We start from the raw sequence: 144179 nt of genomic DNA on the forward strand, positions 1-144179 counted from the left end.
AGTGCGATGCATACATTTAAGCGTGCCAATCGGTGCTTTTATAGCTGGAATTTCACTGGAATCGATCACTGGTTCCTGACTTTCGAAATCTGGATTTGATTCTGAAATGGGTCACCAGTTTTCTGTCGCAACACCAACATTCACATTAAACAACATAAAATATATATTCACCAACATGACAATGAAAAACATTTGCTTCAGTTGAACATTTTCTATAGAGTAGCAAGCATCTCGCCCTCCTGCATCTGGTCTGTCTCGTATACATTACTACTGCATCCCTGCATAATCTACTAACCATAAATATGTCTCCAAATTACTGGATCACAATTCTACTTGATCAATAAACTCAGAGCTGCAGACACTTCTTTCTGTAGAAAGACATTCAAGAGTGGTAGCCACGTTCCCTTCCAAACCCTTTCCACTTGAAGGATACACAGCTGGTGTTACTGTATGTTGCTGAATTTTGTGCACTATAAATAGCGACACATGGGTGTGTGCACTTTTACATTCAAGCTTATCAGTGCCTATTTTGTATTCGATATTAATTGCTTTATTTTCAACCTCCAACGAAAAAACTGAACACGTATGAAGCCCGAATAAGAAAATGTCTTGCCATACACCCGAGTTGTCTCACGTTTGACGGTGGCAGGAGATGGCGTCGGCTGACATAGGTTAGGGCACTGAGCCAGGGCTACTCAGATCCTGGGCATTGCATCCGGGGTTTCAGCCACTTTCAATTCTACTTGGGCATTGAGGTAGACGATCTGATGGAGTTGGTTGTTGTGGGTTTGACCACGAAAGTTGGCGCAAATATTAATTGTCTTAGCACTGAATGCTGCCCAGCACTGTCTGGGATAAAATGTGGGGGGCTGTGCATCAGATTGTTGACAGGTGGCATACATAATGTCATCTAAAGTTGACGATGCCAAGTTGCAAAAAAAACAACCTTCCACCATCAAGATTCACACAGCTCCCAAAGCTGTTAAGGACAACAGGCCAGACTGCCTTGCTATAAATATGAAATCTGCCTCCTTCACGCATCTATCACTCAACATTACAAAAACAAGTATTTTTAAACATCAAATCAGCCACACAGCCTTCTGAAAATGCATAATTACAACAGCATTGTTACAATACAAGCAAACTCTGGTCTGGTTTTGACGTAAGCAGAAAGAGGCTTGAACCAATTAAAGTAAAGTTCTAGTTGTTTATAGGCAAGGACCCTCTCTTAGATATGGATCCGAGTTTGACAGAAAACAATATAATACATAGGAAAATAATCAGTAGCTTTATTGACAATGTTGATCCATACCGATGATTAACAAGACATTATGATAACGTCAAGTGATAAAGCAGCTAGCAGTATACAGTGAGGGAAAAAGGTATTTGATCCCCTGCTGATTTTGTACGTTTGCCCACTGACAAAGAAATGATCAGTCTATAATTTTAATGGTAGGTGTATTTGAACAGTGAGAGACAGAATAACAACAACAAAATCCAGAAAAACGCATGTCAAAAATGTTATAAATTGATTTGCATTTTAATGAGGAAAATAAGTATTTGACCCCCTCTCAATCAGAAAGATTTCTGGCTCCCAGGTGTCTTTTATACAGGTAACGAGCTGACATTAGCATACTCTTAAAGGGAGTGCTCCTAATCTCAGCTTGTTACCTGTATAAAAGACACCTGTTCACAGAAGCAATCAATCAATCAGATTCCAAACTCTCCACCATGGCCAATACCAAAGAGCTCTTAAAGGATGTCAGGGACAAGATTGTAGACCTACACAAGGATGGAATGGGCTACAAGACCATCGCCAAGCAGCTTCGTGAGAAGGTGACACCAGTTGGTGCGATTATTCGCAAATGGAAGAAACACAAAAGAACTGTCAATCTCCCTCGGCGTGGGGCTCCAGGCAAGATCTCACCTTGTGGAGTTGCAATGATCATGAGAACGGTGAGGAATCAGCCCAGAACTACACGGGAGGATCTTGTCAATGATCTCAAGGCAGCTGGAACCATAGTCACCAAGAAAACAGTTGGTAACACACTACGCCGTGAAGGACTGAAATCCTGCAGCGCAAGGTCCCCCTGCTCAAGAAAGCACATACACATGCCCGTCTGAAGTTTGCCAATGAACATCTGAATGATTCAGAGGACAACTGGGTGAAAGTGTTGTGGTCAGATGAGACCAAAATGGAGCTCTTTGGCATCAACTCAACTCGCCGTGTTTGGAGGAGGAGGAATGCTGCCTATGACCCAAATAACACCACCCCCACCGTCAAACATAGAGGTGGACACATTATGCTTTGGGGGTGTTTTTCTGCTCAGGGGACAAGACAACTTCACCGCATCAAAGGGACGATGGACGGGGCCATGTACCGTCAAATCTTGGGTGAGAACCTCCTTCCCTCAGCTAGGGCATTGAAAATGGGTCGTGTATGGGTATTCCAGCATGACAATGATCCAAAACACACGGCCAAGGCAACAAAGGAGTGGCTCAAGAAGAAGCACATTAAGGTCCTGGAGTGGCCTAGCCAGTCTGCAGACCTTAATCCCATAGAAAATCTGTGGAGGGAGCTGAAGGTTCGAGTTGCCAAACGTCAGCCTCGAAACCTTAATGACTTGGAGAAGATCTGCAAAGAGGAGTGGGACAAAATCCCTCCTGAGATGTGTGCAAACCTAGTGGCCAACTACAAGAAACGTCTGACCTCTGTGATTGCCAACAAGGATTTTGCCACCAAGTACTAAGTCATGTTTTGCAGAGGGGTCAAATACTTATTTCCCTCATTAAAATGCAAATCAATTTATAACATTTTTGACATGCGTTTTTTCTGGATTTTGTTGTTACTCTGTCTCTCACTGTTCAAATAAACCTACCATTAAAATTATAGACTGATCATTTCTCTGTCAGTGGGAAAACGTACAAAATCAGCAGGGGATCAAATACTTTTTTCCTCACTGTAGATCGAAGCACTTTGCATAGTCATGACCCAAGGCAACAGGACATAAGATACTCGGTCTGGACCCGAGCCTGATTTTCAAGTCGCTGGTAGAGTGTGGATGCTGTATGAGATCTTGAAGAGCCTACAAAGGTCTGGTGCAAAGATATAGGCACACATATGAAGCACAATGACTGGAACCACAAACACTAGAGGAAATAGGTTTGTATTGTACGCGGTGTACATCATGCACTGTGACTCAGATGTTTCATCTGGCCGTTAGAATAAATCACGATTGGTGACGGTGTTTTATATTTATTATCAAGCGTAGAAATATTTGCAAATATGAGCCAAAGAGGTTTGTCTATTGTGGCATTAGTATGTTGGTACTATTGTCAAACTAACCATAATTACTGACGGGCAATGTAAACACCACTCAGTCTTCCTGATATCCTTGTTTAACTAACGATAGGAGCTGTATGAATCTTGACTTGAAGCTTTCGTGACTGCAGGAATTTATATTATTTGGGTTTTTCGGTAAAGTCACGTAGATAGGTTCAAAAATAATAATAAAAAAATAAACAAAAACCACGACGTTTCGATCGCAACACAAGTGAAGTATTGGAAATGACGGCAGGAACTCCTTGACGGGTAACACACTTTTTATTAAATCTTGACGTGTCACGATACAACGTGTGGTCTCTATTCTTCTGACTATACACTTCACTTAACTCGTGTAGACTCTATGCCTCTGGCTACACACACTTCACTTGACTCGTGTAGACCCTATGCCTCTGGCTACACACACTTCACTTGACTCGTGTAGACCCCATGCCTCTGGCTACACACACTTCACTTGACTCGTGTAGACCCTATGCCTCTGGCTACACACACTGCATTCCGCCTCTGGGTTACACAGAGTCCCGGTCCCTTTAGGACAGCGGGACTAGGTACCGCAGGGCCCTATCTCTTCCTCCCCGTCTTCAGTCTTCGCTGGTTACACACTGCCCGTGCGCCTGTGTGCATCCCCTTATATAGTCCCCGCTCACGGGAGACGGAGCGGATGCGGACCTCGACGTGAGCATCACTCCTTAGTTAACCAATGACGACGCGCTGTTCCTACGATCCGTTTTCCCCAGCGCGTGTTACCACTACCCAACCAATCACACCGCGCTGCCACCCGATCACTTCCTCTCAAGCGCGTCACCGGCACACAGCCAATCAGCACCACATAACCCACGACCCCTGATCCTTCACCGTCAGCGCGCGTCACCACCCACACAGCCAATCACTACGCGCTGGCACACGATCCCTACCCCAGCGCGTATCACCACTACATCACCCCCTCCCACATAGCTCGCAGCCGGCCCGGCTGCTAACCAACAACACAACACAACGTCAACACAACAAAACCCCACCCCCCAGTGTGCCCCGTAACGCAACAACAACAACACAACAGCAACACTTAAATAAGAAGCAATGTACAGCCCAGCGAACAACACAATAAAAGCGAACTCTAGAAAACGAACGCGCCAAGTGTCTCTGTGACTAAACGCAGTGACGAGGCGCTCCGGCTGCCTCGACTCCTCACGTGGTAGGTCATAAAAAGTAGCGCGACCTAGCGCGAGTCCGTCTGGCCGGTCCATCGTATGGGACGGGACGCTGACAACCGTCCGGTGGCTCCGACTGCTCTAGACGGCGCGGATCGGGCCTGGAAGGACCGGCCCCGCCGCGAAGATCCGGCCGCCGGTGGTCGGCAGCTGTCAGTTCCGTGACACCTGGGAGCGGATCAGGCGGAGACATGTGAGGATCAGGCAAAGACATTTCCCCCTTTGGGTCGTCGGTCACGTCACATGCTCGGCCCTCACGACACAAGGGGAGGCCATATGGAGGCGAGAACGGTTTCAGTCGGGAGGGGTGGACGTACCAACGGCGCTTTCCCCATTTTATCTGAACGCACTGGGGGCGTGCAACCCGCACGACCTCCACGGGTCCCCGCCATGGCTTCAACAATTTAGGCGACGTAGCCAAAGGTGCCTGAGGGCAATGCAGCCAGGCCCTGTCACCTGGTTTCCAGTTGTGCACGGACACCTTCCGTGCACACAACCGCTCGTTTGCAATTTGGCGAGCCCGCGAATTAAGCCGTGCGGCCTCCCGTGCCTCTGTCAGCTTATGAATATTACATTTAATATGCTCTGCCAATTTTGAATTAGTTTGTGGTGCGGACAGGTCCAGCTGCGTTTCCATGGGCGGGTCGGCTTCCCGACCGTACATCAGATAGAATGGGGAAAATCCCGTCGCTGCATGGGGGGCCATTCTATACGCGGCGAGGACCCCCGGGACCTGCAGGTCCCAATCAACATGTGCCTCACACACCTGCTGGCACAGCATAGAAGTCAAAGTCCTGTGGAGTCTCTCCACCATCCCGTCCGTCTGCGGGTGGTACGGGGAGGTACGCACCTTCTTAGTACCCAACAGATCGCACACCTCTTGCAGCAATTTACTTGAAAAAAATTTCCCTTGGTCGGTCAGCAAGCGTTCGGGAGCCCCCTTGTCCAGGACGTAGCCCTGGACAAAGGCGTCCATCACAGCCGCCGCCGACTGGTTGGCGAGTGGCCATCGGGTAAAATATTCGACCCCCACCAACAGGTACTTATTACCCCTAGGCGTGACTGGAAAAGGCCCCAGAATATCGAGCGCAACGAGCTCGTTAGTGCGCGAGACCTGAATAGATTGCAGCGGTGGATTAGCTGCCACGGGCGGTGGTTTCCGTCTGGCGCACTCAACACATCCCTTCAGAATATTCACCACGTCACTCCCCATCCCCAGCCAATAATAGTCACGCTGAAGCAGGGCAAGCGTTTTGTTTACTCCCAAATGCAAGAGGCGTTCGTGTGCGGCCAAGACAACTTTCCCCCTCACAGCGGAAGGCACCACAAGCGCGTGCCGCCGGGACAAACTGTCCCATCTCATTAACAGGCCTTGCTTAAGTACGTAGGAGCCGGTCCGCTCCTGGTCCTCTTCGGAACCCCCCACCCTGCGGCGCAATGCTAGCAGGGAGCTGTCCGCCATTTGGAGACGGCCCCACTCAATCAGCGACAGTGAGAGCAGCGAGTCCTGACCCCCTGGGGTAGCGGGAACATCCCCAATTGGTGCGCCCGCGGTCGCAACCAATGCCCCCATACCTTCCGTAACTGGCGGTTTACAGCGCGCCGATCCCGATAAGCACGCACATTTGTGACAAGGCAACAATCGCGACAGAGCATCGGCATTTGTGTGTCGCAACCCCTTACGGTATGTAGTCGTGAACTGATAGTCCTGGAGGACTTCCAACCACCGTGACAATTGGCCCGAGGGCTGGGCGACCCTCAAAGAATACTGGAGCGCCGCGTGGTCCGTCCGGACCGTAAAGTGACGACCATAGAGATACGGTCTGAATTGTTGTACAAAAAAAACAATGGCAAGCAGCTCGCGACGGGTGACGCAGTAGCGCTGCTCCGCCGGCGACAACACCCTGCTACCATAGGCGACCACCCTTTCGACTCCCCCAACGACTTGGGATAGCACCCCCCCAATGCCCGTGTTGCTAGCATCCGTGTCTAGCAAGAAGGGACTCGCAAAGTCAGGATAGCGCAAGGGTGGGGCACCCACCAAGGCGTCCCGGAGGGAGCAGAACGCGGCCTCCTCCTCCGGTCCCCATCGGAACTTCACTCCTTTCGCCGTTAGAGCGTGCAAGGGTTTTGCAATGGTGGCAAAGTGCTCAACGAATCGGCGGTAATAAGAAGCAAAACCGATGAAACTGCGCACGTCCAAAACTGACGTGGGCGTCGGCCATGAACTGACACAGTCCGTCTTCGCGGGATCGGTAGAAATCCCCGAAGAGTCGACAATGTGACCCAAGTATCTAACGGACTTTCGAAGAAGGTGGCATTTGGCCGGTTTAAACTTTAATTTAGCCGATCGCATTCGCAAGAACACCCCTCTCAATCGCTGGAGGTGTTCCTCAAACGTTTTACTGAAAACAATGACATCGTCAAGGTAAATCAAGCACGTATCCCATTGCAAGCCCGACAAAACCAACTCCATAAGGCGCTGAAACATCGCAGGAGAGGAGTGAAGTCCCATGGGTAACCGGTTAAACTGAAACAGGCCCCCTGGAGTCCGAAATGCTGTCTTAGGTTTAGACTCTTCGTCGAGTGGCAACTGCCAGAATCCCGATAATAAATCAAGAGTCGAAAAATATCGCGCACCAGACAATGCATCGAGGGACTCGTCCATCCTGGGGAGCGGATACGCGTCAGCCACAGAGATCTTATTCAGGCGACGGAAATCTACGCAAAATCGCAAGGACCCGTCCTGCTTTTTAACCAGCACAATAGGTGCTGAGGCAGCCACTATTCTGTGCCCCAACTCCAACCATTTAATGTCTCCCCGGTCCCGGCCGAACCCCCCTCGCCGAACCGAATCCCCGAACCCTAACCGGCTCTCCTCCGCCGCAACGCGACGGCCCATGCGTGTCGAGCATGCAGGCCGAGCATGTGAGGTGCCACGACTTGCCGGGGTTAGTAGGGATGACTTTGGGCCTTGGTCGTCGTCCAGCCGAGGTCCCATGGCGCGCTGACGTGGGGCGCGGCAACCGGACGCCACGTGGCCCCGGAGGCCGCAGTTATAACACGTGATGAGGGTCGTCGGAGATCTCGGTTGCTCCAGCTTGCGGGCCGATCGCAGAGGCGAACGACCCCCCGACCTCCAGTCCCCCGGTCGTCCCGCGGTGAACGCCTCCTCTCGTGGGCTGACGACTTGGGGTTCGGTGACTACCGGGCCCGGAGCTGAGGCCACGGCAGCGTTACAGACGACCCCCTGTTTACGTTGAAGGACCTCGTGCGCTTGTATACTTGTAGCGACCCGCAAGGAAGAAATATAAATCTCGTCGGCCGTATTGATTGGGACCCCCAGGTCCTGCGCCAACTTGAGCAGTTGCTCCAAAACCATCGCATCTTGGCCCTCCTGGTCCATACGAGGGAACACGGCGTCGGCGAGAGCCAGCAACGCCGTGCGATAGGCGAGCGCGGTCTCCGTGTCCGCCTTCCGCCTTGCATAAAAATGATGGCGACACGCCGAGGGAGGTCCGTAGACCTTGGCCATGAGACCCAGCGCAGCCTTAAGCGTGGAGCGGTCCGACCTCCGTGCGGACGTGAAGGCCGCGAGCGCGTTGTCGTCCAGCATGGCAGGCAGTGCCCGCAGCACCGTAGCGTCGGACCAGGCGGACATCTCCTGATGCGCCAAAAACCTGCGCTGAAATTGGCCCCAGTCCCCGCCTTCCGCCTTGAAGGCTGACAATGTGGGAAGGCGCTGTTGAAAGATGAAGTCGTCCTCCGCCTCGTGGTTCCTCTCCGCCGCCCCGTCGGAGTGTAAGATGGCGGCCCCAGTGGCGGGTGTCTGATGGCGGTCCACAGCGCGCGTTGGTGACGTAAGCGGGCGCGCTTGGAGAACCGCCGCCACGTGGTGGTGTCCGTTCCCGCCAAAAGTCGGCGCAGATGAAATGGCGAGAATCGCCAAGTCATTTTGGCGGGAATCTGCGGGGCGACCCTGTAGAATGTCCGCCGCCGTCCCCGCTTCTCCCGACGAGCTGATTTCCGCCAGGATGGACGCGGCGGCGAGCAGCAGCTCCGCCAGACGGGAGTGCGCCTCGCGGAGCACGGCATCGGTCCCCCGTCGCTCGCCCGGCGCCGTCGGCGGATCCTGCAGCGTGGGCAATTCTTCGTCCTCACCCCCCGATGCCAGCTGGCCCGAGTCGTCAAGGTTATCCTCACGGTCAATCCCGTGGGTCCGACGGGTCTTCCTTGTATCCATGCTTGGAAGACCGTTTCACTTCTGACGCCAGTTGAAGTATTGGAAATGACGGCAGGAACTCCTTGACGGGTAACACACTTTTTATTAAATCTTGACGTGTCACGATACAACGTGTGGTCTCTATTCTTCTGACTATACACTTCACTTAACTCGTGTAGACTCTATGCCTCTGGCTACACACACTTCACTTGACTCGTGTAGACCCTATGCCTCTGGCTACACACACTTCACTTGACTCGTGTAGACCCCATGCCTCTGGCTACACACACTTCACTTGACTCGTGTAGACCCTATGCCTCTGGCTACACACACTGCATTCCGCCTCTGGGTTACACAGAGTCCCGGTCCCTTTAGGACAGCGGGACTAGGTACCGCAGGGCCTTATCTCTTCCTTCGCTGGTTACACACTGCCCGTGCGCCTGTGTGCATCCCCTTATATAGTCCCCGCTCACGGGAGACGGAGCGGATGCGGACCTCGACGTGAGCATCACTCCTTAGTTAACCAATGACGACGCGCTGTTCCTACGATCCGTTTTCCCCAGCGCGTGTTACCACTACCCAACCAATCACACCGCGCTGCCACCCGATCACTCCCTCTCAAGCGCGTCACCGGCACACAGCCAATCAGCACCACATAACCCACGACCCCGCGCTGACCCCTGATCCTTCACCGTCAGCGCGCGTCACCACCCACACAGCCAATCACTACGCGCTGGCACACGATCCCTACCCCAGCGCGTATCACCACTACACAAGCGACCGTCATCAGGTGGTCGGTCGCTTGTGTTGCGATCGAAACGTGACTTTACCGAAAAACCCAAAGAATAGAAGCTTTATGACTTTTATCTTATTTTCTGCAATTACCATGAGACGATTTTTTGGGGATGACGAGCTCTACTTATCCCGCACCTCCAATTAGCACGGTTGGCTACATACGGTGCGAAAGGTCAACATACATACACACATACTTGCTAATTCGCAATGGGGATGCCATTTTATCGCAGTTAATAGGCGTTGTATTGCATCATATATCCATATTGAATCATCTGCAGTTGATTTGTGAACACAAAAAACATCCAAAGTTAGAATGTAGCGTCATTTTCCTCCGGATCGTTCACCAATGCGATTTTTAGAAGAATTCTGCCAGCAGAAGAATGCAAGCCTGAAGAACCCATGTCTTTCAGTGTGACCTCACTCTAGTGGATGTGGATGAAATGCAACGATGTCAAAATGGCATAATGTAACTCCCAGTGTCCACAGGTTTTTGACTGCTGCTCACACACAGCAGCCTTGCCATGGAGTATGGACGAACTCGAAATAAACGCGCATGTCGGATGCATGGAAGCGGCTATTATTATCTGCGTGCTTATGACATTCAGCCATGGCCCCTCACGTAGGGAGGGAGGACCCCGTTGGAGCACGGCAACGTGTGAGGGGGGTTCAAGAGGCCCGTGTGCTGAGCTGGGATGCACACAGGCGCCTGAACCTGCGAGCACGAGGCACGGCGCAGGAGCGGTTCGACTCATCCACACGCACCTGGACGCAAACGAGAGACGATGTTCCACTCAGCCGGTAGGGTCACGTCGCTCGATTCGGGCGCCCAACACAACATGGGTGGAATATTTGTAGAGTTATAAATAGCGCAAAATTTAGACCGTCTGTAACTTTCGGTGTGTCTGACTTTTCATCCATGGCATGCGACAGTGGAGTTGAATATGAACGTACAGTTCAAGATTGAGCAGTACTGCTCACCACCCCAATGCTAAATACTCCATAACGTGTCCTGAATTGCACTGCACTCTATACGTGGCGTGATGTGTTTACCTCCGCCAGAAAAAGAGGAGCTGCGTCACTGGACATATCACAGCAAGCTGCGAGCAAAGTAATTTGCGTTCACTTTTTTTATGAACGCTTCCGTTAAAATTCAGACGCAATATTTTCAGCTTAATTTAACGGAATGGTTTAAAACAATTGATTGTTAATCCCAGAGCAGTGTAAGACACGCCTGCGTTGTGATCATGGTGCGATATTTCAAGTTAATTACCCTACCAATCGGATGTTCTTATGTGGAACTCAAATGGCTAAATATGTATTCCCATACTTACAAACATCCACACTTATCATACGAGCTTTCATAAGATATGACAGTCATCAAGTTACAATCCCAATTCGCTCCTGGGACCCATTCGTACATCAAACGGTTCGTAAGTCGGAACACAATAATGCACTTTATTTAAATGCACATACGGTCAGTATCATGGCGTGTGTTACGGTTCTACAAAAAGGGAAGCATTGTTAAACTCATTAAAAATAAATATTGTACATTTGCATGTAAAACTGAAATTATATATACTGCATAGTAAATAAAACGTAAAATAAAGTAACATAAATAGAAAAAAGCTGTTTTATATTCACTTACCTTGAGTCCTGATGCGAGCTTGTCGTCGGAAGGGGGGTAATGAGCCACCACAATTGTTCACACACGGGAGCACGAACACAAAGACACACACACCCCAACTACAAAGATCCCCCGTGTAGCCTTAACATGCTCTTGAGGCAAGTGCTGTTAGCGAGCAACGCCTATGAAGGTCAGCACGGCACATGCCTGGCCGCCTTTGTCTCCCCAGTAGCGATGTTTACACACCGCACCAGATACTCATTTGAGGCTGAGTCGGCCTAGGGGAAGCCCAGGTCCCATTCAGACAATCGTCGCTGGTGTTGATAGTGAGCGGGAATTGAACTTTGGTCGCCAGGTTGGTAACACAAAGACCCCCGTGTAGCTCTAACAAACTGGATGAGCAAGTGCTGTTAGCGAGGAGCACTTATGAAGGCCGGGACGGCACATAAGGGTGTTGTGGGTGGCCAACATCACGCCCGGCCGCCTTTGTCTCCCCAATGGTGATGTTTACACCCCACATAATGGACTGGTGTTGGCCGTGAGCAAGAATCGAACTCGGGGTTGCCGCTTTCGTAGCGAAGCGTAGCACTAACCGCTACACTACTCCTTCACACAACAGACTTGTTCAATATTTTCATGAGCCAGAATAGAGGATTAATAACCCGCCGTTATGTTATTAAATTTCATCATTATGAGCTCCGTATGGGGGTGAAAGCAAAATTCGAATTTAATTTTAAAGTGGTTCAGACTCGCCAATTTTCACTGCGTCAGAAATACGTTGGGGATGGACAACAACAACAACTTGCTTAAAAAAAAAACATTTTGTTTGTTTTTAAATAAGGCTTAAAAGTTCATTTTTCCTCTGTCCGCCGATCCATCAGGAGAAGGAGCGGGGGCCCGTGAGCCCCACAAGGCCTTCCCAAAGGCCGAGTCGCAGAAGCTCGGGCAGCAAATGCGCGCCCGCGCCGAGCACATCTTCGCCTCGGCCTTCGGAGCAGAGGACACAAAGGAGGAGATCTCTATATTTGACGTCCCTGAGCACTGCCCGATCGGTCACCGCGAGGCCAAGGAGAGGCAGCTTCTGAAGGAGAGCGACCCCGATGCCGTGGGAAAGAGGTGCAAGCGCCGCATGAGGGGACGCGGCTTGCGTCCCATAGTTCACCTCCATTGCGAGACCTTTTAAAGCATCTGCTCTTCACATTCAGGCTTTTACAAAAATACATCCATTCCCTGTGTGCTATTTAAATAGGCAGTAAGTATTACACTCGGCAACCATGGAAATGTTTTGGCCTCAGCATTATGATATTGTTTTGACTATTTAACACGATATTGCTGAATTTTTGAGCCTCAAATTGCCTGTGGGTGATATTCGCGTCACTTGCAAGCAAAGGCGCATGCTTTGGTTTACAGAACAGTTTGTAAGGCTGAATTGTTCTCTGCTGCAGAAAGAAGAGACTTCTCCGGACCCACACCATCTCAGTGACCATTGTTGGCGCAGATGGCGTGGCCCGGCCTGTGTCGCCCAGCAACTTCCCCCACTCTCCGATCTCTCCCTTCCCTCACTCTCCCGTCTCTTCTGCCGCGCACTCCCCCGGCACGTCTCCGCACTCGCCTGCGAACGATGTGCCACAAATGCTGGCCATGCAACCAGCCTACTCTGACGTGCCCGACTTCCAACGCATGATTGTCATGGGGGACTACGCTGCAGGCGTGAGTTCTTTGCGTGGTCATGTGTTTCTTATTGGCTGCGTGTGGGGTTTTGTTTCTCTCAAGGGGCTCAAAATCCCTGCGTCAATCTTTGAGCCATCGCATTCACAGCATGGCTTTGAATCTACGCAGATACAATTATATATACAGTATGTGAGTGGCTGGCACTGATTGTAACAATTGCATTTACAGTAAATCCTCTTGAAGCCAGAGTCGAGAATTAGGAGGAACACATAGGGCAGTGGTGGGCAACCAAAATAACAACAAAATATTTTTTTTTCGAATTCGGTGAAGAAAAACCTGAATATTTCAAGAGCCGCAATGGACCTAAATACGCGACAGTGCTCCTTAATAAATAACGTGACAAAGCGATCATTAAAGAGCTGCATGCGGCTCCGGAGCCGCAGGTTCCCGGCCCCTGCCACAGTTCTAATTTCGTGGTTCTGCCAAGTTGCATGAAATTCACAATGGCTGATTTTTTTTGTTGCAGCCAGCAACACCTAGGCGCTAATAAGCCGAGTGGTGGGGGGCTAGGGGGCAGCGTTTTGGGAAACGAGGCAGGGGGAGACGGGAGAGAGGTGGGGGAGACGGGAGAGAGGGGGGAAGAGGGTCGGGGGGGTAGCAGGCGCACGGCGGAATTCTATTTTGGCATCCCGTGACGTGAGGACGAGGGGCCAGTGAGAGGTGACACCGCCGCCTGCCGTGCTGGGCGAGGGCTGTGGCAGCACAGTCGGGGGAGTGATGCCATGCATGGCACCAGCTGTTGTTGTTGGTGGTGTTGCAATGGCGGTGGCGATGCAGCCGCTATTTGAACCGATAACAACTCGTCACTTGCACACCACGCATCGAGAACCCACTTTATTGTCGCTATCGCACCTGCCAGGATATTTTGAGAATCTAGGACGTTCGTCCGGCGAGTCTGGACCTCTCTGGTATAGCGACACCCAATCGAGACCGATGGTCCCCAACTCTCACTGCCGTACCCCTTCATGTGAGCTCGGCTCCCAGTGAGCCATTGGAACCTCTTCTCTCTTCTCCTACCCCATTTGCTATTCATGGGCAGTTAGCCTTATCCAAAATTGCTAAGTCGGACTTATACAATACGCAGTTTTTAATTTACTTTTAGTGACTTGATTACCCTTGTCTCTATTCCGCACTCCAATCGTGGTGTTCTTGTTGCACTCTCTGCTGTTGTAACTCGCTGCACCACCCATACTGGACATCTGTGAAAAAGAGTTGCATTACCTCATCGGATTCCTCCTGCAGCCTAAATGCTGATTCTGATCTGTATGAGCTCGAGAGTTTTAGGACTGACGTCAAAGTTAATCTGCCTCCCTTCAAGTGGGGGATAGTGCAAGGGGCCTGTTCGTTTCGAGGATAATCGATGGTACTCTGGAGCTCGAGACACTGTCTCTTAGCGTCCCTTGTGCAAATAAACCCGGATGTGCCGTGCAATTAGTGCCTTCTCGCGGTGGAGGTTTCAGGGTCTACGCCAACTCTGGTGGTGGTTTCGCTTCGATATCTACGTCACTAAAATGTAGGAACCAGATGAGATCCAGGCATCTACTAAAGTTTTTTTTGGTGTGGCCAGACGTATACTCAATATGTGGGTGCTGCCAAGCTAATGCACATCAACTTTAACATTAATCATGACATGTTTACCCTTATAGAGCTCACGTGCTGGGACCTGCCCTCACCGCAGTCTTATCCCAGGCCCAATGGGACCTCTGTTCCATGTGCGATGCAGGTGACTCTGGAGGACCTGGCAGAGGCAGGCCAGGGCCTGTACCGCGCACTGCTCATCCGTGAGAAGTACATGCGCCTCTCCTTCCAGCGCTTCCCGTGCACCACATCGCGTTATTTGCGCACCATAGAAGGAGAAGCATGGCACGACAGTGACCAGGTTCTGCCCGGTGAGTTATTGTGGTGGCCCCTGTTGGTTCCTTTCTACCGGATTGGGAGAATCGTGGCTCTAGGCCCTGGCATATGGCACTGGGACTACACAGGCAGGGGCATCGTGACTCTGATACAGCCAGCGGATGTATGATTCCCACAACACCGCTCAAGCATCCCTTCTCACGTACAGAACGAGAGTTTGTATCATGGCTGCTAAGCACGTGACGAAATGCCCAAAAAATAATTTGCGGCCAATAACAAACAATACTACATTCATTACACTGAGCAAGGTTCTAAAAACGTAGGAAAATATACAATGGGAGGGAATTCTAAAGGGAAGCAAGGAGGAAAGAAGCAGTGCGGTGGTTGAGCATAGTGTAGAGGAGACAAACCAGGCAGTCTGGTTGATAAAGTCCTCGGCATATAAGAGAGATAGGGAGGTGACTGGTGTGCATCCGTGAGTGCTGCACCATCAATCACAAAGACTGCTTTACATTCAAATCCATTGTGTTCAGTGTGGTAGAAACTGGGTGCTCACCCCACATATGACGGCAGCGGGATTCCGATCTCGGCTGAGTTTGTGTGTTTTACTAGAATAATTATTGTTCAGTTTTAAAGAAGACGGCTTTGGCATTGAAAGGAAAACCAAGCTTCTTCAATGCCTCTTCAATGCCTCTTCAATGCCCCCTCAGATTAGTAACACAGCTGATTCATGGCAGCTAAAATTACATTGTTGTGCCAAGCAGATTCGTGGTTTTACTTCTCCATTCGAATGCAGCTCAACTTAAAAGCAGCCCTTTGACTTTGACTGTCACTCTGGAATTGCCCTTTACTCCTGGCTAATGCTGATGATTCAAATATCAAATCTCAACATGTTTCATCATGTAGTAGTGATGGAATATCCACAACCATAGTAGGTAACAAATCGGTACTGAACATTAACAAAATAGCGACTATTATTTGGCGGGAAATTTTTAATTGAAATGTATCTTTAAAAAAACCTCAGGCTCCAAACTTAGAGCTGCAAGCAGTACAACTTAAATTCGGTGTACTGCACAGTCGTGTGGGTCGATGGGATATGGATGCTGGAGCAATTGCATGGTAAAGTGTGGCCATGAGGACTGGCCTTGCAGAATCTCCACCCTTAGTCGAAGCCAAATCAGCCACCAACTTGTCCCACCCACAGTGTTCACTGCTCCGCCCAAGAAGGGAGAGGACCCCCTGTCGCTGGGGGGCATCCCGGAGGACCTGGGCTACAAGGTCACCTCGCGGGACGGCGTGGTGCACGTGTCCAGTGGCGGTGCTGGAGATAAAGAGGCACTGCACCCACTGCCCTACCCGGACATTGACACCTTCATCGACGACATGAACTTCCTGCTCACGCTCATCGCCGACGGGCCAACGTGCGTCCAGCTACCATCCCACTGTGTCGTATGGCAGCTGCCCCTCTCAAGAGAACCACATCTTTCAAGATAACTGAAATTATTTATCCATGATAAATTGGGTTTCATTTTTGGTTACATCGCGTAAATATTAATGTGTCGTTAAACCTGCCACCACCCGACACAGCCAATTTAGCAAGGTTTGTCACTTAAACAAAACGTGATAATTAGTTACTACTTCAGCACACCGATGTGTTTGAGAGTAAACCCATAACATTTACAATTCGAGTACGACGTGTTGCTGGTGATTACAACCAGCGTCATTGGGCGATAGCAAGAATTGTGAAGAAAGTCCAATTTTTAAGCAATAATAACCGAAAAAAACGTAATTATGGATAATATTTGTCGTGAAAGCCTATGTGTTAAACTGAAATTATATACAGTGAGGGAAAAAGTATTTGATCCCCTGCTGATTTTGTACGTTTGCCCACTGACAAAGAAATGATCAATTTATAATTTTAATGGTAGGTTTATTTGAACAGTGAGAGACAGAATAACAACAACAAAATCCAGAAAAACGCATGTCAAAAATGTTATCAATTGATTTGCATTTTAATGAGGGAAATAAGTATTTGACCCCCTCTCAATCAGAAAGATTTCTGGCTCCCACGTGTCTTTTATGCAGGTAACGAGCTGAGATTAGGAGTACACTCTTAAAGGGAGTGCTTTATTACCTGTATAAAAGACACCTGTTCACAGAAGCAATCAATCAATCAGATTCCAAATTCTCCACCATGGCCAAGACCAAAGAGCTCTCCAAGGATGTCAGGGACAAGATTGTAGATCTACACAAGGCTGGAATGGGCTACAAGACCATCACCAAGCAGCTTGGTGAGAAGGTGACAACAGTTGGTGCGATTATTCACAAATGGAAGAAACACAAAAGAACTGTCAATCTCTATCGGCTTGGGGCTCCATGCAAGATCTCACCTCGTGGAGTTGCAATGATCATTGCAACTCCAAGAAAACAGTTGGTAACACACTATGCCGTGAAGGACTGAAATCCTGCAGTGCCCGCAAGGTCCCCCTGCTCAAGAAAGCACATATACATGCCCGTCTGAAGTTTGCCAATGAACATCTGAATGATTCAGAGGACAACTGGGTGAAAGTGTTGTGGTCAGATGAGACCAAAATGGAGCTCTTTGGCATCAACTCAACTCCCCGTGTTTGGAGGAGGAGGAATGCTGCCTATGACCCCAAGAACACAATCCCCACCGTCAAACATGGAGGTGGATACATTATGCTTTGGGGGTGTTTTTCTGCTAAGGGGACAGGACAACTTCACCGCATCAAAGGGACGATGGACGGGGCCATGTACCGTCAAATCTTGGGTGAGAACCTCCTTCCCTCAGCCAGGGCATTGAAAATGGGTCGTGGATGGGTATTCTAGCATGACAATGACCCAAAACACACGGCCAAGGCAACAAAGGAGTGGCTCAAGAAGAAGCACATTAAGGTCCTGGAGTGGCCTAGCCAGTCTACAGACCTTAATCCCATAGAAAATCTGTGGAGGGAGCTGAAGGTTCGAGTTGCCAAACGTCAGCCTCGAAACCTTAATGATTTGAGAAGACACTATGAGATCTCCTTTACCAGTGGCAAAATATAGTAGTAGGTTTTTACCCTTTCAACTGGTACAAAATCATTATGTTTGCAATAACCTCAACACAAGAAGTCAAAATGCAAACAAAAAGAAACAACTCTGATGATGATAATGATATGCACTGTCCTTGAAGTTGGTTGGTCCACACCCGAGACAGCTTTCTTTAGAGCCTAGTCTCCATTGGTGTTGGACCAGATGACGCCAAAAGGCGTACAACTCAAAGAAAGCGCACTATCAGAGTATTGAGAGCTCAGGGTAAGCATTTACACGATGAGATCTCCTTTACCAGTGGCAAAATATAGTAATAGGTTTTAACCCTTTTAACTGGCACAAGGCATCATGTTTGCATTTTGACTTCTTGTGTTGAGGTTATTGCAAGTATGATGCCTTGTATAAAGGTGTCAGATTTTGTACCAGTGGAGGGAGCTGAAGGTTCGAGTTGCCAAACGTCAGCCTCGAAACCTTAATGACTTGGAGAAGATCTGCAAAGAGGAGTGGGACAAAATCCCTCCTGAGATGTGTGCAAACCTGGTGGCCAACTACAAGAAACGTCTGACCTCTGTGATTGCCAACAAGGGTTTTGCCACCAAGTACTAAGTCATGTTTTGCAAAGGGGTCAAATACTTATTTCCCTCGTTAAAATGCAAATCAATGTATAACATTTTTGACATGCATTTTTCTGGATTTTGTTGTTGTTATTCTCTCTCTCACTGTTCAAATACACCTACCATTAAAATTATAGACTGATCATGTCTTTGTCAGTGGGCAAACGTCCAAAATCAGCAGGGGATCAAATACTTTTTTCCCTCACTGTACATGCCAGTGTTACACTACGTGGAGTCATATACGTTGGTATTTTTGCCTATTTTTTGCACAATTGTTAGTTTCTGAATGCATCGCCCTAATTACAAACCTCTGTTCCTACGTTGACAACGCCCAACAGAAAGACCTTTTGCCACCGACGGCTCAACTTCCTGGGGTCAAAGTTCAACTTGCATGAGATGCTCAACGAGATGGCGGAGATGAAAGAGCTGAAGGAGGTGGCACACAGAGACTTCTACAACGTCAGAAAGGTGCATCGTCCATATCCACGGGCTCGGGAGGACCTGTACAGTCTGTTGTCCTGTAATGCCGCATGTTGTTTTCATAACGCGAATTGGATACAACGTTACCAATGTTTATGGAACACATTTTTTATGACGTGGATACGAATTGGATATAACACAATCGAGAAAATGGAACTACGTCGCACGCGTAGAAATAAGCAGTCGTACGGCCGCCTCTGTGTAGCATCATCACACAAGGCGTGATGCTGCTGGATGCTTCTCGACACTACTCACGCGCCTCAGTCTTTGTTCAGCCTGCATACGCATCTTACGTTTTATTGCAGACTGTTCTTTACCCTATATTATATTATTTATTATAACGCGATTTTTACACAATGCGGTGTTCTTCAGGAACGCAACTACCGCGATATAGAAGAACAGACTGTATAACTATGACAATTTGTTTCTGATAGAGCGCCCTCCTTTATCCTGGGGAATCTCAAGAGGTTTCGACGTGCCATAAAAGACTTTATTCTCTAACAAATTCGAAGAGCGCCCCCAGTGGCAACTGTCCCAAGTGGGCACAAGGTCACTCAACACCTGGCCTAATATACCAGTTACCTGGAGACTCAGGTGAAGGCACCGCGTGACGAAAGACACCTCGAGAGTGGAATACGAGGAGGAAACTCACGGTACAAAATCATCGGTGCCATAAAATGGGCAAAATATGGTGTGAATTTTTTTTATTTCGGAATAACAATGAGAAAAATAACTTTCATGCAAGACTCGGTAAAAGAGCATCACACGAATGATTACATACCAGGGAACATCCGAACTCGAACTTGCACAGCAGTTGCCTTGGCGTTGTTGCCGATGAACGGCCGCGCGCGCATATTTACGTATGTTGAACTTCTTCCGTATCGTACATAGCCGGCCGTGCTTAATTGGAGGTGCGGCTGCTGCGCACAGGTGGACACGCACATCCACGCCGCAGCCTGCATGAACCAGAAGCACCTGCTGCGTTTCATCAAGCACTCGTATCTGGTTGACCCAGAGCGTGTGGTGCGCGTCAAGGACGGCGTGCCCGTCACCCTGCGCCAGCTCTTCGAAAGCCTCAAGCTGCACCCTAACGATCTGACGGTCGACTCACTGGACGTGCACGCGGTAAAGCTCGCCTCTCGCCGCACTGACGCCTCTGCAACGTTCTCCCTCGGGCCCTCAAAGGCCTACCGTTGGGAGTGGCGGACAGATAAATCGAGCGATCTTCCTCCACCCCCCGTCCGTCTGTCGTGTTACTCTCTGTGTAGAGTTGTCTCACAATTGCCTTAGCGAGTGTGTGTCTACTCGTGTGCGCTTGGATGACTGGCTCGATGCGTCGTGCCCACGTTAGCGAATTCGGCTCCCGTTTTTTAGTGGCATTCCCCCAGCTACTGATTGGCTGCAGAGTTTCTTTGCGGAAGGGGGTCCATTCATTTTTCACGCCAAAGCGGGATAAATGTTTATATGTGGCTTAAGTGCGTGATTTTTTTTTATCGTTCCAGCACTAAATAATGAATCGCTAATAATAGTTATTTGGTATTCGTGCCATTCTTATAGCACAGGGCTATCACAAAGACGCCGTGTTTCACAGATGCATATACGCTACCAGTAGGGAGTAATGTTGCTAATTTGGAGTAATTTGCGGGTCACCCCGTGACGCCGGCAACACAATTTCCTACTCGTTGTGAATACAATCAGACGTTGTTTAATGTTCATTGTGCAGCAGGTGGTGCATACCTTATGGTCCGTAACCCACAGTGTGAACCAGGGCGGCCCGCTGGTTTCGAGCCAGGAATCTGTGCAACAAGCGGCAAATGCGACTACTCATGGACCACGTCACCCCTGCTAGGCAGACATTGTGCAAAAGCATCAACTAACGCCGAGTCGAAGCCATGGTGTCTTTGTAGTGGTGGTATTGACGTGCGCCGGCAGTGATGGATCACGGGGCGCGGGGTTGGGCACGCAGTGTGGGCGTGGCATGGACGCGCGCGCCGGTGGTGAGGCGCGCTCACACAAGCTGGGAAGAGAGGATCGTAGCGAGTGCGCAGTGATTGGTCAGATAAGTGGGTACTCTCAGCGACGTCCGCAGGAGGGGTATAAAGGGGGACGCGCGAGAGCACTCGTGGTCAGTGTTAACCAGTTGAAGACCGAAGACGGGGTGGAGGAGATAGGGGCCCTGTGTGGCTCGGAGCCGAGACTGGGGGGACCGTAGTCCGACGCCCGTGTGGGTCGGGACGGTGGTACCCAGAGCCGAGACGGGCACCCCGGCTGGGTGTGTCCCGGAAGGCAACGGGGCGTAAGAGCCCGTGTCAGTACAGCTGAGTGGGTGTTGGTCACCCGTGTAGCTGAGTGGGTGTTAGTCACCCGTGTAGCTGAGTGGGTGTTAGTCACCCGTGTAGCTGAGTGGGTGTTGGTCACCCGTGTAGCTGAGTGGGTGTTGGTCACCCGTGTAGCTAAGTGGGTGTTGGTCACCCGTGTAACGAAGTTGTAGCTGAGTGGGTGTCCGTCACCCGTGTAGCTAAGTGGGTGTTGGTCACCCGTGTAACGAAGTAGGGTGTTAGTCATCCGTGTAACTACAAGTTGGTGAAATAAAGAATGTGCTACCCGTGAAGTCGTCTCCCGCCGAGTTACTACATTACAACTGGCGTCAGAAGTAAACCTGTCTTCAAGGAGAATGGACACAAGGAAGACTTCTCGTTCCCACGTGCAAGACCGGGGAGACGACGACGTACCGGTGACACCACCCTCGGGAGGAGAGGACGAGGAGTTGCCGCCGATGCAGCACTTCGCGGAAATGGCCGATGCTCCGCCCGCCTCCGACACCAGCCTGCAGGACGCACACTCCCGCCTGGCGGAGTTGCTGCTCGCCGCCGCTGCGATCTTGGCGGAGATCTCCGTTCCAGCGGCCGGTGGAACGCCTGCGGGGTTGGAAGAGGCGGCGCGGCTGGAGGGTTCCCGCCATAAGGCGTTTCGCGCCAAAAGTTTGGGAGTTGGCGCCATTTTTGAGGGTCCGCCTCCGGTTGGCGGGAAACGCGGACACCACGTGGCCAGAGGTCTCCACACAGCGCAGCCCGCGTCATCGGCGAGCGCCGGAGCTCTCCATTTTGCGCCTGCAGAGGGAGCCGACATTTTCTACAACCACAGCGGCGCGCGGGAAAATCGTTCCAACGACGACGACGATCGAGTTCTCCAGCAACGATTGCCCGCGCTGTCGGTGTTCAAGGCGGACGGGGGCGACTGGGGAGCCTTCCAGCGACGGTTCATCGCGCATCAAGAAATGTCGGGGTGGTCCGACACCACTGCCCTGCGCGCGCTGCCAGCGATGCTCGACGACGACGCGCTTGCGGCCTTCACGTCTGCCCCGAGGTCGTCCCGCTCAACGCTCCAGGCCGCGCTGCACCTGTTGGCCAAGGTGTTCGGGCCGCCCTCGACCTGTCGCCACCAGTTCTACGATCGGCGGAAGGTGGTTGGAGAAACAACGCTCGCCTATCGCACGGCGCTGCTCGCCCTGGCAGATTCAGCTTTTCCCCGCATGGACAAGGAGGGGAAGGACGCCATGGTGACGGAGCAGCTGCTGGCGCTGGCTCACGGATTGGGAGTTCCCATTAATACGGCGGACGAGATGGACATCTGCTCCCTGGGGATTGCCACGAGTATCCACGCTTACGAGGTCCTACAGCGGAAGCCGACGGTCGTCTGCGCATCGGTGGAGAACGGGGCACCAGCCGCCACGATCATCGGACCTCAAACTGCTGTGCCTCGGGAGGAGGCCTTCGCTGGTTCGAGGCCGGGGGAGTGGAGAACGGGAGGTCGTTCGCCCACACGCTCCTCCCGCAAGCTGGAGCAACCGAAACCTACGACGTCCCTCGTCGTCTGCTACAACTGCGGCCTTCGGGGCCACGTCGCGTCGGGGTGCCGGGCCCCGCGTCAACGCACCGCGGGACCACGTCCGGACGACGACCAGGGACTCAAGACATCCCAACTGAACCCGGCAAGTCGCGGCACCTCACACGTTCGGTCCACACGCACGGCACGTTCGGGTCGCCGCTTAGCGGTGGGGGGACCGTGTATGGGCGCCGGGGGTTCGGTTCGGCGAGAGGGGTCCGCGTACGGCCCGAAGGCAGTCGAGTGGTCCGAATTAGCCCACAGGATTGTGGCTGCGTCGGCCGGGTCGTCCGTGGTAACGGGGTACATTGACGGGGTTGAGGTCCGGGTGCTCGTGGACACGGGTGCGTCGGCCACTATTATTTCGGACCTTATTTATAATATTCTTCCCGTACAATGTCGACCACTTCTGCCGGTGGACGTACCATTTTACGCGGCAAACGGGGGATCTTTGGGAATCATCGGCCAGATTCGGGCGAATATTTGTATTGGCGACATTAAATTGGCGGGTCCTATTTTTGTATCATCATCGTTGGCCGTTCCTTGTTTACTAGGCACGGACTTTCTGTCTAAAATGCCCATAAAAATTCTCATAGACCAGGCCTGCATTGAGCTTCCATCGGGTCGGCGGGTTGAGTTTTTGAAGAGTCCAAATAAGATACGCACGGCTTGTGCGACGGTGCAGGCGCTGGCAACCCGGACTGTACAGGTGCCCCCGGGATCGCAAATGTTGGTACCCCTTCGGTTGAGAAAACCCCTTGGGGCAGGATGCGGGGGCGCAGGGAGTTCTATTGGGGCCGTCTAACAGGGCTAAGGGGGACCTCGACTTAGCGGTGGCCCAGACCATGGTGAGGGGGGACAGTGAGCCGTTCGTTGTGGTCCTGAATACGGGGTCGCGGCCGGCCGTGATTACGCAGGGAACGGTGCTCGCTCACGCCGCGCCGCTACCCGTCGAGGAACAGCTCGTTGCTCACGCCGATTCGCGTGTCGATACGCATCCCCAAAGTGAGGAGGGGACGGAGTGGTTGGACTCGTTGTGTGCCGGGTCCAGTACCTTGTCCAGTGTGCAGTTGGGTGCATTGAGGGGCTTGCTGCTCGAGTTCGCTGACGTGTTTAGCAGGCACAAGTACGACATTGGCTGCACAGACCTGTTGCGCCACCACATAGAGACTGGGGACGCGGCCCCTATTCGACAGAATCCCTTCCGGCTCAGTCCAGCCGAGAAGGAGCATGTGCAGTCGGCAGTAAATGACATGTTGGCGGCCGACATCATTGCGCCCTCTTCCAGTCCGTGGGGTGCTCCTATCGTCTTGGTTAAAAAACAGGATGGATCCCTGCGGTTCTGTGTTGATTTCCGCCGCCTAAACAAAATATCAATGGCCGATGCGTATCCGCTCCCCAGGATGGATGAGTCGCTGGATGCCTTGGCAGGAGCACAGTTTTTTTCGACGCTCGATTTGCTTTCGGGATTTTGGCAATTGCCCCTCGATGACGAATCAAAACCTAAAACCGCTTTCCGGACACCGGGAGGCCTATTTGAGTTCAACCGATTGCCCATGGGTTTACATTCCGCTCCTGCCACGTTCCAGAGGCTCATGGAATTGGTTTTGTCAGGCCTTCAATGGGACACCTGTTTGATTTACCTCGATGATATCATCGTTTTCAGCCGAACTTTTGAGGAGCACCTCCAGCGACTGAGGGCAGTGTTTCTCAGGATGCGTTCCGCGAAGCTTAAATTTAAACCGGCTAAATGTTTTCTGCTTCGGGAATCGGTCAGGTATTTGGGCCATATCGTTAGCCGTTCGGGGATCTCGACGGACCCTGCTAAGACGCAATGCGTCGGCTCATGGCCAACACCGACCTCTGTTACTGAAGTCCGCAGCTTCATAGGATTTGCCTCCTATTACCGTCGTTTTGTCAAACAGTTTGCCACCATAGCCAGGCCCCTGCACGCCTTGACGGCTAAAGGGGTGCGGTTTCACTGGGGGCCGGAGGAGGAGGCCGCGTTCTGCTCCCTTCGTGACGCCTTGGTGCAGGCTCCCCCCTTGTGTTACCCCGATTTCACGCAACCGTTTGTGCTCGACACGGATGCCAGTAACACGGGTATCGGGGGAGTGCTCTCACAGGTGGTCGGGGGGGTCGAACGGGTGGTCGCCTACGGTAGCAGGGTTCTGTCCCCCGCGGAACAACGCTACTGCGTGACACGGCGTGAATTGCTGGCGATTGTGTTTTTTATACAGCAATTCAGGCCGTATCTGTATGGCCGTCACTTTACGGTTCGCACGGACCATGCGGCTCTCCAATACGCTATGCGGGTGGCGCAGCCATCCGGCCAATTGTCCCGATGGTTGGAGGTCCTTCAGGACTACCAATTCACGACGATTTACCGCAAGGGGTTGCGCCACTCGAATGCGGATGCATTGTCACGGTTGCCGACGCGTACGGAATGCGCATGTCAGTTGGGATCGGCGCGGTGTAAACCTTCTGTCGATGTTCCCGCGGAAGTGGTGCTAGCCGCCACGGATAATACGGGGGTCGACGCCCCCACGGGGAGGGACTCGCTGTTAGCATTGCCTCTCATCGAGTGGGGCCGTCTGCAAATGGCCGACAGCTCCCTACTCGCGCTACGTCGGAAGGTTAACGTTCCCGAGGGCGGGGAAACGCGGGTCGGTTCCTGGGTGTGCAGACAGGGCCTCTTGATGAAGTGGGACTCCATGTCCCGGCGTCACGTGCTTGTGGTGCCGGTTGCTGTACGGGGTAAAGTCGTCCTGGCTGCCCATGAACGACTCATGCATCTGGGGTTTCACAAAACGCTCGCCCTCATTCAGCGAGACTACTATTGGCCTGGGATGGGCAGTGACGTGGCGAACATTCTTAAGGGGTGTGTAGGGTGCGCTAAAAGAAAACCGCCACCAATAGCGGCTAATCCACCGCTTCAATCCATTCAAGTTTCGCGCACGAACGAATTGGTCGCGCTAGACATCTTGGGGCCCTTTCCCACTACACCTCGGGGAAATAAGTTCCTGCTGGTTGGCGTAGAGTACTTCACCCGCTGGCCCATGGCGTGGCCACTCGCCAACCAGTCGGCTGCGGCAGTGGCGGACGCCTTTGTCCAAGGTTACGTTTTGGACAAAGGCGCCCCCGAACGCTTGCTCACGGATCAAGGGAAAAACTTTTCGAGTGTTTTGTTGCGCGAGGTGTGCGACCTGTTGGGTACAAAGAAGGTACGTACCTCCCCGTACCACCCGCAGACTGACGGTATGGTTGAACGTCTGAACAGGACGATTACGTCTATGCTGTGCCAACAGGTATGCGACGACCAGGTGGATTGGGACTTACAGGTACCGGGGGTACTAGCGGCCTATCGGATGGCACCCCATGCGGCGACGGGGTTTTCTCCATTTTTTCTGATGTATGGGCGGGAGGCTGATCCGGCCATGGACGTCCAACTGGGGATTTCACAGCCACGTGCAAAATCTAAATTGGCAGACCACATTAAGTTTAACATCGCCAAATTGGCTGAGGCGCGAGAGGCTGCGAGATTGAATTCACGCTCTCGGCAGATCGCGAACGAGCGATTGCATGAACGGAAGGTGCATACGCACAATTGGGAACCGGGCGATAAGGCCTGGCTGCATTGTCCACACGCACCGTTGGCTACGTCCCCCAAACTGTTGAGACCATGGAGGGGACCGGTGGAAATTGTGCGGGTTGCACGACCCCAGAGTATACAGATTAAATGGGGAAAACGCCGTTGGTACGTGCACCCCTCCCGACTGAAACCCTACGCGGCGCCGCGTGACCCCGGGTTGTGCCGTGACGACCGAGCGTGTGATGTGACCGTCGACTCGGGGAGGGATGTGTCGCAGGCTGATCCTCACGTGTCTCCACCTGACCCACCCCCAGGTGTCTCGGACCTGACGGCTGTTGACCGTCGGGAACCGGAACCCCGCGGCTCGCACGGAGCCCCGATGCCTGGCCCATGCCTTCCTGAACTGCCGGCGCTGCCGGATGGCCAACTGCGTCCTGTGCCGTACGACGGTCCGGCAAGGCGGACTCGATCAAGGACGCAACACTTTTCATGAAAAAAAAAAAAAAATTCTTTTTTTGTTAAAGCCCGACTTCGTTGCCGGCTTCCCCCTCTGCCGGGGTAATGTCACGTTCTAGGGACGCTCGGACATTGGGACATTGCATGAGTCGGAGAGAAAAGAAGAGAAAATGATTAAAGAAATTTTTTTTATTGTTACTCTTTCCGCATACACAGTATCGTTGCCACTCGCCGGATTGTGCATGTTGTTCTTGTTGCGGGTGGGGCGGTTGCTGGGTTTTGCGGATTGCGGTGTTCATGTTGTGTTGTTAGGGGTTGTGTTATGTTACGGGGCACACATGGGAGTGAAGGGGTGTTGTATGGTTTATTAGCAGCCGGGTCGGCTGCGAGCTATGTGGTAGGGGGTGATGTAGTGGTGGTATTGACGTGCGCCGGCAGTGATGGATCACGGGGCGCGGGGTTGGGCACGCAGTGTGGGCGTGGCATGGACGCGCGCGCCGGTGGTGAGGCGCGCTCACACAAGCTGGGAAGAGAGGATCGTAGCGAGTGCGCAGTGATTGGTCAGATAAGTGGGTACTCTCAGCGACGTCCGCAGGAGGGGTATAAAGGGGGACGCGCGAGAGCACTCGTGGTCAGTGTTAACCAGTTGAAGACCGAAGACGGGGTGGAGGAGATAGGGGCCCTGTGTGGCTCGGAGCCGAGACTGGGGGGACCGTAGTCCGACGCCCGTGTGGGTCGGGACGGTGGTACCCAGAGCCGAGACGGGCACCCCGGCTGGGTGTGTCCCGGAAGGCAACGGGGCGTAAGAGCCCGTGTCAGTACAGCTGAGTGGGTGTTGGTCACCCGTGTAGCTGAGTGGGTGTTAGTCACCCGTGTAGCTGAGTGGGTGTTAGTCACCCGTGTAGCTGAGTGGGTGTTGGTCACCCGTGTAGCTGAGTGGGTGTTGGTCACCCGTGTAGCTAAGTGGGTGTTGGTCACCCGTGTAACGAAGTTGTAGCTGAGTGGGTGTCCGTCACCCGTGTAGCTAAGTGGGTGTTGGTCACCCGTGTAACGAAGTAGGGTGTTAGTCATCCGTGTAACTACAAGTTGGTGAAATAAAGAATGTGCTACCCGTGAAGTCGTCTCCCGCCGAGTTACTACATTACATCTTTATAAAATGGGAAATAGCGTTGTTGTCCATCTGTACTGATGGACCTGAGCGAAGCCCCTAGTAAACATTCCACCGCTTGACTCCTTGTATAGCGATGCTCATTCTCTTTATTCTGGACGAGGGTTGAAAGGTCAAGTCAGCCTCCAAAGCGCACCATCACTCGGTTCATATTACAGCTAATGAACATAAATAATAAATACTTGGTGCAAGAATTAATCCCGAGCGGCTGTTTGGAGTCGAAAGAAGAATGTTTGCAGTGCTGGCTTGGTTTCCTGAGCTACCGAGCCACCTGCTTTGTCATTAAATCAAACGAACATTGGATGATCATCTATTGCGACACATAAGCCGATCAGCATTAAGTTGTTTGAAATGCAATCTGATCCACAACTAAGAGTATGATCATCATGGTATGTTGTTCCACTTTTCACTCTCCGCCCACTCCAAGGGCCGTCAAACATTTCACCGTTTTGACAAGTTCAACTCCAAGTACAACCCAGTGGGGGCCAGCGAGCTGCGGGACCTCTACATCAAAACAGACAACCACATCAAGGGAGAGTACTTTGCCACCATCATCAAGGTGCCACCGTCGCGTCCCCCCCCCCCCGCACGTCTCTCCATGGCCACGTCTCAGTCGCTGCCTCTGCACAGCGCTTCATGGCAGCTGTTTTGCAGAAGCTACAAACTCCGACTTATAATTTCCTAGTTTAAGTGAAGACAGGATTTCTCCACAACTCTGGATATCACCTGATGTTGCTTATTGTAATTATCGGTGAAGCGTCATATTCGAATTGTAAATGTTGTGGGTTTACTTTCCAATACGCCGGAGTGTTGAACTTGTAACAAATTGGCATGCTTTGTTTACGTGACAAACCTTAATAATTGGCTGTGTCGGGATGGTGGCGAGTTTAACGACACATTTAACTCAAAAACATATTTTATGGATAATATTGGTTGCGAAGGCCTACGTGTTAAACTTAGGTGAATCGGTTCACTGGAATGTTACGGAAGCTGCTTCAGCAATACTTTCTCCATCACGGGGGGTGGGGGGGGGGAAGGAACGCGGTCCATGCACGTGCAGTTAGAATAGTAGGGGGGTTGCAAGAACGGGCCCTAGGTTCGATTCCCGACTCAGGCCCCTTTCTGTGTGGAGTTTGTATTGTCCTCCCCCTGTCCTCAGAATGTGTGCGTGAGCGTGTAGGTGCTCACGAACAGCACTTGCCCAACAAGTCTTTGTAGAGTTTGAATGTTGTCGCCAAGTTTGGCCTGGGTTTCCACCAGGTTCTCCAGTTTCCGTCCATAGCCAAACACACAATCACACACACAATTTATTGGCATTGGCCAAACATCCCAATGCTGAACAATTATTAGCAAATTACTCAATTAGGTGAAAATTGAGGAGGATCCTCCTGAAAGAGTCTAGAAACTCAGTAAGACCCTCCTGGGTGAATGAGTATAATAATAAAATCATCTGTTTTGAAATGAGACGTTCCCCTTGTGCTGCTGGCAGGAGGTGGCATCGGACCTGGAAGAAAGCCGGTACCAGCACGCAGAGCCGCGCCTCTCCGTGTACGGAAGCAAGAGGAACGAGTGGCACAAACTGGCCGACTGGTTCATCCAGCACCGCGTCTATTCGCCCAACCTCAAGTGGATGATTCAGATGCCACGTATTTAGTAAGTGTCACTTCGGCCTGGGATGGGTTTAGGAGGGCAGTGGTTGTGGTGAAGCTGTGCTTCCAAACCAAATTATGTTACCAGGAGAAGCCGTTTCGCTACAAGCCGTGCCCACTTCAATCTCGTTTTCCAAACAGCCTCATAGCCGAGTCTGTGTTAGTTGAAATAAATAGAAAGATCAGCTGGGCACTTTAAGCAGAATATGCTACCTGGTGATCCGTTATTGACTTATGGGTGGGGCCACAATTGTCTGACCACATCTGTGTCGTTAAATGTTGTGTCCGTGATCAGTGACATCTTCAGAGCGAAGAACCTCGTCTTAAACTTTGGCACCATGCTGGACAACATCTTCCTCCCGCTGTTCGAGGCAACGATCAACCCAAACCAGCACAAGCACCTGCACGTCTTCCTCAAACACGTACGGAGCTCGCCAATGAGCTCATACACACGCGTGGGGAAACAGGTTGAAATTACTATGATTCTGTCATCATTAAAACCAGGCTTGAGCATCTGTGGAAACACATCCAGACATCCAATACGTACACATGCAAGTGGAGTATGCATAAAATACAGAGATCCTCCGTATAGCCTTAGCAGACTGTTTGGGCAAGTGCTTTTAGCGAGCACCTAATGAAGGCCGGAATGGCACACGAGGGGGTAGGTGGCCAGCACCATGTCCTGCCCATTTTGACCTAGGGGATACCCAGGACCGGTTCAAATATATGCCACTGTTATTGGTCGTGAGCGGGAATCGAACTGAGATCGCTGGGTTCGGAGCACAGCGCGCTAACCACTACACTACCACTCCCTGCTGTACCGCCCCCCACTGTGCCTGGTGCGGTGTGTGAACATCGCCACTGGGGAGACAAAGGCGGCCGGGCGTGGTGTTAGCCACAGTTAGCCTCCATAGGTGCTGGTTCGTAGCGCAGCACCCTAACCACTACGCCACCGCTCCTCAAAAGTACGCATGCACACACATTGGAAAGTGCAGGCCCACGTTGTGTACGCAAGCTTGTGAGACAGGCTCAGGCACCACCTTCGGCTTGTGTGGAAAAGTGTGCACAAATGCATGGTCTTCCTCAGCTTCTTGTAATTATACATTTTTCATTCAAAGACATTCATATTCAATAACTTAGTTTTCTCATTACTTGTCTAACGAATCTTAACTTGCCTTTTCTCAATTTTTTTCTGGTTAATTTTATTCTTATACCCGCTATTCATAATACATTTACATTGCTCATCTTTGTCTGTCCATGAAATGTTTAACATCCTTCTTAAAATGCACATTTATGTTGCTTATATTGCTTCATAGGGTCTTTGTAATTGTCCGACTTTCACATCCATACAGCACAAAACGACCTGCATGTGAAACACTAAAGTATTGTTATTTTTCTTCTTGGTTCTTTCGGTAAAGTCACGTAGAAGGGAAATAATAAAATAATAAAAATACAACATAATAAAATAATTCTCAAGACGTTTCGGCCACAACGCACGCAGCCGTCCTCAGGTTAAGACCTGGTCTGTCGGGGAGACAGCGTCTGAATGAAACACCACCACGCTTGGAGCGTATATTTAAGCTGGGTTGGAAGGGGAAGAACGCCTTGACAAAATAATTTGCATATCAAGAGGAATTTAGAATATTTATGGGAAATGCAGATATGTGATTAGTACTACTTGTGAAATGCGTCGGAGGTGGGCGGGGGGTTTCAAAGTCATATTATGCCCGTGCATTATGCAGGATTAGCAGCATCAAAGGGAGGGGATAGGGGTAGCATTAATAAAAGGAAGGAATGTTAATAGTATGTAGCTGCAGTAACTAAACAACCACGTAAAAAACTAAAGTATAAACTACATAGTATCATCAGTATACTAAATATACTCTCCAATAAGCTGAGCTACTAACAGTAAGTAATACATTACAATTCTATGTCGCAAAAAATATAATATGCTTCCAGCTAAACTTTTTTCCCTTACAACACACGGGTCTACCCCGTACTATATACTGCCATAGACAAACCCAACATTAAATTATATACTGTATTACTATACACCACCCTATACCTTAGAATAATACATAGTGTAATATTACACTATGTATTATTCTATCCACCCTACTGTATGTCACACTGCTGTATATTCACTATACAATTACGATACTATATATTACCTCATACATTGTATTAAACATCACAATTTTATACTATTTATTATTATACAATCTGCTATACACTATACCATTGACCGTCACGTGAAGGATACTAAGAGGAAGCAACGAAATATGTCAATGGGAGAGTGGTAGTAGGAGACTTGCAGCAGAGCAAAAAATCCATTCCCTGCGGAGAATACAAGATATATAGTCAATGCCAGTGAGTGGACTGCGGTCTCAAAGTCACCGTAAACGTGAACACAATCAGTTAAGATCCGAAATGGTTTATTACGTCCTTCCAATGATTGCTGAGCCAGAATCCATCTTCTCGGTTGAAATTGTCTCTGTGTTTGTATATGTAGATCGCCTCATGAACGAATCTCTCATGGTAGCCAGATGGCTTGCAGAGAACCTCTGTCTTGGAGAAGTCAATGTCATGTGGGCCCACTGAATTGTAACAGTGATCTGCCACGGCTGAGGTGTTTGTCCTACCGTGTTTCAGGTCTGCTTTATGTTCACGGATGCGGTCCGAGACATGTCGTTTGGTTTCTCCAATGTAACTGCTACCACAGAGGCAACTTAGTTTGTAGACGCCAGGGTACTGTATGTCTGGAACCACATCTTTTACAGACGGGACCAGATCACGGATTTTATGTACTGTGTTGAATCGGACCTGGATCTTATGTTTTATCAGGATTTTGGAGATATTTTTTGTGACCCCAGCAATGTATGGTAAGGTAATGGTTTTGAAAGGCTCCTCAACAGGATCCTTCTTGATGGTTGGAGTGATGGCTTTGTGGATTGTGTAGTCGGAGTAACCATTACCCTTAAGAGCTTGGCGTACGTGTTTGAGTTCACTGGCAATGTGTTCCTGGTCGGAGATGCATTGGGCTCTATTGTTTTTAAATCCTTTATATTAAGTTCGCTTGCTTGCTTGCTTGCGTGCTTGCGTGCTTGCTTGCTTGCTTACGACCGTGCAAATCTTTCTGTCGTTTTTTAACACACTTCCCGTGATCCATTCGAGCTGACATTTTCCACACCGATTCGTTGTGTGTGACAATTAATTTTCGTGAAAAAAAAATTCCAAAATTTTACACTGTTTAGGGATTTTTTTTAAATATTTAATTACCAATTGCTTAATGCTGGCAGACAATCATCTGACCCATAGGTGGCAGCCATCTCAAGCCAGAGGACGAGAGGACTCTAGCCGCCACGCATATAAAGGATTTAGAGTGAAAAACTTTGTTTTTACGGGTTAATTTTTTAATGTATTATTTTTCAACATACATCCCATTTTCTGAAATATATATGTTGTCGGCGCTATTTTTCTATCTGTGACACACCTTCCACCTCCTGTGATCACACGACCTCGATGATTATAATTCTCCACCTACTTCACGTTGGTGTCATTTACTTTTACTTGAGATTCAGCTAAGATTTCTTCCTTTATATGACCATGCAGACACTGGTTTTACAGTTGATTGTTCATGCGTTCTTTTAGCCATCATATTTATAGTTTGACCACTAACTGCTACTCCATGCAACTCCTCTGTCTGATAATTATGTCACGATGCTGTGCATAGAAAACAAATGAGGTGCTCATAAACACCCTCATCTCACTCCTCTCCTGAAGCACGGACACTCACTCACCTCTCCGTCAACTCTAATGGCTGCCGTTTGCTCCCAATTTAGATGCATTATTACTCTAAGTCCTTTTCCATGTATATCAAAGTTCCCCAGCACTGTCATTCACGATGTATCACTTCATGGAAAGCTTTTGTTTAGTCAATATTATATAAAAATGTTTCGGAATTTATATCGCCAATTTGATGTCAATGTGGCCTTTTAGTCCCCTTGTCTTACACAACGCTCTTTGCTATTTCTAGATTTAATTTACTCCTTACTCTTTCCATTGACACTCTTAATATCATATAAGTAATGTGATTCACCTGATGTATTGTTCCATGTGATTAACATTTTGTTGTACCATGTTCTTTAGCAAGGGCAATGAACATTGACTTACCCAGATCTTCTGGTATACATTCCACGTAATAAATTGCATTTGGTAATTCTCCACATGCTTACATAGTTCACAAACACTAGCTTGTGAATACGCACGTTTGCACGCGCAAGCGTACAAATGTGTGGACATTCAATGTACGAGTGGAGGCGCACTTGGTGCACTCATGTGTGCGTAATTCCACGATATGCACTGCATAGTGACCATATAGTATACTACACAGGGGTATACTGTGATGACTAAAATGCAGCTCAATCCCTGGGTGGCAAAGCAATTATTCTACGTCAGGAATAAATATTTTCAGACACTGAAAATTATTTTAGTGGCATCCCAGAATACTTTGTGACCAAGTTTGAACTTGGCCTGTCATAGGTTTATCTTCAGCCCAGACACTGCATACTCCAGGGGTGAGAGTGTGCGATATACTTGGCCCATGGGTCAGCAACCTTTTAAAGAAGAGGAAGAGCCATTTTTCTAGTTTTTGGCTTTGACCAACATATTTCTAGAGCTACATCACACGCAGAGCAACTTGTACACAAACACAGCAGTGGGTATACTGCAGATGACAAATTTTGACGAACAAAATAGGTGGTGGAATGAACTGCGTCTATTTACTTTAATTCCCCCCCCCCCCCCTTAGTTATTCTGTAACAATACAGTTTGACTGTTGTACATTTTGTTGTTACCTAGAGGCCCATTCCCTGCCACATTTAATCAATTATTTTTGCGTAAAATTATGTTAAATATAAAACAAAAATATACGGCTGCCCGCAAGGGGGCCCGCAAGGGGGCAACCAAAGAGCCACATGCGGCTCCGGAGCCGCGGGTTGCCAACCCCTTAGCCTCTTAACACTCTGCTGGACGCTACAGACAGGACAATAATCACACAATCAAGCAAAGAAGCACATGTTGCTACCTCAATGTGAGGAGGCTGCATTTGCTTTTAATCATTAAACACGATATTGTAACTAGTGGGTTAATTACGGCAGCATTGTAAAATAATTTGACTTATGAGGGCATCCGAGTGCAGCAATGGTACTTTGCAGGCGGCAGGGTGGTGGAGTGTTAACACCGGTGCCTCACAGACAGAAGGGTCTGCGTTCAATGTCTGTCTCGTTGCGCCTTGCTGTGTGGATTTTGTATGTTGTCCCCCTGTTCGTCATGGGCTTTCCTCCGGGTTCTCCACTTTCCTGACATGATCAAATGTTTATATATATGTATTAACTACTCGCTGTTCGCAAACTGTGAGAGGGCGGATCGTAAACAAGGTTTTCCCGCTCAATCAAACGGTCAGGGTCAAAGGGGGTGAGGTAGGATCCAAACGCCAGATTGGGAAGGACCAATCGGAGGGTCCCACAAGGTGGCCGGGGATTGGACAACCCGGCCACGAACAGGTATAAAAGCCAGAGCGCTGAGAGCTCTTGGCCAGTTTTGCTACACGAAGACCCAAGTCGGCCGAATACATCTAGGACCCTGGACCAAGCCCTCCAGCCCTTATCAGGGCTAGGGCTCAGTGTAACCAGTGGTCGGGGAGAGATCCCCTAGGTCCAGCCAGAGGACGCTGGGATAGCAGGGAGATTAGACAGCCTGCAAGGTCCGGAGGCTGTCTCCTCAGGGTAACGGGTGAGGGGACCATATACCCCCTTTGTGTGATAGGGACTGTGAATTAAGATAATAAACAGTGTGTACCATAAAGAAGTTTAGAAGTCTGTCCTTTACAACACTACATATATATATACAATGTAACTGGCATTGGCCAAACATCCCAATGATTAAAAAAAAATACCTACAAATTATCCAACTAAAATTACACACGGCAAAAAACAATTGGCAGGACCCTCCTGAAATAAGTTATTGGGACTCAGTGAGGCTTTCTTGGGCAAATGAGCACAATAATAAAAATACATGATGAAAAAATCATAATAGGTTTTACCCTGTCTGGCAATAAAATAGGTGTTAAGATCTTCAAACACCAAAGAGATACCTTTTGCAAGGCATCAAGTTTGCATTAACCACACATACTTGTGGTGAACATGCAAACAAATATGCTCTGATAACACTATGTAATACACTTTTTGTCCCTGGGTAGTAAGTGTTATTTTTTTTATTGCTTATGCCTAAAAAGTATTTTAAAATGGCTATTATTCCCCCACATATTTTGCTTTTGTGACCAGGACAATGATATTTGAAAATGTACCTATTTTCAATGACAAAACGGGCGAATTTGTGTCTTTTCGTTCACATTAAGTCAGAAGAAAAAAACATATTAATCGAAATTAACATGTATTTATATTGAAGTAATACAAAAAATACTACAAAATATTTAGAAGTGAGTAGTTTTTAAAGATTTACGAATATATTGTAAATCACATTCACGAATCAGACCCCAAATGTAGTCTCTCATCATGTTCTCGTTATCCTGTCTTTGGTAGCGGTGTTCAAATTCCAGTATATCCTGGTGGAAGCGCTCGCCCTGGTCCTCCCAGTACGCTCTCATGTTCTCCTTGAATGTATCAAGATGAGCATCAAGGATATGGACTTTGAGGGACATCCTACATCCCATTGTGCCGTAGTTCTTCACCAGAGTCTCAACCAGCTCCACATAGTTTTCGACCTTGTAATTGCCCAGGAAGCCCCGAACCACTGCGGCAAAGCTGTTCCAAACCACTTTCTCCTTACTAGTGAGCTTTTTGGGGAATTAATTGCACTCCAGGTTCTTCTTTATCTGTGGTCCGACGAAGACACCGGCTTTGACCTTTGCCTCAGACAGCTTAGGGAAAAAGTCTTGAAGGTACTTGAAGGCTTCCGACTCCTTATCTACAGCTCTGACAAATTGTTTCATAAGGCCCAATTGTATGTGCAGTGGTGGCATCAGCACCTTCCAGGGGTCCACCAATGGCTCCCACTTGACGTTGTTCCTCCCCACAGAGAACTCTGTGGCCAGTCCCGCCTGTGGTAGTGCGCCTTGGTGTCCCGTGATAGCAGGCGAATTCTTGCCAGTCCGACGTTTGGATGGGTTCACCAAGCATAAGTAGCAATTGCTTTAGTGATCAGTGGGTTCCCGCCAAATTCTTGGGATGGCGAACTTCATTGCTCTCTTCTCCCCTGTGTACCATCCTACAAAAATAAATGTATTTCACCCATGATTAATGTGTAAGAGATTCTCGCAACATTTTTAATATATTATATATATTTTTTAATAACATTGAAAATTGTAAAACATTTTAAAATTAAAAACTTTTACAATTAATATGTTTTTAACAAATTTCATAACATAAAATTCCGAGCAACAATTGTGCATCTTACCTTCCAGAGTTTTTTTGCATTTCTCACAGGTGAAATGAGGTCCCTAGGGATTGTCTTGATCCCCAACAGGCATGCCGAAATATGCCTTGTAGGCCTCACACATCTTAGCAGATGCCTCCACAGAGTACTTTTTCGCTCTTGTCTTGATAAATTGGCCACAGACATAGCAAAATGCGTCTGCCGGATGTTTGCAGCCTCTTCATGCCATCTCAGAAAAATTCTGATATGTATCCACTTAGGCAGCTGGAACTAAACTGAATTGGTGGGCTTAAGGCCCCTGTATTTATACTGCTATTTATATTAGTGGAAAGTTTTAGAATGTTCTAGAAGTTACTCCAAGTTTACTCAGCACTGAATCTATCAGGAATTTTCATTGAAAATAGGTACATTTCTAAATACCACTGTCCTGGTCACAAAAGCAAAGTTTGTGGGGAATAATAGCCATTTTCTGTACTTTTGAGGTATAAGAAATTCGAAGATACCACTTACTACCCAGGGACAATTTTTGTTGTTACACAGTGTAATATATGCATTGTCTTTGAAACTGATTGGCCTACACCAAAGACAGCCTTATTTATAGCTTTGTCTCACCATGCTAAGACTGTCAGGTACCTGTGTGTGTGTGCTATGGGAAGTGGTGGTTTGTGCCATGGGGAGTGGCAAATATTTGAACCCGTCCTGGGCCTTCACTAGGTCGTCTAAGCCTTAAATGGGTAGCTGGTGCAATGGAGACAAAGGCAGCTGGGCGTGTGCTGGGTGTTGGTCACCCATCCCCCCGTCTGCTGTACTGACAAGAATAGATTCTCACTAACAGCACTTGCTCCAAGTCTGCAAAAGGCTATATGAGAGAGGTTTGTCTGCGTTGAGCACACGTGGGGAGCAGATGGAAGTGTAGTAGTTAGCGAGCACCTATGAAGGCCGGAATGGTACACGAAGGGGTGGGTGGGTGGCCAGCACCACGCCTGACCGTTTTTGTCTCTCTAGTGGCGACATTTACACACCAAACCAGGTACTCACTTGAGGCCGAGTCAACCTAGGGGAAGCCCAGGGTCGGTTGAGATGATCGTCACAGGTGTTGGTAGCCGTCAGCGGGAATTGAACCCAAGTCGCCGGGTTCAGTTGCGCAGCGCGCTGCCCGCTGCTCTACCGCTCCCCGCTATGGACGGCCCCGACTTCTGCATACGGGGTGGTTCTCGCCAGGCGGGGGTTATCATGCACACCAAAGGCAACCTTTACAAACTGTTGGGCCAAATGCTGTTTGCGAGTAGTACCTATCAACGCCGGCACGGCACACTACCACCACCCTCTCACCGCAGTGCTCCGGCCACACTTGCACTGCCGCTGCTCACCCCAACATTATGGCAGCCACTTTGACCACAGCGCTCCATCTCATTGCCTGCTCCATATCTGTCTCATCCCCCGCTCCATCTCCGTCTCGTTGCCCGCTCTGCATGGCCAATCACCCCGAGCGTTTCAGAGCTCGGCCAATCTCGACGTTCATTTAAGTGCCGAGTTTTCATCTGCGCAGCATCACCAAATAATGAATTTGGTCATATTTATACTCCATATTAACGATTTCAAATTAATTCATACAAATTTCTTCATAATTAAATCTGGTCCAGTGATTAATAATACGTGGAATATTCATTATAAATCACTCACGAATATAGGAGCCTGTGGTCGAATGGCAATGCAGCGGTGCTGGGGGATGTGGACCCGGGTCAGGGATTGAACCCAGCAGGGTAAAGTGCGCCGTGGGGTAAAGCGCGCTGCTCGCTAACAACATTGCGGCCTCCTCTGCGTCTCTGCCGTGCAGGTGACCGGCTTCGACAGCGTGGACGATGAGTCCAAGCACAGCGGACACATGTTCAGCAGCAAGAGCCCCAAGCCGCAGGAGTGGGACGTGCAGAATAACCCTTCGTACACCTACTACATGTACTACATGTACGCCAACGTTATGGTGCTCAACAACCTGCGCAGGTGGGCTGGGGGAGCACCACGGGCATCTCTCCACACTGCCCCTCTTCGCCTGGCTTGTCTTCGCACGATGGGACATTGATAATCGTTCTCGTTTCCCCCAGAGTTGTGGACCCGCTTGTGTGTCCGCACACACCAACAGTTATTCTTTAACAATAAAGTTAATACATTCTGTTTACGTTAAATTTTGTTTAAAGATTTAAGTTTTTTTACAACAGCTGCCCGCAAAGGGGGAAGTCAAAGCGCCACGTTCGGCTCTAGAGCCGCAGGTTGACGACCCCTGTTCTAGTCGAATGACTTTCCTCTTCTACTTCACGCATGCCTCGTTTTCCCCTCTATTCCGGAACCTACGCAATTGCATGGTTCCTTTAATCATCTTATCACTCTTACATTGCTACTGCCATGGCTACCGTTTGCGTAAACATCGCTCGTTCGATTCCTCTACCCATGTTGAAGACTCAAGTCTACCAGACACTCACTGGCTGTTTTATCTTATCCATACTGTGTTCAACCACCACTGCCGATCACAACAACATGCTCACCCACTCACTCACTCATCCACCCACTCACTCACTCACCCACTCATTCACGCAGCCACCCACTCACTAACCCACTAATACACCCACAAACCCACCCACCTACTCACCCACCCATCAACCCACCCACAAACCCACCCACAAACCCACCCACCTACTCACCCACCCATTAACCCACCCACAAAACCACCCACAAACCCACCAACCCACCTATCAACCCACCCACCAATTATCCTACTCATGCAGGTCACCACACTTCTATTTCTACTTCCTCCATCGCTCTGCTTTGGAATTTCCTCCCGTGGTCTCTTTTCTCATGTTCTTTTATCCTTGCTCTAGTCAAGAAATGTGTTCATTATTATTTATTAAAACTGTGAACGTGCTTTTTGATAATGGCCGCTTGACGTTTTCGGGTCTGTGCTCAGCAACGGTCTTAATAAATAGAACATACTCCCACGCATCTCATATGGCCCTGCATCACTCCTCCTTAAGCCCATCACTCTCGCCCTACCCAACGTTTCCTATATAGCGATATTGCGCTTCACCTTTCGTTCAGATTTAATTATAGGGTTTTCAAAAGTCTAAAATGCATCCTACAGCAGAACCCCATCTTATCTCCTCCTACTATTGCTCCCTCCCGTCATTGTGCACACGCAGGGAGCGTGGCATGAACACGTTCCTATTCCGGCCGCACTGTGGGGAGGCTGGCGCTGTCACCCACCTGCTGGCCGCCTTCATGCTCGCCGACAACATCTCACATGGGCTAAACCTCAAGAAGGTGGGGGGGGGGCGCCTTGGGCACGCGGCCGTCTCTTTCGCGGTCGCAGCGTGTCCCTGTACCCAACTGTGCCTTGGGCGGTGGTCACCCCATTGCCAGTTTTGAGCCAGTGGTGAACATTTCACATTGCTATCGTGGAGGTCAGTCTGAGGCACAGCCTATATTGCCTTCCCTGCAAGTGTTTATTTACCCGACAGAGATTATCATCAGCAGCAGCATCATTCCTCTTGAGAATAGGTTTTCCCCTTTTATCTGGCAACAAAACAGGTGTTAAGTTGTTAAAACACCAAACTGAAACCTTTTACAAGGAATCATGTCTGCATTAACCACAATACTTGTGGTCAAAATGCAGCACGGGGCTATCAGATTAATGAGACTTCGGGGGTGAGCATCCACATCATGGGACCTGCACTGCATGATGGACATTCAACAGTTGGTCATCTTGTGGCTAGATGAGTTTACATCGTAGGAATGTGGAATTTTCACTGATCTGATGGGAGATGGTCATGTCAGGAATGATCATGCTTAAGTTGGTTTTCGAGCTGAGTGGTTTTTATCCACATCTTCATAGATCCTATCTCTCGGTGCCAAAATCTAATCCCGATCACCTATCTCGTTGTGTGCCATGTCAGCCTTAATAGGCACTCGCTAACATCACTTGCCCCAACAGTTTGTTAAAGGTTGTATGGGGAACTTTACCTTTGTTTTTTTTTATTTCCAGAGCCCCGTGCTGCAGTACCTGTACTACCTGACCCAGCTCCCCATTGCGATGTCTCCACTCAGCAATAACAGCCTCTTCTTGGAATACGCCAAGAATCCACTACTGGAGTTCCTGCAAAAGGGCCTCTGCATCTCCCTGTCTACTGATGACCCGATGCAATTCCACTTCACTAAGGTGCAAAACACTCGTTAAAAATAGTCACTAGTTTTTATTTTACCAGGTAAGGCCCACTTGGGCGATATAGCTCTTTTTCAGAAGTGATCTGGCCACAAATGATAGCTCAACGAAGTGGCTTATCATGTGGAAGGGAATTACCGGAGGACCCAGAGAAAAATCCATGTGACCACGGAGAGAACATGCAAACTCCAAGTATTCTGGCATCAAGGTCAGGATCGAACCCACGACCTCTTGTATACCTCGGGAGGTAGTTAACATCTCACTACTGTGGCGCAATGGTGCCATCTAATTGCGCTACAACAAGCAGACTTCACAGGGGAAAACAAGCAGTGAAGCTACTTGCTAACGTATGTGTTTGTTGCAAAATAGCATAATCCACAAGTTCAATTCTGGCATGTAAAATTGCAAGCTCTCTATAACCAGCGAGTACGATTGTTTGTTTCAGTCAATCTAAAGTACAGATCCAATGGACAATCATCTGATCTGGTTGATTTATTTGTAAAATCAATCTATCAGAGCTGACAATACAATATTTAAACTTAACAAATGGCATTGATAGCAATGCTCTTATTGTTGTCCTTTTTTGCAATAGAAGTCCAATGCCTCTCAGACGCCACTAGATTACGCAGATTCTGATGCTTGTGGTGAAGCACCGATTCAATACCACTGACACCAGCGTTTTGAACTGAGGTTTCAGCCACATCGATCACTCAAGTTGATCATCCCAGTGGCACGGCGTGTCCTTTAAAACAATGTATATCTCCGGATGCCAGGGGGCACAGCAGTGAGGAGATACGTGGTGAGGACTGCTTGCTATCATTCATTTTAAGCAACATATTTATTGGCGAGCTTTGGATTTTGGCCTTCTCGCCTATTTGTTAAGATAATGAACACAAGGTATAACGCGAGGCTCGTGTTCCTCGCAATGGTTTGGCTCAAGCTCAGTTGAGCAGGGCTGGGACCACGCTCAGAGCCGGCTCACTTGAGTGGGAGCCAAGCCTGCGTCGAGCAGCGGTAAGAATACGGCCGTCAATGTTGGTGCGCCGTTCGGTTGTGCGCTGTGTGGTTGTGCGGTTGTGTGGGTGGTTCATGATGAACGTGGCTCTGCAGGAGCCGCTGATGGAGGAGTACGCCATTGCGGCACAGGTGTTCAAGTTGAGCACGTGCGACATGTGCGAGATCGCGCGCAACAGCGTGCTGCAGAGCGCGTATTCACACGAGGTGATGCACATGACGACATCGCGACATCGCTGCACGCTCACACGTCTGAGGGCTTCAACTAGTTTTCTTCTTTTGTCTGGCTTATATAGAGTAACTGTGAAGAGATGCCGTTGTAACTGATTGAGTCATTCAGTTGCTTTGTCTAAGAGTTTATGAATTGCAGATGCACACACCCACTGCCTTCACATATGTACTTTGGGCAGTGTGAAGTTACTTGGGTCATGGTTTTTGTATTTGTAGCCAGTCACACACGAGTCTTCGAATTTGCACTTGTGCTTTCGGTATCCATATCTTCTGTGGTTCTGCGGATCCGGTTAAGCACTGCCCATTGTTTACGTGAAAGGTGGGATCCGGGACTGTATGATGGTCGTGGTGGAAGTTGCTGATCACGTGTTTGTTGGGAACGTTACCAAAAGCTCACAAAATCTTGCCTTAAAGCTTTCGTGACTGCAGGAATTAATATTCTTTGGGTCTTTCAGTAAAGTCACGTAGATAGGTTAGAAGAAAATAACCAAAAACTACGACGTTTTGATCGCAACGCAAGCGGTCGTTATCAGGAAAAGGGGGTTCGCCTCTAAAGGCAAACTATTTATAAAGGATTAAAATGGGCGTAGCCCAAGTGTCAGCAGCATGGGTGGGGCAGCAAATGTTAATGTATCAGTAACTTGTAATAGTTTTCTGTCAAATAAGATGGTCCAAATAAGTGTAGTTAAATCTTTTTTTGCATGGTTCATCACATCTTTCCAATGATTAAAGGTACGGCTTGAGACTACGAATATCATCTTTTCAAAATGGTTCCATCGGCCATCAAAAGCCTGCATCGCTGCTGTACCACGGCTGCGATTGTGAAATCACACCGCCATTATCATCAGTACCGCACAATTCGACAAGGCCCGACTTCTCCCCACCCAGAAGCCGCGTGCTGGTGCTCATGTGTAATGCCTTGCTGCGTGCGTACGTGCTCGTGGGACGTCCCCCCGTACACCCTCTTTTACACATGCGCAGGAGAAGAAACATTTCTTGGGAAACAACTACCTGCAGGACGGCCCAGCGGGCAACAATATCCTGAAGACAAATGTGGCGCACATCCGCCTGGCGTACCGCTACGAGACCTGGTGCTACGAGCTCGACCTCATTATGGACGCCATGAAGGCCACCTCCGAGTGAAGCGCTCACACGGCACCTTCACACATCAGTATTCGTAGGATTAGCGCGATGGCTGGCTGTGTCAGTTTGGGTTAGGGTAAGAGAGGTAGCGATAGCTTAAAAAGGCTTTCATCCAGCATTGGATTAAATATGGCTGGTGATGATGAAGTGTTCAATAGTATTTCATTAGCATAATTCTACGTATGCTAAGATTGAAAACCTTTCGACAATATCAATAGATAATTGGTTCTTTACCCTTCTATCTGGCAACAAAACTGACACCTTTTTGCAAGGAGTCATGTTTGCATAGACCGCAATACCTGCAGTCATAATACAAACAAAAGAACATAACTCTGATAATGTGCACTGTCCCTGAAGTTGATTGGTCCACACCCGAGACAGCTTTCCTTCGAGCCTAGTCTCATATGGGTTGGACCAGATGACGCCAAAAGGCGCACAACTCAAGGACAATGCACCATCAGAGTATGAGAGCTCGGGGCAAGCATCTACACTATGGGGACCTCATTTGCCAGTAAAAATATGATAATTGGTTCTTTACCCTTCTATCTGGCAACAAAACTGACACCTTTTTGCAAGGAGTCATGTTTGCATAGACCGCAATACCTGCAGTCATAATACAAACAAAAGAACATAACTCTGATAATGTGCACTGTCCCTGAAGTTGATTGGTCCACACCCGAGACAGCTTTCCTTCGAGCCTAGTCTCATATGGGTTGGACCAGATGACGCCAAAAGGCGCACAACTCAAGGACAATGCACCATCAGAGTATGAGAGCTCGGGGCAAGCATCTACACTATGGGGACCTCATTTGCCAGTAAAAATATGATAATTGGTTCTTTACCCTTCTATCTGGCAACAAAACTGACACCTTTTTGCAAGGAGTCATGTTTACATAGACCGCAATACCTGCAGTCATAATACAAACAAAAGAACATAACTCTGATAATGTGCACTGTCCCTGAAGTTGATTGGTCCACACCCGAGACAGCTTTCCTTCGAGCCTAGTCTCATATGGGTTGGACCAGATGACGCCAAAAGGCGCACAACTCAAGGACAATGCACCATCAGAGTATGAGAGCTCGGGGCAAGCATCTACACTATGGGGACCTCATTTGCCAGGTATTGCAGTCTATGCAAACATGACTCCTTGCAAAAAGGTATCAGTTTTGTTGCCAGATAGAAGGGTAAAGAACCAATTATCATATTTTTACTGGCAAATGAGGTCCCCATAGTGTAGATGCTTGCCCCGAGCTCTCATACTCTGATGGTGCATTGTCCTTGAGTTGTGCGCCTTTTGGCGTCATCTGGTCCAACCCATATGAGACTAGGCTCGAAGGAAAGCTGTCTCGGGTGTGGACCAATCAACTTCAGGGACAGTGCACATTATCAGAGTTATGTTATTTTGTTTGTATTATGACTGCAGGTATTGCGGTCTATGCAAACATGACTCCTTGCAAAAAGGTGTCAGTTTTGTTGCCAGATAGAAGGGTAAAGAACCAATTATCATATTTTTACTGGCAAATGAGGTCCCCATAGAATATCAATAGAGTACAGCAGATCCAAGTGGTGAACCCTCACTGGTATACAGCCAACTGTTTTGGAGTAACTGCAGTGATTGCTTACAGTATTAGTATGTGCCTAAAGGCATACAGGCATCTTGATACGCAAATTCTTCACTAAGCAGTTTATAATTATTCATTTATCACGCAGTCAGCGACGGACCGTTGCACCAAATTTGCGACCTCTTGCGACAGCATTCATATAAACTGCTCTTGCTGCCATACAGCGATGTCTCGAGTGATTTATTTGATTCACGTATGACAGGGTACAATCGCGGGGGCTGTGTCATTTCTTTGAGGGTCGCAGTCCACTTCAATTATCAACCGCCAACTTAAGTGCACAATTTATTGGAGTTTGCGCATCAAGACAGGGCAGTGTCCAGAAAGTGATAGCCGACTCCCGCGAAAGGAGCTCCCAATCGCTAGTCGCAGATGCAACGGTGACATTTCTGATTAAATCAAACCATCGGATGCCAAGGCGTCTTTGGCATCACATTTGGAAAGACTGCAGCTGATCCACATCAGCTTGAAGCAACATCCAGGCCTCTGCACCATACGAGAAAACTGACACAGCACTGGTACTCTCAATTTGGTTCTCAGACTTAAACGTTTCTGGGACTAAATGCGGTTCAGGACCATTCATTATTCTTGAGGCCAGGTCGATTCGGCGCATGACATCAGGTCTGCATCGTCCATCAGTGGTCAGGTAGGGAAATGTATCCACTGCTTCGACAGCTTTGCCGCTGATTGCACAGGGTGCTTCTGGAGGTCCGGAGCCAAAGTTCTGGACTTGTTTTGTGCCATGAAAGTCCCATTTTTCTTGCATTGTTGTGGAAATGTTGGACAGGTGTGAATGTATTAGGCTTCTCAACATAAAAGGCTTTAATTATGGACTCATTTTTTAATTTGTCTGAAGCAATCAAAAATACACTGGAGTGCAACTCCGATGAATGGTAATCCAGGGACGTGCGGTCAGGGGAGACAGGGGATGCAGAGCCTCACCTGCCATACTCCAATGAAAATAGCTGTTACGAAAAAAAAAGAATCAAATAAAATAAATAAAGATTTTCCACTGATCTGTGTTATAAATGTCATTTCTGTACGATTCCAATCATTTGTATAGTCAAAATCACCAAATTTGCGGAGCTTCGCTGCAAATACAGGAAGAGACGAGAGGCGAGGCAGCGACGAGCTCAGCCTCCCCTCTGATTGCGCAACTCCTCAGTAACTGGATGGAGCGTGGGCAATAAGCGCGTGCCTGTTACTATCTCAGTATGTCACCAATGTAATGTTTGTAGACCCCTTTATTTCATGTCCTCGCCTTCCATACTCCAGGTAACTTATTTCACGTGTGTGTATAAACATATTTAGGCTCGCTGGTCTCGTCATGAAACTGCAATGAAAAAGCACCGGGGGAGGCAGCTATCACATCCGCCTCACAGAGGAGGACGAGTCTAACACGCCCCCCTCAGTGAGGCCACGCCCCCCTTAGTGTGTGAATCTGGCTCTGACACTAGCCAGTGCCTCCCCAGCCATTGACCTCACCGCACGTCACTGTGGTAATCATGTATGGTGGTGATGTGGATTCGCAGATAAAAGGAATTGAACTGCTCTTATCAACTAAAACAGGTAAAACTAAATCTGTACAGTGTGTCAGTAATAATATTCTGAAGCAATGCCTTAAATTAACACCAAAATAAAGCTACACAATTCCACACTTCCTGTTGTACTGGGTACATGTGAACTATACTGGCCAACACGAGACAAACAGTGCATGCAGTTCACACATCGACACACCAGCACGAGGATTTCTACATTGCCATCACAATGCCAGTGCTGTTGGTGAGCAAGTATAATACACAGCCCACCAAGGGGGCGACTGACCAGCACCATAGACGAGGACATCGGTGTCCCCGGTGATTATATTCATAACCGCACAAGAACAGGAGCGGGACTCACTGCTCCTATCTAGACACTGCCTGCTGTGTTATGTGGATGGGAATCGAATCCACGTCACTGGGATCGTATGGCAGTGAAGGAACTGCTACAGGGCTCTCGCATACCCCAAAGCATGCACACATATTTTTAGTTTGTCGTTAAAGTTACTAAAATAAGCAATTTCGGAATTTATTTTCCCATTTTAAAAAAACTCTAGGATTGTTCACCAACAACTGGTAAACCGGGAACCGTTTGAGAGCCGTTAACATTTGTGAAAGTCAGGAAGCGGTGATCGTATCCAGTGGAATGTTAATGAATGCACCGATTGGCACATGCGAACGTACAAACCACCTTGTGGAACAGGGAAAGGTACAAGCTTGATCCCTCCAATGCTGGCAGAAGAGCCTACACTAGATGGAGCACGAGGGGGTACTTGTCTACTCTCTCACGCTGACCAGATGTCTTTGAAAACGCGAAAGCACTCGCATATCACCCCACAACAAGAGACCAGCCAATAAACTCAACGACTTGCCCATTTACACAGCTGAAGGGATTGTAAAGTCCATTGTACTAACCAATATACCAGGGCAGATAACTTCTCATTTAATAGGTACATATTTTATCTGCTTGACACTTCTATGTATGTGGCAAACCACACGTATGCAATTATCAGAAAGTACACTGCAGTTCAGCAGGTGCATTTCTCATAAATATAAATCACAGCTCTTGTAAATATAGAGCCAGGGCTAGGGGTCTTGTGCCATGTCTATGCTAGGGTGCAACATCATACAAGCAGCACAGACCTCGCTCAAGGCTCCGTGCCACCAGTGCATGGTGAAGTGAGCAGGGAGCAAGGTGCAAGGTGGGGGCTGCTGGCTCTGTGAGGTGTTCCCCGGGGACCAGGGGCAGCTCAAGGCTGATGCGACGTCCCTGCCGCGTCGGCCAGCGTGAGGATGTAGTTTGCAACATCCTCATCTGTAGGGGCGTCTGGCAGGAGCCACGACTCCTCTGGTCCCTCCACCTTGAGTCGACAGATTGGGCAGTTCCTGTTCTGCCCACTCCTGTGGAGCCACAGAAAACCAAGCAGGGCAAGAAGTGTAGTGCTTGGTACTTACACAGTATCTACACATCACCGTTTGTGTCTTGTGCTCCATGCTTTTCCTAAGACAGGCATGGGCTCTTTCTACCCACTTTGATTACATCTCACCATCTGCACTACTAAAATAAAATGTTAACTTATAGAGTATCAGAATAAAACTGCTTCTCAAAATGCTGTAAATAATTTAACTATGAATGCTTCCAAGTCCATGACTTCCTGTTGGAGCTGAAAACTATGGAAGACACTCTTAAATTGACATATTGCAAGCATTTTAAATTGTGTACAATCTAAATCGCGGTTCTCCCCCAATGTTTTTCAGAGCACGGTGTTACATGCTTTTGAGGGCACATGCAGCACGCTGTTCCACGTTGTTAGGGTCAAATCGTCACCAGTGAGCAGTGTAGCAACATCCATTATACTGTTGTAGTGTGGTGAAATATGTGGAGCACACTGTTGGCCGAGGGCAACCGAGGACAAACGCGTGCGCGTGTGCAACATAACGTTGCACGGGCAAACCGCCACCTAAATTGGGAGAGCAGGTGCAGACCGGGTCGGCCCGGGGTTGCACGCTGACACCGGAGGTGTTGCCAGGGAGAAGTGCGATAAGGGGTGATTGATTTCCTGACAGGCACCAGCCTGTCTGGCCCTAAAGAGACACAAGTGAGGAGCTGGACAATTGGGAGGGGGATATAAGGACGTGTGTGAGAGCGGAGCAGGCGTTCGTGTTGCGGGGAGCAAGAGGGAGAAGACGTCTTGCCGCTGCCGGGAACGGACTTCAACCCTCACGAGTCGCCGGGCGGGTGATGGTTGCCCCCCCCCCCGCCCGGGTCGGAAGAGCGAGTGGGTCTGAGGGATCGTCGGCTGCGGGAGCGCTGCTGTGTGAAAGCCTCTGTGTGAGCGCTGCTGTGTGCAAGCCTCTGTGTGAGCGCTGTTGTGTGCAAAGCCTTGAGTGCAGAACTGCCAAGAGCGAGGGCTGCTGTGTGCAGGTTAGCAAGGTGTAGCGTAGATAAGAGAGGGAACTGGTTAACAGAAGTGACCGTAGCGACATTGATAGAGGTGCTTACAACTGGTGCAATAGGCTAATAAAGTGTAAGCAGGTGACCTGTTACAACGTGTCAGTACGAGTGATTTTATAAGACACTACACTGTTGTTGTATGCTCCAAAGTCTGCTTTCAACCCCCACTGACCAATATGGTTAAGTACTGTATAGTCAAATAACTCTGACAGCCCACAAGGCAAATGTATATCCGTGTGGTTGGGTGAGGGTGAGTATGTTAGTGGGTGTAAAAAGATGTGTGTATGTGGAGCGTGGTAGTGTAGTGGTTAGCACGCTGCGCTATGAACCCAGCGACCCGAGTTCAAATCCCGCTCATGGTCAACACCAGTGACGATTATTTGAACTGGTCCTGGGCCTCCCCTAGGTCGACTCAGTCTCAAATGAGTACCTGTTGTGGTGTAAACATCGCCACTGGGGAGACAAAGGCGGCCGGGTGTGGTGCTGGCCACCCACCCCCGTATGTTCCGTTCCTGCCTTCATAGTAACAGGACTTGCCCCTAAAGTCTGTTAGAGGCTATACGGGGGATCTTTGTATGTACACAGCGGGTGTGTAATTTGTGCTGGTGTTAGCTTATTGAAGATGGACATCACTGGAGGAATGCAGGCAAGGTTGATGAATCAAGGTGCCTTCCATGACCTGTCCCATCCTGTTGAGTGCTATCCCCATGAGTGACTTTAATGCCCGAGTGGGTCATGCAACTGGGGCTGACATCGTCCCCCGTCCTCCTGATGCCGAGGGGAAATGGGTGAGGTTCAGGACTGTGACTCATGCAGCTGAAATGGCTGCATTAGGTAAGCAGTCCAGACCCCCCAGAAACCCTGGCTGATGGAGGAAGTGTTCCGGCTAGACTCCCACCGTCTACAACATTCCATGTCGGTGAATTAAGAAAGAAAGGCACTTTCAGCGCTACATCAATTTCCAAACTCAAAGAAGAGAATGTGGTCCAATCTTCGACCCTCAGGAAGAGGTCTGCAGGCTTGCTGAGCATTTTGTGAAGTCTTGGAAGAGGGGAAACCCCTTAGCTCAGATAACACCATGGAGTATATTTCGGTTAACCGTGCTGGGGCTGCGATGCCTTAAATTTTCGTATTTTGTATTTGATGGTTGATGGTGAGGGAATTCAGACCAGATCCATTCCTAAGAAGCTCTGGAACAGGCTTCTGAGCCAAGATATTCCTCAACGTAAAAAGACCCAAATCTGGCGGGCCCCTTAAATCGGCCCAAGATCGCTACAACTGAAGCTCATCCAATTTAAATTCATGCACAGCACCTATTTAACCAATGAGAAGAGAGCTAAATTTACAGATGTCTTACCGGATTGCCCTTCGGGCACGGTCCAGATGCACCTCCACGCCTTCTGGTCATGCCCAGATAAAAATACCTTTTACTTGAATATTATGGACTCTCTTTAATAATATCTGAGGCACAAAACTCAGCCCCTCAATTGAAACAACTCTGTGGGGGTTGAAACCAGACACTGCATCAAATCACCAGCAAAATCTACTGTAAACCTTTAACATCATGGTCAGGAAGATCATTCTAGAAAAATGTAAGGACCATGAACTCCCCCCCCCCCCCCTCATGGAAACGGTGACAAAGTACCCTCCTCGCCCTCGCGGGAATAAGCTAGATGGTCCCCATTCCGACAGAGCCTGATGTGAGGCACGCACGCTGGGAGGTCGGGGAGAGGGGATGGGTGTAAGGGGTGGTGCCTCCCCTCCTCCAGGGATGGACAGGAGTGAAATACTGCTCTGCGGGACTTTGACTGGTGATAAGTTCACCGAGTGCATGTAAGTTACTCCTCCCCCCTTCCTGTTGAGGAACAGCGCAGGGCGACCCAGAGCCTGAGATGAGGTGAAGCACTCGGGAGAGACAACCTTTCAAGAAAACTACTGAGGGAGGGTGGCATTTGCATGCAGGCTGCCCTATCTGACATCATTACCATCGTCACGTCCACAGGGTGAGTTCTGCAGGATTAGGATGCTTTGGTGGTCTCCAATTTTAAGGGTGACCGCACATTGATTGCACCAACTACCAGGGCATCTCTCTCCTCAGTGTACCAAGGAAGGTCCTGGCAAGGATTATTCAACATAGCCCTGCACAGACACCATATTCTCTATACGTCTGCTACAGCAGAGGTGTGGGACATTTCAAAAGGGACCTACATCTCTGCTTTATTGACCTGGTCAATGGCTTATGATACCATCAACAGTTCAGGGCTCTTGGTTATTCTTCATGCCTTCGGGGTTCTTAACCCTCTGCTCACAATCATTAAGCACCTTGATGGTGGGCAGGCCCAGGAAAAGTTGTGTGGCCCAGCGTTGGTGCCATTTCCTGGTCACCTTGGGGTGTAACAGGCAAGTCCTCTGGTCCCTACACTATTTAACATCTTTAACCACGTAATTCGATGGATGTATCGGTGAAATTTCCATTTGGTATCAATACAATGGGAGTGACTAATGACTAATCCCATATCTGCATTTGTCATCAATATGCTAAATTCCTCTGTTGATATGTAAACTCCTTTGTCAAGGCACTCTCCTCCTCCCACCCAGCTTAAAATATGCTGCCAAGCTTAGCAGTGTTCATTAGGACGCTGTCTTTCCGACAGCTCTGTTTCTTCACCTGAGGACGACTGATTGTGTTGTGGCAGAAACGTCGTGAGAATTTAATTTTATTATGTTTTATTATTTCCCTTCTACGTGACTTTACCGAAAGAACCAAGAATATGGAGGAGGTTCGTGACGGACGCTACTGGGCAGTTGGGGGCGCTGCCTTTCAGCAACAATGGAGAGCAGAGGAGTGATGCTCACAACAATGAGCAGAGTGCCGGGTGTCTAAAACACAAGTTGGCACATTGGGGAGCACAGTGGGTACATCTGCCAGTCATCTCAGTCAGTCAAGCCACAGTACCTGGGTCTGTTCCATGACCTGCCAGCAAGCCTTCGACACTTCACGTGGCCTCAAAGTGCACCTGGCCTGGCACAGACGCCACAATGACGTCATCGCCACTTAGTGGCAAACGGCGGCTGTTATGTAATGTATGTGTAGTGACATAGAATCGGTCACTTAGCAGCATAGCGCTTGTTGCTGGCAGGGAAGGGGATCTGCAGTTACAGCAGCCCTGACTGACAGCAGGTCACGTGATAGACCAGAGAGAGGGATGTAGGGGAAACATTACGGAAGAGGCACATCCAGAACCTGCTAGTAGGTTCCAGAAGGGGGGCGTGGCCAGAGCGGAGCCAGGCCACGCTGACAGTATAAGAGGGGCCCCGGGAGGGGACCTCGGGGCTGTCGTTTGGAGTGGGATCCCGTCGTGCTGCTGGAATCTTCGTCGCCGTCACCGTCTTCACCATCTCGGCATCGCCAGTCAGGCAGTCTGCCAGCTGTCCTGATTGGGAACCGTAGTTACTAAGTGAGAACTGTTAAGGCTGTTAATAAACAAGAGTGCCTCCTACTCTTAGTGTCTCTGAGTAAGTCACTACATATGTACAAAGTAAGTGTATGTTTTTCTTCAGTGGGTGGGCGAGGGTGTGTGAAGTTGTATGTTCACACAGCGGTACCAGCGGTCAATGCAGCTGTGGCAGAAGCTGTGTGTGCAGGGCAGGATGACATCTGAGCGTCCGTCCATGCAGATGCAGCATTCCTCTTCATCCGTAAGCTGTTTGATCCTGATTGATGGTGCGAAGAGAGCTCATATTCAAAATAGAAAATAAACTGTATATCGCATCATAATAATGCTAAGAGACAATATTGTATTCTTTGGGTCTTTCGGTAAAGTCACGTAGATAGAACAATTAAAAAAAAGTGAATATTTTTATTATTTTGTATTCACTTTATTTTCCTTTTTATTTTTTATTTAATTGTTCTATCTACGTAACTTTACCGAAAGACCCAAAGAAAATGAATTCCTGCAGTCACGAAAATTTTTAAGTCAAGATTTGAGACAATATTGTGTTTAATATTACGATTATTATGCTTATTACCGAGAAAAATCTTACAGAGCCTCAAGACTTTTTTTAGGAGGGTTGTGACAATTTTTCTCAGTAGGGAGCGATGTTGCTGCTGTGTGATCCCAATTGAGCAATGTTTTTGCAATACCGCTTACATTGTATGATTTTTAGCTATGGGAAAAAACTAGAGAACCCTGAGGTAACTCATGCAGAACAGCGGGAGAACGTACAAACTCCCCCCAGAAAAGTGTCCCGAGTCGGGAATCAAACCCAGGCTCTTCCTGCTGTGAGGCATAAGTGTTACCGCTGCGGCATTCTGTCGCCAATACAATGTCAGCCAATACAATATCAGAGGTTTGCTTTGTTGGAATGCGTCTTTCTTCAAAGTGTACACCGATTCAGCATGAGCAGTAGGGCAAACCTTCCCATCCACAGAGAGGCGTGGCAGGCTCCCCCATCTTCCATCTCACAGTCCGCGATGCTCCCAGCCTCCTCCGCTTTTGATAAATCTTCTGCATCCTCCGTCTAGTGTTACACAGGATAACAGAAAATGAGGCAAACATTATTGTAGGTTGTAAATCCAGAAATTTGGAGCTCATATCACAAGTTGGAAATTATAACAATCATAATTTAAGTCTTGACTGCTCACCCCCGGTTAAACAGGTCAACCATATTAAACACAAAATGTAACTATTTTTATTTTACCAGGTAAGGCCCACTTGGGCGATATAGCTCTTTTTCAGAAGTGACCTGGCCACAAATTCTAGCTCAATGAAGTGGCTTATCACGTCAAATTATAGGAACCAAATACTTTAAACGCATGCCTCTAAATGTGTAGGAAAAAACCAGAGGACCCCGAGAAAAATCTACGTGACCACGGGGAGAGAGACATGTAAACTCCAAATATAAAGGTATCAGGGTCAGGATTGAACCCACGACCTTCTGTATATCAGGCGAGGGAGTTAACATCTCGCCACCATGGTGCCCCCCCCCCCCTCTGATGATTGCCTCTCTACCAAATAAATATTCCCACATTTTATGTACATTGGCTCAAGATGTCGTAAGGTTTAGATGCTAAATACATCTATATTGTATTGTATGATAACCTTCTCTCCAGCCAGGGATAAATGACACCCGATTCCCAGCCGCCGAAGAACTTAATGACGTTGTACCATGGGTTTCACTGCGTCTGCGATGCCCTGTTCCGGCGCGAGGTCACTTGTCAGATGGGGCAACCGTAGGGGAACCGGTTCTGCTGTGGCAGCAGCATCCATAGCAGCAGCACAGTGAGCCTGGCCCATCACCTCGTGGTAGAGTAGGGTGAACTGATGCAGGTTCATGATGCGCGACGCCTCGATGAGCCCCGTCGAGCGCGTCACCTGCACAAAGGAGCTCTCTGTCTCAGAGCAAAGAACAACCGAAAACTACAAGCGCACGACCGTAACTGAAAAGAAAGAACTAAATACATTTTCCACTCGGATACGAAAATCGTAAGACCAGACTTGAGTTCCTAGCATCAGAGTTGGATTTAAGAATTTTTACATCCAAGTCGATGCTCCCCAGCAGCGGTCGTGTCAGCCGTGACTGCTTCCTACATGCCACTCGACATGTGAAGACGAGCAGCATCTGAGGCACAGAAGAGTGCAAGTTCATGCTTATTTTGATGTTAGTTGCTTCCAAAATGATTTCGACTGGTTCCTACCGGATTGTTATACACGTGTTGCTTCCTTCGATGTTTAAAAATGTTCAGACATGCCAGTCATGAAGTGGCCCACTGTGGTGGGGGAGGGGTCATGATAATTACCTCACCCATATAGACGGTGGTTCAGATAGAGACAACATTCTCAGAGGAGGATATATCGCCGCAGCCGAGACCTCTCATTTGAACAGGGCAGAAAGCGAAAGTGATAACGTTTTGTCGTAACATTATACTTAAATCATGTATATAATACAGATGCTTAGACATATATATGTAACGTTATTTTTCTATTCAAAGCAGACATGGTTATTTACCTCAGTGTTAATAGCCTAGATCAATGTAAATATTTACACTGAGAGTGAAAGTGTTAGTATTCATTTTCATCAGCCCCATTCTGCAGCTGTGATGACAATCGTCTGATCCGTAACGAGATTAAACTAGCAGACTAATGATGGCGCTGCCACTACCAAGGCATTGTTTGTGATCGTGTGGAAGTTGAACACATGGGAACGAGCGTAATGGTTAGCGCATTGCACTACTTCCTGCTCAGAGCCAACACCAGTGACGATTATCTGAACCAGTCCTGGGCCTCCCCACTGGGGAAACAAAGGCGGCCGGGCGTAGTGCTAGCCACCCACTGCTTCATGTGCCACAGTGCCGGCCTTCATAGGTGCTACTCACTAACAGCACTTGCCCCAATAGTCTGTTAAGGATATACAGGAGATCTTTGTCTTTGTTGAACATGAGATCAAGTAAGGGTCAGGGTGTTGTCTACAGCGAGACACAAATGTGGACTCTTTGACACGCAAGTAACAGCACCGCGGTGCTAACAACGACACACACGCACACACACACCTGTATTTCGCGGAAATGTTGTTGAGACGTGTTTTGCTGTATGTCGCTTTGGTGCTAAGTAAATACTGCACTGAAAGCAGCCATCTCTTTTTGTGTCCAATCTGTCGCCGATACAATAAAATGAGGTGCTCTGCATCACCGCTGTCTCCCAGCGAATTAAATTTCCCTCATACGTGACAGTATCCAGATATCATGTATCATGGCGGTGACATGGCTCCAGCAGTAGCAACTCCGGCCACTTGTTACAGAGGCTCGTAGTTAAAAACGGGCAGGCTGCCCTGGTTATTACTGCGGGTATTTAAACCGTAACATACACGACAGTCGTTCAATGTCCATCGAAACAAGTAGGCTATCGTATGTCGGTGTCACGGTCCTATTTTGCCAAATGTGAAAAGTTACCCGCAAATGACTCAATTAGGATCACACAGTGATATCACACAGACTGTGAAACTAAAGTGTAACAACGCCTTTATTATAGCCTCGTGTTATAAAAATGGTGCAAACACCAAAACGCACTAAATTATTATTAATACTTTGCCTCACACACACGTGTACGCACACATACATGTACGCACACACACGTACGCACACATACATGCACAAATATGATGGCAACCCTCACCTTGGTGCACAGTACACGCACTGTGATTTTCCAAAGTGGTGTGGCATCAGAGCCAGGCTGCACCTCAAACAGCAGGTGCTTGTCTTGGCCCCCTGTTAACCTGCGTGCACTGCAAAGACAAATATCCCCCGTATAGCCTTAACACAATTTTGGAGCAAGTGCAGCACTGCACACACAAACACACATGGAAATACGAACATGCATGCGCAAGCCTAGATGAGCATAACAAGTCTTAAGAGAACCTTACAGCATATTAACTCTTTAAAATCCCAATAAAATGTAGAAATTAATGTACCAATTGCATCCTTCTTTTTAATACCATACAATATTACTTAATACTGGGCATCTTGATGCCAATCAAATACAAAATGTAGAGCTACCAGCCATATCTATACTTGGGTTTCCAGGGTTGTTGTAGCGTAACACATAGTAAACAAAGACAAAAATCCTCAGTATAGCCTCAATGGGCTGTTGGGGCAAGTGCTGTTCGCGAACACCTATGAAAGCCGGCACTGCACACGAGAGGGTGAGCGGCCAGCACCATGCCTGGCTGTCTTTGTCCCCTAGTGGCGATGTTTTACATACCGCAGCAAGTACTCATTTGAGGCCGAGTCGACCGAGGGGAGGCCCAGGACCGGTTCAGATATTCGTCACCAATGTTCGCCGTGACCAGGAATTGAACTCGAGTCGCCGGGTTTGTAGCACTGCGCACTAACCACTATGCTCCCGCTCCCCACAGTAAACAAAGAGGCATAAAAATAAATATCATGTGTATCCTTATAGAACCTCAGAGAAATGCTATGAGCTAGCACCTATAAAGGACACCACAGGACACAGCGGCTTATGTGGCCAGCAGGGCACACAGCCATCTGTGTCTCCATACACACCCACATATTACTGTCACTCATCCACGCACGTATCATTGATGTCACCGATGCGGCCGAGGAAGTCTTCATAGGGGAGGCTGGCGATCTCACGCAACAGCCACGCCTGCTTGAGCATCTTCTCGGACAGCCTGGCAGCCCCGCCCTGAGACACCTGCTGCCCCATGGACCCCGTCTGCTTTTCCTGCAATGGAGGCTTCACATGGCTGCCTCACCTACACATAGCAGCAGCAGGGCACAATGTCAATCCATATGAAGCACAGCACTACCCGTTATACACTCATAATAAAGGGTTTTTTGGGTTAGATCGTGTAAGTATAAATGTGTAATTAACCCGCCACCACCCGACACAGCCAATTATTAAGGTTTGTCACGTAAACAAACGTGCTAATTAGTTACTCGTTCAGCCCACCGGCGTGTTGGAGAGTAAATCCACATTTACAATTTAAGAACTGTGACGTTTCGCTGGTAATTACATCCAGCATCATCAGGAAATTTTGCCAGAATTGTGCACTTCTTAATTTGTATGGGTTATAAACTGAAAACCATAAATCGATGTCTTGGTTATAAATCCAGCTGCTGGCTAAAGAGGATGAGTGAATCCCACTTGTGCCCTTGGGGAACGCTTGTAGTGGACAAGAGTCCAAGATGCGTTCTGCTGATTGCTGCGCCACAGTCGCACGTGGGTGATACTTTCATTTTCCACTTGTGGAAAAGGTGATTTTACCTGCGATGGCCAATTTGGATATGATGTAAGGCAGTATACTGCTCGCAGGGCAACGAGCTGATACCCTCAATGAAGCCCTCATATATTGCTCATACAAAAGAAATAACGCTGTCGGAAATGTATCGCCATATATGTAATGGTATGACCCCTTTTAGTGCCGATTCAATGAGTGCTCTTTTCTCCAGGAACACTGTGAGACCTGTGAAAACGCAGTGCAAACACTTGATGGGGAATAAGTATAACCCGTAAAAACAAAGTTTTTCACTATAAATCCTTTATATGCGTGGCAGCGAACTTAATATAAAGGATTTAAAAATATATTCGCCTGTGGAGGACGCGGGGATCGATCCCGCGACCTTTGGCATGGGAAGCGAGGGCGCTACCAACTGCGCTACTCCGCCACGGCCTGTGGAGGGGTTACGCTCTGGGCTCTTATACTGTGACGTTCAGCCAAAGCGATGAATGAGTTCTATTTGAATATATGTAAAATAATTTTTTTTTGCCTAAAAAGTGTAACATTTTGGGAATTTTTTTTCACGAACATTAATTGTCTGGCACAACGAGTCTGTGTGGAAAATGTCAGCTCGATTGGATCACGGGAAGTGGGTTAAAAAACGACCGAAAGATTTGCACGGTTGTAAGCAAGCAAGCAAGCACGCAAGCACGCAAGCAAGCAAGCACGCAAGCAAGCAAGCAAGTATGCGAACTTAATATAAAGGCTTTAAAAAATACTATATTCTCCAAAAGATAAGTTTGGAGTATTTCTTGTCACGTGGTATGTGGCATGAAACCTGGTACCTCGACATGCAAGCTACAATTGCAATGTCTATGCCCTCAGTCTACCGAATAGACTTTAACCCATGCTTGAAGACAATGGTTTGCCAGTACTGTACAAGCTCATAATAATGTATATGTGGAGACAAGAGAAGGGAATTCTTCCTATATTGTATATGCTTTTACTGGGGCTGTAACAGTTTTGAGAGTGCAGCGTTGTACACCACGAGTAACACTGTGGTCCGTACCAGCTAAGGTCACAATTCTCACCATCTGTATTGCGTTCCTGTACATTTACTCACATCGTATATAACTGTACGCTGACTTTGTTACTCCAGGACCCAAAAGTCGGGGGTATATCTGTAGTGACTGGGAATGTCACTGTGTGGTGCCGGGCCTGCGAGGCCACGGCGGGATGTATACTTTTGTATGTACAACCCGGACACGGGGTGTAGTACCAGCCCTAGTGGGGGCTTAGGTGAGTTCTGGTTAAGTGCGGTGGCACCATGCACAGTGTGCGGCGCGGGCTCCCGTTGAGAGAGTGTCAGCCAGTTAGGGTTACGTTGGGGGCATGATACTCTCGCTGACCTGGGGACATGTGATTGGATGATACTGGAGGGGGGCCACCGGTGGAGGGGGCCAATGGGTGGTTACATGGCCCGGGAATAACTCTCGAGAGCCGGGCAAGGGCGAGAGAGATGAAAAGGTGGGCGGGGCGAGAGGCGGAGCCAGCCCCAGCCCGGCCTGATATAAGGGCCCCCCCCCCTGTGAGGGGCTCGGGGTTCTGACTGTTGGTGAAGCAGGAGATTCACATCAAGTTTGAAGAAGCCTCCAGCCATGCGGTCCGGGACCCAGCTTGTGGTCCGGACCAGGATAGTGGAACCATGTCTAGTTCCGTTAGTTGGGTGGTCACCACCCGAGAGTATGTTGTGTTAATAGCCTGGAGTATGTTGTGCTAAGAGTTTATTAAAACGTGTTGCTCCCAAGACGTCTGTGACTCAATTGGACTCACTACACATCTATTGATCTGGAAAATCCGTAGCAGGTAAATCCCTCGATTTCCCCCTCACTCCCGAGTCCCTCTTAGGGAGGTAACTGCAGCACTCATGACTTGTAAGAGCACCCACACTTTACCCTCTCACCAAAGCCATCCATAAGGGGGTGCGGGGCATGGGGAAAATCCCACTGTGTGGGCTTCCCTGATGCCTTCAAACTAAACCGATAGTATTACATCTGACACCGTGAGGTCGAAGTGCGGGGGGCCTCCCAAAGCGCGGGGTCTGGGGCAGTCGCCCCGATTCACCTTTCCCTAGGGACGGCTTTGCCCACCACAACGCTGGGGTGTAGCCCGTTACATGGGGGGTGGACACGGCGGGTAGACACGGGGGTGGCGGGATTGAAGAAGCGTACCCATTGCTTCAACTGCCGAGTCAAAAGATTGAGTCCAACTGGTGGTTTCTGGATTGCAAATGCGGTGCGCTAACTTCACGGTGGCAGCATCTCTCTTGCTACAAAGACTAAAAACATCTTAAACATTTACAACACAGGATAACTACTACCGTTCACCACTGCTACATTAATGCAAGACAATGAAACTGATATGTAGGCTTTCGCGACCAATATTATGCATTCAAAAAACATTATTTGGGTTATATCTCGTAAATATAAATGCGTCATAAACCCACCTTCACCTAACACAGCCAATTAATAAGGTTTGTCACGTCAACAAAACATGGGAATTAGTTACTTCATATTTCACCAACCACCACTGGTGTGCTGGACAGCAAAACCACAAAATTTACAATTTGATTTAAACGAAGTTTCGTTGGTGATTACAGCATCATCATGCGATTGTCAGAATTGTGAATAAAGTCTTCCTGTTTCCGGTATCGAGGAAGGCGATGTCATAACTGCGCCTAACAAGTTAGAGGAACCCAGGGGGTTAATGTATTCTTACACATTATATTACTCTGATAAACAGTTCATCCATTTTGCCTGTCTGTCTTTCTGTCTGTCTGCGCACGCCTATCCGTGCAACACTTTTAACTGACAACTGTTGGTTCTACGTTTAAACAAAGTACACAGATACAACCCACTATGCCCCCAGACAAAAACGTGCTATTTGTTTTTCTCCTTGGTCCAATGTAAACTAATAAAATCACACTTCATAACAAATTACGCTGATCATAATGATAACTTTGAGCGCATGCCAAATTACGCAACTGCGCATACGTAGAAACGCCAACTCGCGGTTGTCCCGAGCAACGCAAACGAGCTTGCTGAGCAGCGGGAGCGAGGGTCTCCTTCGTGGCAAAAATGCCAAAAAAATATCAAGCCACTCCAAGAGAAAAACAAACACAAAGCGAGTGGCGCTGTGGCACGTAAAACAAACAGTTGAGGAGCAGCGGCTTTCTCAACAGGTAACAAACAACGAAGGCACCTCAGCAGCACAGCCTGAGGAAACTGAAGAGCAGTGTGCATGGAGACAAGCCAGATACTGCAAAGTCACTGCAGCAGCCCAAGCTGAGCATAATCCTGAACAGCGTGTATGGAGACAAGCTACAGACTGTACAGTTACTTCTGCATATGCAGACACCGAGGTAAATCCTGAACAGCGTGCATGAAGACAAGCTACAGACTGTACAGTTACTTCTGCAGATACACACACGGAGGTAAATCCTAAACATCATGCATGGAGACAAGCTAGAGACTGCACAACCACTTCTGCAGCACGGGCTGAGGAAACACGAGAACGGCGGGCAACTCGAAAAGCCAGGGACCGCACAGCCGCTGCAGAGGCACGGGCTAAGGAAACTACTGAAAAACGTGCATCTCGACAAGCTAGGGACCGCACAGTCACTGCAGCAGCACGGGCTAAGGAACCACAACATCAAAAAATGGCACGCCAGAGGCAAGTCCGTCATGCTGCATAAAGAAGAAATAACCCGGACTGGAACACAGCAGCTTTAAATTACCAACCTGAGATTGATCATCAGTCCATGGTGATATTAGGCTCTATGTCAATTACTTGCAAAGAATGTGGTGCTAAAAAGTGGAAAGGAGAATCCAAGGAAATGTGCAGCAGTGATGGAAAAGTCAAACTTAGCTATGTGCAGACCCCCCCGAGCCACTGAAATCCTTGATATCTGGCCATACCCCTGAGTTAACACTTTCTGATCAACATCAGGAAGTAAATGTTTTACTTTCAAATGACTTATTTTGGTGCAACAAAGGAGATAGTGGAGCCAGGATGAATGCCCACCTTCAAAATTCAAGTATTTCATCGAATCGGATCCATTCAACCACTGCCAGGCAAAGAGCACAAGTTTATTCAGATATACTTCATGGGAGATGAAGGTCAGCAAGGCAACCAGCGATGCAGCAATGTTCCTAGTGCCAGACTAAAATTGTTCTCTCCCTCCAACGGATGTTCAACCAACACAATTTAATGATCATACGTTTTAAACATGTAGCACAAGTCACCTCCAACGAAAATTATCAGCAGTGCATCCAAGGCCCCAAGGGGGGAGCACGCATGCAGGTTCAATGCCCCAACTTGTGGCGAGGTTGCTGTTCTTATGGTGGGTGAAGGACATGGTAAGAGAGACATTGTGCTTCGATACCAAAGAAATACCATCAAACTAGTTCCTGAGACAGAGCATATGATGCCCTACAATACCCCATAATACTGTGGCAAGGGCAAGATGGTTACCACTTCCAGATGCCTCAAATTATCAAAGCAACGGGCCAAAATCATCCTCACAAAACCGTCTCCTCTAAGGACTTCTATTCCTTCATGATCATGGACAAAGAATGAGGAAACCACATTTAAGGTGCGCCAAACTCTTTCACTAGTATGTTGTGGATGAGTATGACAAAATTGAGAGTGAGCGCCTTCTTTACATTCAACTCAATAAAAAACGTCTGCGTGTAGAACAGTATGTTCATCTCAGGGACGCTATCAATGCTGACGGGGATGCAAACGCTCTGAATGTGCAGAGATTCGTTATTTTACCCTCATCCTTCACAGGTGGACCAAGATACATGCATGAGAGGACTCAAAATGCAATGACCTATATCAGGAAATATGGCAGGCCTGATCTCTTTATCATCTTCACTTGCAATCCAAAATGGAAGGAGATCCAGGTTGAGCTTTATCAAAACCAAAAGCCAACAGAGAGACATGACATCATTGCAAGGGTGTTTAAACTCAAAGTTGATCAACTCATGAGGCTTTGACAAAGGAAGGCGGCGTCATTGGGAAGACAATATGTAACTTGCACACCATTGAGTGGCAAAAACGTGGTCTTCCTCATGCCCACATATTGGTATGGTTAAGAGAAAAATTAATTCAAGTGACATTAACACATTTATCAGTACTGAGCTACCCGACCCCAAAAAAGACCCTGCCCTATTTGATGTGGTCTGCAAGAAAATGGTCCATGGCCCATGTGGGGAGCTCAATCCAAATTCACCATGTATGCAAGACCGCAAGTGCACCAAAAAGTATCCAACAAACTTCTTGAAAGAAACTCAGGCAGGGCAAGATGGCTATCCTCTCTATCGTTGCATAAAAACTGAAGATGGTGGATTTGAAACAACGCTCAGACCAGGCACTAACTCTGCCCTCTCTTATGCAAGATATTTGAGGCCCACATTAATGTGGTATACTGCAATTCTGTGAAAGCCATCAAATGTTTGCAAATGGCTGTTTGCCTCACAAAAAGAGGGGGAAAGTGTGGATGAAGTTAAACTTTTTTGTCAAAAGAAGTTACATCAGCAGCAATGAGGCCATTTGGAGAATTATTGGCTTCCCCATCCATGAGCATTCCCCCACAATGGTCCATTTGGCAGTTCACCTTGAAAATGATCAATGCATCTACTTCACCAAAGGAAATTCCCAAGAACAGGCCCTGGCTCCACAAGATACAACCTCTATGGCGTTTTTTTTGTGCCAAAGTGATCAATTTGCTGCCAACCTGCTCTATCATAAAGTTCCCTCCTACTATACCTGGTCTGCTAAAAAAAAATGGAAGTGTCGTGCTGGTGATGGTGAATCTTATGCCTTAGGAAGAGTCTACACAGTTCATCCCAACAATCAGGAGTGCTATTTTCTGTGAATGCTTCTCCATGTTGTCAAAGGGACAAAATATTTCTAAGACCTAAGAACAGTGGAAGGAGTCATCTGTCAAACATACAGGGAAGGTTGCAATCTTCATGGAATTCTTGAAGATGATCAGCATCTTGATAAAGCTATGACAGAAGCTTCTGTTACTCAGTCCCCTTCTCAACTGAGATTGCTCTTTTGCATAATTCTTTAAGTTTGCAGCCCATCTAACCCCATGGGACTTTGGGAAAAATACAAGGAAGGCAGGAGTGAGGACATCCTCCGCAGAGCTCAACGAGAAAATCCCAACCTCGAGGTGAACTTTTCTGATGCCATCTTTAACCAGGCCCTCATCCTCTTTGATGACAAACTTTATTCCATTGGTGGAAAAGACCTCGAGTCTATTGGACTACCAACACCCTCCAGAGACAACCAGCATGCTCTTGCCCAAGAGATCATACGTGAAATGTCCTATGATGGTTTAGAGCTTTTCAACTTTATTGAGGAAAATGAACCAAAGCTGGTGGATGCAGAGAGAAGCCTACATAAAAAATCTTGGAAGACATTGAGTCTAAAAATGGAGGTATATTGTTCCTTGATGCACCTGGTGGTACTGGGAAGACCTTTGTCCTCAACCTGCTCCTGGCTAAGTTTCACCAGAGGGAGAAAATTGCTCTGGCTGTGGCATCATCAGGGATTGCGGCAACTCTGATCCCTGGAGGAAGAACTGCCCATTCCACATTCAAGTTTCTATTGGATCCATCCCGACAAGAATCCCCTGTTTGCAATATTTTGCACAAGTCCTGGTTAATAGTGAATTCATAGTGTGCGATGAATGCACCATGCCCCACAAAGGAGCATTTGAGGCTGACAACACAACTTTGCAGGACCTTTGGCACAATTCCAGGATTATGTGTAGTGTAACTTTTATCAAGGCTGGTGACTTCTGACAGACCTTACCTGTAGTACTTCGAGGAAATAAAGCTGATGAGTTAAATACCTGCATCAAGTCATCATTCCTCTGGAGACACGTGATGAAATTGAAGCTATCTACAAACATGCGCGTAAATCTCCATGGAGTCCAAGAGGCAGGAAACTTTTCTTAATCTCTTCTTGATATTGGAAATTGCAGTAATCTTGCTGACGACACAGATGGACTTATCACCATGTCTAAAGGCATCCTTACCACTTAAGAAGAGGAAATGGAGGAAAAAGTGTACCCAAACATGCAAAAACATTTTCAAGATGTTATCTGGCTACGGGAGAGGGCTATTTTAGCTTCCAAAAATTATGCTGTTGACAGAATCGTCATCATTTCAGCTGACAAGGGCAATGCCATGGTCATCATGGACAAAACCCTGTAGCTACACAAAAATAAAAAAAAGATCCCACCAATAGCCTCGTTACTAAAACGAACAGTATCATTACTGATTCAGATTCATTAATTGAACAAACCAAACGGCTTTCCTTAAAACCTTCTGCTGCTAGACCACCCAGATTATATGGCTTACCAAAAATCCACAAAGAAGGTACACCCCTCCGTTACATCGTCTCCACCATTGGCTCACCCACCTACAAACTGGCCCGATATCTGTCTGAGACCTTGCAGCCATTCACTGGTAAGACCACCTCTTCTGTAATGAACTCAGTTCACCTGGTATCATCAATTAAAGACATCGCACAGCCCCCAGGTGATTTTCTCGTTAATTGCGATATAGTTTCTTTGTTCACCAAAGTTCCTGTGCCCGATACCATTGCAATCATTGAAAATTTGGTCCAACAAGGATTGAATGCTGATGGTGAGACACTGCCTCACAATACATACTTCACCTGGAATGGATCATTCTACGAACTGAAGGTACCCCAATGGGTTCTCCCTTATCTCCGGTTGTAGCCAACATTTTCATGGAAAAATTTGAGACGGACGCCATCCAGGCATCCACTCTACACCTGTCTTTGTGGAAGAGGTACGTGGATGACACGTTTGTCATCTGGCCACATAGTCGACCGGCTCTGAACCAATTCCTCAACCACATCAATTCCATACACCCAGCCACAACATTCACAATGAAGGTAAAAAAGGATGGCATGCTACCTTTCTTGGATGTCTTAATCAAAAAGAGACCAGATGGCTCAATGAGCCATTGTCTACAGGAAAATAACCCATACTGATGCCTACCTAAAACCTGAATCCCACCATCATCTATCCCAGAAGAATTCCCGAATCAAAACGCTACACCCATAGAGCCCAATGTATTTACGACCATGAACACCTAACCAGTGAACTCATACGCGTACACCAAGCTCTCAAGGCGAAAGGATATTCTGACTACACAGTCCGTAAAGCCATCACCGCTACCGTGAGGAAGGAACCATCTGAAGATCCAATCAAAACCATCACCTTGCCATACATAGCAGGGGTAACCAAAAAGATTTCCAAAATCATGAACAAACACAAGATCCAGGTCCAATTTAACACAGTACAAAAAAATTGTGATCTGATCCCATCTGTGAAGGACAAGATTCCTGACATACAATATCCCGGTGTCTACCAACTAAGCTGTATCTGGGGCAGCAGTTACATTGGGGAAACTAAGCGACATGTCTCGGACCGTGTTCGTGAACATAAGGCAGATTTGAAACACGGTAGGACCAATAGTTCTGCCATAGCTGATCATTATTTAATTGCAGCTGGCTTACACAAAATATATTTCTCTAAAACGATGGTACTTTGCAAGCCTACTGGCTATCAACAAAGATTCGTTCATGAAGCCATCCACATATATAGACACAGACACAATTTCAACCGAGAAGATGGTTATAAAACCCACTTTCGGTCATGAGTTGATTTGTAATTTCTTGTCAACCTTCGTCAGCAGTGTGGATGTGTGGAGCGAGGTGCAATACCCCCCATCTCTACCCCATCTCTCTCCCCCTAGTTCTGCTCCCTACTCTCTCCCCCTTTGTCTTCTCCTGCATTTCCTGCCCATACTGCTGACACACTTGGACTGCACAGCTCGACGCTCAGGGCTGCCTCCACGGCTCTTGTGCCCCGCCCACTCACAGCTTTGGCTCGTCCATTCATGCTGCCCCGCAGCACTTGTCCCCACTCCTTCTGACACTTGGGCTACGCCCATTTCAAGCCTTTATAAACAGTTGCTGTTGGGGGCTTGCCCCCCTTTTCTCTCTGCCTGATGACGACCGCTTGTGTTGCGATCGAAACGTCATGAGATTTTGGTTTTTTATTAACAGGACCCTGCGGGGTGGGCTGGTAGGAACGAATAACCAAAGAATATAAACATAATGTATTATTACACTTGTTTAGCCAGGAAAGCCCCACTGAGTCAAAAGGTTTTTGTAGGGTCCTGCCAAGTGTTTGCAGTAGGGGGCGATGTTGCTACACCTAATCGGACGATATGAAGGGAAAGATTGAGGCCTAGTTCTAGGCTTTAGGCCTAGCTGTAGGCTTTAGGGCGCTGTGAGTTAATTTTTAATTTAAATGTTTTAATTATTTATGTAAAAGCTTTAAATTTAAATGTTTCTATTTAAAAACATGAGGGAATGTAACATTGTTAAACATTAACTCCCTTTCACACACGCGGGGGTACGATACGAAGGGAGAGTTTCAGGCCTAGTTCTAGGCTTTAGGCCAAGCTGTAGGCTTTAGGCCGCCGTGAGTTAATTTTTAATTGAAATGTTTTAATTATTAATGTAAAAGCTTTAAATGTAAATGTTTCTATTTAAAAACATGAGGGAATGTAACATTGTTAAACATTAACTCCCTTTCACACACGCGGGGGTACGATACGAAGGGAGAGTTTCAGGCCTAGTTCTAGGCTTTAGGCCTAGCTGTAGGCTTTAGGGTGCTGTGCGTTTTTTATTTAATTTCAAAGTTTTAATCAAAAGCTATCTCAGGGAATTATAAGGGAATGTTACACGTGTTTAGCCAGGAAAGCCTCATTAATTTAAATGTTTTAATTAAAAGCTATCTGAGGGAATTATAAGGGAATGTTACACTTGTTTAGCCAGGAAAGCGTCACTGAGTCTAAAGGTTATTGTAGGGTCATGCCAAGTGTTTGCAGTAGGGGGCGATGTTGCTACACGGACGGACAGACGGACGGTCGGACGGACGGACGGACGGATGAAATAATCTATTGGTGGCTGGTCCACTTCGTTCCTACCAGTATTATTATTTTTGTTTTCTATCTATGTGACTTTACCGAAAGAAGGAAAGCATATGAATCCCTGCAGTCACAAAAAGTTTAAATAAAAATGTAGGGAGCTACTACTGTAGAGTCGGTAGATACTACTATAGCCTACGTGTTAAACAGATCCAACTATAGTCAGTAGATACCACTACAGTCAGTAGATACTATTATGGTCAGTAGATACTATGTCAGTAGATACTATTACAGTCAAAAGCACAACTGTAGTGTCAGTAGATACTACTGTAGGGTCAGTGGATACTACTGTAGTGACTTAAATGGTGTCATTATGATGTTAGTGTGGTGACTGAGTTGAGTCACTTTGGTGGATGGCACCACCTGCTGTGTGCAAGCTCCGGATTGCCATGGAAACGGACCCTGGGGGATGGTTCTGGTGAGGGTTGGAGGTGAGCAGGTGCGAACGTGCTGCCCGGTGTGAACCGGAGAGGGCACATGACCGGCACGGGGTAGCAAGGGGACCCGAAGGGGGACTCCGAGGGGTATGTAATACGAGCCGGGAGCCTTCTGGCAAGATCGAGAAGAGGGCAGGGCTGAGGGCAGGGCAAGGCCACACTGAACGGGATAAAGGGGAAGCCCCGACAGTGATCGGGGCTCGTCTGTGAAATCAACCCTGGGTGTTAAGTATTCCGTCTTCGCTCGGCATCGTGGGTCAGGCAGCATGTAGGCTGACTGACCCTTTCGTGTAGTTAACGCGCTGTCCACATAGATAACGGTCTAGCTAACACATAGCAATAGAACCAGTGTACGTTATAGTTCCCCTGTTGGGATGTTGAAATAAACGTATTGCCTCCAACTCCAGTGTGTGCCTCCGTGAAGAACACTACACTGATGAAGTGTGGTAAAATGCGTGGTGCGCACTGATGCCCTAGGGAAACCGAGGGCAGGCAGGTGCGCGTGTGCAACGTAAGGTTCCACGTGCAAACCGCCACCTCTTTAAGGGAAAATTCAGTTGCGGACGGGGTCGGTCCGGGGTCGTACGCTGGCACCAGAGGTATCACCTTGGAGATGTGCGATAAGGAGTGATTGATGGCCTGACAGGCGCTAGCCTGTCGGGCCCTAAAGAGACACAAGGGAGGAGCTGGATAATTGGGAGGATATAAGGGGGTGTGTGAGAGCGCAGCGGGAGTTCTGGTTCTGGGACCAAGGTGAAGACATCTCGCCGCTGCCGCTCAAGCCAGGGATGGACCTCAACCCTCACGAGTCGACGGGCGGGTGATGGTTGATCCCACCGCCCAGATCGGACGAGTGAGCGGGTCTGAGGGAACGTAGGCGAGGGCAGCGGCGCAGAGGGAGAGCAGCTGTGTGCAAACTATGTGCGAGCGAAGCCTCTGTGCGAGCGAAGCTTCTGTGCGAGTGAAGCCTCTGTGTGAGCGCTGCTGTGTGCACGCTCTGTGTGAGCTGCTGTGTGCGGAGCTGTGAGTGCGGAGCTGTTGAGAGGAACAGCTGCCGCAGGCAGGTCAGCGAGGTGTAAAGTAGATAGGGGAAGTTGGTTAACAAAATGACGGTATAGACAGAAATAGGATCGCCTACAACTGGTGCGAAAGAGTAATAAAGTGTAAGCAGGTGACTTGGAACAACGTATCCGACTGAGTGATTCTACACGACACTACTATAGAGTCACTAGATATGACTGACACTATTGTATGTAGGCTGTGTAGGTATATATGACGATAAAATTAAATTGTCTGGGGGGAGGGGGGGTAAAAATATTTTTTGAGGGTGGGGGGGTCGACAATTTTTGGAAACCTTTTAGATCAACTATTTACCCTCCACTTTCTATTAATTTTTGATTAAGGACGTCTGCAAGCCTCTTATAAGTTTGTTGACGGACAAATGGACAGACAAATGGAACGCCGGGCTGTCACAATAGATTAGTATTTGTGTATGTATATGTTATGTATTTTAAGAGAAGACAAGTTTTGAAATATATTTTTCCCCCGGGCACAGCCGGGTACTTCCTGCCAGTATGACATAAAAATACCTGCAATTAACTGTGTGTTGTGTGCAGGAACTGCAGCGTGCGTGTTGATGTGGTTTTGTGTTGTGTGCAGGGCACAAAACAAAGTTGATTATTGAGGTTTTTGGGTTAGATCACATATTTACGCGATCTAACTAAAAAAAACCTCTATTATGGATATTGGTCGTGAAAGCCTACGTGTTAAAGCTATAAATGTACATACAGATTACTCAGATGAGACTTCATACAGCAACGACATCGCTCCCTTCTGCGAATACTTAACAGGGTCCCACTGTACCAGCGCTGTACTCTCACTGTACCAGCGCTTCTTGGTTCTTTCGGTAAAGTCACGTCGTAGGGAAGTAATACAATAATACAAATAAAACAAAAATAAAATAATTCTCACAACGTTTCGGCCACAACGCAAGCAGCCGTCCTCAGGTGAAGAACAAGGCTGTCGATAAGACAGAGTCTAAATGACCGAAACGTCGTGAGAATCATTTTATTATGTTTTATTTTTATTATTTTATTACTTCCCTACTACGTGACTTTACCGAAAGAACCAAGAAGATGTACCAGCGCTGTTCTCTCACAGCACCAGCGCTGTTCTCTCACTGTACCAGCGCTGTTCTCTCACAGCACCAGCGCTGTTCTCTCACTGTACCAGCGCTGTTCTCTCACTGTACCAGCGCTGTTCTCTCACTGTACCAGCGCTGTTCTCTCACTGTACCAGCGCTGTTCTCTCACTGTACCAGCGCTGTTCTCTCACAGCACCAGCGCTGTTCTCTCACTGTACCAGCGCTGTTCTCTCACAGCACCAGCACTGTTCTCTCACAGCACCAGCGCTGTTCTCTCACTGTACCAGCGCTGTTCTCTCACTGTACCAGCGCTGTTCTCTCACTGTACCAGCGCTGTTCTCTCACTGTACCAGCGCTGTTCTCTCACTGTACCAGCGCTGTTCTCTCACAGCACCAGCGCTGTTCTCTCACTGTACCAGCGCTGTTCTCTCACAGCACCAGCACTGTTCTCTCACAGCACCAGCGCTGTTCTCTCACTGTACCAGCGCTGTTCTCTCACTGTACCAGCGCTGTTCTCTCACTGTACCAGCGCTGTTCTCTCACTGCACCAGCGCTGTTCTCTCACAGCACCAGCACTGTTCTCTCACTGCACCAGCGCTGTTCTCTCACTGCACCAGCGCTGTTCTCTCACTGCACCAGCGCTGTTCTCTCACTGCACCAGCGCTGTTCTCTCACTGTACCAGCGCTGTTCTCTCACTGCACCAGCGCTGTTCTCTCACTGCACCAGCGCCGTTCTCTCACTGTACCAGCGCTGTTCTCTCACTGCACCAGCGCTGTTCTCTCACTGCACCAGCGCCGTTCTCTCACTGTACCAGCGCTGTTCTCTCACTGCACCAGCGCCGTTCTCTCACTGCACCAGCGCTGTTCTCTCACTGCACCAGCGCCGTTCTCTCACTGTACCAGCGCTGTTCTCTCACTGTACCAGCGCTGTTCTCTCACAGCACCAGCGCCGTTCTCTCACTGTACCAGCGCTGTTCTCTCACAGCACCAGCGCTGTTCTCTCACTGTACCAGCGCTGTTCTCTCACAGCACCAGCGCCGTTCTCTCACTGTACCAGCGCTGTTCTCTCACAGCACCAGCGCCGTTCTCTCACTGTACCAGCGCTGTTCTCTCACTGCACCAGCGCTGTTCTCTCACTGTACCAGCGCTGTACTCTCACAGCACCAGCGCTGTTCTCTCACTGTACCAGCGCTGTTCTCTCACTGTACCAGCGCTGTTCTCTCACTGCACCAGCGCTGTTCTCTCACTGCACCAGCGCTGTTCTCTCACTGTACCAGCGCTGTTCTCTCACTGCACCAGCGCTGTTCTCTCACAGCACCAGCGCTGTTCTCTCACTGTACCAGCGCTGTTCTCTCACTGCACCAGCGCCGTTCTCTCACAGCACCAGCGCCGTTCTCTCACTGCACCAGCGCTGTTCTCTCACTGTACCAGCGCTGTTCTCTCACTGCACCAGCGCTGTTCTCTCACTGTACCAGCGCTGTTCTCTCACTGCACCAGCGCCGTTCTCTCACAGCACCAGCGCCGTTCTCTCACAGCACCAGCGCCGTTCTCTCACAGCACCAGCGCTGTACTCGCCTGGGGACGACATCCGTGTCGATGGAGCGGAACCCTCCCCACACTCTCCCCGCCTTGAGTCTCGCGGAGCCGTGGGCCGCAAAGCAATGACGTCAGGTAACCAGCGGCATGGGCAATGACGTCAGGTAACCAGCGGCATGAGCAATGACGTCAGGTAACCAGCGGCATGGGCAATGACGTCAGATAACCAGCGGCATGGGCAATGACGTCAGGTAACCAGCGGCATGGGCAATGACGTCAGGTAACCAGCGGCATGAGCAATGACGTCAGGTAACCAGCGGCATGGGCAATGACGTCAGGTAACCAGCGGCATGGGCAATGACGTCAGGTAACCAGCGGCATGAGCAATGACGTCAGGTAACCAGCGGCATGGGCAATGACGTCAGGTAACCAGCGGCATGAGCAATGACGTCAGGTAACCAGCGGCATGGGCAATGACGTCAGGTAACAGCGGCATGGGCAGTGCCATCTAACGAGCCGCGTGGAGCAAACGTCATATAACCAGCGGTGCAAACAGTGACATGACGTCATCGTACATTTTGTTTATATTTAAAATTAAATTAACTATTTTTATTTTAGCAGGTCAGGCTCTTGTTCAGAAGCGACCTGGCCACAAAATATAGCTCAACGAAGTGGTTTATCATCATGTGGAAATGTATAGCAGCCAAATACTCGAAACGCGTGATGTTGACTCTAAATGTGGACGGAAAAAACGGAGAAAAATCCACGCAGTTTTAGTTCAGTTTATTTTGAAGTACGGTAACCTGTGAGCTATGAAGCTCTTAAGTTGGGTTTCATCAATAAAAAAACACACCGTGTCTGTGACAGGCATAACAGAGAAAAATAAATGAATACAAATGAATATATAAAAAAGGGTAAGAAGTTATATAATTTAAAATATTAAATATTTCTTTTAAAAGTTTTGAGCAAACTAATACATTTAAAAAGTGCAAGATTGGTCGTAAAAAGTGCCAGGGGTAAAACACAAAATTTGCCAAAAACACTACATTAAATCTCCAATGAAATTTACAGATCTCTCTAAAATATAAATGTGCCATCACCAACAAACACATACACCGAGCAAAACACAGCAGCGTAAAACACGTTCCTTCGGAGTGGGCAGGTAGGAACTTGGTTGGACAGCACATTCGTGCACGACAGACAGACAAATAATCCCTGGTGGGCAGTGTGGAACCTGTTGTTCCTACCTGTGTACAAGATCACGTGACTTGAGGTAGCCAGGCAGACAGCCAGGTAGCCAGCCCCCTTAACTATCGGCCCCTCCCCCTTGCTTAGGCACCTCCCCTTACCCCCCCTCACTTAGGCCCCTCCCCTGGCCACCCCCCCATATCCTCAGGCCCCTCCCCTGACCCCCCTTCCCTTAGGCCCCTCCTCTGATCCCCCCCTCAGGCCCCTCTCCTGACTCCCCCCTTCCTTAGGCCCCTCCTCTGATCCCCCCCTCAGGCCCCTCTCCTGACTCCCCCCTTCCTTAGGCCCCTCCCCTGACCCTCCTCCCTTAGGCACCTCCCCTCTCCGTACCCGGCAGTAGGTCTCCACCAATCAAAGAGCTGTGTGTATTATATATTTATTTATGCACGACAGACAGAGAGGCAGACAGACAGACAGCTAAATAATCCCTGGTGGGCAGTGTGGAACATTGTTCCTCCCTGTAAAAGTAGTATTGCAAACAACGCGCAAGACAAGGAGGTTACTTGCAGGTGTAGTGGATTCAACCGAGTCGCAGACGTACTTCTTGGAGGCAACACATAATAATTAACACCAACACATAACACGAAGAGGTTACTGCCCCTTTACCAGATAACCTATGGTGAACTACCAGGATAACTACGCTAGTTACTGGGAGTAGCTACAACGGGCAGGACCCTAACTTGGGTCCTCGTCCACGTGTTGGTGACTTCTTCTTGGACGTAGAACGTAGATTGTATATCTTCAGATGAAGACAGCAAAGCTGAACCCCGGTCCCTGTGCGGACCCGGTTTTAATACGCCTGGGTCGTGGTTGGCCCCGCCCTTGGCCCACTACCACCGTCTAAAAACCTCCTGGCGTTTCTCGACCCTTCCTATAGGACCTCACCCTGACACGTGACCACCCCCTAGCCCCCACTTGGGGCCCCTGTGTAGATCTTACTGGTCACGTGCCTTCCAGGGTCAACCAGAGTGCCATGGCCTAGGGTAACCTCATCCCCTGGATGACACTCTCACACTCCCTCCTGTAGGAGTCAGCACTGCACGCCACGCGTGGTGCCACTGCGCTATTCCAGCGCTCACCGAGCCCCCTCTAGGGCTGGTACTACACCCACCTACAGGGTGTCCGTGATGACAATGCATCGCACGCCATGCCTCGCTAGAGCCGCCATTACCCATTGACATTCAGGATGTCGCTACATAAGTGATATCCGCGATGTGAGTACATCGCACTCCGTGCCCCGCTAGGGCCGGCACCACACAGTGACATCCGCGATGTCCACATATTGTCTAGTTATATAAAGTGGCAGCTAGGCAGGAATTCACTGGAAAGGAGTGATTCAAAGTGATTGGTTGATGGTAGGGAATGTAGATCTAATCTTGTGGCAATATGATTCCAGAGACGAGGAGCAGACACGCGACCATGGTGAAAACATGCAAACTCCAAAATATACAGCAAGCGTCAGGGTCGAGATTGAACCCACGACCTCCTGTATACCAAGCGAGGGAGTTAACATCCCACCACTGTGGCGCTGCCAGCCACATGGCTGTCAGCAGCATGGGTTCAGCACAAGTGAAGCATACGCATCACGGTTTCTCACAATATCGAGTGTCTCACGGCCGTGCGATGGATTATCTGCTGTTGTTGTTTATCTGTTGTACCTGTTGTAAACAACCCACTCGGCCCTATTTACAAAAACAAATATCCCGCGAATACCCTTACCAAACTTTTGGGGCAAGTGCTGTTAGCGAGTAGCACCTATGAAGACCGGTACATCACACAGGGGGGTGGGTGGCCAGCAGCATGCCCGACGCCTTTGTCTCCCTGAGTGGCGATGTTTACACACCGCACCATGTACTCATTTTAGTCTAAATCAAGTTTACAGGTGGAGGGATGGCTGATGAGAGTCTAAATCAAGTTTACAGATGAAGAGGCGGCTGATGAGAGTTTGAATCAAACTCTTTGGTTCTTTCGGTAAAGTCACATAGAATGAAAAAATAACTAATAAATCACGACGTTTCGATAGCAACACAAGCCATTGTCTTCAGGTGAAACAATACAGCAGGCGGACTGCTGAGGAGAAAATGTAGCGAGAGAGCTAATGCAACCAAAGGTTATAGACGTTTGTGGTGGGTACAACCCAAAGGTAAGTGGGCGGGACTAGGGATGAAATTGGCAAGTAAATGTAATCGCAGAGAGGGTAGGAGTGGGTGACCTCGGCTAATCCGAGGAGGGGGGAGCGGGGGCTGCCGCAACGGGCGAGAGGGTGGGGGTGAAATTTACAGAGGGAAAAAGGTGATAGAGAGGAAAAATAAAAATATATCAAACTTAGCAAACTTAGAAATGTAATGCAACTCAGACAGTCAGCCAACAGAACAGTTAAGAGTCTAAATCATGTTTACAGATTAAGGGGCGGCTGATGAGAGTCGAAATCAAGTTTATAGATGAAGGGGTGGCTGATGAGAGATTAAATCAAGTTTACATGTCAAGGGGCAGCTGATGAGAGTTTAAATCAATTATAGATTTGAAGCTTTCGTGACTGCAAGGATTCATATTCTTAGGTTTTTTTCGGTAAAGTCACGTAGGTAAAACATCAAAATTAATGAAAATAAAATAAAACAAAAATCACGACGTTTCGGAGGCAACACAAGTCTCCGTCATCAGGTGGGACCGTCACAGCCGAATTAGCTGCATCAAGTGAGGCAATGATTCAAGATGTAATCCCTTATAAGCAAGTTGAAGGGGGGAGGAGAGGGGGGGCTCATCAGAATGTGGTAGCCAATGAATGGAAACGTATCGGGAGGGAGGGGGGCGGGGCTCAAAGACAGCACGGAGTGCTCAACACATTGGGCAGAGAGGGGGAGGGGAGGCCTGATACACATGTGTAGTGACATAAGAAGGGAGGGGCTGCTGGGGGCTCTGGGATCCCAGGCGAGTCCAGACGCTTAAGCCTCTGGGCGCCAGGCGCTGGGTTCCCAGGGGGTCCAGACGCTTAAGCCTCTGGGCGCCAGGCGTTGAGTTCCCAGGCGCTTAATCCCCTGGGCGCCGCCAACGGTGGGGGGCTGTGTGTGCTCTGTGGGATGTCTGGTGGCGCACACGGCCCCACCCCTCGTTGGACCAGGCATAAAAGGAGAGCTCCCTGGACGATCGGGGCCGAGTTGTAACTCAAGACCCAAGACCCACGACCAGCCATCTGAAGACCCTGGGATGCTGTGAGGGCCAGCGCTGGGACTCTGGAACTCCCGACTCTACGACCTTGTGAGGGCGAGTTCCGGAGCGTAGCCAGAGTAGAGTATCTAGGCTGTGTAGCTAGGCTGTGTACCTAGGCTGTAACAGAGTATCAGGACTGTTGGAGTGTTGTATTGTAATAAAGAAGTTACATCTACAAGTGTCTCCGGAACCCGTTACACATGAAAGACAAAAGAACGAAAATGCCCATGTTTATACCAATGCTGGCTGAACAATGAAGAGAGTACTGTTAAAAAATAACTGGGAATGTTAACACTCAGTAAAGTAAAGTAAAATAGTGCCTGTCAGATAAGATGGTCCAAAAAAGTGTAATTAAGTCTTTTTTGCGTGGTTGATAACATCTTTCCAATGATTACTAAGTTTGCACCCATCATCACGGTTGAAATTATGTCTGTTTGTATATTTGTATGGCTTCGTGTACAAACCTTTGATGGTAGCCGGGAGGTTTGCAGAGAACCTTGGTCTCGGAAAAGACAATTTCATGAGAGCCCACCGAGTTGTAGCAATGATCGGCAACGGCAGAAGAATCAGTTCTGCCGTGTTTCGAGCACAAGTCAGTCATACATTGTCACCGGAACTGAGTATGTGTGCAAAATTACGGATTGATTGGACAACGGGAAGTGGACGAAATGTAGATTACAAGATTTTACCACGACACAGCTTTCAAGTTAAATAAAATCGTTGAAAATAAACTCCTATAAAAAAGTTTTTTTTAACAACGGTTTTTCTTAACTTCGTTTAACTCACGGTCGAGAAGTACGTCAATAGCGCCTGAGACACGCGGCGCCTGTTTTTTGTGCGAGCCGCTTCCACAGTTTAGGGACCGCGGCGTTTTTGACCTACACAAATATATATGTAAATAATGCTTCCACACAAAATATACATTGCATTAAAGTAGCGAATTAATTGATTAATTGATGCCGATTTTGATACAGGTATGCACTGTCACCGGAACTGAGTACGTGTGCAAAATGTGGAATTGATTGGACAACGGGAAGTGGACGAAATTTTAATTACAAGATTTGACCACGACAAACAGATGAATCAAGTTAAGTAAAACAGTTGGACAAAAGCTTTTTTTTTCTCAATAATTATTTATAGAGGGGAGGGGCGAGTGGGGAATAGAGGGGAGGAACGAGTGGAGATAGAGATGAGGGGAGGGGCAAGTGGAGGATGGAGGGGAGGGGCGAGTGGAGAGTGGGGGATAGAGTGGAAGAAAGTGGCGAGTGGGGGATAGACGCTAAAATATTCATCAATAACACTGGCATGAAGAGAAAACATAAATAGGCGATGTTTCGGGCAATGTCTGTTCTTTGTAGAAACGTCGCCTATTATATGTTTTATTTACGGTATTATTGACGAAAATATTGCGTTTACTGTCTCTATTAGTTGTGCTTGTGCACCACTGCCAACGTAGCATCAAGAGATACTTTTAATGTTTTTGCGGATAAGAGACACGGCGAGAAACACAAGCAAGTGGCGTTCTTTGGGATTACAGTCAAACCTCTTCATTTGTGGATTTTACTCCCGCGACCTTTGACTATTTGAAATTTTATACTTGTTTACCAGTTTAACGTTCGCGGCTTTCCCCTCGACTATTCGCGATTTGGCAACATCGCATAGATGGGAAGGGGTACTCTGCTTGTGCAGTACAGCAGCGGATTGGGGTCCGAGTGCCAGGTTCCTCATTGCTGAAAATTTTACTCTTCACTTGCTGTTTCCTTTCGTGATATTTCGGGTTTTTTTATTTCGATTTTGGAGTCTAAGTGTCAAGTGAATTGAGAAAGCGATAGCAAGAGTTAGAGTAGTTGGATAGACCTGGCCACCGTTACATGGTAAACGAGTCAACGGTGGGATATGTGTAATAACACGCTGGAGACGGCTTGTAGAATCGGTCCTTTTATTTCACTTTTTTCCAGTTCACAAACACTCCCCGTTGCTGGCAGGCAACGGGAAGCGGGCAGACAGCCACCAGAGACACACCACCACGTGGCACCCGGAGCGCCACTCGCGCGTGGCCTCTCTCTCTCTTTGTTCCGTGTCTGACCCCGTGTTTCTCCTCTCTCCCCTTATTTAATGCCTGGGTCACGTGGTACACTCCAGCCAATCTTCAACAGCCTGCACCCAATGTTCCAGATCACCCCATCAACTCCCGGGACCACGCCCCCGACTTGTCTTCCCATTGGCTGAGGCCAAGACCCACGAAACCAATCACCTAGCTGACATCCCGTGATCACGCCGGGGCCATGCTGCCAGGCTCCCCCCCCCCCCCCCCCCCCATTGGCTGTAAAGCGGGACCGGAAAAGCCGATCACCACGTGAATTTGACGTAGGCTCTTATTACATACTAGCGGAAGTACCCGGCTTCGCCCGGGTGAAAAATATATTTCTTAAAAACCTTACATATATATACACAGATACTAAGGTATTGTCAAAGCCCGGTGGGCTGTTTGTACATTTCTCCACCAACAAATATATAAGAGGTTTTCACAAGTCCAAAAAGATGTAGAAAGTGTGGGGTAAATAGTTGATGTCAAAAGGTTTCCGAAAATTGTGGTCTCCCCCCCCCCCTCAAAAATATCTTTACCCCTCGTAGGTAAATATACTAAAAACACCTTACATACAACAGAGGAAGTGGTATCTATTGATTCTGTAGTAGTATCTACTGACTGTACCGTAGTATCTACTGAGCCAGTAGTAGCTACTGACTGTGTAGTAGTATTTAGTAACTGTAATAACTACTGACCATAGTAGTATTTACTGGGCCTACAGTAGTATCTACCGACTATATACTCGTAACGACTAACTGTATAGTATCTGCTGACTCTATAGTTGTATCCACTGACTATAGTAGTAACTACAAAATCTATAGCAGTATCTACTCACTCTATAATAGTATCTACTGACTCTAGTAGCTACTCACCGTGGTAGTATGTACTGACTGTATAGTAGTATATACTGACTGTAGCAGTATTGACTGACTGGAGTGGTATATACTGACTGTTTTAGTATTTACTATAGCGGTATCTACCAACTCGATAGCAGTATCTACTATCACTACAGCAGTGTATACCGACTGAGGTGGTACCTGCTATCACTACAGCAGTGCATACTGACTGGTGGTACCTGCTATGATTACAGCAGTGCATACTGCTGTTGGTACCTGCTATTATTAAAGGAGTGCATACTGCTGTGGTGGTACCTGTTATGATGACAGCAGTGCATATTGTGGTGGAACCTGCAATGATTACAGCAGTGCATACTGCTGTGGTGGTATCTGCTATGATGAGAGGAGTACATATTGAGGTGGTGGTACCTGGTATGATAATAGCAGTACATACCGAGTGTGGTGGCACCTGCTATGACGACAGCAGTACATACTGTGGTGGTACCTGCTATGATGACAGCAGTACATACTGTGGTGGTGGTACCTGCTCTGATGAGAGCAGTACATACTGTGGTGGTGGTACCTGCTATGATTACAGCAGTGCATATTGACTGTACTCATCATTCACCCTCACCATTCACCACTCACAACTCACCCTCACCACTCATCCTCACCACTCACCACTCCCACTCACTATTCACCATTCACCCTCACAACTCACCACTCACCAATCTCCCTCACCAATCTCCCTCACCACTCACCCTCACCACTCACCCTCACCACTGACCCTCACCACTCACCCTCACCACTCACTCTCACCAATAACCCTCACCACTCTCCCTCACCACTCACTCTCACCATTCACCCTCACCATTCAGCCTCACCACTCACCCTCACCACTCACCCTCACCACTCACCATCACAACCATCACTCACCCTCACCACTCAACCTCACCCTCACTACTCACCATTCATCCTCACCAATCACCACTGACCAATCACCACTCTCCACTAACCCTCACCACTCAACCTCACCACTCACCCTCAAAACTAACCACTCTCTCACCACTCACCACTCAGCACTCACCCTAACCAATCACCACTCACCCTCACCACTCACCCTCACCACTCACGCTCACCACTCACCCCTCACTGCTCACCACTCACCCATCACCACTCACAACCGCCACTCACCCTCACCACTCACCCTCACCACTCACCCTCACAACAACCACTCACCCTCTCCGCTCACCACTCACCCTCACCACTCACCCTGACCACTCACCACTCATCCTCACCAATCACACCCTCACCAATCACCAATCACTACTCACCCGCACTGCTCACCCTCACCACTCACCCTCACCACTCACCACTCACCCTCACCACTCACTCTCACCACTAACCCTCACCACTCTTTCTCACCACTCTCCCTCACCACTCACCACTCACTCTCACCATTCACCCTCACCATTAAGCCTCACCACTCACCCTCACCACTCACCGTCACAACCACCACTCACCCTCACCACTCAACCTCACCCTCACTACTCACCATTCATCCTCACCAATCACCACTGACCAATCACCACTCACCACTCTCCACTAACCCTCACCACTCAACCTCACCACTCACCCTCAAAACTAACCATTCTCTCACCACTCACCCTCACCACTCAGCACTCACCCTCACCAATCACCACTCACCCTCACCACTCACCCTCACCACTCACGCTCACCACTCACCCCTCACCGCTCACCACTCACCCATCACCACTCACAACCGCCACTCACCCTCACCACTCACCCTCACAACAACCACTCACCCTCACCGCTCACCACTCACCCTCACCACTCACCCTGACCACTCATCCTCACCAATCACACCCTCACCAATCACCAATCACTACTCACCCACACTGCTCACCCTCACCACTCACCACTCACGCTCATCCTCACCACTCACCCCTCACTAATCACCACTCACAACCGCCACTCACCCTCACCACTCACCACTCACCCTCAACACTCACCCTCACCACTCACCCTCACTACTCACAACTCATCCTCACCAATCACACCCTCAACAATCACCACTCACCCTCCCCACTCACGCTCACCACTCACCCTCACCACTCACTCTCACCACTCACCCTCACAACAACCACTCACCCTCACCGCTCACCACTCACCCTCACTACTCACCCTCACCACTCATCCTCAACAATCACACCCTCACCAATCACCACTCACCCTCACTGCTCAACCTCACCACTCACCACTCACCCTCACCACTCAACCTCACCACTCAACCTCACCCTCACCCCTCACTAATCACCACTCACAACCGCCACTCACCCTCCCCACTCACCCTCACTACTCACCACTCATCCTCACCAATCACCTTCACCACTTACCACTCACCCTCACCACTCTCTACTCACTCTCACCACTCACCCTCACCATTCACCCTCACCACTCTCCCTCACCACTCTCCCTCACCACTCACCAGTCACGCTCACCACTCACCCTCACTACTCACCACTCACCCTCAACACTCACCCTCACCGCTCACCACTCATCCTCACCACTCACCCTGACCACTCACCACTCATCCTCACCAATCACACCCTCACCAATCACCACTCACCCTCACTGCTCACCCTCACCACTCACCCTCACCCTCACCACTCACGCTCACCCTCACCACTCACCCCTCACTAATCACCACTCACAACCGCCACTCACCCTTCACCCTCACCACTCACCCTCACTACTCACCACTCATCCTCACCAATCACACCCTCAACAATCACCACTCACCCTCACCACTCACGCTCAACACTCACCCTCACCACTCATGCTCACCACTAACCCTCACCACTCATCCTCACCACTCACTAATCACCACTCACAACCGTCACTCACCCTCACCACTCACTCTTACCACTCACCCTCACCGCTCACCACTCAACCTCATCCTCACCACTCACGCTCACCCTCACCACTCACCCCTCACTAATCACCACTCACAACCGCCACTCACCCTCCCCACTCACCCTCACCACTCACCAATCACCACTCACCCTCACCACTTACCACTCACCCTGACCACTCACTACTCACCCTCACCACTCTCCCTCACCACTCTCCCTCACCACTCACCCTCACCACCACCACTCACCCTATTCCCGTTTTAAAAACTTACTTACGTGTCGCCAAGTATGCTTGACATTTCGAACAGACACACACATTCACTAATTTAGCTTTTGACATTTAACATACAAAACGTCAGCTTGTACTACTGTAGTGGTGATACGCGCTGGGGTGGGGACCGTATTCCAACGCGTAGTGATTGGCTGTGTGTGTTGGTGACGCGTGCTGACGGTGAAGGATCAGGGGTCAGCGCGGGGTCGGGGATTATGAGGCAGTGATTGGCTGTGTATCGGTGACGCGCGCTGACAGCGATGGGATCCTGGGGCAAGTGCGCGGGGATTGGTCAACTAAGGGGGATGCTCACGTCGAGGTCCGCATACGCTCCGTCTTCCGAGAGCGGGGGCTATATAAGGTGGTGCGCACAGGCGCACGGAGAGTTGATGACCAGCGAAGACTGAAGACGGAGGAGGAAGAGATAGGGCCCTGCGGCACCTAGTCCCGCTGTCCTTGTAAGGGCCAGGGCTCTGTGTGACCCAGAGGCGGGACCCTGGGACCCGGGGCCGAACGTCCGTGGGAGGGCCGGCCCTCGGGACCCAGAGGTTGTGACCCACGCCCAAGCTGGGGTGGGCCTGGAGGCTCCACGGACGTTACGGGGCTGGAGTGTAGTGTGAGCATGCAGTGTGAGCATGCAGCGTGAGCCATAGTAACTACACGTGTCAAGTGGAGTGTGTAGTGGGAAAGGTAGTGACCACACGTGTCAAGTGAAGTGTGTGTAGTTTGAGAAATAGTGACCACACGTGTCAAGTGAAGTGTGTGTAGTGTGAGGAATAGTGACCACACGTTGTATCGTGACAAGTCAAGGTTTAATAAAAAGTGTGCTACCCGTCAAGTGGTTTCCTGCCGTCATTCCGAATACTTCACTACTGTCATCATAGCAGATACCACCACCACAGTGATGGTGAGTGGTGTGGGTGAGTGGTTAGGGTGATTAGTGAGTAGTCAGGGTTAGTGGTGAGTAGTGAGGGGTGAGTAGTGAGGGTGAGTGGTGAGCGTGAGTGGTATGGGTGAGTGGTGGTGGTGAGGGTGAGTGGTGAGGGTGATTGGTGAGGGAGAGTGGTGAGGGTGAGTAGTGAGGAATAGTGGTGAGGGTGAATTATGAGGGTAAGTGGTGAGGGTGAGTGGTGAGTGTGAGTGGTCAGTGATAGTGAGTGGTAAGTGATAGTGAGTGGTGAGGGAGAGTGTTGACGGTGAGTGGTGATGGTGAGTGGTGAGAGTGGAGAGGGAGAGTGGTGAGGGTGTATATATTTTTTGCCTATGATGACAGCAGTACATGCTGACGTTTTGTATGTTAAATGTAAAAGCTAAATGTGTGAATGTGTGTGTGGGAAATGTTAAGCAAACGTGGCGACACGTAAGTATATTAAACGGGAATAGGGCGATTCTAAAGGAATCTACAACCTTCGATGATTCCTTTGCGCGATTCAAAGAATCGATTCCTGGCGCGTAGGAGGTTTCCATTTTTAATTACAGAGTTTTATTTTCATTGGTATGTTATGTTTTAAAGTTTTCAGGAGTTTTTAATTATATTTTTGCCCCGGTCAACGCCGGATATTTCCCATTCGTAGCAGTTTATATCAACTCTATAACCAACTTATATTAAACGGGAACAGGGCGATTCTAAATGAATCTACAGCCTTCGATTCCTTTAAGCGATTCAGAGAATCGATTCTTGGCGCGGTCGGTTTTACATTTTAAATTACATAGTTGTATTTTCATTGGTATGTTATGTTTTAAAGTTTTCAGAAGACTTTAAATGTATTTTCCCCCCGGGCAACGCTGGGTATATCGAGTTTATAGCACAAAGTCGTCACCTGGCAAGTGTGGGGTGTCGAGGCCTAGTACCGTGCAGAGCCTCCGGCCTCGTCTAGATTGCCCACCCGGCCGAGGCTGGGTGCTGTGGCCGTTACCCCCCCCCCCCCGCGCTACAATAATACTGTCTAATCGCTATAATTTTATTATCTACCGATCCTATGATAGTAATTGCACACATTGGGGTGGGGGGCGAGTGAAGAGGACGTGAAACTTTGATGAATTTACCTCAGCGTCGCGTGTTAATGCGTGCGCATATTTTTAACGGGAATAAAAAATGGCGTCCACCCCGCAGCGACGGCGTTGCTGCCCGTTGTCAGGGGCCAACCGCCCGTTGCCAGGGGCAACCGCCTTCGCGCATGCGCAATGGCGTGCTTCGTTACGTGCCGGTCGGCAATAGTAAAAATATAAATAAAGAGATATCGCACTAAATCGATAATCGGTCCGATTTAAAGTTTAGAGACGAAAAATTGTAAATGCCTAAGTTCACCGCGGGGCTGGGGGCGTGCCCACCGGCAAATTTTAATCTCGCCGAACCCCACGGTCCGAGAGCTAAATCCCCCGGAAGCGAGCGTACGCAGACGGACAGACGGACGGACAGACAGACAAAAAATGAATTATATAGGTTAGATGTAAGGAGTCGCCAGTGGGATGTGTAACGAGTCAAGGGATCCCCTGCATCAGTGGCGGCTCGTGACGTTTCCACTAGGTGGGGCTGTTGTGTGACCTCTGAAAAGATGGTGTTCTCATTTAGAAAAACCTCGTCATGTTATTGGCCTTTCCATGAAAGTGACATAACTTTCTTTCTACCAACGGTAGGCATTTATAAACAATATGAAACAAAACAACAAAGCACTCAAATGCTGTCCCCATGACCCGCAAGTCCACACTACACAATCCCTTTGACAGTGCCAAAAGCCTAGATAGTGTAAACTGTGACCTGCTATATTTGCACAGTACAACCTCACGTTGTAACATAGTCATTACAGCCATGGGCGCCTTTTTCACCACCCTGAATGGGTCTCAAATGGCGTGGCTATAATGTGAAGCTAATTGCAACGAAAAAAGGGATATATCTCACTCAGACACCTCCGCAGCTGCCCCGAGACCTCCTAGATGCACAAATCAGATTGTTGGAGCAATTTCTAATATAAACAACTTAAAAAGTTATATTTATGAGGCAATTCACAATTTAACACGTAGGCTTTCGCGACCAATATTATTCATAATATAGGTTTTTGGGTCGCGTTATTTATAAATGTGTAGTAACCCTCCACCACCCGACACGGCCAATCAGTAAAAAATGTGGCACTTTTTCAAAGGACAAAATAATTCACTTCTTTAGCCCACCGGTGTGCTGAAGAGAGATTCAACAGCATTTTTAAATTTGAGTACGACGTTTCGCTGATGGTTACAATCAGCTTCATCGGGCAAGAATGGTGAAGCTCTCCTATTGCTTCCGGTCTTAAATAGAGCAGCATCAGGGTGACGTCATCATTTAATTCAATTCAATCTGGTGCAGTGATTCGAGGCAAAGAGGGGGAGGGTATTGTAATTATATATATATCAACAAGGACACTCAATTGATTTTGATAACGTTGATGTGTTGTGTAAAACTAATTATTACTGGCCAAGACTAATTAGAGAATACATTGAAATTGAGAGAAACAGAAATAACTTCAATCGATCTGACAGCTACAGGCTTAGTGCGGCCTGGAAGCGTATTATTAAATAAATACAATGACAATTCCTTATAAGGGAAACAAACACCAATGAATAACAATTGAATGATTACCAATCTATATAATTACAATACCCTCCCCCTCCTTGCCTCGAATCACTCCACCAGATTGACTTGAATTAAATGATGACGTCACCCTGATGCTGCTCTATTTAAGACCGGAAGCAATAGGAGAGCTTCACCATTCTTGCCTGATGTAGCCGATTGTAATTATCAGCGAAACGTCGTACACAAATTTTAAAATGCTGTTGAATCTCCCTTCAGCACACCGGTAGGCTAAAGAAGTGAATTATTTTGTCCTTTGAAAAAAAAAAGTGACACATTTTTTACTGATTAGCCGTGTCGGGTGGTGGAGGGTTACGACACATTTATAAATAACGCGATCTGACCCAAAAAACTATATTATGAGGTAATTCACGTTGAAAGAATCATATATTGTCTTAAACAACAAAACTATTTACAGAAAAGTATTTTTTATTATAAATATAATTTCTCATCTCCAGCTGCTTGGTGTGGCGGTGCCCCAACTACCCGAGTGGACGAACCGCGCCTGGCACAGGCTATGCACGAATTTTAGATTTCAGTTCTGGCTAAACGCTCACTTGTATAACCCATTTCTTACCAGAGTTTACGGTCCTTAAAGTTACATATTCATTGACCCTCATCCACATATCATAGCAAATTACAGCGTTGGGTGTTTAATTTCCCTCCTCGGGCCCTTTGGTCCCACTCTTGGTGTTTGGCGCATCAACTCGCATCACTGCGACCCGATTCTGACACTGCTTGCTCATCTGCTCCGCGTTAACTCTACCCTCTGGCTTCTAATTTGTCAATGGGCCACTGTCCTAACGTCGTATTCCGCATGCTCAGGCGTGTCGCGTAACTATTGCCATTCGATGATTTCCCAACTCGACGATGCCCGTGCGATTTCGACCACCTTCCAGCACCCAATCAACTGCCATGACATTCCGGCGGCATCCCAGACTGAAGCTGGCCATGGCCACCCACACGTTCCGAGAGCCGTCGTGCCCAACTCCCACCTCGTGTGAACCCGCACACTCCACACTGGCGTCATCACAATCCACATTGTAGCTGCATTCATGTTCATACTGTCATGATATCAATAATTATTGGGATGTTTTCTGATTTATTCTCTCATTACTGTATTGTCCTATGTGTACTCAGCCTTGTGTTTAGCATGTGTCTAATGAGTTCCTCTTCCTCCACATGATATCGATATATCAATATCTTGGGAGGAATTGTATGCATATCTCGACATTAAAGACATTCGTATGTCCTAGGAATCGTATCATGTTTCACATGCAGAGCAGGAAGTTACAGATGCCCACAACTGAAGATGAAAACTCTGCCCCCTGCCACGACACACGAGGGGAAAGTCGTGGACCGGGGTTTTTAACCACAGGCATCAGCAAATAAACAGGACCAGTGTTTGGAACAAAGTTGCAGACCTACTCACTAAATGTTTACACAGAAAAGCAATACCTCAATCATGGAATGATTCCTTAATCATTTTATAAAAAAGGAGATACAATTGTTGTAAAGAACACACACACACACACTTGGTTCTTATTCATTAAGGTCAATGGGGAACATAACATCGAATAATATTGAACGCACCCAAGCAGAGTTTAGGAAAAAAATAGCTACCATTTTTTTCATGGGCGTACTATCCAGCAATATGTTAAAGGACAAATTCATTTGACATACCATTAAGCCTATCCTTCGCAGACTATAAAATATTATTAAAAGGCATGCTGTCATTACAAGCTCTTAAAAATAAAGTATTCAATATAAATGTATATAAATTATCAAATATATATAAATAATGAAAGGCTAATGGGCAGCAGATACCAGTAGCAACATATATGGGGAAATTACAGATATTTAGGAGAGTGATTTAACAGATATTAGATACTGGTGATATATGCAAAAGTATTACGTAAGTTGTGGGTATGAAGTAAAACTTGAACTGAAGAAGTTGCGATGTTTCGTATATGAAGTGAAAGAGAAATGCGACTCGGAGAGCGACACGAGCACCGCGTGTCCTGCAGGGACTCTCATCGCGCGCACGGCGAGGCCGTCGTGCAGCCACCACGAGTATTTGTACTACTAGTAGTAGTACAGTACAACTAGTAGTACTGTAGTAGTATTGTAGTATTAGTAATAGTCGTGATGATGCGCACCCATTATTACGCACTCCTCAGTCAAGGCCTGGCTCGACCACAGCGTCACCATGGTCTCCACACGCCGAGTCCCAGCGCCGCCTCCGCCTTCAGGAGCTTCACGGCTCCTCCTCTCCCGTGCCGCTGCTGCTGCTCGCATCCGTGCGGCCCGCGCGCCACCTGCGCGGTAGCGAGGTCCAGGGAGGCCGGGGACGAGGCCGGCGTTGGGACGCGTGTCCGCGCTGCGCCAGGAGGCTTCGTAGCTGCCTCCAGCTGCTGCTGGAGAGCGGCTACGCGTGGCTGCTGTGGCTGCACTGTGAGCGCCTCCAGGCCGCGATCCTGCACAGCCAGGATGGACGAGCGAATGAAAGCGACAGCTCCTTCCAGCACATCCGCCTTCTCCAGCCTGCGGTCCTGTTGCTGCTGTGAGACGCACGTCTGCGCCTGCTGCTCTGCTGCTGCTTCTGCGCCACTGTCACAGAGACGCAGCATGAGCTGCTTGAGCTCGTGGAAGCTCTCGTTCATGCGGTGCCGTCTGTCCTTCTCCACCAGGGCCTTTCGCAGCTGCACAGAACACCAGAGTTCGTGATTGTCACAACTATTGGCGCTTCACGATGCTCACTTACCACTGCACGATGCGCACGTTTAAGTGAGAGTTCGACGCATGTGTGAGTGAGCTTGTAATGCAATTGTGGATTGTGTAACAATACTCTTGATCGAGTGGATGCACGGACTCAGACTGCCTCACCTTGCGCTTCTCCCCTCGCCCTCTCTGCGGCCCCACGTGGCGTGGGAAGGCTGCGGGACTCGCGCCGCCGTCTGGAGGCGGCGGCAGCGACGCGAGTCGCATAGCGGCCGCCCGCAGTGGTTCCACACCGACCGGACTCGGGCCCAGCAGATCCCACGGGAAGACGGCGGCGGCATTCATTGGACACGAGCTCGAGCGTCTTCCTCTTCGTCTCCACGCTCGGTTCTCCCCAGCGGAGTCGCGTTTCGGGAAAGCGTTGGAGCGCGCGTCGAGCGAGCGAGCGGAGAGCTTCTGCTCGCAAGCAGCGCCCTCCTCCCTCCTGCTGGTCCTGCGATGGATGCCGCGGTTGAGTCCGGCACTCCGAGCGGTGTCAGTCGCCTAGTGGTCGCGTGGTGCCGAGACGCAGGGATCGCACGGCGCGGAGCGACCAGCGCACTTGAGTGTCGACTCGGTGACGGAGCGGCGGAGAATGTGGCGCTGAGAGAGGCGCGGCGGACGCCTAAATGAGCGTCTCGAGGATGGGCGGGGGGGGGGGGTCACAGCGAGTGGGGGACGGGGAGGGGTGCTGAGCACCGTCAGAGGGGACCTCGGAGCTGTAAAGTTCCCTGATGTGATGCAGGGGGGGAGCTCGGGTGCGATTTGTCGGCTGTTCGTGAATACGTGGATGAGGCGTACGGGTGTGGGGGTGATGGAGCGGAGGTGGAGGGTGCCGGGGGCTGTTCATTGCCCGCGACTGCTCAACGTAACGAGGGCGTCAGAAGTGTGGCCATCGCCACGTCCGCTGCTCGCTTTCATGTCACGCGCGGCGTCAGCACACGCCGCCACAGCGAGGCGCTATTGAAGTCGTTCTGCGTCTTGGTCTTTGTTGAGTACCACGTGGGAGATCGGAGGAGTCTGTACGTCTCTTAGGCGTGATTCAATGCAGGTCAACCTAGTTCGATTCCCGGTCACGTTCTGCAGTGTTAAGTAACATGTGAACCTGTTCTGGGCCACTCGTACATAGCTCTTGTGGGGAAGTATTGTCAAAGTCCAAACTAAAACTGAACTATTATTTTTTAAACCAGCTAAGGCCCATTGAGCTTTTTAGTTATTTTTCAAAAGCGACCTGAAAACAAATGATAACTCTATCTCGCCAGTGATTCTACTTTATATAGCACATCAGATACTCCTTTACGGCTGAGTAAACCTCGGGTAGGCCAAAGACAGTTCGCATTTGAGTATCAACAGACAGCCGTATCGCAGTGGGCTAACCACTCCACTACCATGTCACAGATCCACAACCACTCCCACACTCACGCAAAGACAAAGACCCCCCATATAGCCTCACAGACTGTTGGGGGTATGCCCAGAACCTGTTCCGATATTCTTTACTGATATTGGTTATGAGCGGGAATCGAACTCGTGTCGCTGTGAAGTGGCCAGGATATGGCAGGACAGCAAGAAGATCGTGACCTGTCCGTGCGAACCTTTAGCGATATTCCGTCATTTGCCTCTTCGCACGCAAAGCCACTTCTTGGAACCGGATTCGATTCACAAAGATATTCTTAATGCAGATGCAGCGATAATCTCAGAGATAAATGCGTCATAACATCGTTATCATTAAGATGATATAAACTCAACATTACAAATGTTCCCGTAATAAATAAAATGTATTTATCATCTGTATATACTCGTAAATGTATCACTATTCGTCGTTCTGGAGAATATAAATACTAGCACGAGCAATGTCTCAACCGCGTGCACCCGCTATGTCCATTCTCCTCCGCGACGTCAAGAGAGGCTCCTTCCTTGTCTGAAGCATCGGCTTCTTCACCGGCATTGCTTCAAGTGAGCTTGACTCCCCTGATGAGACACTGCACGTCCAAACCGATCCAGAGTTTGCTTGGAATGAATCAGTGCTGCTGAATTAATACGATCCCAGAAGGCCGTAAGGCTGATGGGTTTGTAACAAATACTTTCAACTTTGATGTGGAGGGCGGGACTTGTGAAGGAGGCATTGTATATGTGTCTTTTCAAGTGAAATATATCGGTTATAAGATGGAGTTCTACTCCAGCAGTGTTTAAGTAATATATCATTTGCGGCGGCCTATGTTCACTTGCCATTGTTTGGTGAGATTTCCTCGACTGAACATTTCTGTTGTCTACAATACTTGGATGCTTTAACGTGGTAATCCCTCATGTAGAAGTTATTTGCTAACATGTACAAATAGTTGTGGAGACGCTAGTGCAGGGGTCGGAAACCTACGGCTCCGGAGCCGCATGCGGCTCTTTACGGGCTGCTTCTTGACGATATGTACGTATGTACAGTATGTACTCAGATGCATTGCGGCTCTTGAAATACTGAATTTTGTACCGAATTGGAAAGAAATGGCTCTTCTTGTTATTTTGGTTGCCGACCCCTGCGCTAGTGTATTTGGCGGGTCAGCGTTGGCACGGAGGCTGAGTGGCGAGCCTGTCAGTGCGAGGCGCAGATCGATGTCGTGTTTGGTGCTCACGGAGTCGGACTTCGCGGTGGGAGCCGGCCCAGGTGACACCACGATAATCGTTGGCTACGTACGGTGTGAAAGAAGTACAACGTTCGTGGGAGTCTTCGGGCTGCGTGGAGCCACTTGGTGCATGATCCACGCTGTAGCTCTGAGCGCGCCAAGCTGCGCGCGTTTCCACACGGGCACCGCACGCGGCACCGCTGGTTTATAGTTCACGTCAACAGCTCCATTAAGTCGGGCTGCAGGTTGCCGCAGTGCTGACACTCGTGCTTCACAGCAAAAGGCACATGGGTTCGACTCCCGACTTGGGGATCTTTCTGCATCGAGTTAGATCTGCATGGGTTTCCTCCGAGTTCTTCAGTTTCCTCTCATAGCTAACACCGTAGAATGTGACTGGATTATGCAAACATCCCAATGTTTAAAAGCTGTCTGCAACATTGTCTTAATCTGCGAAAACTTCGCATGACCTTCCTGAAAAAACTCGGCGAAGCGTTCCTGGGTTTAAGAAAAACGCGTAACGATGAAGTAAAACTCCACGTACGGGATTCGTGTCGCTCTCCCTGGCAGCTAGTTTCCAGCCCGACAATGGAAGTTGACTAATACAAGCACAGTGCAGCACTTTCACTGTTACACCTCGCATCACGATCCATACGGCGCTCTGTGTGGTTTATATGCGAGCACGTGGAGACAAATTTCACGGTCACTCCGCGGATCAAACAGGAACATCTCACGATACGAAGTCATTCGTATATTGATCATCGCACCACGGCATCGTGTTCTCCTATTGCGATAACTCTAACCCGACCATAAAACTCAAACTTAGTAGTATTATTAGGTTTTTTCGGTAAAGTCACGTAGGTAAAACATTAAAATTAATAAAAGTAAAATAAAATAAAAATCACGACGTTTCGGAGGCAACACAAGCTTCCGTCTTCAGGTGTTGCCTCCGAAACGTCGTGATTTTTTTTTATTTTTTTTTACTTTTATTAATTTTAATGTTTTACCTACGTGACTTTACCGAAAAAACCTAAGAATATGAATCCTTGCAGTCACGAAAGCTTCAAATCTGGAATCAAACTTAGTGGCTTTTGGTATAATTGGGATTTATACGCTAATGGATATGGCTATACTTGAGAATTCAACATTAAAATACAGAATGGTCAAGATGTCACCAATTGATTTAAAAGCCTCGAGTCATAAAAAATAAACTTCTTTGCCAGCAATTATTCCGCTACGTTGATCTGAAAAAAGTGATTCCATGCTCACATGAGCGTTAACGTGCTCAACATCATCTCCTGTTTACAACCGTGAGCTGGTGGTGGAATGTATACATTACATTAGCGCGAACGAATCGATACATAGCACAGCCACTGTTGTCTTATCGACCCCCAACATCCAACCGGGATGTCAACTGCCAACATTCGAATTGCGAGTCGCTCGCTCTACCGCTGAGTCGCCGCCTGACCGGGACGATCTGAATTCTGAGTAGGATAACGACGCAAACACGGTAATCACAATCATAGATTTGTAATTGAAAGGGGCAACCCAAATGCACGGCTATGGCTATAAGCCAGTTCTGTAAATAAACTAATTACATAGTCAAATTATAGCCAATTCATCTGGAGCACTGACGGGAATGTCTGCCAAACCATTGGACCTTTTTGACCAGAATTAACTTTCTCGAAGTCACGTTTTTGCTGGCATTTTATTCCGAAAAGGCTCACCTCGTGCAAGGCTAGAGTTATACGGTTGCGGGTCATTGCAGTGGCAATGGAGAGGTTTTCTCGTTGCAATTGAATTCCGTGAAGGTTGTCTAAGAGAACCTCGCAGAGTGCGAGTCGAGGCGGCTCTTTAACCATATTCCTGGGGCGAATGGAGGCCACTCGATACGCCGCACACAACTAGAGGCCGCCCGAAATTCGTTTTCGGTTTCCGCGCCGAAAGTTGGCAATTAGCCACTTTCGGCATAGTTTCGGTTTAGGCCGAAAGTAATTTTTTTCCTTTCGGTCTGGTTTCGGTTTCGGCCGAAACTGATATTGACTTTCGGTCGTCAACCGAAGATCTATTTTTAGAATATAACGCTCGTGCTAAGTCTATCAGCCGGTCAGTCGGGGGATCTTTGTCTTTCGCCTGTGTGTGTGTGGGCGGGGCAGCGACAGCGTAGCGATTTGCGCGCTGCGCTACGAACCCGGCTTCCCGAGTTCGATTTCCACTCAAGGCCGGTAACGATTATTTGAACCGGTCCTGGGCCTCCCCTAGGTCAACTCAGCCTCAAACGAGTAAGTGGTGTGGTGTGTCAACATCGCCACTGGGGAGACAAAGGCGGCCGGCCGTGATGTTGGCCACCCACCCCCTCGTGTGCCGTGCCGGCCTTCATAGGTTCTGGCTAACAGCACTTGCCCCCTACAGTCTCACAGGTTACACGGGAGATCTTTGTCTTTAGCCTGTGTGTGTGGGGGGCGGGGCAGCGACGACGTAGCGATTCGCGCGCAGCGCGACGAACCCGGCGGCCCGAGTTCGATTCCCGCTCACGGCCGGTGACGATTATTTGAACCGGTCCTGGGCCTCCCCTAGGTCGACTCAGCCTCAAACGAGTAAGTGGTGTGGTATGTCAACATCGCCACTGGGGAGACAAAGGCGGCCGTCCATAGGTGAATCCAAGTCCCAGGCGAAGCTGGGTAGTAAAGCTAGTATTTCTTAAATCTTGTGTTCGGTAACCGCGGTTATATACCTTTCTGTTTCGGTCTCGGTCGAAAGTGGAGTTAAACTTTCGGTTTCGATTTCGGCCGAAAGTCAATTTTTAACTTTCGGTCTGGTTTCGGTTTTGGCCGAAACCGGAAATTCAGTTTCGGTCGGCCTCTCCACACAACCTCGGGAGGCTGCACCTCCGCGGCACTGCCCTCTGATGTCTCGCGTGGCCGCGCGTCGCGTTCGCGCGACCTCGCCAAACGCGCGCGACACGCGGCGCGCGGGTGGGCGTCGCGAACGGCGCGTGGCGGCGGCGGCGGCCTCAAAGCGCGACCGAGGCGGCCCCGCGTTGCCCCGCCGCTCCACGGCGTGAAGCGGCGCAGCAGGGAGTCCGCGCGATGCCTCTCGTGGCACCGCTCGCCGCGGGGGGCCCCCCCACCCATTACAGCCTCAACCCGCGCCGTCCCGCCCACTGGCCGTGCCCTAAAGCAGGGCCCGGCCCAGCTTCCTTCAGCCTCCCCATACCACCGCAGCGCTCCTGGCTCCCCTCCTCCCTGCAGCCCTCGTTCCGGCCAAGGAGGCACACCGCCTGGCGGAGCCGAACTCGCCTGCCGATTACCACTGCAGCTGTCTCGTGAGCAGCCATGCATCGCCCCGCGTTGTTGTTGTCGTCATTCTACTGTGAAGACCGTTAACGTCGTCAATGGGTCAAAAGGATTTTGAAATGTTTGAATATACTCGCTCGTATTTATTAACATATTGAAGTTAACGGATTCCTTTAATAGGATATTGGACATTACTTATATTTACTAATAATGCAGCTTTATAAAACGATCTATACTGCACAGTAATGTACATGTTTTTACATGCGGAGCGATGAGGAAGTAAAATTTCATACTCGCCGGTGTGCTGAACTAGCAACGAATTGGAACGTTTTGTTTCCGTGACAAACCTTACTCATTGGCTGTGTCGGGTGGTGGCGGGTTTAACGATACATTTATATATGCGCGATCATACAAACAAAACACCTCTATTATGGACAAATTGCATTGAGCCATCGAGTTACTAGCTCTGGTGAAATTGTGAGTCACGGCCCACGCTCCACGCCGCCACTATTCGCTATTCACGCGGCCGCCTTTGATGTCCGCACAATGCGGCCGGGCGGCTCAACAGTAGGGCGAGTGGCTCAGCGGAAGGACGATCTGCTCGCAATTCAAATGTTGCCATATCCAGCACCACTTCGTGGGGAGTTCTAATTGGTTATCCTCTTGATATACAGTAGATTATCCGGTGACTTCGGGTGGAAGGGGGCGCCAGATTTTCAAAAACGCGCAATAATCACTAATCCATATCTGCCAACCCCTTATCAGTGCCGACCTTATTATTTGGTTCTTTCGGTAAAGTCACAGAGATAGAAAAAAAACACTAATGTCGACTGTAGCTTGGTTCAAAATCGGAGTGAGTGTACTTGCAGTCTATGATGTAGACTGTAGCCTGGTTAAATTTTGATTTAAAGCTTTTGTGGCTGAATATGTAGAACATGTAGCCTGGTTATTAAGTTTGTTTGGTGTACTGGCAGTCTATAAGGTAGACTGTAGCAATGGTTATTAAGCTGGGTGAGTGTACTGGCAGTCTATAATGTAGACTGTAGCCTGGTTCTTAACCTCGGGTGAGTGTACTGGCAGTCTATAATGTAGACTGTCGCCTGGTTTTTAAGCTGGTGAGCGTATTGGCAGTCTATGATGTAAACTGTAGCTTAAAAACCAGGCTACAGTCTACATTATAGACTGCCAGTACACTCACCGAGGTTAAGAACCAGGCTACAGTCTACATTATAGACTTCCAGTACACTCACCCAGCTTACTAACCATTGCTACAGTCTACATTATAGACTGCCAGTGCACTCACCAAACTTAATAACCAGGATACAGTCTACATTACAGACTACCAGTACACTCATGATTTAGAACCAGGCTACAGTCTACATTCGTGTTTTTTAGTTTTTTATTATTTGAACTTATTGTTACTTTTTAAATGCTTTTATATCTACGTGACTTTACCGAAAGAACCAAAGAGTATGACTTCCTGCCGTCACGAAAGTTGTAAGACCAATTCAGACCTTATTGGTCACCCCGTGCCCTTATAAATCTCAACGTAAATCCTTAAAAGCCCCATCACAATTGAGAAACACAAACAAATAGACAAAAAAATGCCCATATTGAAACGGCTGTACGTCGTATGGTCCTGAAAACTCTATTTCCCTGTACAAGAATATAGGTAAGCCGTATGGGTTGACAGGTATGCTAATCATTATTTCAAATAGGTTATTTTGCACATTCTTGCATAACATGTTGCAGGTGTTGTATATACGTTTCTTTAGCGTTTTTAATGTATTTACTATATGAAATTGGCATATATATAACGATACAAATAGACAAACAAATATCCTATTGTTAAAAACTATTGTATTTACTGTAGCGTACCTACCACTCTCATCTCGAAGACTGCATCATGGGGTGACGTACCTAGTACTATTACGCTCTTGGTTAAACAACATGATTGTGTTTGACGATCGCCGGACTGGTTACAGCCGTTGGAGCGATTTTTCCAGTTTTGCGGATCAGCCCGGGACCGTCGGATAATATTGGAAGCCGGATAATCGATGTTCTACCGTACTGACCTCCGTCATAGGAACGTGACATTTCCACCACTTGCTCAGGGCTGTCAACAAGAAATGAGTATTACCTCGATGCGCATTCGAGCAATACATCACTTTGACTTGTTTTTGACAACACGATAACGTTTCGGACAATGGCCCTTACTTGGAAGAGAGAGGCATGACAGAATGTTACAGTTGCCTGCCATACTTTATTTATTTGCAGTGAAGCTCCCGGGTTACTCGCCGCTGCTGGAGCGCTCCCACGTGTGTTCAGGTTATCCCGCGTGTTGTTCAGCATGGTGTCAGACGTTTCGCTCTCCATGTTCTGAACGTTTTTTCCAATGCATTTTGGGAAAGAAAAAAAATACAACACCAATGAGTATGCGCATAGAGTCCACGAAAAGAACCAACGACCTTTCCTGGCACAGACGGAGCTCCGTGTGGTTGTAGCCCAGGTGAGGGCCATGCTGATGGTAACGACGCAGCGCAGTGCCAGGGAGCCCGTCCGACACGGTGGTCGTCACGTCACCGTTATCCATCACAGCAACGTGTGTATGGCATATGTGTTGCTACGATGTTCGGTTTTCGACAACATTCAATCAGTCTCAAGAAATACAAACATTACGTTCGTTGCACATTAAAATAACTGATACATCTTACGTTTGATTATAATAAATTATTTACAATATTCATTTACTAATAGGTTTGATAATTATAGAGGGCACATTCTTTGGGTCTTTTGGTAATGTCATGTAGATAGGTTCAAATTAAATAACAACTTCGACGTTTCGATCGCAACACAAGCGATCGAAACGTCATTCGTCATCAGGAAGAGCTTGATGACGAACGCTTGTGTTGCGATCGAAACGTAGTTTTTCGTAATTTTTTTTACCTATCTACGTGACATTACCGAAAGACCCAAATAATTTGAATTCCTGCAGTCACGAAAGCTTTGTCAAGATTTATAGAGGGCACATTGAATCAACAGGTATTAAACATGTTCAATTATCAAACATGTATAATTATGATACATTTACATGTCGATTATCAACTGTATGTGCCAAATGAATCGACAATCTGTATAAACACACAGCTGGTATATACCAGTACTCAACTATGCATGCCATACATTGTATAATTTTACTTTTAACGTAATTTAGTTCATTTATTAATACTTTTTGTTGAAGGCTTTGTTTGTTGCACAATAGTTATTAGGTAACTATGCAAGCGACCTTATATGATGTATATTCATACCTGGTAAAATAAAATTAGTAATACTGTAGTAGTTATACGCAAATTGTCAGGTCGTCACAATCTATATATATAAAATCGTGAATCTGTCTGTCTGTGTGTGTGTCTGTGTGTCGCCGGACCATACGCACTTTCATTGGACGGCGGTTGCCCCTGGCAACGGGTAGCGACGCCTTCGCCGCTTTCATTGGACGGCGGTTGCCCCTGGCAACGAGTAGCGACTCCTTCACCGCGGCGTGGACGCCATTTTTTATTCCCGTTAAAAATAGGCGCACGCATTAACACGCCACTCTGACGTTAATTAATCACAGTTTCACGTCCTCTTCACTCCCCTCCCACCCCAATGTGTTCTATTACTATTATAGGCTCCGTAGATAATACAATAATAGCGATTAGACAGTATTATTGTAGCGCGGGGGGGGCGCTACCCGTACCCTGCCTCTGCCGGGTGGGCAATTTAGGCGAGGCCGGAGGCTCTGCACGCTACTAGGCCTCGACACCCACCACGCGACTCTGAGGTAAATTCATCAAAGTTTCACGTACTCTTCACTTCCCCCCCCACCACAATGTGTGCAATTAATATTACTTTTAAACCCAACGCGCCAAGAATCTATTATTTTAATGGTGACTGTACAAATAGTCATTAAGCTGGGTGAGCGTACTGCCAGTCTATAATGTAGACTGTAGTCCGCTTATTAAATTGCCTGACTGTACTGGCAGTCTATAATGTAGACTGTAGCCTGCTTATTAAGCTCGGTGAGCATACTGCCACTCTATCATGTACACTCTAGCCTGCTTATGAAGCTGAGTGGGTGTACTGGCAGTCTATAATGTAGACTGTAGCCTAGTTATTATAATCGATTCTTTAAATGTTCTTTGTACAAATAGTCATTAAGCTGGTTGAGCGTACTGGCCGTCTATAATGTAGACTGTAGCCTGCTTATTCAGCTGGGTGGGTGTACTGCCAGTCTATCATGTACACTGTAGCCTGGTTATGAAGTAAAGTTAGTCAATTTGTAACACGTACGCTTTCGCAAACATTCATAAACAACGTTCGGACCTGGGCCTCCCCTAGGTCGACTCAGCCTCAAACGAGTAACTCGTGTCGTGTGTGAACATCGTCACTGGGAGACAAAGGCGGCCGGGCGTGGTGAATCCAAGTACCCGGGCGAAGCCGTGTAGTGACATAGAACGGTCACTACTGTGTCGCCCGTACGAGGGCTGGGGGCCCCAAGGGGGTGCCTGGTGGGTCACGTGGTGGAGGGACCCGGACCTTCCCAGAGGTGGGGGAAGGGAGGCGTGGCCTGGGAAGGGAGGCCTGGCCTGGACAGAGCCAGCCACGCCTAGGCAGAGCCGGCCACGCCAGAGGAGATATAAGCGTGGTGTGAACGCAGAGCGGGGCTGTTGTACTCCGAAGTGAAGACGACATCATCGGTTCTCAACTCCCGGGTCGTCGTCCTGGGCCAGGCAGGCCGTTGCCTGCCTGGTCCAGTCTGTGTCGTTTTCCAGAGTGTTAGTGAGTTGAGGAAGGTGGTCACCACCTCATGTACAGTGTTATATTACTTACCGTTTAATAAATAGTGTTGCCTCCAAGCTGCGTGTGTGTGCACCTAATTCCAACCCACTACAAATGTAACTATCACCAGGCCCTGTGGTGTAAAGATGTGTGACGTCAGCAGGCACACTGCGTAACGCTGCCGCATACGGGTGACATCACAGATGTGACGTCACCGCTCACTTGCCGTGCAAAATATAACAATTATTGTGCCCCCCCCCCCCAAAACACAAAAGTCTATTTTTATACTTTTTGCATTGTGTACAGTCTGGAAGTTTGTTTGGTAAGTATGTTCAACATTTCGAAAAGACACACATTCACAAATTTCCCTTTTATATATAGACTAGCTTTACTACCCGGGACTTGGATTCACCACGCCCGGCCGCCTTTGTCTTCCCAGTGGCGATGTTCACACACCACACCAGTTACTCGTTTGAGGATGAGTCGACCTAGGGGAGGCTTAGGACCGGTTCAAAAAATCGTCACCGGTAGTGGCCGTGAGCAGGAATCGAACTCGGGTGGCCGGGTTCGTAGCGCAGCACGTTAACCACTACACTACCGCTCCCCCCACACACGCGCGCGCGCGTCCATAGGTACACATACACGCGCTTGCTGCAGACACACACAACTTCCAGGGTGCATACGGCAGTAAACGACTGAAATAATAAAGGAATGCTGCGCGAAGAACGCCTGAGACCTGCAACATATTTGTATATTTGTATTCCACTTCACCCGCGGAGGGTTGGGGGGGGTGACATCAACAGGCACACTCTGTTTTGCGTTCGATCTTAACACGCTGCGATTTTTTTTCAATTGGTAACGCGCCCCACGCTCTCTGAGAATATTGCTCGAAGGCGCGAGGAGGAACCACAGACACGCGGAAAGGCAGCCAAGTGTTGGGCCGCCGCGAACAATTTCCTAAGCTCTACGGCCCTCTTTAAATGAATGTGTTCTCAGCCAATGAACGAGTGACTGTACATGTGGAAGGGAACCGGAGCACCCAGAGTAACCCCACGCGTGCGAGGGTCAACACTTCCATACAGATGGGACATATGGAGATTCGACTGCCCTTTGCTGGACCGCATTCTCCTGGCAAGCCAAGGAATGGCACTTCCTCGACGCCCTCGAGAAAGGAGTTTCGCGACATCTGCGCGTGATCCGCCGACCCTGGCTGCCTCCACAGCAACGCCGCATAAGAGGCCGCGTGCGTAGCCAGCAGCATCCAACACCGCTGCGCCAATTCCGATCTCCTGTCCCATTTATCCGACAACGTAGCTCACAAATATGTTGAGTATACCGTGCAACCAGTTCATGATCGTAATAATTAAGCCTGCACGTGTCTGAACCCCCAATACATTAACATCATTTCACAATCAAGCAAATTGGACCGTATGTGGACGTTTGTGGAGAGCTGACAAGCTGGTTTTCAATCCAAGCCACTCGTTACCGACGTGCAGAGACGTGATGAAGGCAAATCGTAAATGTTATTTAGGAACAATGGACACATGAGTACAACTGTTACTGAAAGCGTGAGACTTTACGGAGGTTATTAAATGGAGGGAAATGGAGCCTGGGGAAATCGTGAAGTGCTTGGTTCGCGTTCGTCGGTATCTGTGTTGTGTGCAGTACGTGCTGCCGACATAGGCTTACTGTGTATGAGTGTGCAATTGAATATCCATGCACGAACTCTATGAGAGCCTTAGTCTAGCTCTATGAGCCTCAACTCAGTTGGGGTTAGAGTTACGTGAAACAGTGTGATCCATTTCCTTATATTCTTCGCAACGACACTCATTATGGTGTGTGTAATGTGTGTGTGTGGTGTGTGTAGTGTGTGTTACGTGTGTTGTGTAATGTGTGTGTTTGTAACGTGTGTGTGTAGTGTGTGTAACGTGTGTTGTGTAATGTGTGTGTTTGTAACGTGTGTGACGTGTGTGTGTAACATGTGTGTGTAATGTGTAACGTGTGTGTAACGTGTGTGTGTGTAAAATGTGCGTGTAGGGGAACGGTGGTGTAGAGGCTCGCGCGCTGCGCTACGAACCCGGCAACTCCGGTCTGATTTCCGCTCACAGTTAACACCTTTGACGATTATCTGAATCAGTTTCAGACCTCCTCTAAGTCCACTCAGCCTCAAATGAGTATCGAGTGTAAAAATCACCACTAGAGAGACAAAGGCGGTCGGACATGGTTCTGCCCACCCACCCCCTTAATATACTGTCCCGGCCTTCTTTAGCACGTGTCGTGACGGGCGCCGCAAGATTCGTCCAGTGCTCGCCGAGCTGTACTCGCTTCCTATGAGGTCGCACTCATTACACACAAAATCCTTGCCACAAATTAACCACAATTTATTGATGATCTTGTCAAGGAGCATAAACCAATATCACGCTAACTCCGGTCATCCTGGCAGTGGCTTTTGGCTGCCCATCAAACATAGACGGGCACTGCATTGCGCGCCTTCAGATTCGCTTCTGCGGCCGTCTGGAACCCTCTGCCTTCCGATATTAGGAAGCAACTGGAGCTATGCACTTTTAAAACTAGATTGAAAACTCGTTTCTTTTGTGTTTAGTTTTGTATCCTTCCTCGCTACATACGGTGCGAAAGAAGTGCTAAATACATAAGTGCTCACTAAGTGCACTTGCCCCAACAGTCTGATAACACTATACGGGGGATCTTTGTTATAATGTGTCTGTGACGTGTGTGTGATGTGAGTGTGTAACGCGGGTTTGGGTCAAACTAGGAGTCGTCTGTAATGTAGAGGCATATTGTCTAATTTATTTAATTTTAGGTTCACATATCACTCACCACTGAATAACATGACCGGGAATCGAACTAGGGTGACCTGCATTGAATCACGCCTAAGAGACGTACAGCCTCCTCCGATCTCCCACGTGACACTCAACAAAGACACAGAACGACTTCAATGCGCCTCGCTGTGGCGGCGTGTGCTGATGCCGCGCGTGACATGAAAGCGAGCAGCGGACGTGGCGATGGCCACACTTCTGACGCCCTCGTCACGTTGAGCAGTCGCGGGCAATGAACAGCCCCCGACACCCTCCACCTCCGCTCCATCACACCCGTACGCCAAATCCCAATGCTGAAAAAAATGCCCAAAACTGCGAAAACTTAGCATGGCCTTCCTGAAAAAAGGTTTTTCTGTTTTTAACAAAACGCGTAACGATGAAGTAAAACTCCATGTACGGAACTCGTGTCGCTCTCCGTGGCAGCGACATTTACCAACCCGAAAATGGAGGTTGACATACAAGTGCAGCGCTTTCGCCGTTACATCTCGCATCACGATCCATACGGGGCTCTGTGTGGTTTATATGCGAACACGTGGAGAAAAATATGACCATCTCACCACCTAAAGTTATTCGCCTATGGAATGTCGCACCACGGCATCGGCTCAAAGCGCGATCGAGGCGACGGCGGCAACAGCAGCAGCAGAGGCGGCCCCGCGTTGCCCCGCGGCTCCACGGCGTGAAGCGGCGCAGCAGGGAGTCCGCGCGGGGCCTCTCGTGGCACCGCTCGCCGCGGGGGGCCCCACCCATTACAGCCTCAACCCGCGCCTTACGTGGGGTGAGCTGTTCCGCCCACTGCCCGTGCCCCACAGCAGGGCCCGGCCCCGCATCCTTCAACCCCCCACACCACCACAGCGCTCCCGGCACCCCTCCTCCTCGCACCTGCCTGTAACTCTCGTTCCGGCCAAGGAGGCGCACCTCCTGGCGAAGCCGAACTCGCCTGCCGATTACCACTGCAGCTGTCTCGTTAGCAGCCCTCTGATGTCACGCGAGACATCAGAGGGGAGTGCCGCGGAGGTGCAACCTCCAAACTCGCAGCATATAGTTCTAGCCTTGCACGAGGTGAGCGTTTTGGGAATATAATTTTAGCACAAACGTGACTCCGAGAAAGTTAATTCTAGTCAAAAAGGTTCAATGCATTGGCGGACATTCCCTTCAATGCTCCAGATGAATTCGCGATTATTTTCCTCAGTAATTATGTTATTTACAGAACTTTATTGGCTTATGGCTGTAGCCGTGTATTTGGGGTGCCCCTTTCTAAGTAAAATCTATTATTGTGATTATCGTGGGACTCGTTTGATGCTGAAGACTACCGTTGTTTGCGTCGTTATCTTACTCAATTCAGATCGTCCCGGTCAGGCGGCGGCTCAGCGGTATAGCGAGCGACTCGCAATTCAAATGTTACGAGTTCACATCCCGGCTGAGTGTTGGCTGAGCCCATCATCCTTCGAGGGTCACTAAGACAACAGTGGCTGTGCTATGGATAGACTCGTTTGGCCAAAAGAATGTATAAATTCCACCACCAGCTCACGGTTGTAAACAGGAGGTGATGAGCACGTCACCGCTTATGTGAGCATGGAATAACTTTTTAAGATCAACGGAGAGCGGAATCGTTGCTAGCAAATACATTTGAATTGTGTTTATTACTCGAGGCTTTTAAGTCATTTGGTGACCTCTTGACCATTATATTGTATTTTAATGTATAATTCTAAAGTATATGCCATATACATTAGCGTATGAATTCCAATTCTACCCATAGTTACTAAGTGTGAGTTTTATGGTCGGGTTAGAGTAATCGCAATAGAAAAACACGATACAGTGGTGCGATGGTCAATAAGCTAATGACTTTGAGTGGTGAGATGTTCTTATTTGATTCGCGGAGTGACCGTTAGATTTGTCTCCGCGTGTTCGCATATAAACCACACAGAGCGCCGTATGGATCGTGATGCGAGGTGTGACGGTGAATGCGCTGCACTGCGCTTGTATCTGTCCACCTCCCTTGTCGAGCTGGTACTGTCGCTGCCACGGAGAGCGACACAAGTCCCGTACGTGAGATCTTACTTAATCGTTTCGTGTTTTTGTTAAATCCAGGAACGCTTCGCCGAGTATGTTTTCAGGAAGGTCATGCTAAGTTGTCGCAGTTTTAGGCAATGTTACAGGCCATTTTAAGCATTGGAATGTTTCCATAATCCAGTCACACTCTACGGCGTTAGCGATGAGAGGAAACTGGAGAATTCTGAGGAAAACCATGCAGAGCAAGGGGAAAACTAACTTCATGCAGAAAGACGCACAAATCGGGAGTCGAACCCATGGACCTCTTGCTGAGGCACAAGTGTTAGCACTGCGCCACCCTGCCGCCCGACTTAATGGAGCCGTTGACGTGAACTGTTTACCGGTGAGAGTCACGGCGACAATGAGAGCGGCAGTGAGGGAGGGCGTGCGGTTCCGCGTGTGGTGCCACGAGCGGTGCTGCGTGTGGAGACGTGCGCATCCTGGCCCGCTCAGATCCACAGCGTGGCTCACGCCCCAAATGGCACCACCCAGCCCGGAGACTCTCATGTACCTTGCACGTACGTTGTACTTCTTTCGCACCGTAAGTAGCGAACGCTCCTCGCGGTGTCATCTGGCACGGCTCCCACCGTGGAGTCCGACTCTGCAAGCACTAAATGCGCCTCGCACTAACAGCCTCGCCACTCCGTGCCATCGCTGTCCCGCCAAACACACTGGCGTCTCCACAACTATTTGTATATCTCAGCAAAAGGACTACCACGTTAGGGATTACCACGTTAAAACATACACGTACTGTAGACAACAGAGATCTTCAGTTGAGGAAATCTCACCAAACAATGCAAAGTCAACGTAGGTCACCGCAAATTACCTATTATTTAAACACTGCTGGAGTTGAACTGCATCCTATAACCGATATATTTCACTTGACAAGACAAATACACAATGCCTCCTTCACAAGTCCCGCCCTCCACATCAAAGTTGAAAGTATTTGTTACACAACCCATCAGCCCTACGACCTTCTGGGATCGCATTAATTCAGCAGCACTGATTCATTCCAAGCAAACTCTGGATCGGTTTGGACGTGCAGTGTCTCATCAGGGGAGTCAAGCTCACTTGAAGGAATGCCGGTGAACAGTCGATGCTTCAGACAAGGAAGGAGCCTCTCTTGACGTCGCGGAGGAGAATGGACATAGCGGGTGCACGCGGAGGAGACATTGCTCGTGTTAGTATTTATATTCTCCACAACGACGAATATAATGATCTTAAATGATACATTTACGAGTACAGGTAATACAGACCTTGACTAAGAGGCTCATGATAAAGACGGCGAGTAGTATGCTATTAATATTGTTCACAGTAACGGGAGCATTTGTAATGAGTTTGCTGTATTATACGTGATAATGGTAACGATGCGATGACGCATTTATCTCTGAGATTATCGCTGCATCTGCATTAAGAATGTTTGTGAATCCAATCCCGTATCAAGGAGTGGTTTGAGCTGCGAAAGGGAAAATGCGAAAATGACGTAATATCGCTCAAGGTCCGCAGAGACAGGTTCATGATCTTCTTGTTGTCCTGCTATCTCCTGTCCACTTCACAGCCTGGTACAGTATTGTTTATACGTGTCTAAGTTTGTATGTATCTTCGTGTATGTGTACCGTATATTGGTGGGGAATGGGAAAAGGGAGGGTCGTGGTTAGTGTACTTTGTTACACATCTGGCGACCAGAATTCGATTCCCGCTTATAACCACCATCAGTGAAGAATATCTGAACAGGTTCTGGGCATCTCCCAACAGTATGTGGAGGCTATATAGGGGAATGTTGCGTGAGTGCGGGAGTGGTTGTGAAGCTGTCTGTTGTTCAAATCCGAAATGTCCTTGGCCTCCCCCAGGTCTACTTAGCCTTAATTAGTATCTGATGTGCTATAAAAAAAAGCATAATCACGGGACGTAGTGCTGAGCATAGTGCACGTTCACGAGTGATTCTTGACAATAATTCCCCACAAGAGCTGAGTCCATGTACGAGTTGCCCAGAACAGGTTCACATATCACTTACCACTGAAGAACGTGACCGGGAATCGACCGTGGGTCACCTGCATTGAACCACAGTGCACCTAAGAGACGTACAGACTCCTCCGATCTCCCACGTGGTACTCAACAAAGACCAAGACGCAGAACGACTTCAATGCACCTCGCTGTGGCGGCGTGTGCTGACGCCGTGCGTGACATGAAAGCGAGCAGCGGACGTGGCGATGGCCACACTTCTGACGCCCTCGTCACGTTGAGCAGTCGCGGGCAATGAACAGCCCCCGGCACCCTCCACCTCCGCTCCATCACCCCCACACCCGTACGCCTCATCCACGTATTCACGAACAACCGACAAATCGCGCCCGTGCTCCCCCCCCCCCCCCTCATCACATCAGGGAACTTTACAGCTCCGAGGTGCCCTCTGACAGTGCGCAGCACCCCTCCCGTCCCCCACTCGCTGTGACCCCCCCGCCCATCCTCGAGACGCTCATTTAGGCGTCCGCCGCGCCTCTCTCAGCGCCACATTCTCCGCCGCTCCGTCACCGAGTCGACACTCAAGTGCGCTGGTCGCTCCGCGCCGTGCGATCCCTGCGTCTTGGCACCACGCGACCACTAGGCGACTGACACCGCTCGGAGTGCCGGACTCAACCGCGGCATCCATCGCAGGACCAGCAGGAGGGAGGAGGGCGCTGCTTGCGAGCAGAAGCTCTCCGCTCGCTCGCTCGACGCGCGCTCCAACGCTTTCCCGAAACGCGACTCCGCTGGGGAGAACCGAGCGTGGAGACGAAGAGGAAGACGCTCGAGCTCGTGTCCAATGAATGCCGCCGCCGTCTTCCCGTGGGATCTGCTGGGCCCGAGTCCGGTCGGTGTGAAACCACTGTGGGCGGCCGCTATGCGACTCGCGTCGCTGCCGCCGCCTCCAGACGGCGGCGCGAGTCCCGCAGCCTTCCCACGCCACGTGGGGCCGCAGAGAGGGCGAGGGGAGAAGCGCAAGGTGAGGCAGTCTGAGTCCGTGCATCCACTCGATCAAGAGTATTGTTACACAATCCACAATTGCATTACAAGCTCACTCACACATGCGTCGAACTCTCACTTAAACGTGCGCATCGTGCAGTGGTAAGTGAGCATCGTGAAGCGCCAATAGTTGTGACAATCACGAACTCTGGTGTTCTGTGCAGCTGCGAAAGGCCCTGGTGGAGAAGGACAGACGGCACCGCATGAACGAGAGCTTCCACGAGCTCAAGCAGCTCATGCTGCGTCTCTGTGACAGTGGCGCAGAAGCAGCAGCAGAGCAGCAGGCGCAGACGTGCGTCTCACAGCAGCAACAGGACCGCAGGCTGGAGAAGGCGGATGTGCTGGAAGGAGCTGTCGCTTTCATTCGCTCGTCCATCCTGGCTGTGCAGGATCGCGGCCTGGAGGCGCTCACAGTGCAGCCACAGCAGCCACGCGTAGCCGCTCTCCAGCAGCAGCTGGAGGCAGCTACGAAGCCTCCTGGCGCAGCGCGGACACGCGTCCCAACGCCGGCCTCGTCCCCGGCCTCCCTGGACCTCGCTACCGCGCAGGTGGCGCGCGGGCCGCACGGATGCGAGCAGCAGCAGCGGCACGGGAGAGGAGGAGCCGTGAAGCTCCTGAAGGCGGAGGCGGCGCTGGGACTCGGCGTGTGGAGGCCATGGTGACGCTGTGGTCGAGCCAGGCCTTGACTGAGGAGTGCGTAATGGATGTGCATCATCACGACTATTACTACTACAGTACTACTACTACAAGTAGTAGTAGTAATAGTAGTACTACTACTAGTGGTGGCTTCGCGACGGCCCCGCCGTGCGCGCGATGCGAATCTCTGCAGTGAACGTGGTGCCCGTGTCCCGCTCTGAGTCGCATTCCTCTTTCACTTCATATATGAAACGTCGCAACCTCGTCAGATTAAAGTTTTACGTAAAAACGATTGCATATATCACCAATATCTGTTAAATCACTCTCTGAAATATCTGTAATTTCGCCAAAGTCTCCATATATGTTTCTACTGTTACCTGCTGTCCATTATTTATAAGTGTTTTGATAATTTATATACATTCATATTGAATACTTTATTTTTGAGAGCTTGTATGACTGTATGCCTTTTAATACTCGTTTGTATAGTCTGCAAAGGACAGGCATAATGGTATGTCAAATGAATTTGTCTTTTAACATTGTTAGATAGTACGCCCATGATAAAACTTGGATATATTTTTTTCTAAACTCTGGTTAGGTGGCCTCATGATTTATCTTACGCTCTTTAAGTCAGTTTAATCGCTTTGAATACGAGAATGAAGGAACTCAAGGCTGAGTACACATACGGACAATACAGGAATGAGAAAATAGATCAGAAAATATCACAATAATCATTTACAACATCATGACAGTATGAGCATGAATGCAGCCATAATCTGGATTGTGATGACCCATTCACAGCTGGTAGCGCTCAGGCAAAAAAATATGTGACCAAACAAATACAGGGTGTTCATACTGTACATAATGTACACTACCCCGTATCCGCTTGTAAGTGCCAGTGTGGAGTGTGCGGGTTCACGCGGGGTGCGAGTTGGGCTCGACGGCTCTCGGAACGTGTGGGTGGCCATGGCGAGCTTCTGTCATGGATGCCGCCGGAATGTCATGGCAGCTCATTGGGCGCCGGAAGTGAAATAAAGAATACATATACATTCAATGGGTATATAAACGGTTTCCACCATATTCCAAGAGCGAATGGAGCTGGTTTTGCCTGGCCTTCAATGGCAAACCTAATTTACCCAGATGCTGTTATTATATTCACTCGTACTTTTTACGAGCAATTTAGGGCGCTTACAGACTGTCCTGTCTAGAGTCCAGGATGCTCAAGCTTAACCGCTAAAACATTAATTGTTTAAGTCATAATTTGTGTATCTGACAGTGGTGGAAATTGGCAGCAATGTCATGGTAGGAGTGAAAATAAGAACCCGGCTGCTTACTTTTTTCAAATGTATTTGACTCACAGATATACCCCGAGACTAACAGACACGCACATGAACCCGCAAACATGCACAGAGCCCAACAGATACGCTCAGAGAGCCGCAGATACGCACAGATACCAACACACACGAACAGAGACCCACAAACACATTCAGAGAGCTGTAGACACGCACAGAGACCCACAAACATGCACAGAGACCCACAGAAACGCTCAGTGGTAGACAGGCACATACACCAACAGACACGCACATAGACCCACAAACACGCACAGAGAGCTACAGACACTCACAGAGAACCACAGACACGCAAAGAGACCCACAGACACGCACAAAGATCCGCAGACAAGCACAAATTCCAACACACCAAGAGAGACCCACACACACGCATAGACAGCGGTAGACACGCTCAGAGACCCACAGAGCCCCACAGGTACGCTCAGAGAGCCACAGATGAGCACAGATACCAACACACACGAACAGAGACTCACAGACACGCTCAGACAGCGGTTGATACGCCCAGAGACACACAGGCACGCATAGAGACCCACAAACACGCACAGAGAGCCACAGACACGCAGAGACCCACAGACACGCACAGAGAGCCGTAGACAAGCACAGATTCCAACACACCAAGAGAGACCCACAGACACGCTCATACAGCGGCAGACACGCAAATACACCCACAACCACGCATAGAGACCCACAGACATGCAGAACCCCACAGACAACCACTGACAGAGACCCATAGAAAGGCACAGACCCACCGACACGCACAAAGACCCACAGACACGCACAGAGACCCATAGACACGCACAGAGACCCACCGACACGCACAGAGACCCACAGACACGCACAGAGAGCCACAGATGCTACAGAGACCCACGGACACACACCAAGACCCACAGTCACGGACAGAGACCCACAGAGACGCTCAGACAGCGGAAGACACACCGGGACCCACAGGCACGCTCATAGACACACAGGCACGCATAGAGACCCACAAACACGCACAGAGAGCTACGGACACGCACAGAGACACAGACACGCACATAGACCCACAGACACGCACAGAGACCCACAGACACGTACAAAGAGCCGCAGACAGGTTCAATTGCAACGTGAAAACCTCTCCATTGCCACTGCAATGATCCGCAACCGTATAACTCTAGTCTTGTACGAGGTGAGCGTTTTCGGAATTAAATGGCAGCAAAAACGTGACTTCAAGAAAGTTAATTCTGTTCAAAAAGGTCCAATGGTTTGGCAGACACTCCCGTCAATGTTCCAGATTAATTGGCTATAATTTGACTATGTAATTAGTTTATTTACAGAACTGGCTTATGGTCATAGCCGTGCATTTGGGTTGCCCCTTTCAATTACAAATCTATGATTGTGATTACCGTGTTTGCGTCGTTATCCTACTCAGAATTCAGATCGTCCCGGTCAGGCGGCGACTCAGCGGTAGAGCGAGCGACTCGCAATTCGAATGTTGGCAGTTGACATCCCGGTTGGATGTTGGGGGTCGATAGGACAACAGTGGCTGTACTATGTATCGATTCGTTCGCGCTAATGTAATGTATACATTCCACCACCAGCTCACGGTTGTAAACAGGAGATGATGTTGAGCACGTTAACGCTCATGTGAGCATGGAATCACTTTTTTTCAGATCAACGTAGCGGAATAATTGCTGGCAAAGAAGTTTATTTTTTATGACTCGAGGCTTTTAAATCAATTGGTGACATCTTGACCATTCTGTATTTTTATGTAGAATTCTCAAGTATAGCCATATCCATTAGCGTATAAATCCCAATTATACCAAAAGCCACTAAGTTTGAGTTTTATGGTCGGGTTAGAGCAGGGGTCGGCAACCTACGGCTCCGGAGCCGCATGCGGCTCTTTACAGGCTGCTTCTTGACGATATGTACAGTATGTACTCAGATGCATTGCGGCTCTTGAAATACTGAATTTTGTACCGAATTGGAAAGAAATGGCTCTTCTTGTTATTTTGGTTGCCGATCCCTGGGTTAGAGTTATCGCAATAGGAATACACGATGCCGTGGTGCGATGATCAATATACGAATGACTTCGGATGGTGAGATGTTCCTGTTTGATCCGCGGAGTGACCGTGAAATTTGTCTCCACGTGCTCGCATATAAACCACACAGAGCGCCGTATGGATCGTGATGCGAGGTGTGACGGTGAAAGTGCTGCACTGTGCTTGTATTAGTCAACTTCCATTGTCGGGCTGGAAACTAGCTGCCAGGGAGAGCGACACGAATCCCGTACGTGGAGTTTTACTTCATCGTTACGCGTTTTTCTTAAACCCAAGAACGCTTCGCCGAGTTTTTTCAGAAAGGTCATGCGAAGTTTTCGCAGTTTGAGACAATGTTGCAGACAGCTTTTAAACCTTGGGATGTTTGCATAATCCAGTCACATTTTACGGTGTTAGCTATGAGAGGAAACTGAAGAACTCGGAGGAAACCCATGCAGACCAAACTCGATGCAGAAAGATGCCCAAGTCGGGAGTCGAACCCATGTACCGTTTGCTGTGAAGCACGAGTGTCAGCACTGCGGCAACCTGCAGCCCAACTTAATGGAGCTGTTGACGTGAACTTTCAACCAGCGGTGCCGCGTGCGGTGCCCGTGTGGAAACGCGCGCAGCTTGGCGCGCTCAGAGCCACAGCGTGGATCATGCACCAAGTGGCTCCACGCAGCCCGAATACTCCCACGAACGTTGTACTATGTACCTACGTTGTACTTCTTTCACACCGTACGTAGCCAACGATACTCGTGGTGTCAAACAGCCCGGCTCCCACCTCGGAGTCCGACTCCGTGAGCACCAAACACGACATCGATCTGCGCCTCGCACTGACAGCCTCGCCACTCAGCCTCCGTGCCAATGTTGACCCGCCAAATACACTGGCGTCTCCACAACTATTTGTACATGTTAGCAAAGAACTATTACAGGAGGGATTACCACGTTAAAGCATCCAAGTACTGTAGACAACAGAAATGTCCAGTCGAGGAAATCTCACCAAACAATGGCAAGTGAACGTAGGCCGCCGCAAATGATACATTACTTATACACTGCTGGAGTTGAACTGCATCTTATAACCGATATATTTCACTTGATAAGACAAATACACAATGCTTCCTTCACAAGTCCCTCCCTCCACATCAAAGTTGAAAGTATTTGTTACATAACCCATCAGCCCTACGACCTTCTGGGATCGCATTAATTCAGCAGCACTGATTCATTCCAAGCAAACTCTGGATCGGTTTGGACGCGCAGTGTCTCATCAGGGGAGTCAAGCTCACTTGAAGCAATGCCGGTGAACAGTCGATGCTTCAGACAAGGAAGGAGCCTCTCTTGACGTCACGGAGGAGAATGGACATAGCGGGTGCACGCGGAGGAGACATTGCTCGTGTTAGTATTTATATTCTCCACAACGACGAATATAATGATCTTACGTGATACATTTACGAGTATATACAGATGATAAAGATCTTTCATTTATTACAGTAACGGGAACATTTGTAATGTTTAGTTTATATCATGATAATGATAACGATGTGATGACGCATTTATCTCTGAGATTATCGCTGCATCTGCATTAAGAATATCTTTGTAAATCGAATCCTGTTCCAAGAAGTGGCTTTGAGTGCGAAAAGGCAAATGACGGAATATCGCTAAAGGTTCGCACGGACAGGTCACGATCTTCTTGCTGTCCTGCGATAGCCTGGCCACGTCACAGTGACACGAGTTCGATTCCCGCTCATAACCAATATCAGTAAAGAATATCGGAACCGGTTCTGGGCATACCCCCAACAGTCTGTGAGGCTATATGGGGGATCTTTGTCTTTGCGTGAGTGTGGGAGTGGTTGTGGATCTGTGACATGGTAGTGGAGTGGTTAGCCCACTGCGATACGGCTGTCTGTTGATACTCAAATCCGAACTGTCTTTGGCCTACCCGAGGTTTACTCAGCCGTAAAGGAGTATCTGGTGTGCTATATAAAGTAGAATCACTGGCGAGATAAAGCCGGCGGGACGTGGTGCTGAGCATAGCGCACGTTCACGATATGGTAACTACCTTCCCTGGTATGCAGGAGGTTCGTGGGTTCAATCCTGCCACTGACGTCTGTACATATGGAGTTTGCATGTCTCTCTCTGTGGTCACGTGGATTTGTCACTGGATGACTCCAGTTTTTACCTCCACATTTAGAAACATGCGTTTCGAGTATTTGGCTGCTATAAATTTCCACACGATGAGTCACTTTTTAGAGTTATCATTTGTTTTCAGGTCGCTTTTGAAAAATAACTAAAAAGCTCAATGGGCCTTAGCTGGTTTAAAAATAATAGTTCAGTTTTAGTTTGGACTTTGACAATACTTCCCCACAAGAGCTATGTACGAGTGGCCCAGAACAGGTTCACATGTTACTTAACACTGCAGAACGTGACCGGGAATCGAACTAGGTTGACCTGCATTGAATCACGCCTAAGAGACGTACAGACTCCTCCGATCTCCCACGTGACACTCAACAAAGACCAAGACGCAGAACGACTTCAATGCGCCTCGCTGTGGCGGCGTGTGCTGACGCCGCGCGTGACATGAAAGCGAGCAGCGGACGTGGCGATGGCCACACTTCTGACGCCCTCGTCACGTTGAGCAGTCGCGGGCAATGAACAGCCCCCGGCACCCTCCACCTCCGCTCCATCACCCCCACACCCGTACGCCTCATCCACGTATTCACGAACAACCGACAAATCGCGCCCGTGCTCCCCCCCCCCCCCCCCCTCATCACATCAGGGAACTTTACAGCTCCGAGGTCCCCTCTGACGGTGCTCAGCACCCCTCCCCGTCCCCCACTCGCTGTGACCCCCCCGCCCATCCTCGAGACGCTCATTTAGGCGTCCGCCGCGCCTCTCTCAGCGCCACATTCTCCGCCGCTCCGTCACCGAGTCGACACTCAAGTGCGCTGGTCGCTCCGCGCCGTGCGATCCCTGCGTCTCGGCACCACGCGACCACTAGGCGACTGACACCGCTCGGAGTGCCGGACTCAACCGCGGCATCCATCGCAGGACCAGCAGGAGGGAGGAGGGCGCTGCTTGCGAGCAGAAGCTCTCCGCTCGCTCGCTCGACGCGCGCTCCAACGCTTTCCCGAAACGCGACTCCGCTGGGGAGAACCGAGCGTGGAGACGAAGAGGAAGACGCTCGAGCTCGTGTCCAATGAATGCCGCCGCCGTCTTCCCGTGGGATCTGCTGGGCCCGAGTCCGGTCGGTGTGGAACCACTGCGGGCGGCCGCTATGCGACTCGCGTCGCTGCCGCCGCCTCCAGACGGCGGCGCGAGTCCCGCAGCCTTCCCACGCCACGTGGGGCCGCAGAGAGGGCGAGGGGAGAAGCGCAAGGTGAGGCAGTCTGAGTCCGTGCATCCACTCGATCAAGAGTATTGTTACACAATCCACAATTGCATTACAAGCTCACTCACACATGCGTCGAACTCTCACTTAAACGTGCGCATCGTGCAGTGGTAAGTGAGCATCGTGAAGCGCCAATAGTTGTGACAATCACGAACTCTGGTGTTCTGTGCAGCTGCGAAAGGCCCTGGTGGAGAAGGACAGACGGCACCGCATGAACGAGAGCTTCCACGAGCTCAAGCAGCTCATGCTGCGTCTCTGCGACAGTGGCGCAGAAGCAGCAGCAGAGCAGCAGGCGCAGACGTGCGTCTCACAGCAGCAACAGGACCGCAGGCTGGAGAAGGCGGATGTGCTGGAAGGAGCTGTCGCTTTCATTCGCTCGTCCATCCTGGCTGTGCAGGATCGCGGCCTGGAGGCGCTCACAGTGCAGCCACAGCAGCCACGCGTAGCCGCTCTCCAGCAGCAGCTGGAGGCAGCTACGAAGCCTCCTGGCGCAGCGCGGACACGCGTCCCAACGCCGGCCTCGTCCCCGGCCTCCCTGGACCTCGCTACCGCGCAGGTGGCGCGCGGGCCGCACGGATGCGAGCAGCAGCAGCGGCACGGGAGAGGAGGAGCCGTGAAGCTCCTGAAGGCGGAGGCGGCGCTGGGACTCGGCGTGTGGAGGCCATGGTGACGCTGTGGTCGAGCCAGGCCTTGACTGAGGAGTGCGTAATGGATGTGCATCATCACGACTATTACTACTACAGTACTACTACTACAAGTAGTAGTAGTAATAGTAGTACTACTACTAGTGGTGGCTTCGCGACGGCCCCGCCGTGCGCGCGATGCGAGTCTCTGCAGTGAACGTGGTGCCCGTGTCCCGCTCTGAGTCGCATTCCTCTTTCACTTCATATATGAAACGTCGCAATCTCGTCAGATTAAAGTTTTACGTATCTGTAATTTCATATATGTTTCTACTGTTACCTGTTGTCCATCAATTATAATTGTTTTGATAATTTATATACATTCATATTGAATACTTTATTTTTGAGAGCATGTATAACTGTATGCCTTTTAATACTCGTTTGTATAGTCTGCAAAGGACAGGCATAATGGTATGTCAAATGCATTTGTCTTTTAACATATTGTTGGCTACTACGCCCATGATACAACTTGGATATCTTTTTTTCTAAACTCTGGTTAGGTGGCGTCAATATTTATATTACGCTCTTTAAGTCAGTTTAATCGCTTTGAATACGATGATAAAGGAACTCGTAGACACATGATAAACACAAGGCTGAGTACACATACGGACAATACAGGAATGATAAAATAAATCAGAAAACATCACAATAATCATTTACAACATCATGACAGTATTCCAAAGAACACAGGATGAGATGTTACTATCCTTTGTGCAAGCACTTCCAAGAGTTCATGAACAGTGAGCCTGGTGAAATTTGGGGAGCGCATCGTCAGTAGTGAACCTTTGGTTCCTAGGGTGTTTCGGCCTTTCATACTATACACCCTCCCCAAAGGCGGCCAGCGACAGGGTGATCAATCCTACGCTTGCGTCCCATTCCCAATTAGTCATAGGAGTTGCCTTGTTGTTGGTAGCCAACATCCCATGGGACTATGCATGGCAGGGGCGTCCTTGAATGCAGCCACAATCTGGATTGTGATGACCCATTCACAGCTGGTAGCGCTCAGGCAAAAAAAATATGTGACCAAACAAATACAGTGTGTTCATACTGTACATAATGTACACTACCCCGTATCCGCTTGTGAGTGCCAGTGTGGAGTGTGCGGGTTCACGCGGGGTGCGAGTTGGGCTCGACGGCTCTCGGAACGTGTGGGTGGCCATGGCGAGCTTCTGTCATGGATGCCGCCGGAATGTCATGGCAGCTCATTGGGCGCCGGAAGTGAAATAAAGAATACATATACATTCAATGGGTATATAAACGGTTTCCACCATATTCCAAGAGCGAATGGAGCTGGTTTTGCCTGGCCTTCAATGGCAAAACTCATTTACTCCGATACTGTTATTGTATTCACCCGTACTTTTAACCTTTGACGAGAAATTTAGGGCGCTTACAGACTGTCCTGTCTAGAGTCCACGATGCTCAAGCTTAACCGCTAAAAAGTAAAGTGTTTAAATCATAATTTGTGTATCAGACAGTGGTGAAAATTGGCACCAATGTCATGGTAGGAGTGAAAATATGAACCCGGCTGCGTACTTTTTTCAAATGTATTTGACTCACAGATATACCCCTAAACTAACAGACACGCACATGAACCCGCAAACATGCACAGAGACCCACAGACACTAAAACAGACCTACCAACAAACACAAAGACTCACAGGCACGCTCAGAGAGCCACAGACGCTACAGAGACCCACGGGCACACACCAAGACCCACAGTCACACGGCGACCCACAGACACACTCAGAGACCCACAGACACGCACAGACACGCACAGAGACTCACAGACACGCACAGACTCACAGGCATGCTGAGAGACCCATAAAGACCCACAGACACGCTCAGAGAGCTGTAGACACGTACAAAGACCAACAAACACGAACAAAGACCCATAGACACGCTCAGACAGTGGTAGACACGCACAGAGACCCACAGACACGCACAGAGACCCACAACCACGCATCGAGACCCATCGAAACGCACAGACCCACATACACGCACAGAGACCCACAGACACGCTCAGACAGCAGCAGACACGCAAAGACCCACAACCACGCATAGAGACCCACAGACATACAGCATCCCACAGACACGCACTGATAGAGACCCATAGAAAGGCACAGACCAACCGACACGCACAGAGACCCACAGACACGCTCAGAGAGCCACATACGCTACAGAGACCCCCACGGACACACACCAAGACCCACAGTTACGCAAAGACCCACAGACACGCACAGAGACCCACAGACACGCACAGAGACCCGCAGGCACAGAGACTCGAATATACGCACAGAGACCCACAGACACGTACAAATCCACAGGCACGCTCATAGACTCACAGCAAGCACAAAGACCCACAGACACGCTCAGACAGCGGTAGACACGCACAGAGCCCCACAGACATGCACAGAGACCCAAAAACAGACACAGAGAGCTACGGACACTCACAGAGACCCACAGACACGCACAGAGACCCACAGACACGCACAGAGAGCTACATAAATGCACAGAGACCCACAGACACGCACAGAGACCCACAGGCAAGCACAGAGAGCCATATAAAGGCACACACTCAACGACACGCACAGAGACCCACAGACACGCTCAGAGAGCCACAGACGCTACAGAGACCCACGGACACACACCAAGACCCACAGTCACACAGCGACCCACAGACACACTCAGAGACCCACATACACGCACAGAGAACGACAGAAATGCACAGACACGCACAGAGACTCACAGACACGCATAGACTCACAGGCATGCTCAGAGACCAATAAAGACCCACAGACACGCTCAGAGAGCTGTAGACACGTATACAGACCCACAGACACGCACAGAGACCCACAGACACGCCCAGAGAGCCGCAGACACGCACAGATACCCACAACCACAAATGGTGACCCATCGAAACGCACAGACCCACATACACGCACAGAGACCCACAGACACGCTCAGACAGCAGCAGACACGCAAAGACCCACAACCACGCATAGAGACCCACAGACATGCAGCATCCCACAGACACGCACTGATAGAGACCCATAGAAAGGCACAGACCAGACACGCACAGAGACCCACAGACACGCTCAGAGAGACACATACGCTACAGAGATCCCCACGGACACACACCAAGACCCACAGTTACGCAAAGACCCACAGACACGCACAGAGACCCACAGACACGCACAGAGACCCGCAGGCACAGAGACTCGAATATACGCACAGAGACCCACAGGCATGTAAGGGACGATTCTGGATGGACGAGAATAACAATAGACTCTTTGGTTCTTTCGGTAAAGTCACGTATAAAGAGAAAATAATAAATTAAATACTAGCATACGACGTTTCGATTGCAACACAAGCAATCATCATCAGGTATAACTTAAATAGAAACACAAATCTAGTATATCTTCTTGGTTCTTTCGGTGAAGTCACGTAGAAGGGAAGTAATAAAATAATAAAAATAAAACATAATAAAATTATTCTCACGACGTTTCGGCCACAACGCAAGCAGCCGTCCTCAGGTGAAAAACCAGGTCCGTCGAGGCGACAGAGTCTGAATGAAACAGCACACGAGCTTGGAGCATATATATAAGCTGGGCGCCTTGACAAAGGAATTTGCATATCAAGAGGAATTTAGCATATTTATGGGAAATGCAGGAATGTGATTAGTACTACATATGCATGTGCATTATGCAGGATTAACAGCATCAAAGGGAGCTGCAGTTGCTGCTGCTGCAGCAGTTTCTGCTGCTGCTGCAGCAGTTTCTGCTGCTGCTGCAGCAGTTTCTGCTGCTGCTGCAGCAGTTTCTGCTGCTGCTGCAGCAGCAGTTTCTGCTGCTGCTGCAGCAGTTTCTGCTGCTGCTGCAGCAGTTGCTGCTGCTGCAGCAGTTTCTGCTGCTGCTGCAGCAGTTTCTGCTGCTGCTGCAGCAGTTTCTGCTGCTGCTGCAGCAGTTGCTGCTGCTGCTGCAGTTGCTGCTGCACTGCAGTTGCTGCAGCTGCAGTTGCTGCAGCTGCAGTTGCTGCTGCACTGCAGTTGCTGCAGCTGCAGTTGCTGCTGCTCTGCAGTTGCTGCAGCTGCAGTTGCTGCTGCTCTGCAGTTGCTGCAGCTGCAGTTGCTGCTGCTGCTGCAGTTGCTGCCTTATCCATTTTAATATAACACTATGTATTATTCTACCCACCCTAATGTGTATCACACTGCTATATATTTACTATATAATTACGACACCATACATTACTCTGCACACTGCACCATGCCAGTGAGTGGAACGCGGTCTAAAAGTCACCGTAAAACGTGAACACTATCAGTTAAGATCCGAAATGGTTTATTACGTCCTTCCAATGATTGCTAAGCCAGAATCCATCTTCTCGGTTGAAATTGTCTCTTTGTTTGTATATGTGGATCGCCTCATGAACGAATCTCTCATGATAGCCAGATGGCTTGCAGAGAACCTCTGTCTTGGAGAAGTCAATGTCATGTGAGCCCACTGAATTGTAACAGTGATCTGCCACGGCTGAGGTGTTTGTCCTACCGTGTTTCAGGTCTGCTTTATGTTCACGGATGCGGTCCGAGACATGTCGTTTGGTTTCTCCAATGTAACTGCTACCACAGAGGAAACTTAGTTTGTAGACGCCAGGGTACTGTATGTCTGGAACCACATCTTTTACAGATGGGACCAGATCACGGATTTTATGTACTGTGTTGAATCGGACCTGGATCTTGTGTTTAATCAGGATTTTGGAGATCTTTTTGTGACCCCAGCAATGTAGGGTAAGGTGATGGTCTTGAAAGGCTCCTCAAGAGGATCCTTCTTGATGGTTGGAGTGATGGCCTTGCGGATTGTGTAGTCGGAGTAACCATTAGCCTTAAGAACTTGGCGTACGTGTTTGAGTTCACTGCCAATGTGTTCCTGGTCGGAAATGCATTGGGCTCTATGGTATAGAGTCTTGATGAGGGAATTCTTCTGAGATGGATGGTGGTGGGAATCCGGTTTTAGGTAAGCATCCGTATGGGTGGCTTTCCTGTAGACAGAGTGGCTCATTGAACCATCAGGTCTCCTTTTATTTAGGACATCCAAAAAGGGTAGCTTGCCATCTTTTTCGACTTCCATGGTGAATCTGATGGCTGGGTGTATGGAATTGATGTGGACGAGAAATTGGTCTAGAGCAGGCCGGCCATGTGGCCAGATGACAAAAGTGTCATCTACGTACCTCTTCCATAAGGTCGGGCGTAGAGTGGCAGTCTTGATGGCATCAGTTTCAAATTTCTCCATGAAGATGTTGGCTACAACCAGAGATGGGGGGAGCCCATTGGGGTGCCCTCAGTTTGCTTGTAGAAAGTTCCATTCCAGGTGAAGTATGTATTGGTTAAGCAGTGTCTCACCAGGGGGGGTACCCCAGCATTCAGTCCTTGATGAACCAAGTCTTCAATGATTGCGATGGTGTCAGGTACAGGAACTTTGGTGAATAAGGAAACCACATCAAAACTGACAAGCAGGTCGTCTGGGGACAGGGCAATCCCCTTGATTGTCGATACCAGGTCAGTAGAGTTTAGTACCGCAGAGGTGGTTTTTCCAGTGAAAGGCCGTAAGATTTCAGACAAAAAACGAGCCAGTTTATAGGTGGGGGAGTTGATAGTAGAGACAATGGGACGAAGAGGTGTATCTTCTTTATGTATCTTTGGCAAGCCGTATAATCTTGGTGGCCTGGCTGCAGAAGGTTTCAACGAGAACTGTTTGGTCTGATCAATTAATGCGGTTGAATCAGAAATGATTTTCTTGGTTTTAGAAACGAGGCTGTTGGTGGGGTCTCTTTTCATTTTTGTATAGCTGCCATCGTTGAGTAGTTCTTGGATGTTGTTGTTGTATTCTGTTTTGTCCATGATGACAGTGGCATTGCCTTTGTCGGCTGAGAGGATGACAATGTCATCCCTCTTTTTTAATTGAGCTAATTCAAAACGCTCATCTTTGCTGATGTTGCTAGCTGGCATCTTATCGTTTTTGAGGGTTGCAGAGATTTCAGATCTTGCTACGTCTGCAGCGATGTGACTCAGGCCCTTGAGAGCTGCATCTACTCTAGCAATTATATCATTAACTGGTATGTGTCTAAGTGTGACTGCAAAATTTAGTCCTTTAGCTAAAACGGATTTCAGGCCTTCAGATATAGAACTGTTACTGCGATTAATTACGACTTTGTTAACATCTAGCTTTTCAAGTGTGGGTCCGGTTTCTTATTTGAGAGGCGATCGAATTTGGAAATCAAGTTGTCCTTACATTTGGTCGACATAGCGGCAGCTGAAGAGGCAGTCATTTTATCTACATGTTCCCAATCCGATGTGGACATTGTTGCACTCAAAGATAAGTGTGATTTGTAGAGTGTCTTGTCTAACTGATCCAGATCGGTGCGCGAAAGTCTGATTTTCTCTGAGATAAGAGCTAAGCTAGTTCTAGACAGAATTCGTTTAGCATTAGAAGAAGTTACAGCAGCAGATGTTAGTGTAAATGCGTTTGGTATTGCCTTAGAGTCGCGGCATCTCTTCAGAAAGGTGAGAGACTCGATTAGCTGAGCCTTCTTATCCCGGAGCTTGTTAAAGGATCTCAAATAACCAAGAAGATGAATCCCTGCAGTCACGAAAGCTTTAAATCAAAATTTAACCGCCTCTACGGGGAGGGTTTCCACATAACTTTGAGATCATTTAACAAGCTCCGGGATAAGAAGGCTCAGCTAATCGAGTCTCTCACCTTTCTGAAGAGATGCCGCGACTCTAAGGTAATACCAAACGCATTTATACTAACATCTGCTGCTGTAACTTCTTCTAATGCTAAACGAATTCTGTCTAGAACTAGCTTAGCTCTTATCTCAGAGAAAATCAGACTTATGCGCACCGATCTGGATCAGTTAGACAAGACACTCTACAAATCACACTTATCTTTGAGTGCAACAATGTCCACATCGGATTGGGAACATGTAGATAAAATGACTGCCTCTTCAGCTGCCGCTATGTCGACCAAATGTAAGGACAACTTGATTCCCAAATTCGATCGCCTCTCAAGAAAGAAACCGGACCCACACATTGAAAAGCTAGATGTTAACAAAGTCGTAATTAATCGCAGTAACAGTTCTGTCTCTGAAGGCCTGAAATCCGTTTTAGCTAAAGGACTAAACTTTGCAGTCACACCTAGACACATACCAGTTAATGATATAATTGCTAGAGTAGATGTAGCTCTCAAGGGCCTGAGTCACATCGCTGCAGACGTAGCAAGATCTGAAATCTCTGCAACCCTCAAAAACGCTAAGATGCCAGCTAGCAATATCAGCAAAGATGAGCGTTTTGAATTAGCTCAATTAAAAAAGAGGGATGACATTGTCATCCTCTCAGCCGACAAAAGCAATGCCACTGTCATCATGGACAAAACAGAATACAACAACAAAATCCAAGAACTACTCAACGATGGCAGCTATACAAAAATGAAAAGAGACCCCACCAACAGCCTCGTCTCTAAAACCAAGAAAATCATTTCTGATTCAACCGCATTAATTGATCAGACCAAACAGTTCTCATTGAAACCTTCTGCAGCCAGGCCACCAAGATTATACGGCTTGCCAAAGATACATAAAGAAGATACACCTCTTCGTCCCATTGTCTCTACTATCAACTCCCCCACCTATAAACTGGCTCGTTTTTTGTCTGAAATCCTACGGCCTTTCACTGGAAAAACCACCTCTGCGGTACTAAACTCTACTGACCTGGTATCGACAATCAAGGGGATTGTCCTGTCCCCAGACGACCTGCTTGTCAGTTTTGATGTGGTTTCCTTATTCACCAAAGTTCCTGTACCTGACACCATCGCAATCATTGAAGACTTGGTTCATCAAGGACTGAATGCTGGGGTACCCCCCCTGGTGAGACACTGCTTAACCAATACATACTTCACCTGGAATGGAACTTTCTACAAGCAAACTGAGGGCACCCCAATGGGCTCCCCCCTATCTCCGGTTGTAGCCAACATCTTCATGGAGAAATTTGAAACTGACGCCATCAAGACTGCCACTCTACGCCCGACCTTATGGAAGAGGTACGTAGATGACGCTTTTGTCATCTGGCCACATGGCCGGCCTGCTCTAGACCAATTTCTCGACCACATCAATTCCATACACCCAGCCATCAGATTCACCATGGAAGTCGAAAAAGATGGCAAGCTACCCTTTTTGGATGTCCTAATTAAAAGGAGACCTGATGGTTCAATGAGCCACTCTGTCTACAGGAAAGCCACCCATATGGATGCTTACCTAAAACCGGATTCCCACCACCATCCATCCCAGAAGAATTCCCTCATCAAGACTCTATACCATAGAGCCCAATGCATTTCCGACCAGGAACACATTGGCAGTGAACTCAAACACGTACGCCAAGCTCTTAAGGCTAATGGTTACTCCGACTACACAATCCGCAAGGCCATCACTCCAACCATCAAGAAGGATCCTGTTGAGGAGCCTTTCAAGACCATCACCTTACCCTACATTGCTGGGGTCACAAAAAAGATCTCCAAAATCCCGATTAAACACAAGATCCAGGTACGATTCAACACAGTACATAAAATCCGTGATCTGGTCCCGTCTGTAAAAGATGTGGTTCCAGACATACAGTACCCTGGCGTCTACAAACTAAGTTGCCTCTGTGGTAGCAGTTACATTGGAGAAACCAAACGACATGTCTCGGACCGCATCCGTGAACATAAAGCAGACCTGAAACACGGTAGGACAAACACCTCAGCCGTGGCAGATCACTGTTACAATTCAGTGGGCTCACATGACATTGACTTCTCCAAGACAGAGGTTCTCTGCAAGCCATCTGGCTATCATGAGAGATTCGTTCATGAGGCGATCCACATATACAAACACAGAGACAATTTCAACCGAGAAGATGGATTCTGGCTTAGCAATCATTGGAAGGACGTAATAAACCATTTCGGATCTTAACTGATTGTGTTCACGTTTTACGGTGACGTTCAGACCGCGTTCCACTCACTGGCATGGTGCAGTGTGCAGAGTAATGTATGGTGTCGTAATTATATAGTAAATATATAGCAGTGTGATACACATTAGGGTGGGTAGAATAATACATAGTGTTATATTAAAATGGATAAGGCAGCAACTGCAGCAGCAGCAACTGCAGTAGCAGCAGCAACTGCAGCAGCAGCAGCAACTGCAGCAGCAGCAGCAACTGCAGCAGCAGCAGCAACTGCAGCAGCAGCAGAAACTGCAGCAGCAGCAGAAACTGCAGCAGCAGCAGAAACTGCAGCAGCAGCAGAAACTGCAGCTCCCTTTGATGCTGTTAATCCTGCATAATGCACATGCATATGTAGTACTAATCACATTCCTGCATTTCCCATAAATATGCTAAATTCCTCTTGATATGCGAATTCCTTTGTCAAGGCGCCCAGCTTATATATATATGCTCCAAGCTCGTGTGCTGTTTCATTCAGACTCTGTCGCCTCGACGGACCTGGTTTTTCACCTGAGGACGGCTGCTTGCGTTGTGGCCGAAACGTCGTGAGAATAATTGTATTATGTTTTATTTTTATTATTTCATTACTTCCCTTCTACGTGACTTCACCGAAAGAACCAAGAAGATGAATCCCTGCAGTCACGAAAGCTTTAAATCAAAATTTAACCGCCTCTACGGGGAGGGTTTCCACATAACTTTGAGATCCTTTAACAAGCTCCGGGAAAACAGTTCTCGTTGAAACCTTCTGCAGCCAGGCCACCAAGATTATACGGCTGGCCAAAGATACATAAAGAAGATACACCTCTTCGTCCCATTGTCTCTACTATCAACTCCCCCACCTATAAACTGGCTCGTTTTTTGTCTGAAATCTTACGGCCTTTCACTGGAAAAACCACATCTGCGGTACTAAACTCTACTGACCTGGTATCGACAATCAAGGGGATTGCCCTGTCCCCAGACGACCTGCTTGTCAGTTTTGATGTGGTTTCCTTATTCACCAAAGTTCCTGTACCTGACACCATCGCAATCATTGAAGACTTGGTTCATCAAGGACTGAATGCTGGGGTACCCCCCCCTGGTGAGACACTGCTTAACCAATACATACTTCACCTGGAATGGAACTTTCTACAAGCAAACTGAGGGCACCCCAATGGGCTCCCCCCTATCTCCGGTTGTAGCCAACATCTTCATGGAGAAATTTGAAACTGACGCCATCAAGACTGCCACTCTACGCCCGACCTCATGGAAGAGGTACGTAGATGACACCTTTGTCATCTGGACACATGGCCGGCCTGCTCTAGACCAATTTCTCGACCACATCAATTCCATATACCCAGCCATCAGATTCACCATGGAAGTCGAAAAAGATGGCAAGCTACCCTTTTTGGATGTCCTAATTAAAAGAAGACCTGATGGTTCAATGAGCCACTCTGTCTACAGGAAAGCCACCCATACGGATGCTTACCTAAAACCGGATTCCCACTACCATCCATCCCAGAAGAATTCCCTCATCAAGACTCTATACCATAGAGCCCAATGCATTTCCGACCAGGAACACATTGGCAGTGAACTCAAACACGTACGCCAAGCTCTTAAGGCTAATGGTTACTCCGACTACACAATCCGCAAGGCCATCACTCCAACCATCAAGAAGGATCCTGTTGAGGAGCCTTTCAAAACCATCACCTTACCCTACATTGCTGGGGTCACAAAAAGATCTCCAAAATCCTGATTAAACACAAGATCCAGGTCCGATTCAACACAGTACATAAAATCCGTGATCTGGTCCCGTCTGTAAAAGATGTGGTTCCAGACATACAGTACCCTGGCGTCTACAAACTAAGTTTCCTCTGTGGTAGCAGTTACATTGGAGAAACCAAAAGACATGTCTCGGACCGCATCCGTGAACATAAAGCAGACCTGAAACACGGTAGGACAAACACCTCAGCCGTGGCATATCACTGTTACAATTCAGTGGGCTCACATGACATTGACTTCTCCAAGACAGAGGTTCTCTGCAAGCCATCTGGCTATCATGAGAGATTCGTGTTCACGTTTTACGGTGACTTTCAGACCGCGTTCCACTCACTGGCATGGTGCAGTGTGCAGAGTAATGTATGGTGTCGTAATTATATAGTAAATATATAGCAGTGTGATACACATTAGGGTGGGTAGAATAATACATAGTGTTATATTAAAATGGATAAGGCAGCAACTGCAGCAGCAGCAGCAACTGCAGCAGCAGCAACTGCAGCAGCAGCAGCAACTGCAGCAGCAGCAGCAACTGCAGCAGCAGCAGAAACTGTAGCAGCAGCAGAAACTGTAGCAGCAGCAGAAACTGCAGCAGCAGCAGCAACTGCAGCAGCAGCAGTACCTGCAGCTCCCTTTGATGCTGTTAATCCTGCATAATGCACATGCATATGTAGTACTAATCACATTCCTGCATTTCCCATAAATATGCTAAATTCCTCTTGATATGCGAATTCCTTTGTCAAGGCGCCCAGCTTATATATATGCTCCAAGCTCGTGTGCTGTTTCATTCAGACTCTGTCGCCTCGACGGACCTGGTTTTTCACCTGAGGACGGCTGCTTGCGTTGTGGCCGAAACGTCGTGAGAATAATTTTATTATGTTTTATTTTTATTATTTTATTACTTCCCTTCTACGTGACTTCACCGAAAGAACCAAGATGATGAATCCCTGCAGTCACGAAAGCTTTAAATCAAAATTTAAATGTAGTATACTTAGAAATGTAATGTAATACAACAGAGAGTCGGATAACATAACAGTCAACACCCTACCTGGTTGATTACGTTCTTCCTGAGAATGCTAAATTTGAGAGAGAGATAAAACACAGAACCAGAGACATATAGACAGACATATAAGCAGACAGATGCCTCGACACAGAGGCGTGGTTTCTCTGTGTGCCTATGTTTTGTCTCTCTCTATGTATCTTTGTGATATATGTCTGCTTATATGTCTGTCTATATGTCTCTGGTTCTGTGTTTTATCTCTCTCTCAAATTTAGCATTCTCAGGAAGAACGTAATCAACCAGGTAGGGTGTTGACTGTTATGTTATCCGACTCTCTGTTGTATTACATTACATTTCTAAGTATACTAGATTTGTGTTTCTATTTCATTTATACCTGATGATGATTGCTTGTGTTGCAATCGAAACGTCGTATGCTCGTATTTAATTTATTATTTTCTCTTTATACGTGACTTTACCGAAAGAACCAAAGAGTGATGATGATTGCTTGTGTTGCAATGGAAACGTCGTATGCTAGTATTTAATTTATTATTTTATTTTTATACGTGACTTTACCGAAAGAACCAAAGAGTAATTCCTGCAGCCACGAAAGCTCCAAATTAAGTTTAATAACAATAGACACCTACGGGGCTATCTGCACACGGATCGTGATGATGATTAATTTAGAGTCACGGAATCGATTCGTAAGAGTTTTCCTCACGTGGAGTCGCTCCGTCGATTCCCGCGGCCTTGGGAACTCGGCGCTGGCGGCCCAAGTGGCTCTGTCTCAGGCCAGCGCCGCTCTTGCGTTGCGACGAGTCCCCGGTCCCCTGGTCCCCGAGTCCATGGATGGGTCCCAGAGTGTCCGGGTCGCCGAGTCTGAGTCCCTCACTCTGAGTTGGTGGCTGCATTGAGCAGCAGCAACACCAACAACAAGGCAGCGCAGAGCGGGCCTGCAGTAAGTGTCGCCTCTGCGCGGATAGTAACACTGGCTACCCAGCACGTGTAGCTCACCACGTACACTCACCACGTGTAACTCACCACGTGTAGCCACCACGTACACTCGCCACGTGTAGCTCACCACGTACACTCACCACGTGTAGCTCACCACGTACACTCACCACGTGTAACTCACCACGTACACTCGCCACGTGTAGCCACCACGTACACTCGCCACGTGTAACTCACCACGTACACTCACCACGTGTAGCTCACCACGTACACTCGCCACGTGTAGCTCACCACGTACACTCGCCACGTGTAGCTCACCACGTACACTCGCCACGTGTAGCTCACCACGTACACTCACCACGTACACTCACCACGTGTAACTCACCACGTACACTCACCACGTGTAGCCACCACGTACACCTCACCACGTGTAACTCACCACGTACACTCACCACGTGTAACTCACCACGTACACTCACCACGTGTAACTCACCACATACACTCACCACGTGTAACTCACCACGTACACTCACCACGTGTAGCTCACCATGTACACTCACCACGTGTAACTCACCACGTACACTCACCACGTGTAGCTCACCATGTACACTCACCACGTGTAACTCACCACGTACACTCACCACGTGTAGCTCACCACGTACTTACTGCGTAAAGCTCACCACGTAGAGTCGATATTGGTGGATGGAGGTGGTTGGTGTTGGCGGTGGTTGTTTGGGTCCGAGTTCAGTGGCGTTGTGCACGTAGTAACCTTGCTTAGCCCTCCATTGCGCGGGCATTGAGAAGAGATCATCAGTGACGAGGGGTGTTGAGAATCGATTGCCGGTTCCAGTGTGATGTGAGTAAGAGGAGGCGGTCGTACCCACACTTTACCCCCCGCACGCGACCTGCTTTCTGATCAACTAACTCGGGGGGTCGGCAACCTGCGTTACTTATTATTTTGGTTGCCGACCCCTGGACTAACTGGTGCAGTAACATCCATACAGCTTTGCTGGCCGGATGAGGGTCAGGGTGTTTAGCATGGTTGGCTACGCACGGTGTGAAAGAAGTTGAACGTACACCTGCTGTTGCGTGGTGTAACGGGGCGGGTTACTGCACAGCGCATAAGGCCTTTGGAAGTTGCCACTTGATTGAGCATGGCTGTGTCGCAAGGAGGAGTTGGGAATGGACGTGCCATTCCACTGCGGCTGCACCACGCCGCCCCTGCTGCAGCAGCACAGCTGGAGAGCGAGGAGTAGCTTAAAGTGGCACCTCAGCCTCAATGTCGACACGAGGCTCGGAGGTGAGAATAACCCTGGTAACCAGGCAGGCACCCCAGTGCCGTCAAGGGCCCCCTTGAATTGCCTCGCTCTACCTGCTGAGCACAGCCTCTGCGTCTGCCGCTGGGTTGGCAAAAATCGTGTTTTGCATTCCCATAATCAACGTTTTTGGGTTTAGATCGCGTTATTTATAAATGTGTCGTAACCCTCCACCACCCGACACGGCCAATCAGTAAAAAAGTGTCACGTTGACAAATACAAATAGTTCACTGCTTTAGCCCACCGGTGTGTTGAAGCCACAACATTTACAATTTGAGTACGACGTTTCGCTGGTAATTGCGGTTTTTAAAATTTATTCAGTATCTCGGCGGTGACAACAAACCGAAACCCGAGGGGGCACCCCTTCACTCGCGCCCTTAAGGTCCCGCTCAGTCACCGACCCATCCTCTGGGCCGGGATCACCCGTGCCACAGCATCGGAGAGGAAGCCTCCCCTTTCCGCCACGCACACCTTCACCCCCGGATGCCGGCGAGGACCTCCCCCCCCCGCCCTAGCCCACCCTGGGCAGCGGCCACTTCCATCGTTCCCTTGCGGCCTCGCGCCCCATTTTCTCTTGGTCCATCTCTACTACCCTTTTCAACAGACTCCTCGCAACATAACATGTCTCCAACGGGGACATCAGGGACCCCTCCAGTCCCTTCTTACGCGCTTTCCACAGCGCCTCTTTCGTCGCTCCTATTACAGCCCACACCCGGTCCCTGTCCTCCCTCCCCACCCCCCGCAGCTCTCCCCACATGACGTCCCGCGTCGTCACCCTTGATAGGGCGAAACGGGCCAGCAACGGCTTACTCCTCCTCCAGACTTCCTGGGCGAAAGGGCACGCCACCATCACATGCGCCGCAGTTTCATCCGCGTTGCAGCCCCTCGGGCACTTGGGGGTATGCGCCATTTGGCGGCTGTACAGGAAACCCCGCGTCTCCAACCTGTCTCGGACAGCCAGCCATGACAGGTCCCGCTGCTCCTTCGTGAGCACTGCTGACATCACATTCCTCCAAATCTTCCCGTGCGTCTCCCTCCTCGCACCGGCCACCTCGTCACAGGCCTCTTCCTTCTCCGCCGCGGCCCGCACCTCCCTGGGGGCCCACCGACCCCCCCACCGGCTCAGGCCGTGCTGCCTGACGTAGCTCCCCACCACGTCGCTAACCCCATTCCCCGGCCAGTCCATAGGGGTGTTCCTTCCTGCCTCAGTCATCCCGAGCCCCCGCAACCGCCACGTCAGTCGGTACCTCATATACCACGCTGCCTTGCCCCGCGGCTCCGCAGAGAAGAACAGCCGCAGCGCATTGCAGACAAAGGTCGATTGCAGGGTATACCCCACATTTGGGGCACCCCTCCCCCCCTTCTGGACCTGCAGACACATCACGGCCCTCCTCACCCTTTCCATCCCTCCCCCCCAAATAAACCTGAAGATCGCCGTGGTCAAGGCCTTAACCTCCCTCCCATCTGGCGGGAACACCTGCGCCAAGTAGTTTAGGGGTGGTAATATTTCTGTTTTAACCACCATAATTCTACCGGCCATCGTGAGCCGCCTCCCAGCCCACTTACCCAGGCAGCCCATTGCCTTCCTCACCCCCTTCTCCCAGTTACCTTCCCCCATCCTATCCCCACCGAAAACCACCCCCAGTAACTTTATCCCCTCTGTTTGTAGACTCAGCTCCGGCGGCCGACCCTCGAAAAGCCTTGGGTCTCCAAAAACCATAAGCTGACTTTTCCCCACACTGACCTTCAATCCGGAGGCCGCGCAGAACCTCCCCATCCCCTCCATTGCCCTCCATACCGATGCCACGTCCCTGCATAGCACGGCCACGTCGTCCATGTACAGGGTCACCTTTCCCTGCTCCTTGCACCCCGGTATTACCACCCCCCCAATCCTCTGATCATTCCTTATCATCTGCGCCAGCGGCTCCATGCACATGACAAATAGCACTGGGGACATCGGGCATCCCTGCCGCACCCCCGATCCCACTGGGATGATCCCGGAGCATTCCCCATTTATCAGGAGCCTAGCCCTGAGCCCCCCATAAAGTCGCTTCACCCACTCCACCAGGGGCCCGCACACCCCCATCCTCTCCATCACCGCCAGCATGAATTCATGAGAGAGGCGGTCGAAGGCCTTGTCCAGGTCCAGGCTTAGGATCCCCAACGGGCACCCCCTCTCTCTCTCGCCTTCAATCGCCTCCCTCAAGACCACCAAAGTGTCCGCGATCCTCCTCCCCGGGACCGCACACGTCTGGTCCGGCCCCACCACCTCTCCCACCACCTTCCCCAGTCGCCCCGCCACCACCCTTGCCACGATCTTATAGTCCGCGTTCAGGAGGGTTATTGGCCTCCAACTTCCCAGGTCCCTACGCTCCCCCTTCCCTTTATAAATCAGTGTCACCAGGCCCTCCTGCATGTCGTCCGGTACCTGCCCTTCCTCCAACGTTTCCCTACAAATTTGCACAACATCCTCCTTCAGGAGTTCCCAGAATTTTATGTAAAAGTCCGCCGGGATCCCGTCCGGGCCTGGGGTCCTGTTCTTGTTCAGCCCCTTCACCGCCCCTTCCACTTCCTCCCATTGTATCCTCTCCCCTAGCGCCTCCGGGTTCTCAACCCTCTTCCCCAATGCTCCCAGCAGCTCCTCCCGCCGCCCCCCATCTATCCCTTTACTTTTATACAATTCCCCATAAAAGTCCTCCGCTACACTAATCATCCCTTCCGTCGTCACCTGTCTACCCCTAGTAGGACTAACCAGCTCCCTCATTTCATTGTCTCCCTCCCTACCCGCCTTAAGGAAAAATCGTGTACACTGCTCCCTATCCTCTGTTGCCCTGACCCTCGCCCTATACACTAATTGCCTAGCCCTCTTTTCCAGGACTGAGGCTACCCTCCCCTTCATCTCCGCTATCCTTTCTGCCACCGGGAACCCTAGCTCCAGCAGCCCATACAACCTTTCTAACCTAGCGTTCCATTGTCTCAACTCCCTACCCACCCCCTTTCTTCTACTGTAACACTGAAAGAACTTCCTGATCCTACACTTTACATGCCCCCACCACTCCACCCTCGTGGGGAAGCACACCTGCAGCGTCCTCCAGTTGGCATACGCTCGCTTGAAATCCTCCACCAACTCCTGCTCCGCCAGCAAGCCTACATTCATCTTCCACACTCCCTTCCCCCTCTCCACCACCCCTGGGATCACAAGCCCCGCCACCACCATTCTATGATCCGAGAGGGGGAAAGGTTCCACCCCCGCGCTGCCCACGTTTACCTTGTCGGAAACGAAGATAAAGTCAATGCGAGACTGTGTTCCCCCACTCTTGTCCGCCCACGTGAAACCTGGCCGCGTGCCGTGCACCCTCCTGAACGTATCCACCATCCCAAAGGTCCCCATCAGCTCCCTCAGTTCCCTGGAAGAGGAATCCAACTTCCTCCTCCCCTTCACCGACACCAGGTCCGCCAGGCCTAACGGGCAATTAAAATCGCCCCCCACGATGACCTGCCTCCTAGTGGCCAGTAGGCCCGCCAGGCTCTCCCACACCTCCTTCCTTTCCATGCACCGTACCGGGGCGTACACGTTTATCAGCCGAAGCTGCACGCCCTGGTAAGTAGCGTCTAGACAGAGAAGCCGACCCGGTATTATTTCCTGGGTCCCTTCTACACTCATTCCCCGTCTTCCTAGGAGGGTGACCACACCTGTGCACCTGCTCTCGTTGCTGCCGGACCAAAAGTACTGTCCCTTCCATCCGTCCAGCAGAGCCTCCGACCCTAGGGTGTAGGGGAGGTGACATTCCTGGAGGAAGATTACATCGCGTCTGGTGAGCTGCAGCCACTGCATGATTGCCCCCCTCCTTCCCTTCCCCTTCATCCCTCTCACATTGACCGATGCTGCGGATATGTCCATGCCGGGGCGTGATTTATCCCGTGTCGGACTCCGGCGCGTGCTCCCTCCTCCTGCCTTTGCCCACCTTCTCCTTAACCGTTTTCCTCCCCTTTGATTTACGGGGCTTTCCCTGGATCAAACGCTCCCCCCCCTCCCCCCACCTCCACCCCGACTCCCCCGAGTCCGGCGCGGATCCTGAAGGGCTCGTGTCTTCCTGGGGGCCAGCTCCTATTAGGACTCTGTCCCGCTTCCTTTTCCTCCCCCCCACTTCCTCCCATGTTTCCTCCGCCTCTTCCTCCATCCGCTGCCCCACCTCGCCCTCCTCACCCGTCACCTCCGACCAGTTCCCCAGCGGCGTTCCCGAGTCCTCCGTGCCGTCTCCCCTTCCCTCCTCCGCCTCCTCCAGTGGTGGTGGTGCTCCCTCCCCCGCCGATCCCCCTCCCTCACCCTCCTCGGGGGGCCGCGGTTCCTCCACCTCCCCTTTCCCTTCCCCTTCACGCTCCCGGCCCGCTTCCCGCCCGGCAGCCTCCGTCGCCTCCTCCACCTGGCCACTCCGCCATGCCCGCGCCCTGTTAGCGTAGGATTCAGGGCAGGTCCTGTACAAATGCCCTCTGCTGCCGCACAGGTTGCAAAGGGCAGGCTCCCCGCACTCCTCGACCGTGTGGTCCAGCGCCCTGCACCTGTAGCAAACGCGCGCCACACACGCTGCCGCCAGGTGCCCCCCCCCCCACACCTCCTGCACAGCTTGGGCTGTCCCGCGTACACCACATAGCCCCTGTTTCCGCCGATGTTCAGAGCACTCGGGACATGCTTCAGTGCCCCCCCCTCCGTCTTCAGACGCACCCTCCACTGCCTGGCCCCCGTCCATATCCCCGCCGCATCCAGCACCCTCTTGCAGCCCGACAGGACCACACAGTGCTGCCGCAGCCACACCTCCACGTCCTGATCATGCAACGCTTCATTATAAAGGAACACGGTCACGACCTTCGTCTCCAGGTCCGATAGCAACCGCGTCCTCATAGACGCCAGCGGCTTCTCCCCCGCCTTCTCCTCGAAACGGGCAAGGAATTTTTGCAGCAGGATGTTGGTGGTGAAGCTCACATCGAATGCCCTCCCCCCCGGCAGGGCAATCAGGCAGTACAAGTCCTCCACCTCCACCTGCAGCATTCCCAGTACAACCGATCTCACGAAGGTCGTCCTGTCCAGGGTGACCCCCTCTTCCACATCTTCCTTAAACTCGACCCGCACGCAGTTGTGCCTCTTGGCCTGCAACGGGGTCAGGCCCGCCCCAGCTCCACCGCGCCACCTCCCCGCTCCCCCGCCGGGCCTCCCCGCACCCACCGGGCCAACCCCCGCAGTCTTCCCCCTCAACTGCCCCCCCCCCGACCCCTGGGCTGCGGGCGCCTCTCCCGCCCCTTCCCCCCCCCTCCGATCGGGGGTACTCCCACCCCCTCCTCCCGGTGCTCCCCCTCGTTCTCCTCCTCGCTCCTCCCTCCCCGCGCTCTCCAACCCCTCCACTCCCCCCACTCTCTTCCCTTGTTGCGCCTCACCCGACGTCACTCCCGCACCAGACGGGCCCGCCCCGCTCCAACGGTCTCTCTCAGCGCCCCGGGCATCTTCCTCAGGCTGCGCCATGCGCCGCATCTCCGTCTCCATCTCCGCGTGTTCGCTGCAGCTGGGTCACTCCTCCCACTGCGCCCGTGACTCACCCACCCTCCGGCAGCAAGGCCACCCCAGACCACCCGGTCTGGGGCCCTCGCACACCCCGGGGTGGCTGGAGAACCCACGGGACGCCGACGAGCCTCGACAGTGTATCAGGGAGAACCGGTTCAGGAACACGTTTCGCTGGTAATTGCAACCAGCATCATCGGGCAATTCGCCAGAATGGTGAGGTTCTCCTGTGTCTCCCGTTCTTATATAGAGCAGCAGCAGGGTGACGTCATCATTAACTCATTAACTCATCAGGTGCCAAGATTCAAGGGGGGAGTGATTGTAATTATATACTAGATTAGTAATCAGGCTATTGTTACGATGCGAGTTGTAGATTAGTAATCATTTGGAATGTGTTTTATTGTGATTATGCTACATTAGTAATCAGTTAGTGGTTGTTTCCCTTATAAGTAATTGTAATGTATCTTATTTAATAATACGCTTCCAGGCCGCACTAAGCCTGTAGCTGTCTGAGCGATTAAAGTTATTTCTGTTTCTCTCAATTTCAATCGATTCTCTAATTAGTCTTTGCCAGTAGTAACTAGTTTTACACAACACTTCCACGTTGTCAAAATCAATTGAGTGTCCCTGTTGGCATGCATGTTCTGCTACTGCCGACAGTTGTGTTTGTGATAGTTTAATATTTCTCTGGTGTTCTTTTAGTCTTACACTAACGTTACGCCCTGTCTGTCCAATATAGCATCTGCCACATACACAATTAATCCGATATACACCTTCTGTTGATAATTTAGATAATTCGTCTTTAGTGCACGTTACTAGTTGTTGAATTTTGTGTACTGTACCAAATCTTACTGTAATGTTTTGCTTTTGCAAAACACGGGCTAATTTATCAGTTACTCCTGAGATAAATGGTATTTTTATTGTTTTAATAATCTGATCGCTTTCAGCAGTGTTGCTTTGCGATCGTGATTTGGCTTTTAGTGCTCTGTTAATTTGAGCATTATTGTAGCCATTCTGTCTTAGTGCTTCTTTAACATGTTTAATCTCTCTCACTAGACTTTCACCATCTGACACTGTTTTAGCCCGATGTATGAGCGTCTTGATAAGAGAGGATTTCTGAGCTGGGTGATGATGCGAATCTGCATTCAGATAGGCATCAGTGTGCGTTGGCTTTCTGTAAACGCTGTGTGTTATTTTACCGTTTGGGCCATGCCCAAGTAAAATATCCAGGAACGGGAGTGTGTTATTCACCTCCATTTCCATGGTGAACTGAATGGCCGGGTTTTGTGCATTGAGATGATTTAGAAAATCGTTAAGTGTATCTTTACCATGTGGCCAGACAACCAAAGTGTCATCCACATATCTAAACCAAAAGGATGGTTTTAATGTGCTCGAGGCAAGTGCTCTGGTTTGTCTAAATCATCTCAATGCACAAAACCCGGCCATTCAGTTCACCATGGAAATGGAGGTGAATAACACACTCCCGTTCCTGGATATTTTACTTGGGCATGGCCCAAACGGTAAAATAACACACAGCGTTTACAGAAAGCCAACGCACACTGATGCCTATCTGAATGCAGATTCGCATCATCACCCAGCTCAGAAATCCTCTCTTATCAAGACGCTCATACATCGGGCTAAAACAGTGTCAGATGGTGAAAGTCTAGTGAGAGAGATTAAACATGTTAAAGAAGCACTAAGACAGAATGGCTACAATAATGCTCAAATTAACAGAGCACTAAAAGCCAAATCACGATCGCAAAGCAACACTGCTGAAAGCGATCAGATTATTAAAACAATAAAAATACCATTTATCTCAGGAGTAACTGATAAATTAGCCCGTGTTTTGCAAAAGCAAAACGTTACAGTAAGATTTGGTACAGTACACAAAATTCAACAACTAGTAACGTGCACTAAAGACGAATTACCTAAATTATCAACAGAAGGTGTATATCGGATTAATTGTGTATGTGGCAGATGCTATATTGGACAGACAGGGCGTAACGTTAGTGTAAGACTAAAAGAACACCAGAGAAATATTAAACTATCACAAACACAACTGTCGGCAGTAGCAGAACATGCATGCCAACAGGGACACTCAATTGATTTTGACAACGTGGAAGTGTTGTGTAAAACTAGTTACTACTGGCAAAGACTAATTAGAGAATCGATTGAAATTGAGAGAAACAGAAATAACTTTAATCGCTCAGACAGCTACAGGCTTAGTGCGGCCTGGAAGCGTATTATTAAATAAGATACATTACAATTACTTATAAGGGAAACAACCACTAACTGATTACTAATGTAGCATAATCACAATAAAACACATTCCAAATGATTACTAATCTACAACTCGCATCGTAACAATAGCCTGATTACTAATCTAGTATATAATTACAATCACTCCCCCCTTGAAGCTTGGCACCTGATGAGTTAATGAGTTAATGATGACGTCACCCTGCTGCTGCTCTATATAAGAACGGGAGACACAGGAGAACCTCACCATTCTGGCGAATTGCCCGATGATGCTGGTTGCAATTACTAGCGAAACGTCGTACTCAAATTGTAAATGTTGTGGCTTCAACACACCGGTGGGCTAAAGCAGTGAACTATTTGTCTTTGTCAACGTGACACTTTTTTACTAATTGGCCGTGTCGGGTGGTGGAGGGTTACGACACATTTATAAATAACGCGATCTAAACCCAAAAACGTTGATTATGAATAACATTGGTCGCGAAAGCCTACGTGTTTTGCATTCCCGTTCACCGAATGGGATATACCGGTAAAATACCGGTTACCAGTTTGCCGTACATGTGTAATGATGCGACATCCGAGACGCAACTTGTAGAGGGTTCCTTGTTTATTTCTCAACACTTTACGGACAGGGTCGCTGAGTAACATACACACTGGGCTACGTATAGCTCCTCCACCCAAACAGCCACATCGGCGACGTACAACTATATACAGTGAGGGAAAAAAGTATTTGATCTCCTGCTGATTTTGTACGTTTGCCCACTGACAAAAAAATGATCAGTCTATAATTTTAATGGTAGGTTTATTTGAACAGTGAGAGACAGAATAACAACAACAAAATCCAGAAAAACGTATGTAAAAAATGTTATAAATTGATTTGCATTTTAATGAGGTAAATAAGTATTTGACCCCTCTGCAAAACATGACTTAGTACTTAGTGGCAAAACCCTTGTTGGCAATCACAGAGGTCAGACGTTTCTTGTAGTTGGCCACCAGGTTTGCACACATCTCAGGAGGAATTTTGTCCCACTCCTCTTTGCAGATCTCCAAGTCATAAAGGTTTCGAGGCTGACGTTTGGCAACTCGAACCTTCAGCTCCCTCCACAGATTTTCTATGCGATTAAGGTCTGGAGACTGGCTAGGCCACTCCAGGACCTTAATGTGCTTCTTCTTGAGCCACTCCTTTGTTTTCTTGGCCATGTGTTTTGGGTCATTGTCATGCTGGAATACCCATCCACGACCTATTTTCAATGCCCTGGCTGAGGGAAGGAGGTTCTCACCCAAGATTTGACGGTACATGGCCCCGTCCATCGTCCCTTTGATGCGGTGAAGTTGTCCTGTCCCCTTAGCAGAAAAACACCCCCAAAGCATACTTTTTCCACCTCCATGTTTGACGGTGGGGATGATGTTCTTGGGGTCATAGGCAGCATTCCTCCTCCAAACACAGTGAGTTGAGTTGATGCCAAAGAGCTCCATTTTGGTCTCATCTGACCACAACACTTTCACCCAGTTGTCATCTGAATCATTCAGATGTTCATTGCCAAACTTCAGATGGGCATGTATATGTGCTTTCTTGAGCAGGGGGACCTTGTGGGTGCTGCAGGATTTCAGTCCTTCACGGCGTAGTGTTACCAACTGTTTTCTTGGTGACTATGGTCCCAGCTGCCTTGAGATCATTGACAAGATCCTCCCGTGTAGTTCTGGGCTGATTCCTCACCGTTCTCATTATCATTGCAACTCCACGAGGTGAGATCTTGCATGGAGCCCCAGGCCGAGGGAGATTGACCTTTTGTGTTTCTTCCATTTGCGAATAATCACACCAACTGTTGTCACCTTCTCACCAAGCTGCTTGGCAATGGTCTTGTAGCCCATTCCAGCCTTGTGTAGGTCTACAATCTTGTCTCTGATATCCTTGGAGAGCTCTTTGGTCTTGGCCATGGTGGAGAGTTTGGAATCTGATTGATTGCTTCTGTGAATAGGTGTCTTTTATACAGGTAACAAGCTGAGATTAGGAGCACTCTCTTTAAGAGTGTCCTCCTAATCTCAGCTCGTTACCTGTATAAAAGACACCTGGGAGCCAGAAATCTTTCTGATTGAGAGGGGGTCAAATACTTATTTCCCTCATTAAAATGCAAATCAATTTATAACATTTTTGACATGCGTTTTTCTGGATTTTGTTGTTATTCTGTCTCTCACTGTTCAAATAAACCTACCATGAAAATTATAGACTGATCATTTCTTCGTCAGTGGGCAAATGTACAAAATCAGCAGGGGATCAAATACTTTTTTCCCTCACTGTAGCTATTACAACGATGAGGACCATACAGCGGATCAGCTATGCAGCAGCGACGACGATGAAGAGATGGTAGCGAAGATGGCGACGGCAGCCAGGACCCGAACCCCCACAACTGCCCCGAACCCGCGGTTGCCTCTTCTTTATATATCACCCAGCGTGGCCAAGCCCCGCCTCTGGCCATGCCCCACCTCTGGCTATGTCCCACGTCTCGAACTCTCCTGCTAGTTCCAGGAGCTTCCCGATTCATCCCAGTTACGCCCCCCTTATGGTTGTCCGTTGTATAGCGCACCCATACCTGTAGTTAGTCCCCATGGTCAACAGATGGCATCCTGTCACTACACATGTATAACAACAACCACTATTCGCCACTTAGTGGCGGTAATGTTACCACGGTCCTTGTGCCAGGCTAGGTGCACTTTAAGGCCACGTGAAGTGTCGAACGCCCGCTGGCAGGGTGTCACGGAACAGGCCCTGCAGGTGCCATGGGTTGACTGACTTAGATGGCTAGCCGATACACCATCTGTGCTCCCTACTATGCCAAGTTGTCACGGTTGGCATATATGTGTAGTGAATGACTCAGAGACACTAAGAGTAGGAGGCACTGTTTATTAACACGGCCTGACAGTTAACAGGACCGCTGACTGGCGACGCCAAGGTGGTGAAGATGGAGACGACGGTGAAGACTCCAGCAGCACGATGGGATCCCAATCCAAACTACAGCCCCGATGTCCCCTCCAGGGGACCCTCTTATACTGTCTGCGTGACCTGGCTCCACCTCCGGCCATGCCCCCTTCTGGAACCTACTAGCGGGTTCTCGATGTGCCACTTCCGTGACCCTTCCCCTAGATCCCTCTCTGGTATATCACCTGGCCTGCTGTCAGTCAGGGCTGCTGTAAGCTGCAGATCCCCTTCCCTGCCAGCAGCCAGCACTATACTGCTACGTGACTGATTCTGTAACTTTTCACGTATACATGTCTAGCAACAAACATAGCATGTTTACATTTTTAAGTGAGAAACAGATTGTAATGGTTTGCACATTTGACTTGCAATCCAGAGGTCACTGGTTCAATTCTATCTCCCGGCACAGACGTTGAAACACTTGGGCATTTCGCTGTTTCTCCCCCATAGTTTGCTTGACCTGTTGTCAAGATTTCTTCGCCGATACCTTGCTTATGATCTAGTCTAATGTGATTGAACTCGAGATGGTCTCGTGACAATAAATCAATACCTCTTTAATATTCAAAACCACAATCTTTCAACAACAACAAAAACCGTCTCTCTTAACAAGTCAAAAGCGATGCGACATCTTCCAGCCCCTGCTGACATCACGTGCAAGTTTTCAACACTGCTAACAGAAAAATGTATACACCACGGTCATTTAATTGACAAGTTGTGTGTGATGGAGTAAAGTGTGGGTATGCCTATAGTTTTCCAAGCTATCTGGTTAGCATGGAAGAGCAGGCAAATACCCCTCTAGAGCTCCCTCCACTGCTAGCGGTGGAGGGAGCATCACATTGCCGGCTTGCACCTTTACTTGAGTATTGAGGACACATTTACTTGGGCTGCCATGCGGTTTGTATGTTCGCCTGGTTCCTAACTTTCGCAAATGGTCATCGATTCTAAAAATGGTTTCCGAGTAGGGCCTTGCACGCTAATGCAGTAGCCTAGGACTCGGGGATCTTCCGCTAAGCAAACTCTGCCGGTGCGTCTGCAGGGTGGCGGTGGCGCGTGGTGCAGGCCGCGTCATGGCGGGCCGAGGCCTGCAACTCACGCTGGCACTCCTGAAACCAGACGCGTTGGCGCACGGCATTGCCTGGGAGGTTGGTGAACAAACCTACAATTGTGTGGCCCTGGCACTTAACAGCACGATAACATTGAGCCCTTTTTCCATATTAACGCAAAACCTTGCTTGAATTGGAGAATCTGTCGACTTCGGACTATGGTTGCTACGCGATTTTTGGATGTGTATGCTTTTTTAAATGATGCAATAGCTGTCATAGAGAATGCATTCAAGATGGGGCTAATGTAATGAAAGCAAAGGGAGACAAATTAGTGGAGAAATGAAAACGCAAAGATGCCAAAGAATACATAGAACTCTGTAAAATGATTCCGAAAATGATGAAGAAATAATCGGAGAACACAGCACATTAAATAAATGAAAATGTCATACAGAGCAAGCAATGAGAACTTGAAAGCAGTAAAATTGAGGTTGATTATAATTGGCATCCACCAGATGCGACCAACCGGTCAATTAAACCATGTTGTACACTGGATAATGAAGAGAATCGCACATCACATGGCAAGCCTTCTGTACAAGAATTTAACTGGAATGGTACAGGATGATAGACATACAAATAATTTTATTGGTTTTCATTTGGGTCAATAACCAAATTAAACTAAACCGTTTATTTTATCAGGTAAAGCCCACTGAACTGTATAGCTCTTTTTTAGAAGTGACTTGGCCATAATTTATAGCTCGAAGTGGCTTATCTGGATATTTATAGCAGCCAAATACTCTAAATGCATGCTTCGAAATGTGAAGGGAAAAACCGGGGGACCCGTGTAAAAAAACACGACCACAGGGAGAACATGAAAACTCCAAATATACAGGCATCATGGTAGGGATCGAATCTACGGGACCCTATAAACCAGGCGAGGTAGTAAAAATCTAGCCACCGTGGCGCCCACGGTGGTGAGATGTTAAATGACCTTCAATAATCATGACATCGCAAGCCTTGTAGGTTTATGCCTGAATAGTGCTTGGATGGACAATGGCCATGCATAACAGGTAATATTGGCTGCTGCGAGGCTACATTATTTGTCAGCAGAGGACAGTGTAGCAAAGTCCATTGCTGTGTTGTACTTTGCTCCCATGTCTATGCTCCACACCTTCAACCCGCACTGATGGATGCGATGAAGTATGGTCAAATAATCCACATGACATGGGCAGGCCTGTCTAATGGTTGTATGTGTGTACTGTGTTTTGAGGCTGTGCACCAGGACGTTTTAAAGAACAAGTTTTTAATAGTGAAATCCAAAGAGTTAAAATTGAAGAGAAGGGATTCGGAGTGCTTCTATGCAGCGCATAAGGGTGAGTGACTGTTATCTCTGTGTTTCAAGCACTATTTGAAATATTAACATTATCACCCTAGTTTATACAGGTGTAACGGGTTCCGGAGGCACTTGTAGAGGTAACTTCTTTATTACAATACAACACTCCAACAGTCCAACTCTCCAACAGTCCAACTCTCCAACAGTCCTGATACTCTGTTACAGCCTAGGTACAGAGCCTAGGTACACAGCCTAGATACTCTACTCTGGCTACGCTCTGGAACTCGCCCTCACAAGGTCGTAGAGTCGGGAGTTCCAGAGTCCCACCACTGGCTCTCACAGCATCCCAGGGTCTTCAGATGGCTGGTCGTGGGTCTTGGGTCTTGAGTTACAACTGGCCCTGATCGTCCAGGAAGCTCCGCTTATATGCCCAGTCCCCAACGAGGGGTGGGGCCGTGTGCGCCCCCAGATATCCCACAGAGCACACACAGCCCCCCCCCCCCCCCCCTTTGGCGGCGCCAAGGGGATTAAGCGCCTGGGAACTCAACGCCTGACGCCAAGAGGCTTAAGCGTCTGACCCGCCTGAGAACCCACACCTGGCGCCAAGGGGATTAAGCGCCTGGCCCTCCCAGGGACCCAGAGCCCCCAGCAGCCCCTCCCTTCTTATGTCACTACACAGGTAAGCATACTTATACTGTTTATCAAGTCTATGACCAACATTTGTTTGTATTGCACACTTGTATTGATCGTGGTATTGCAATTGGAGAGCTATGTGATAAAGAACGATCACTGATATTTGAAGCCAACAGGGACATGAAGATGTTCATTACTTTATTATTAATTCGCTTGGTTGATTACCCATGAAAGCCTCACTGAGCCTCAAGACTAATCTTCAGTATGGTCCTGCCGAGTTCTTCGCTGGAGGGGGGCGATGTTGCTACGTGTCATCTCAATTGAGTTATATACAGGTCATTTTTCAGCAATGCCAGTTGCATGGGTATGATCTTCAGTCATGTGAGGAAACCAGAGAATTTGGAGGAAACCAATGCAGAACAGCGGGAGAGAACATA

At 48.9% G+C, this 144179-nt stretch overlaps 4 protein-coding genes across 6 annotated transcripts in view; 3 read left to right on the forward strand and 1 right to left on the reverse strand.

Annotated features, from left to right (window-relative positions):
* The first annotated feature begins 10196 nt into the window (after positions 1-10196).
* Positions 10197-44245, forward strand: AMPD1 (adenosine monophosphate deaminase 1). Its single transcript, XM_061566819.1, has 15 exons — positions 10197-10366; positions 12074-12308; positions 12638-12902; positions 14647-14812; positions 15982-16198; positions 18781-18910; positions 19853-20047; positions 28451-28582; positions 29513-29676; positions 29968-30094; positions 38965-39128; positions 40319-40439; positions 41161-41334; positions 42448-42558; positions 43564-44245. Exons 1-15 carry the CDS (start codon positions 10351-10353, stop codon positions 43723-43725), a joined length of 2379 nt encoding a protein of 792 aa, XP_061422803.1. The 5' UTR covers positions 10197-10350; the 3' UTR covers positions 43726-44245.
* Positions 44246-46143: 1898 nt separating this feature from the next.
* Positions 46144-72469, reverse strand: RNF141 (ring finger protein 141). Of its 3 annotated transcripts, XM_061566424.1 has the most exons (8): positions 72339-72469; positions 57427-57609; positions 56511-56619; positions 54507-54713; positions 53756-53859; positions 52945-53052; positions 48845-48968; positions 48154-48284 (listed from the first exon to the last, which is right to left on the reverse strand). In XM_061566424.1, exons 2-7 carry the CDS (start codon positions 57558-57560, stop codon positions 48845-48847), a joined length of 786 nt encoding a protein of 261 aa, XP_061422408.1. In that variant the 5' UTR covers positions 57561-57609; positions 72339-72469; the 3' UTR covers positions 48154-48284. The 3 variants fall into 3 exon arrangements, with proteins under 3 accessions (XP_061422409.1, XP_061422407.1, XP_061422408.1); XM_061566425.1 differs by lacking the exon at positions 48845-48968 and having other exon boundaries at positions 46144-48284; positions 54639-54713; XM_061566423.1 differs by lacking the exon at positions 48845-48968 and having other exon boundaries at positions 46144-48284.
* Positions 72470-114787: 42318 nt separating this feature from the next.
* On the forward strand, positions 114788-115917 carry LOC133351321 (uncharacterized). Its single transcript, XM_061566421.1, has 2 exons — positions 114788-115235; positions 115420-115917. The coding sequence occupies exons 1-2, from the start codon at positions 115056-115058 to the stop codon at positions 115915-115917; spliced, it is 678 nt and encodes a 225-aa protein (XP_061422405.1). The 5' UTR covers positions 114788-115055.
* A 12506-nt stretch (positions 115918-128423) lies between these two features.
* NME6 (NME/NM23 nucleoside diphosphate kinase 6) overlaps positions 128424-144179 on the forward strand; it is a 21423-nt gene continuing 5667 nt past the window's right edge. The window contains exons 1-3 of the mRNA XM_061566821.1: positions 128424-128649; positions 141773-141878; positions 143047-143149. Of these exons, the coding sequence (XP_061422805.1) occupies positions 141804-141878; positions 143047-143149 (178 nt within the window). The 5' untranslated portion in view covers positions 128424-128649; positions 141773-141803. The remainder of the gene's footprint in view (positions 128650-141772; positions 141879-143046; positions 143150-144179) is intronic.

This window comes from Lethenteron reissneri, chromosome 37 (genome assembly GCF_015708825.2).
Source record: "Lethenteron reissneri isolate LAM-NWPU_2019-01 chromosome 37, ASM1570882v1, whole genome shotgun sequence".
NCBI lineage: Eukaryota > Metazoa > Chordata > Hyperoartia > Petromyzontiformes > Petromyzontidae > Lethenteron > Lethenteron reissneri.

Excerpts from the sequence above, each read along its gene's own strand:
- AMPD1 (XM_061566819.1), top strand. Across the intron at positions 16,199-18,780 it reads CTCATCGCCGACGGGCCAAC|AAAGACCTTTTGCCACCGAC; the intron begins GTGCGTCCAGCT and ends AACGCCCAACAG. Across the intron at positions 28,583-29,512 it reads ACTTTGCCACCATCATCAAG|GAGGTGGCATCGGACCTGGA; the intron begins GTGCCACCGTCG and ends TGCTGCTGGCAG.
- RNF141 (XM_061566423.1), bottom strand. The coding sequence starts at position 57,560 with ATGGGGCAGCAGGTGTCTCAGGGCGGGGCTGCCAGGCTGTCCGAGAAG. Across the intron at positions 53,053-53,755 it reads GCCTCTCTGTGGATGGGAAG|GATCAAACAGCTTACGGATG; the intron begins GTTTGCCCTACT and ends ACCATCAATCAG. Across the intron at positions 48,285-52,944 it reads CACAGCTGCATTGACCGCTG|GAGTGGGCAGAACAGGAACT; the intron begins GTACCGCTGTGT and ends GTGGCTCCACAG.
- LOC133351321 (XM_061566421.1), top strand. The coding sequence starts at position 115,056 with ATGAATGCCGCCGCCGTCTTCCCGTGGGATCTGCTGGGCCCGAGTCCG. Across the intron at positions 115,236-115,419 it reads GGCGAGGGGAGAAGCGCAAG|CTGCGAAAGGCCCTGGTGGA; the intron begins GTGAGGCAGTCT and ends TGTTCTGTGCAG.